Genomic DNA, 144,179 nt, shown 5'->3' with positions numbered 1-144,179 from the left:
ATTATTATATAGATTTATGGTATTCGGTTTATCATAAGTTCTTCATGCGAAGTCAAATTCAGAGGTTCCCTATATTTTTGGAATCGTATGGACGTATACTTTGAGTTGTATCATAAAGAAAGTTCATATTTATATTATAATTTATCATGAACTACATAGTAAGTTTATCACATTACTAGTTTAACGACATCACATTACATGATTGGAATAATCACATGTGATTGTTATTGACCTATTTTGACTAGTGTTACATTCTCCCCCGTTAGAACAATTTCGTCCCAAAATTTATCTCATGGATGGGGTTTTGTCAAATAGTTAGGGGTATTTTTCTTTCATCTGATCTTCACGTTCCCAAGTAAATTTGGGTCCTCATAAAGAGTTCCATCGAACTTTCACTATGGGAATACGACTTTACTTTAATCGTTTGACTTCTCGATCCATGATCTCGACAGGTTCTTCTACAAAGATGAGTTTGGTATTGACTTGTATCTCATAGACAGGTACCACAATAGTGTCATCAGATAGACATCTTTTGAGATTTGATCCGTGAAAAACATCGTGTACATTACTTAGCTCTTGAGCCAACTTAAGTTGGTATGCGATAGAACCAATTCTTGCTAGAATATCAAAAGGTCCTATATACCTTGGGTTTAGTTTGCATCGTTTCCCAAATCGAATTACGCCTTTCTAAGGAAAGACCATCAACATTACTTTAACTCCGAAAATCCGCCATAAAGTGAGTAACATCAGCAACTAGTTTTTTGACTTTTTCGATCATTTCACGAATTATCTTTTCAGAATTTTCAACAGCTGTTGTGGATGCAACAAGACTTTTGGCATGCTCCTTGGTGAGAGTCTCAATCAATGCTTTGTGAGCCTCAAAGGAATACTTACTATTGGACGAAGATTTAGACGACTCGAGCAGAGTATCCAATTTTTTATTAAGGGCCTTGAACTGCCCCTTCGTCATGGGTGCATCATCATCATCATCACTCTCCTGATGAACAACAAATTTGTTGTAGTGAAAATCTTGAAATTCATCCCGATCATCACCAAAGATCATATCAGGATCATCATCTCTTAAGGGCGAGACTGTGGAAGAACTTGGAAAACTGGTAACACCAAAAGCAACTGCCCCCGTATCAGATACTTTGAAATACACTTGAAGGGAACTCGTAGTAGTGGTGGTTGTTGCGGTGGATTTGGTGTATATGGGAGTGGTTTGAGCAATCGAGATCTATGGTTACAAAACCCCAACAAATAAATTTGGACAGTGACCTATGGTGATAGGTGTAGAAGTAGCTGTAGGAGAAGGTGGAGGAGAAGGAACATGAAACGTCTCATCTGGTAAAGCAACTAAAGTGGGAATCAGATAAATTACCTTCACAGTAGACTGAGTAGAAATAGGCTCCGAGACCATTCGTTGTGAAGTTGCAACAGTTTCCGTAGTTTCCTTCTGAACTTGTTCGGTCCTCCGAATCTCCGAAAGGGTGTGAGAGTCGGAATCCTCTTGAGCGACCGAAGATGGAGATCGTGGTTTGCGAGCAGCCTTTTTTCCCTTCTTTTTCGGAGTTTGAGCTGGCTCGGAAGGTTCAACTCTCCCTTTTCGCTTTCCTCCCTTTTTAGGCTCGTTTCCCTCTTTAAGTACCCTTCGTAAATCTTTGGGCATAGGACGAGGACCTGAGGCAGGCTTCTTTCTGTAATCGTTGATAATAACATTATCGGCTGGAACGTAGTTGAGCATAGACTCCGAAAGAGCCCAACAAAATCGAACACCGTAGGATTAGAGACGATGAACATCTGAGTATGAAAAATAGGAATAGAAGCCATTATAGAATCATCTATCACCGGAATGTTGAGGCAAGTGATAGCTCTCTTGACAATAACTGACCAGAATCGAACACAAGAAATCTTCGAGTGCCAAGTTGTGAAGAAGGTGATCTGAACTAGCTGTGCCCAAAGGATTTAACCATAATCCAAGTTTATCCCAGAGTATAATCCGTAGATGATAGTACAAAAAAGCTTGTTGGCACTGTCCGAACCCGTAACCCGCTCTGAGAAGCTTCTGAACAGAAGAGTGAAAAGCCCATTCCACATAGGAGGAAGGTTGGGCTTCTGGAACTATGATAGAAGAGACAAATTTCCCTAATAACCCATTTGGTAGAACATCTCTAGAATCACAGATGAAGAAACTGATCCCGGGACTACTAAACCCTTTGTGGAAGAAAACCCTAACATCCTGCTAAATCGGGCCTTGGAGATGGAGGTTTTATGAGAATCAACCTCTAACGTGATCACAACTTCACTTTGTTGGTAGCTTTCAGTGGAGAATGCCTTGGATAGATGGACCAAAGGGACATTCTCAACCATTGTTAGGGCTTGAAACAATGGAGAATAGCGGAGACAATCGGTCATTGGCTTGATAGATTTACAGTACTTAGATGAATCGAGATCCACGATGAGGTTTTGGTTGGGGTTGATGTTCAACATAACTGACGAAGCGGTTTTTTCAGCAACAAATGGAGTTTCAGAGGAGTTAGCCATGGAAACCGTTAGAGAAGATGATGAATAGTACAGAGAGAAAGAGGTATTTTCGCCGGAGATTTTGAATCCTTTGATAGCTGTAAGAGAAAAGCAAACGTTGATTTTCTTTTTATGCAGTATAAGTGGAGAGAGAAATTCATGATTGACGTTTCCATATCCTGATAAAAGTGCCTAGAAAAGTGTGTCAATTGTACGTGTATCAGGCGACATAACTGACAGGTGTGACGTTACGGTTTTTGAAAAGAGCGCACCTTTTTCGAAATCTTATCCATTGGTAATCCACCGTTTCACTTCTGCACATTCGTAATCAAACAGCAAATTGCCATAACCTGTTCTCGAAATTGAAAGTAACCGTTTGGAGTTATGAAACATATTATGAAAAATCACTACGAGTTTTGTGCAAGAGTGTGCCAAAGGGAAAGAAATAAAACAAAATATATGCGGGAATATGTGATGTCAATTACAAATCAACATAAAGCAGTTGGATCCCGGGCAACGATCTCTTCCTTCGGAGTCAAGAGAGACTCGGTAGTGTCTATGTGGTTTCCCGTTGAATTACGATCATCTGTTTGTTAAGAAACAGTGAAAGGCTTCTTCTCATTTGGGCTTTATAGGGTGGCTTATGATTTAACCAAATTCCGAATCTCAACATGAGTTCGAAAGTCTGGAAGAAGTACTTGTCTGACCGGTGTAGTTAAAACAAGTATGCTTTGCAATTATTTAAGTAGGTGGATAATGTAGAAATCTCAAAATAAAAATTGGATCTTTTGGGAAGAAAAGTATTGGGTTAAGAGCTTTTCGTAAAGATTAATAAAAAAAATTGAGATTTCAAACATACAGGGTACAAACCATAAAGGTTTTACTGGTCAACTCAGTGGTGAAAGTATCTAGAACTCATTAATTGTTCACCGTCAATTAAGAAATTGGTTTCGGATATTAGGTTTCACTCAATTCGAGGTGATAACGAATTTAAGATCATAAACACAAATTTTGTGTAACCATAAACCTCAGTGGTAATTGCTAAGAGTCTCGAGGGTTACGGTTATGGAAGTGAAAAGTATGGAGAAATAAAGGAGGTGGTTCCGTAGAGAAAATGTACATCTGCTATATAAGACTAACCAAACAGTGAACTCTTAACTCAAGTGAGAAGAGTAATGTAGCTCAATGACTTATGTGAATTTACAACCACTTTGGGAAGAAACGATTGGTGTTATCGATTTAGTAAGGCTGCAAACATAGAGTTTCAGAGGCTTTGGGCAACATGCAACAACATGCTTCTAGGGACACTCAACTAGTACAAAGTATTCAGAATTACAAACCTTTCCCATCGTTCTGATTTAAAAGCATAATATATATATATATATATATATATATATATATATATATATATATATACACACACACACACACATATATATACCCGCATCTAAATATATATTGAAAACATCACACAAAATAACAAATAATACTTTTTTTTTTTGGTAATTTTGACTTTTTTTTGAATAAGATAAAACGGAAATAAAGAAAATGTTTTGTGATTTTGGATTTTTCTAAAAAATAAATAAAAATAGAAAATTAAAGAAAATATTTTTGTGATTTTTAAATATTTTGAAAAAGAAATAAAAACAAAAAAATAAAGAAAATATTTTTGTGATATTTGAATTTTTTGAAAAAGAAATAAAAACAGAAAATAAACTCAAATACAAAAATGTAAAGTAAATTTAGAATCAGTCGGAATAGACTTAATATACAAAGGATACAAAAACTTCCAAACCTTTAGATGAATAGTGAATTCCGAATCGTTCTGAGGGTTCGCAACCATTTGGAACATAAAGTATAGATTCCGAATGATTCTGAGGGCTTAGAGCGGTTCAAAGAAAGAACACTGATTTACTTTACTATGCTGTGTTCGGAACGAAATCAGCTTCTATCATTCATAAGCCTTGTAGAATTCGATTGAAGGTTTGTTCAGGTAAGGCTTCATAAAGATATTAGCTAGTTGATCAGCAGATCTCACAAAGTGAATTTCGACATTTCCATCCTCTGTGTGATCCTTTATGAGATGATACCTCAGTGCTATATGTTTTGTCTTGGAATGTTGCACTGGTTTATGGCAAATGCGAATAGCACTTTCAGAATCACAGTATAAGGGGATCCTTTTCATATTTATTTTGTAATCTCTAAGTTGAATTTGAATCCATATCTCTTAAGAAGTACATAAGGCGGCTGCGATATACTAAGCTTCAGCGGTAGATAAGGAGACGCATGTTTGCTTCTTAGATTGCCAACTTACGAGTTTGCAATCTAGAAACTGACATCCTCCAGTTGTACTTTTACGATCCAGACCGCATCCACAAAGATCGGCATCAGAGAACCCTTGCACAAAGAAACCAGAAATTGAAGGGTATCAAATTCCGAATGAGGTGGTTCTCTTAAGATATCGAAGAATGTTCTTCACCGCAGTCATATGTGGTTCACGAGGATTCGCTTGAAACCTAACATAATAGCAAACATCAAACATAATATCTGGCCGACTCGATGTTAGATACATTAAAGATCCAATCACTTTTCGATACAAAATCATATCAGTTGCAGGTTTGTCAAAGGACGATGTAACCTTTGTTCTGAATGCCATTGGAACCTTGACCTTTGAATCTCCAACTATTCTGAATTTCGCAAGAAAGGTTTTTGTATAAGCCTCCTAGCTGATGAATATGCCCTCTTGACTCTGTCTAATATTTGAACCATAGAAAAAGTTAATAGGACCCATTGAACTCATCTCAAACTTAGTTTCCATCAATTTTTGGAATTTAGCAGTTAATTTAGGATTAGTAGATCCGAAAATGATATCATCAACATAGATTTGGACAATGATCAGATGGTCACCATCTTTCTTTCAAAACAAGGTTGGGTCGACCGAGCCTTGTTTAAACTTAGATAGTTTTAAGAAGCGAGTGAGAGTTTCATACCATGCTTGTGGAGCTTGTTTTAAACCATAAACCGGTTTATCCAAAATATACCAATGAGTTGGATATTTCTCATTCACGAAACCTGGTGGTTGTTCCACATAGACCATTTCTTCTAATTCACTATTCATATACACACATTTGACGTCGATTTAATAGACTTCGAAATTTTCGTGAGTTGTATAGGCAAGAAAAATGCGAACTGACTCTAGCCTTGCAACTGGTGCGAATGTTTCTTCATAGTCTATGCCTTCCTCTTGGCATTATCCCTTAACAACTAACCGTGCTTTGTTTCTGATCATGTTTCCTTCTTTGTCAAGCTTATTGTGAAATACCTATTTCAAACCTACAATTGATGCATCTGTCGGAGTTGGAATCAGCCTCCAAATTTTATTGCGCTCAAACTCATTGAGCTCTTCCTACATTTCTTGCACCCAATCAAAATGATCGAGAGCAATCTTAAAAGTTTTTGGTTCAATATTAGAAATGAACGAATTAAACATGCAAAATTCCACTTTGGAAAATAATGCAGTCTGATTCGCTTTTTGTTGAGCTCTAGTGAGAACACCAGAAGAAGCTGCTCCAATCACTTGGGATTTAGGATGATATTTGGTCCACTTTGTGAAAAGAGGATATTTCATATCATAGGATGGATCCAAATTTGCATTTAGATCTTCAAATTTCGACAGAGCATCTAAGTCATTATTTTCACTCTCATTCTCTTCCTGGAGTGTTGCATGTGGCTCTACGTTTGGAATCAGATGCTCCCCAGAATCGGAATATCATTATTGACTTTGGGATTTGAATGCTCCCCCTGAACATGTGTACTCGATGTGGAGGTTTAAGTAGAACACTCCTCCTGAATTGGAGCATGAGTAACTTGAGGTGGAACTATAGAAGCATTCAGAATTTGTGGCTCTTTTTCAAGGTCTTTAGCTGCATCATCAATGATCTTCTTGAGTTCATCTTCTTTAGTATCTACTACTTTAGATTCTGAAGAGATCGCCTTTTCTAGGTCATCAAACAGGTTCATGAATTCCTCATAAAGGTTTGAGAGAGGAATCGTCATCAGATTTGTCATGGGAAACTCTTCACAGATTGACAATGAACCTTCTAATACTTCTTTAGATAATTATCATCAAACTTGACATAATAGGTTTCTTCTATCTTTTTTAGACTTTTTATTTAGAATCCTATATGCATTCGAAGTAAGAGAGTACCCCTAAAAGATCTCTTCGCCTGCTTTCACATCGAACCATTTCCGTTTCTCTTTAGAGTTGAAGATAAAACACCTGGAACCAAAGACATGAAAGAAATTGACGTTAGGTTTACGTTTATTTAGAATCTCATACGAAGTGAAAGAAATTTTTTTATTGATGAGAGATCGATTCTGAGTGAAATAAGCAGTTCTGATAGCCTTTGCCCAGAAGTTAAGTGCAAGATTCGCAAATGATAGCATCGTCCTTGTAGCTTCACAAAGAGACCTGTTTTGTCTTTCAATGACACCATTCTGATGAGGAATGTATGGAGCAGAGAATTTATGAGCAACTCCTTTTTTAGACAGGAATTCTTCAAACACTTGGTCTTTGAATTCTAAACCATTATCACAGTGAATGTTTTGAACTAGCTTTCATAGTTAAAGCTCGATCTGCTTGATGAAGTCCTTAAGCTTGGAAGTTGCATCTGATTTATGTTTTAGAAAATAAACCCAAGCGAATTTGGAAAAGTCATCAACAATAACTAGAATGTATTTGTTACCACCAATACTCTCAATTGCAAATGGACCACAAAGATCTATATGTAGTAATTCAAGTGGATCGATCACTTTCTTGTTGATGATATTCAAATGACTCTTGTGGATTTTCTTTCCCAGTTTACGTGTTGCACATAGATGTTCCTTCTCCTACTTCAGAAGAGGCAATCCTCACACAAGATCGCCAAGTACGAGTTTGTTGATATCCTCGAAATTTAAATGCGAGAGCCTTCGGTGCCAAAGTCAACTATCATCCGAAGAAGCTTTCGTAAGGAGGAAAATAGTTGGCTTCCCTGTGATAGGATTCACTTTCAATGAATACATCTCACCTTTTATTTTGGACTTTAGAAGTACTGTTTTGGATTTCTTCTCAATTATCTCTGATCCATCGTCATCAAATGAAAATTTGAAATCAGTTCCAACAACCAATTAGGACACACTAATTAGGTTATGTTGCAGGCCTTCCACATATAGTACCTGCCGAATGGAAAATTCACCATTTGTGATCATGTCATATCCTTTGATTTCTCCCATAACATTATTTCTGTACTTTATTTTGCCTCCGTCCTTCAGTGATCAGAATTCCCTTAGTTATTCTCTCCTCCCAGTCATGTGATGCGAATAACCACTGTCAATATACCATTTCGAGTGATACTGTTCGTCATGACTCACCTACAAAATTCAGAGAGATTTAGGAACCCAAAGTTGTTTGGGTCCTTGTGAGGTTCTCTTAGGAACAGGAAAAGCTATAGCTTCGTCAACCAAATAAGATCTCTTTATCAAAGTGGAAGTTTCTCATTTCGTGATTTTGAAAACAATAATCCTCTTATCTTTGGGATTCATTTTAAAATGATTTTGTCTTTACTTAGCTTCTATGTGTTGCATGGCAATCTTTTTCATGATCTTCTTTTCCTCCTTTTTCAAATTTGTTTCGGATTCCTTGAATGAAATTTCAGGTTCCGAAACAACTTTTCATTTGCCCTTAACATCTTTCGATGTGTTGACAGATTTTGAAACAACTGTTTTTGGAGAAAATTGATTTTTTCATTAGGTTTTGGAACTAGTGGTTTGGAAAAACTTTTTGACTTTAAAACTTGTGGTTTTGAAAAAGAATTTGAAATCAGTTTCAGAATTGGAGAAGAATTCATATTTTGTTTTGAAGATCTTTCTGGATTAACAGAAATTTGAATGGAATTCTTATTCTTTCAGAAGCATTTTCTTTCTTGCAAGTTTTTCCAATATCTAGAATTAAATTGTCGTTTATTAGCTATCAATTTCTCAGCTGACTTATGAATGTTAGTCCTAGGTTTCTCTTTTCTAACAGGGGTGCCTGTCTGTTCGGAAGATGTTTCACTTAGGACATACTTGGCACCACTCGGACTAGCTTTATCAAAACAGGGGTTAACAGAATTTAATGGTTCAGCAACATATCTCCCCTTCGTTTTCCAAGAGGTCATTTTAGAAAGACCTTTGGTATCATCTGCATTGTCAATAGGAGCAGACCAAAAGAATTCTTTGCACCCATCTTCATTATCATCATCTACAAGTGACAAAAGTTCTGAGGTTTGATTTTTGTTCAGTCCAGAAGTTGCAAAAACCTAATTCGGAACAGTTTGGACATTCGGAAAAACTGTTGCCTTTTCTTTTAAAACCTTTGAACCTTTATTTTCACAAATACGAACAAACTCAACTGAATTTTCATAGATCAGGTTTTTCTTTGGTTCAGGTTCACTTTTTACAAATTTAGAGTAATCTACCTCATCCTCTACATAAATTTCACTTATGTCACTTTCATCGAATTCAGAGACATTTTCTGTGTCAAACGAATTTTCTAAACTTAATTTTGTGCATAACGATTCAAATTTTTTCACAGTAACAGATTTAATTTGCTCTTTATATTTCTCATTCAAAATTTGTTTTAGCATATCTTTGTGTTCTTTGGACTGAATGTACGCTTCAATTTTGTCAAGTACAACTTTGTATGAATCAGATACATCGTCAGAGGAAACAATGGATTCACGTTTGTAGCATTCTACATCGATTTCATCCTCTTTCAATTCAGGAAAGGGTAAAATCATTTTGTGTATATTCTTGCCTATTTCACAATTAATATGCAGTTGAGTAATGTTAAAATATAACCGCTTTGCAATCAAACAGAAAATATTTCTTTGTTTTAACAATGCTAAATTGTCTCGTTTTAAATAAATAACATCATCCCTACACCTAGTCAGCTCTAACTCCAACTTTTCTATCCACATCCATCTCTCTTCACTTTTGTTTGTTACCCTGCTGATTTGATCATTTAGGTTAGAATTACTTAAACGTGTTCTTTTTAAACTATCACTACAACTAGAGACAGTATAATTCAAATCATTTAGTTCGGATTCGTAACGACTGACAGGAATATTAAGAGACTGGAGTATGGATTGGACCTTACTGATGAACTTCTCGCACTCACTCACCTGTTTAGAAACAGGTCTCACAGCAAAGCAGTTGTCTCACTTGTCTGAGGCTTGTCCTTCGTTAGTTTCGTATCCCCTTTGTTCCGAGATATCGCTACGAACCATCAAACATCTTCTCTTGTACTCTGGCACTTCAGACTTCACTATGAAACATCCACCATGCGTGGGCTTGCGAACTTCTTCATCTTATGAATCTGTTGACCAGACTTCAACACATCCAAACTCATCAACATCCTCCTGTACAATCGAAGCAGGCTTAGCACTATCATCACTCTTTTTCTTTCTAAGCTCTTCTATCTTTTGGAGATAGTAAGCTTCATACTTCTCTTCTTCCTGCTTCTCACTCATTTTCCTCAGCATGCATTCTTTGGCAAAGTGATTCTTGCCATGAAGGTAGTTGCAATCGTAACTTGAATATCCCAGTAGTTTCTTCTCTTGCTTCTCCTCATCTTCTTGGGAGTTTTTGAAGCTATCATCCCTTGCATTATCTGAACTATGAATTCCTTGCCAGTTCATGTTCTTGAAACGTCCAAAGTTCTTTTTGGAAAACCTTTTGGGATTAGAAATCATCAAAGCAAATTCTTCCTTAAAGAGTTCACAGTCTGAAAGATCAGATTCAGAGTCCTCTTCTGCAACCTTCTTACCCTTCGCAACTAGGGCTAACGAGCCCATGCTACACACCATCTTCCCATCCTTCATTACTTCAAATTCATGGGACCTAAGAATTCCCACCAGCTTCGCCAAAGTATAATTCTTAAACTGTTCATGGGGTTTTACTGTTGAAACAATTGCCTTCCATTCAGACCTCAAACCATTCATAAACGTGACTTTTTGCTCTATCAGTTCACGGTTGATCTTGTGTTTTAACATCCTGCTCAAGAGATGATTAAAACAATTGAATGTTTGATCTAATGTCTCTTCTGGATTTTGAATAAAATCACCAAACTTCAATAGAAGCAATGTCTAGACAGAATGTTCCAGATTTGCATCGCTAGAGTAGAGCTCCTTTAGCCTATCCCAAATTTCCTTAGCCATGACACACGAACTCACCAGACAAAAAGTATCTAGGGGAAGAGCAATACTTATGATTCTAAAGGCCTTGATGTTGCTCATTAGTTTATATTTTTCATCGTTTGGAACATCTTTATGATCGACAATAAGCATATTCTACTAAGCCAAAGTAATGACCTCCTCCTTTGTACGTGAAAATGTAAACTTTTCCTGAGTCATAGCCTGCCATATCGTTGCACCATGGTCTTCAATACCCAGATGGTAGTCTTCGAAGTGTAAGGCCCAGACTTCATAGTCTTTTGGGAAGAGAATAGGGGTCCTGGTAGTAGAACCAATGTTGATGGATAGATTGAAAGGAAAAAGTATGAGGATCTTCTAGTTGCATGATATTGATTCACAAAAACCTATAAAGAATAAGATGTGTAAAACGATAATCGAGTTTAGGGCAAAATAAGGATCAAGATCCAACGTCTACAATCGATGAAAATGATGAAGACGACAACAAAAGATCCAACAAAAGCGGAAAACCCTAATTACACTCGACGGAAGAATTGCATATGGTTTACACAATCTCCTTCTTTGATACCAATTATAGAAACAATAAACTTAAGATCGATAGATCCTTTAACAAAGAAGTGAATCAAAACAAGAAGAACAATTGATCAAAAAGTTTCGAATGATTATATTATCAAAGCCTTAGAAGAGTTCAACAAGAACTTCTCTGTAAAGGCGATGTAGGGCAATACAATTGGTAACCCTAAAAATGTTGCATGCATGCACTATAAATAGTCTAACCCTAAAGACATTAATACTCGGGTGGATAGGCCCAACCCGTTACATTATGGACTATTTTAGTACAAAACAATATTGACACAATATATTAAACACCCTAAAAAGTACATGCTCCCATGTTTCCGAAAACATAAAGAATGTCCAAAACGAGTTCGTATGTAAAAGATTCGACAGTTTTAAGAAAACATATAGTAAAACACTAGATTTCTTTAATCGCGTAAAATGAATCTATCAGTTGAGGCACTTACACACCTCCAATGGAAATTCCGAGAGCTTTTTGGGATCAGGCTATAACCTAATATTTAATTTCATACTCTAAATATTTATAGCAAAAATATTTGCAAAAATCAAAAAATCAAGCGTTACAAGTTATTTAGACCCGAAACTTTAAACACGATTTCCCGGAGTTTTGCAACTCAAAAAATTAATCCGTTTGAGTTTTTTAAATCGTTGAATTAAACCCTGTCTATCGACACGTTCAAAAAAATATATCAACATTCAGATCCCGATACACTCGATTTTGTGTGTTTTCGAGCAATAATGAGTGTGGAACCTTATATATGACCCACTAGGCTTACACTCCAACTCAAAAAGACAAGCATGGCTTAAGGTTGTGTGTCTTACACTTGATTGGGTATGGTGCCTCTTTTGCATTAATGTACACTCTCCTACTATAAACAGAGAGCCATAGCAACCTCATAACTCACTCACAACTTCAGCCCCTCATCCCTCTCTCTCTCTCTCTCTCTCTCTCTCTCTCTCTCTCTCTCTCTCTATATATATATATATATATATATATATATATATATATATATATATATATATATATATCTCGGTAAACATACACCTACACACCACCATTGTACCACCCTAAACTCACCCTACACCACCTTATAACTCCTCCATTCAACACCAACATCATCCCAGCCCTCCCCCTCATCGGATTCTCCCAGAGTAAGTAAGAAAAACAATGCCAATCAAGGGCTACCACACATCGCCACCCCACTGCCACCACCCTTTTTCCACCTGTAAACCACCTCCACCACCCTCCATTTCCGCGGTGTTGCTGCTTTGTGAAGTCCTCCATCCCCCTCTATCTTCGTCTTTACCAGAAAGTAAAGAAAACCGGCAGCAGGAGGTTGCCGGACTTCGTTCATCTTCACAGCAGCACCACTGCTGCCTTGTGCCACCGCCCTCAGCGACCTCCTTCGGCCTCCATCACTACTGTAAATCTCCTCCAAACACCCCTTACTCCTTTGTGCTTGCCCTTCGTCGATCACAGGTAGCCATTACGTTTCTTTTGTTTGTTTTCGTTTTATGGTTGGTCGACGAGAACAGGAGGTAATATACCTCCTGTTATGTAAACCAAACTCACATGCCAAATTAATACTTCAAACCCCATTCACATTTTGTTTTCAAAACTAGTCCTAATCATTGAAACCTCAAATTTGTCAAAACCGACCCTATTATGGAAAAACTCTTTCAAACAAACCCAAAATTTTAATATCACAATTTAATAAATTTATTTTAGAAAATATTGATTAATTATTATATTAAATAAACTTCAGATTAAATAATTTTGTTGAAACTATTAAATAAAATTTAATTTAAATAAAATTTTGGAAGATATCAAATTTAATTTTTAATTAAAGTTCATTTAAATAAATTTTGGATTAACAAAACTTTGGAAATTATTAAATGGGTCCTTTACTTAGCTAAAATACCAAATACCTTCCACATATTAATTTTGTTAATATTTCCTTAGGAAATCAAATTTATCTATGAGGGTATCGTGTTCACGACAATAAGTCCCGGTTCTCGCATCCAATACTCAAAACAACTCGCTAACCGCACTTTAAGGTGAGTGCTTACAACCCATTTTAATATTTTAATTATTTCGGATGGGGGTAGGGGGGGGGGGGGGGGGGGGGTGAACACATGTGCCTATATATTTTGTTTATACAAAATATATCTAGTTTATAAAAATGTTATTTAACAATTTAACATATTGCTACAAATAAACTAGTATAAACTTTTCGTATACGTATTATGAATATTTTATTGTGAAATAACTAGTCCACACAACAAATGCTACATGATACAAAAATATATGATTTTTATGTCACATTGTGTGTAATAAAATGCATGTTATAAAACTTTGTAGTATTCCTAAGGACTTGAACAATACATGCATATGTACAAAATTTAGACAAGAAACATACTTCATTTATAAAAGCTAGTGCCTTAAACTATACATGAATAACAATTATGCTCGAATTTTATAAACACTAGACGATTCATTATGCCTAGAACTTGATCATTTTTAAGTTAGGGTTGAGAGCTATTCACATACTTTTTAGTTAAGGGTTTTTTAGTGAGACTATATTCATTAGTTGAGTCTAATCACTTAGCATACCCACACTACTATAACCATTAATCTTCGGAGCGAGATACATATGTATAGATCTATACGGGATTGACATCCCCACTTACGGTTGCTAGCTACAACCTCAACCGATCAATCCAAGTGGGTGATATGTCTCTACAATCGTTACTACGATGTCCAATGAAGCTTTGTAGTAGGGTACATTTAGTCACATACCTCGGTTATTGTGACATCCCCAAAATCACGGCCAGACTAGACCTCTTTCATTTATGCTTTTAAAATAATTTAAGAGTAAATCCATTGATTTAAAAGAGTTGCAGAATTTGACCTCAAAACAATACATGATAAAATAAGGTTTATCAAAAGCATTTCTTAGAGAAATGTATTTTCATTATATATATAAAACTCGGGATGTCATGTTCCGATACAGACACAAAAGCATAAACAATAAAACATAGACCTTACACAGTTATATACAACTACCGGTCTATAACCAAAAAACATCTTCACAATTTCTCCAACTTATGCTCTTGCGCCACTACCTGTAATACAAAAAAACTAAGTGGGTCAGGCTTGGGAGCCTGGTGAACATATAGGGTTTTCAACCCATAATAAATAGTTATATTTAATTTCACAAACCAAAAATAACCTGATTAACCATTCCCGTTATCCTCACTTTACGTCCCTATGACAACAACTATTACAAGGGACCTAATCTAGGATTTTCATCGGGACGGACAGTACTACAAAGGGGTTTCCTCAGCAATGAATGTCCTAAGGCAACAATGAGAGGGATAGTATACAACAAATGAACACCCACGTTCCTTACACCTATAGGTTATGAGTCTGCCAGCATTCCACTGAACTGTCTAGAAAAGTCTGTGGTCGTCATCCATATTCTGTTGGACGACTAGATCACAATCAAATCGAGGCCTCTCGTCATTTTTATTTCATCACACACCATTATTTACCCATGTTCTACCCAACATATTTGTAGATAAAATATACTTGTTTATATACAGCTTAAAACATGTATAACATATTCATTCAATACTCATACCACATAACAAATAGTGTATAATCACATAACACGTATTTCATAGAGTATAATTCATATATGTGTATTATCAGAAAGCAACTACACACTTACTCATATCATATACCTAATATATTAATCAATACTTGTATTAAAATCGTGTATATGAAAGGGACTATGCACTCACCTGATAAGACGTTTATCAGATAACACTACGGCTCTAAGTGTAGTATTCTTCGGTGAAACTGTGATCTCTTCACACACCGGGCTTCTCGCGGGCAGAACATCGGCTCGGGAACTCTGTTTCTTGGGATCTTCGGGGCTTCGGGACTCGCTTCGGGTGTCGGGATGATATCGGGGCTTCAGAGGTATAACTTGCACGTAAATCGAGGTAATATGGAGTGAGAGAGAAGAGATTTGGCAACCCTAAACGACTGGGTTCGCTTTCTATTTATAGGGTCTGAAAAACCATGCTTACGTCGTGAGCTCGAATATATCACTGCGTTCGTCATGGCCACTTGCCATGGAAGACGTCCATCACCTGCTCATGTCGTGAACACTATGCTCACGTCGTGAGCTCTAACAGAGGTGGAAGTTCGAGCCCAGAACTTCAGAAATTCATATCTTTCGCATACAAGCTCCGTTTTCGAAATTCTTTATATCCACGCGTATGTGAGATTATGCTATACAATTCTCGTTTAGACTCCGTCGGCTAATTTTGAATTTATTTTTTATAATATTATTTTTAGTAGGCGGGGACAGGAAAACTCCGTTAGAAATTCATAACTTCTTTATCTGACGTCCGTTTTCGTCTCTCTTTTCACCGTTGGACTACTATCGACGAGATCTTCGATTCTCGTTTAGATTGTTTTTTGCCAAATATCACTCGATCTCAATTTCGAGATTTGGGTTGCATACCGCTAAGACGAAACTTCGAAAAATCATAACTTCCTCATACGAAGTAAGATTTAGACATTCTTTTTATGGACGCTCTCGGTTTAACATATTCTATGAATTTCGTTTAAATCACTAAGACTAAATATCGCTCTATCGTAAATTCACTATTTATGTCGCGTAGTGTCGTGCCGGCTCTGTCGCGAAACTTTGACAGATCATAACTTTTTCGTTATAACTCGGATTTCGGCATTCTTTATATTTTCGGAAACATTTTATTTTTTATGCTTATTTTTATTCTTAATTCATTTAAGCTACACAATTAAGCATAAAACACATAATACTCAAATAATACATTCTTATTATTTCAAAATGAGTTATAAAGGTTAATTTAGACTATTACATCAACATTAATGTCTAGTTTAGAAACACGGGCGTTACAGTTATAAAACTCACTATAAACATTAACTCGAATCTCTCTCACTCATACCAGCACTCATAAACTTGATTCTTTCAAAACCGTTTTAAGCATGAATTTACTTATACCAACACACATTTTGGATTTTTCAAAGCCTATTTAAATATGTTTTACTTATAAAGAAAATACTTTTTGAATGCTTATAAAAATTTCATTATTGTTGTTAGCAGAAAACCTATAACTCTCACCATCCTTGTGTTGACTCTCAAAATTAAATGTATTATCAGGGAATTAGTAATCACGCAAATTCAGACAACGGATAGTCATGTAACTCAGGCAATTTGGTTTACTAATTTTGTTATGTCCCTGTCTGTTTAAGGCAATTGATATATTATATTATTATTTGTAAGAACCGTATATTCAAACTTAAAGATGAAATAAAAATGTTGTTTTTTGTTTATTGTTGTACTTGTGTTCTAAATTAAGTTTATCAGTAGTCTATGAACTTAGTCGCGTAACCTGGCATGTTCCACTACCTCGGCCGGCCGGGTGTGTGACAGTATACAATAAGATCATTAATCGTATAATTACTAGAAGTCGTTATGAGTTGTTGGAACGAGGAAAACCAAAGCTAGACAATCAAAGAATCTGGGGTATGTTGATTGCTATTGTATACCAGGCACTAAACGATCCAAATTGGGAGCTGGGAAAATTCATTGAATACGCTCAGAACAACAATGCATAACATCATATGTTTATATAAAATCAATCAATATAAATTTATTAAAGGACTCATTCTCAAAAGATGAGAAAACACAAAACCTAATACAAACCCAAATACTTCTCTTGATAATCTTTTACTTTCTCAAATTATAAAAGAACCAATGCAAATTATAAGGGCTAGAAAAAAAGAATGCAAGGCGATGTATTTCACTCGTATTTGGTGGTAAAGACTCAAAAGAAAGTGGAGAGAGATGTCATTTTTGTAGTTAAATTGGATGATGATTCTAAGACCGAAGTCATGTTGCCAAAAAATGCTCATTTATCTAAGGAATAATCTAAAGATAAAACGGATTCTGTTATTATCTTTTTTTTTTTTTTTTTTTTTTTTTTTTTTTTTTTTTTTTTTTGTAATATCGTGTAAGGAAACTAAATTTATTTGTTGTATTTGCATTGAAAATTTTTAAAAGAAAAAAAAAATTATAGAATTCTTATATATATATATATATATATATATATATATATATATATATATATATATATATATATATATATATATATATATATATATATATATATGAATGAGGATTCAATTGAGAAAAAAAATGTTGAAAATAGGAGAATCATTATCAGCTACACATTTATTTTGCCGAATAACTTGTTATTCCATATCCATTTCCGCAAAACCATGTTATTCCTTGTGTTCTTAAGGTAATTATTAGCATAGTTTAAGGAACATGTTTTGTTGGAAACACATGTGTATTCCTTATCCATTTCAGCTGGTACAACGGAGGTTTTTGCGGCAAAAAATAAATAAGTGGCTGAGAATGATTCCTCCATTCTCAACCTTTTTTATTTTTCTCAATTGAACTTACCTCTCTCTCTCTCTCTCTCTATATATATATATATATATATATATATATATATATATATATATATATATATATAAAAGAAGGTTACATTGAGATTATGAAAAAATAGAGATTTTAAGAGTCAACATCTGTCACATATATCACATTTGTCGTTCTAACGTTCTGGCATACAGGCATGACGGAAGATTTTTAATCATAAATGATTATCCAACGCCTTTCAATTATGTTTTACTTCGCAGCCTTCCCCAACAACAATCATTATCGATATTACCACCAACACCACCTCTGCCAACAAACAGACCTACAACTACCACCTTCGTCACCTATACCACCGATGCCTTTACCACCACCACCTTTTTTGCCACCAATCACCATAATCATTAATCACTTTATTAACTGACATTTATGTATAATCAATTATGATTACGCATGTATGTAAAAACATGTAGAATCATATATGATTATATATTTTCGAAATATAATCATTTAAGATTAGGTTTTATCCGGCCAAGCCGGTATGATAGAATGTAAGAGCGGAAAAAGAAAGATATGTAGATGAGACTGATTCTATATATATATATATATATATATATATATATATATATATATATATATATATATATATATATATATATATATATATATATATATATATATATATATATATATATATGTGTGTGTGTATATGTGTGTGAAGCTAGAATTGCTTATAATTTTCCACGCATAGTAGGTGAACCAGAACATGACAACATGTAATGTTTAGGTTGGACATATGTTTCATAATATAGAGGTTGAAACGTGTAAATTACTTTTAAAAAGGAATATATATATATATATATATATATATATATATATATATATATATATATATATATATATATATATATATATATATATATATATATATATATATATATAGAGAGAGAGAGAGAGAGAGAGAGAGAGAGAGAGAGAGTTTTTTGTTCAAGGCTACTTTGACATGCATAATTAGAGTAGTTTATTACATCATAGAGTGACTTAACGATATCATTGTGTATTTGAAATGTGTTTCTTTGAAATGGAGGGCGATTCAAGTAATGTGGAAGTAAAATTGTATGTTTGTATGTGTGTTGATTTTTGCCCTTAAAAAGGATTTATCATATCTTATATACTATCTTATAAGTTTGTTTTATCATAAGATATTTGAAATAATTTATCGATAAACTATCTTATAATTTAAATATAGTTTTTCAAATAACATGCCAAACACACGAAGTTGATTAGATTTCTTCTTTAATTTTCATTGAACAAGTTAGAAATCTGTATATTATCATGACATTTTTAACTGTTTAGCGATTATTTCCAATTTACTGTTAATTAACTTTTCTCTATCATTTTATTGGAACAACTTTGCAAATGTAAATTTTTATAATTTAATATGGATTATTGTGCCAATAATAGAGCTTAACAACTGTCTATCAACTTGTTTAACATTAAAACATACATGGCCAACATGATCTCACTCATTTGAATATATATATATATATATATATATATATATATATATATATATATATATATATATATATATATATATATATATATATATATATATATATATATATATATATATATTGCACCAAGATATTTAAATTACCGTATTTGAAATGTTGATCTAGTACTCCTAAGCTTGTTAAAGTAAGATCTGTTTTCACCCTCTTTATCTCTCCTTTTCTTGCCGAACAAACACAAGATCCACATCTCTGTCGTGGCGGCGAGATGTTGTTGCTCCGGTGATCGTTGTGTGGCAGCAGTGGCAACTGGTGGCGGTAGCGGCAGTAATGTTTAACCGGTGGTGGTGATGTTTTTCTTTATAATAGAGAGAGGGTGGGGATGCTGCACAGGGCAAAACCGTCAATTTTAAAAAATTCATAACAAGTTGGACATAACTCGTAACAAAATAAAAAGTTTGGACTTCTAGTGCTAGTTTAAAGTTTGGACCAAAGTGACAATTTTCAGCTAATCACGGGGACCATTTGTGCAGTTTTGTCTTTATATAAATATAAATGCAACTTTGTTAGCTAAAATGCTATAGTTATGTCAATGATGACCCGTAAATTGTAGTTTTATGGTAAACGTTTTATATAAAGACGTAAAAGTTCAATAATGCAGTAATATTTGGCTTAGAAATAAAGTTATTGCGACAAATCAATAAAATACTCTTAAGTTATATATGATATAAATGATATCTTTATGATTATCGTAATAATATTTATTAAAGAGAATCGCAAAAAAATTTAAAAATATTATATATAAATTGTCATTATTGTTTTTTTAATTAAAAAAATTATATTTGTTTTTGAGTTTTTTAATAAATAAATATAAGTTATCTTCAAATAAATTTAGTATATATAAAAAAAATCTTCAGAAAAGTTTTTTTAACTTTAACTTTATTAACGAAAAAGTCATACAAATTATTTTTTTTTAGTTTAACCCGTAGGCTATGGGGTGTAGTCATCACCAACTCACCGAAAAAACGTTGTCATCTATGTTTCAAGTCAGCTTCACCACCAACCCGTCACCAACTCACTAGACATTGGAGATGCTTGCCACTCCATAATTTTCTTTTGTTATTTTTTATTTTTTATTTCGTTTTTTATGATTAAATTAAATAAAAACATAATTTAAAACATAATAAAATATTTTACATTAAATGAAACCACATTACATTAAATTAAAAAACATAGAAAATTAAACCTAAAAAAAATCGAAAATGAAACCTATACTAAAAAATCATAAAAATCATTGAAAATTAAACATAAATTACTAAAAAACATAGAAAATTTAAACTAAAATAAAAAAAAACATAGAAAATTAAACTTAAATTACTAAAAAGCATAAAAAACATAGAATCTAGTTGTGATATTTGTCGAGAACTTCTTCTTGAATTTTTAAAAACGCCCTTAACTTTTCCGGATGGAGATTTGGTTGCGACACCGTGTTTAAAATTTGAAGATTGGTGAGTGCCATTTTTCGCCGACGAGCTTCCTCCTTTGATTCAAATTTTCTTTCTAAAAAAGTTAGAGTTTTTGTCTGTTTTCTATGCTAGTGCGTCCTCGTTGGTTAATTTTCCGCTTGAAGACGCCCCCTTTCTCGCTTTGTCCCTTCCTGGTGGTCGACGAAGTTGGACGCCCGGTAGATCCTCCCCCTCGTAGGCATCGAACTCATCATTGAGGTCGAGGCTAACACCAATTTCCGACTCGGACGTTCTCAACCTTTTGTTGGAGCCGGTGGTAGATCCCGAATGCGCTGTATCCAGATAAAGGACCCATTTTGGACCATTGCGACTGTAACACTTGGAATCTTGGTATGTTCAATTTTTTCCTTTGTGTGTTGATTAATGCATTTTCGTCCTTGTGTTGTATGTGGGGCGTAGCACGTAGTATGCCTAGCGTACAAGCTGTGAAGCGAGTACGTGGGGCATACCACATGGTACGCTTAGCGTACTCATGCGAGGGTTAGACAGGATTTCGGAAACGTACGCGGGGCGTACAACCATGTACGCAGGGTGTACGTGTGCTTAATGAAAACCCTAATTTCGGGGTTGGACACTATATATTCATCTTTATGGCTTATGAAGCCCTTATTTCTTAGTCTCCTCTAACCCTTTAGCCTCACATTCGAAACCCTAAGCCTCTCATTTGTGTTTTGAGCTCATTGTGTCCATTTTGGTGTGTTTTGATCCATATTCAAGAAGTAGAAGCTTGGTGTAAGGTGGTGGATCAAGGAAGAGTTTGCGAATCTTGATCATTTACTTTATTTCCATCTTGTTTGAGGTATAAAGCTATGAACTTGTTTACTTATGGCTCCGATCTATTATATGTGAGTTTTGGCCCCTTTTTGCCCCAAGAACGAGATCTAGTGTTTTGATACCACTCTAGGAGCTATAAGTTGCCACTCTTGGTGTTTTTGAGGTTTTAGAATCAAAAAGTTGTCACATATAAGGTTTAGAATCAACAATGCATGAGGTTATGTCCATTTGGTGAGAGTATAATGCTATATCTTAATGTTGCGTTTTTTTGGGGCATGCAAAGTCACCAAGTCTGTGAATTTATGGTTCTAGACACTTATTAGGACTCAGATCTGTGGTTTGGACTTGTGGACTTAAGCATTAAGAGCTTAATGAAGAGTTTGGCTTAATGGATGAGTACATTGGACGTGCAAGTGTGTACGCGCATCGTACAAGCCAAATAGTGCGTACACTTAACGTACAGTTAAGTACGTCCCACATATTCAGTCAGGTAGAATTTTTCATTTCGGGCTTCGAGTTTGGGCTTCCTTTTTGGTCTTTGGAGTTTGAGTTCTTATTGGGTCATCTGAGTGCAAGTGTTTTGGACTAGGAAAATGGTTGGGATTTAGGCTAAGGCTCATGTAAGGGGTTTAGGCCCAATTTGGAAAATTGGGCCATAATTAGGACTTGGTTAATTATTGGGCTTTTGGGCCTTTTAGATTGCGAGTTTGGTCCTTGGTTTGAGACCAAGCTAGGTTAGGGGTAAAATTGTCTTTTTACCCCAAGTATGGATTTATGGTTATGAATTGGAACCCAAATGTTAATTAGGTGTTGTTTTGGTATTGTTTAGCTCGGGGATTCATTGCACCAGCAACCCATGATTTTTTTAGTGAGATTCAGCTGTCGATGTGAGTTTCCTCACCATGTATAGCGGGGTCGATGACACCAATGCCGACCCATGATCTGTTTTGTTAGAATACTCATTTTCTGTGTGGCATTAGTATTTGTATGTGATTGTATGCTTACTGGGCGGGGACCGTTATACTCATTGAGCGGGGCCCGTTATACGAGTTAGGGTAGGGCCCATTATGCGAGTTAGGGCGGGGCTCGTTATACTATTTGGGCGTGGCCCGTTATGTGTTATATGTTTGGTATGCGGTATCTTAGGTAACTCACTAAGATTTGCGCTTACGGTTTTCAGTTTATGTTTCAGGTACTTCTGGTTCGAATGGGATGAGCTTGGGTTCACTGCATCGCACACACCACATGGATTCCGTTTTTGAGATATCACTCTGATTGTTACGATGTTGATATACTTATTTTCATTTGGGTTGTATGGATAATGTTTTGGAGTATCGTTTTAGTTAATATAAAAATGAAATTTTTGGGACCATATTTTTGGAATGTTACAATGACAATCTTCCCACGCTTTTTGGTTGACAAACGGTTTACCATTATTGGTAATTTTGAATTGGTATAACACGGTTGATAAAATGTTGAAATCGTTGCTGCCACTTCTATGCATATTTTTAAGATTGTCAAATACGTCGTTAAATTTGATGCAAGCCGCTCGAAAGTCACGCCATTTTGTATTGACCAAGTCGTATGTCCGGCTCGTTTGCCTTCCTAATAATGTGTGGAAGTGGTCTAAAACACGTTTCCAAAAACTCTGACTCGTTTGTGCGTTGCTGACATCCTGATATGAAAATTCAAGCTTTAGCTAATGTTTCCTCTTCCTTTTCGGTCCATTGCGTAATTTTCTTTTTCCTTGGATCTTTTGATTTTTTTTGCCTTCTACGACATGGTTGTGCTCTACAACCCGTTCGTCGTCGTCTTCATTGTCGAGGTTTATAGGTTGAAATTGAGATAATGAAACTTGAGATATTTGTGAAGGTTGTTGACGTTGAGAAGTTTGAGGTTGAAATTGCGAAGAAGCTTGTTGTTGAAAGGCTTGAAATCGGGATTGATTGAATTGTGGTGGTTGATGTTGTTGGTAGGAATGTGGGTGGTATGAAAAATTGTTAAACAGGGGTTTTTGTTGGATTGGATATGTTATCAATCGCATATAACTAAGATTTGCTAATGGATCATTTTGAGTGTTTGGGGTTGGTGAAGTATTTTGATTTGGATCCATAGAAATTTGTGAGGAAGGAATACTTTTTTGTTGAATATGTGTGTTTGTGTTGAAAGAGTGTGTGTGTTTGAAATGTAAAACGAATGTTATATATAGAGAAATTTATTAGTAATTGAATGATTAAATTTTTAATTTTTTATATATAAACGGTCGAAAATAGTCCCACGCTCCCCCCAACGGTCGAAAAAGTCAAACGGCCAATCAAATCATCTTTATACATCCGTCTTCGCATCCACGCCACAATCAATGCACCAAGGCCAGTGTTCACGCGTCTTGGGGGGCTCCATGTCAGCCTCCCACACGTCTTCCATTCACCACACCGGATAGCCTTAAAACCGACACTAGCCAGAGTTCTTTTACAAATGTTTACTCGTGTGAATGATTAAATTGCAAAAACAAAAATCGGATGAGATTTTTTTATCGATAAGTCCAAAATATAGGGACTATTACGAGATTTCCCTATAAAAATAAAACAAATCAAATAAATGCCAATAGGGCATTGCTTCATTTGATGGTAACACAACACTCACAAAGAGAGAGTTGGCATCTTTTCTTGGACAGCCTAGCTACCCACATGCCCCTCCTTTCCCCTTTTCCTTTCCTTTTCCTTTTCCTTTTCTTTTTCTTTATTCTACTTATTTTATATAAAAATAAATAACTTTGCTGCACAAACCTCTCGTTGATATCCCCCACAAACTCATTTCTTAAGTTTCCTCTCTCTCTCTCTCTCTCTCTCTCTCTCTCTCTCTCTCTCTCTCTCTCTCTCTCTCTCTCTCTCTCTCTCTCTCTCCCGGTACCTTCTAAGCATGTATGTGTAAGTTATAATTGCTGGTAATGATATTTTGATATCTTTCTTGTGATTAATCATGTTGGAAGATATCTCCACATATAATTATCTCCTCCCTTAGGTGTATATATATGTGTGATAAGATTACTGTATATGTATGTGTGATAAGCTTACTGGTTATTGTATTTGTTGTAAATGAATAATTTTGGAATAGATATACATGTAGTTCTCCCTCTCACTGTCTCCTTACGTGTATTTGAATAAAAGGATTGTTGTCCTATGCTTTTTTTTACCTCATATTTAATGTTGTGAATGAGGTGTGAAGTCAGTTTCCTTTGTGGGTCTCTCAATAGGTGTATTTGTTTCCGAAAAAAAAAAGATAGTCGTTTCGAAATTATTTGTTCTCTTTTATCTGATACAAATAATTGGGAAGTTATTTTCCTTTGTGGGTAAAAATATTGATATTTTTTATGGTATTTGATCTTCTTTTATCCGATAAAACCTTAAAAAGATAACATGTTTCTTGCTAATTATATGCATCTTATATGTTAAAAGTTGCTAATGATTTTTTTTTTCATCTAATAAAGACTAGGATCATATATAAGCCATGGCTAGTGACGCACCAAGCTGGGCAGATCAATGGGGTGCAGGTGGGATCGGCGCCATTGAAGAAGAAAAGGTTGATATAAAGAAGGACAACGATACCAACAAGAAAGGCTCAACAACATTTGGTAGAGCTAATTCAGTAGCGAAAGAAGGAGCCAAGAAACTGAAGAGTGGAACAACGAATGGGATCAAATGGATCAAGAACAAATGCCAAAAGAAAAATTTATCAAACTCAAAAGAATAATAAAGCTCTACCCTTTGATTTGTAACAAGATTTCATAATCAAGATTCAAAGTTGTATCAAGTTGTCAAAACTCAGTTAAGTCCTGTTTATTTGTTTTCCCATGATTGATTGCTAATGCCAATTATATTCCATTAATGTTTTGTGTAGTCCTCTGTAATTCACATATCCCTATAAAGGCAAAGATTATTTTATTAAGATGACACTAGAAAGTTGCTAGTGACATTTTTAGGTACATGATTGAGAAATTATATGAAAATCAGAAACATTGAGATTACATCAAGATGCCCAATCAAAAGATTGTATTTTCGACCTTTATGTGAGATGGATGACTCGTTATAAGTTGCGGGATATATAGTGTATTTATGTGCGCAATGAACAAGAGGGTGGTTGTAGATTGCACCAAGTGTAAATCTGATTGGTGATTGAAAGAGTTTTTTACTAAAACATGGTAAGCATAAAAAAATATTTTAGCGCACTTTGAAAAGTATTTACCAAAAGATGCTAAATAGATGTAGACACGTATTTTTTTTTTTATTAAGAAAATGTAAAAATGAAACAACATATCTCGTCTCCTTCTTCCTCATGGTCTACTCTGTTTCTTTTGCTTTTTATGTATTTATTATTTTTTTTTTTTTATCGCCGACTGCTGCTCAATATATAAAAACCAGTTCGACTCTCTATAAAATACGTTGTGCTTCGGTAGATGATTACATCGCTGTGATAGGCTAGCTGTTCAGAAGATGCAGTTGCCACATTGTTATGGCTTATGAATTGCACTTGTTTTGTCTTTAGAGAAAAATTTTGTGCATACTGTTTGTGGGAATGTTCTTCCTAAACCTAGAATGCACCGAATTATAAAATTGTAATATTACAAAATTGTAAACCAGAGGTTGAATGTTACTCATGGCAATGCTACTTGTAATATCTTGATAGCCTCATGGACCATTGATTAATGTTATTGGTACCTGTAGTTTTTTTGTTCGTTGTTTTAAATCTAGTTTTCAGAAATTTTCAAATACATTTTTATTTGGGTTTTTGTGGGAAAATATGGTGGTGGGTAGAAATAGTGATGATGGTTAAGATTGAAAGGTTCCATTATTCACGGTAAGGAACATGGAAGAGAGAATAGGAGCCACATTTAATTTTCTTTGGATGACCGCCAACAAGAGCTTTTACACCATCGGGTGAACTACCCATTCCCCCACGACGATGTTGGGAAAATTAGGGTTTGCGGTGGAGATCTGAATACCAGCTTGGATCGTGATATCACTTTCCGAACTGATGTTTCTATCCTATGTCTGGGTTACAAGAAATTCATCCTAGGATAATCCAAGTGGACACCTGCGTTTCTAGGCACAGAAAACGTAAGCTATTATGCTAAAGGGTTTTGTGAATGTGTGATGAAAAACGAGAGCTAAAAAGAACTTCTGCCTTCTGGAAAGGAAGAGTTCTTTATATACTAAACACGATTAGGGTTTCATTAGGGTTGGGCCGTCATTAGTTGCTTTGAAAGCAAGTAATATTAATCCGGATTAGGGTTACCAAAAACTAACGAGTTTCGTTAGTTTTACCATAATCACCCTCAAAAAATTGAATTTTCCATTATGTTCCCACATGCAAAATTCGGTGAGGTTTTGGGGCGCTGCCCCAAACCCCTCCAGCAATCAATCCTGACCGGACAACCGAAGAATCACAAGCATCCTTTGTTAAGAACCATGGTACTCAGCCCATGACATCGCTTCTCCATCTGCTACAATATATGGTACTCGAACCATAACATCACTCCTCAATCTGCTCCGATGTATGGTACTCTAACCATAACATCACGCCTCAATCTGCTCCGATGTATGGTACTCGAACCATAACATCGCTCCTCAATCTGCTCCGATGTATGGTACTCGAACCATAACATCCCTCCTCAATCTGCTCCGATGTATGGTACTCGAACCATAACATCACTCCTCAATCTGCTCCGATGTATGGTACTCGAACCATAACATCACTCCTCAATATGCTCCGATGTATGGTACTCAAACCATAACATCATTCCTCAATTTGCTACTTAGAACCTTCAGAATACTACCTATATCGAGTATGGGTCCTCTGCTTTCGGTAGTACGGGCCCATACTACCTGCCATATCTACCCATACTTTCCACACGGACCATCCCATAGCTCCTAAGTAGCTGCTCAACCTTCTCGTTCACTAATTCCTCCACGCGTGCTCGCTCCTCAGCGAAATGCTCTACTCCGCCAGCGTACTCATCTGGCTAAGGTTACTCCCTAGGTTCTTCCTTGGTCCTCCCACTTCTCTGCCATCAGTTGCTGAAGAGCTCCTAATGATGCCAGCCATCTACCTCCTGAATATCATCATATTCACTTGGTAGTTGACTCCCATCATCGAGAGTTCCAGAAAGCACGAAGCGAGCAGCATTCGGGCATTGAAGAATACATAGAACTCACTTTGGGTGATAACTCCGCTTGCTCTGCTCATCCTCGAAAGTACCACCGAACTCTGCAACTCTACCCCTCGCGGGATCTAACTATTCTTTCGATAAGCACCACGGTACTCATCTAGGCATCTCTCCAAGATTACTCCTCTACTCAAATCCCCTAAAAGGATTCCAACTGAATATTCTCACTCATCACATACTCAAAAGCACATCACATATAACAGCAACTCCTAGGCTGTGGCATCAAAAATCAGGCCACTCTAGTCCTAAGATATGAAGTACCTAGCCTGTATCTAGCATGCATAATATCTCATAAAGTGCATCATAAATATCTCATAACACAAAAGTAAGGGTATTTTGGGAAATCACTGTTCGGGCTCTGGCTGATTGTACCACTGCTCTTTCTCGCTTTCTCTTTGAACTCTTATTCACTTTTAGGAAATCATTTCTTTGAAAACCTTTCTTACTCCCTCAGTTTGAGTCCAGATTTACCCGAAGGTGCATCCGAATCCCTCAAACGAAGGATCTGATACCAACTTGTAACACCGAAATTTTCAAAACAAAATTTTCATTTAAAATCGCTTATCTCTTTAACACTTTTCACAAAAATCTCATTTTTCTGTTTAAATTACAATACATGACTCTTTTGTTCAATCAATTAATAAACCAGGATCCCCAAAAACAAACTCTTTCTCTGGTGTGTACAATCGAGCCGGTGTCGTCCCATGATCCGGAGAAAACCTGAAACACATAACACAAAACACTGTAAGCATGAAGCTTAGTGAGTTCCCCAAAATACCACTCTAACACATATTAGCCACTTGAGGCTATAATCTCTGTTGACCCTCTGGTCAGTGTCTCTCAGTGGGACCCTCCAGTCCCAACTCTCTGTGGGCTCTCTGGCCCTAACTCTATGGACCCAAAGGTCCTAACTCTGAGAACTCTAAATCATAAATATCACATATCACAATAAATCTCAACACATAAATTGCATACAAATACACTGGCACATAATTCTAAAAATACCACATATAACATATATTAGCCACTCGAGGCTATAACTCTGTGGGCCCTTAGGCCCTAACGCTGCGGACCCTCTGGTCCTAGCTCTGTGGACTTTCTGGTTCTAACTCTGATATACACACAACATAAATCACATAGAAATAATGCGGTGCCACACATCACATAGATAGCATACAATAACTCTGTCACATAACTCTGTTACCACTCTAGGTAAAGTATAGTGAGAAGACTCACCTGGCAAGAAGAAAGCAGATATCCTCACACTTGAATCTCAAACTCGCCACCGCCTAACACATAAGGCAAATACTCTCATGAATATAACTCTCGAGACTAGACTCAACCCTCTCTTGGCACCCACAGAAGAGTAAAAGACCATTTTACCCCTCTCTTGACTCAAATGTCCAATCATTGATTAAACCCCCAAAGTCAACGAAGTCAACTGTCAACCTTGACCAAACTCGTCGAGTGCACCAATGTGACTCGGCGAGTCCATGCGTGTACTTCACACTCCTGGTCCTCCCTTGACTCACTGAGTCAACCCTCCACTCATCAAATCAACACTGATCGCGAATCGCGGGACAACTCGTCCCAACTCGGCGAGTCCAGTCTTGGACCAAGTCCTCTAGTTCCCTTCCGACCCACTGAATCGTTCCCCAACTCAGCGAGTCACCAACTGTGTGATTATCGAGAAAACGCTAGCCCTACTCGTCGAGTCAGCCCTTGGGCTCGATGAGTTCATGCCCTGCTCAAACTGAATTGACCTCCTGAGGTCAGATCCGTTCCTCCAATCTATAGATCTGGCCTTCCCAAGCATGTTAATCATGTAAAGTTCCGATCTTGGTGCTCATGCAAGGGCTCAAGAGCTGTATTCGAAGAAATAACCCCTAATATGACATCCTAGTCTCATTCCTTCCATTGATACACATAAAGCTCACAGGGTTAAGGTCTTTGGACCTCTTTGGATCCAGATCCAAAGCCTTAACACAGGAAGGGGCCAAATGTTCACCAAATCTAGTCTCTAAAGGGTCTAGAAAACCCTAACTCTAAAGATAATCACCAAGACTGAAGAAGGGTCGAATCAATACCTCAAGAATGATGTCTCTGGCTCTAAACTTCACAGAATAGCATCCTCTTCAGCCCCTCTTGCCCAGGTCACCTTCTTCTTGCAATAACACCAACACAAGGATCAAAATGGCCTCTTTTCCCTCACAAATGCTCTAGCTCTGTTAGGGTTTCTCTCTGGGGTTTGGTAGCCGCAACTGACAACCATAAGGGCCTTTAAATAGGTCCCAAACCCAAGAAATTAGGGTTTCAATAAAGAGCGCAGACTCGCTGAGTCCACCCCTGAACTCGTCAAGTCTGGTCATTAATCCGGATAAAATTTGCGACCCTACTCGGCGAGTCTAAGCACCAACTCGCCGAGTCCCTCCACAAACCCCAAAATGAATGAATAAAAAAATATATCTGGGAACCCGGATGTTACAATTTCCCCCCACTAGAATCAGACTTCGTCCTCAAAGTCTTACTCTACAAACAACTTTGGATGTTGCTCGCGCATCTCTCGCTGCGGCTCCCAAGTCAACTCTGACCCTTTCCGATGCTGCCACCGGACCTGCACCAAGGGCACTTCCTTGTTCCTCAAAACCATGATCTTCTGATCCCTAATCGCCACCAGTCTCTCAACATATATCATGCTCGCATCCACCGGAAGATCCTCTAATGGTACCACTGCCAACTCGTCGGCTATACACTTCCTCAGCTGCGATACGTGGAAAGTGTCATGAATCTGGCCCAACTCTGCCGGTAACTCCAACTAGTAGACTACCCTGCCTACCCACGCAATCACTCGGAGCGGGCCAATATATCGGGGTCCCAGCTTTCCCCTCTTCCTGAACCAGATCACTCCGTTCCAATGAGATACCTTCAGGAGTACGAAGTCACCGACCTAGAACTCGAGCTCTGACCGTCGACTATCCGTATAACTCTTCTGTCGGCTCTGGGCCGTCAGTAACCTCTGTCTGACCTGCTGAATCTACTCGGTTTTCTGAAGCACAATCTCTGGACTACCCATCACACGTTGCCCTACCTTTCCCCAGCAAATGGGAGTCCGACACCTCCTCCCATACAACAGCTCAAAGGGGGCATACCAATGCTCGAAAGATGGCTATTGTATAGGACAACTCAGCCAAGGGTAAGTAAATGTACCAACTCCCTCCAAAATCTAATACACATGTCCGGATCATGTCCTCGAGCGTCTGAATCGTTTGCTCGCTCTGAAGTGTCCTCAGACATCACCATGATAAGCTCTAGCTCATTTCTCATATCCCTCTTCGATACTGAGCACCATGTCAGCTTTTGACTCCACAGTTGAACCTCCAAAGGTCACCCATAACATGATCCAAAATATCTCACTAACTTCCTCCCCGTGACCACTATCCCAATTCTCTCCAGTTGCGACAATCACAACTCAAAACAGAATATATTGATTCCCGACAGAGATGGAGACCCCAGTCTCGCCCTTGGTTCAACCACCAGGCTCCAAAACTCAATACTAGGGCTACTCAAGCCTAAAACTCTTCTGCATCATACACTGATCGAAGAACACTCCATCATCACACTCTCTTTCCGTCTAGTGAGTACTATGGCTCCCTGCAACATCACAACAGCCTCTGACTAGTGAGTACTATGGCTCCCCGTAGCACCACAACACCAACTGACTAGTGAGTACTACGGCTCCCCGTAGTACCACTATTCCCTCTCTCTGACTTGTGAGTACTACGGCTCCCCGTAGTATGACAACACCCTCTTACTGGTGAATACTACAGCTCCCCGTAGCATCACAACACCCTTTGACTAGTGAATACTACGTCTCCCCGTAGCTTCACCCCATACTCTCATTCTCATTACAATGCCACTCTACGTCCACTAACTCATGCTCCGTAGACTCTCATAGATAGCTACACACCCTTGTCCCAAATATGCATCACAGACTCTGGCGGAAACTGCTATAACAAGGTACCTACCTCTGTGGAGATCCACTTCCTTAAATAATCCCTCTTGACGTCAATACTCGAAGGTCTCCCATTGGAACCGTAGATACATGATACACCATTAGTCGTCTCAAACTCAAGATTCTAAATAACTCCGAGATCGGGACATTATACCCAGGTACCACATAACACCATTACAGAACATCACAATGTCCTGCCTCAACCACTGATCTCTTACTCCCAGCACCATATAGATACAACAATACATTTCCTCTGAACCATATAATTAAATCTTCATTTTACCCAATGCACAACTTCAGTGTATCCAAACACTCAATTGGAATACAAAGAAAGCGCTATCGCTTCAGAACACACTGATGATCCTCCAAAATCCTTTCCTCTACTGATCAAAATCCAAGCAAGAATACACATACCGGCCCGTGAGTTGGCTGCTCGAAATCTTCTATCCACCCCAAAAAAGGGCATAAACAATCCATACTTCGACCCAGAAGTTCTCAACTGCCCATACTATCATTACGAGCCTTCCACTTGAAACGGCCCTGACCATCACCAGATTCCTGACCATTGGCCACCTACCCTGGAGACACCCATCCCTTTCTCAGACATATACCACATTCATTATCTCGCTCTGCACCTTTGCTTGATCACCAATGACCCCAGTCTCATGAATTCGAGCCGCGGGTTTCTGCATCCAACCCCTAACCGCTCTTGCACAAATCTCTGGTTCCCTCAAAAAAATACCCGGTTCTCCCCCACCTAGGGTTCGGACCATCACCAATTGACGCTTCAACAATCTACCCCACATACAGTTTGCACCAGAAACATCGCATCGACGCTTGGAAGGTGCCACACAACGCCCAATGATCTCCCCACGTAGAGATCAAGAAACCTCAGTTACCCTAAATCTCCGATGAAATCCTTAGGAACTCCTCATTTCGACTGCCTTTGGCCATTCAAAGTCTCGTACCATCCCAATACCGAACATCTCAACTGTCTAGTACTATCACTGACTCTTAGACTGAAACAATAAATCATCATACTCCCCATCCTCGACTTCTCAACCCCCGTTCCAACACATGAATCATCACAAGAATAGGGACTCCACTACCATACTCAATACTCATCATAGACAGAAGAGCCACCGCTCTGATATACTCGACTGGATTACCCGTTGACACCGTTACCACACGCCCTACTATACTCAATTAGGGTGTAATGGGGTCCTTGACCATCTCAGTCCCCACTGACTACCTGCTCATGGTAGATCATTTCCTTGCGGCAGACATGTTGCCTGATACTCTGGTGGAAGAACTGTCATCAATGCCAACTCGTAGGGTTTACTCCTAAACCTAAAACTGAAATCTCTTGCCTCTCCTACTTCCCACAGGAAACAGAAATAGCACCCATCAGGTCACAAAAGGTGACATCTCCTCCATCGGCTCATTGCTCACTCGGACCGTAATCCCCCATAAATACCTTCTCTGCTAATGCCTAAGTCTTGCGACTACATCTGACATCTTACCAAAATACTCTGAAATACTCTCGACCTCCCTCTCAAGGGATGCCTCTTCGAACTCAATCATGGCCCTCAGGCCTAAAACCCCATCGGGTCCAAATTCCAGCAATCAATCCTGACCGGACAACCGAAGAATCACAAGCATCCTTTACTAAGAACCATGGTACGCAGCCCATGACATCTCTTCTCCATCTGCTACAATATATGGTACTCGAACCATAACATCACTCCTCAATCTGCTCCGATGTATGGTACTCTAACCATAACATCACGCCTCAATCTGTTCCGATATATGGTACTCGAACCATAACATCGCTCCTCAATCTACTCTGATGTATGGTACTCGAACCATAACATCCCTCCTCAATCTGCTCCGATGTATGGTACTCGAACCATAACATCACTCCTCAATCTGCTCCGATGTATGGTACTCGAACCATAACATCACTCCTCAATCTGCTACTTCAAACCTTCAGAATACTCCCTGTATCGAGCATGAGTCCTTTGATTTCGGTAGTACGGGCCCATACTACCTGCCACATCTACCCATACTTTCCACACGGACAATCCCGGAGCTCCTAAGTAGCTGCTCAACCTTCTCGTTCACTAATTCCTCCACGCGTCCTCGCTCCTCAGCGAAATGCTCTACTCCGCCAGCGTACTCATCTGGCTAAGGTTACTCCCTAGGTTCTTCCTTTGTCCTCCCACTTCTCTGCCATCAGTTGCTGAAGAGCTCCTAATGATGTCGGCCATCTACCTCCTGAATATCGTCATATTCACTTGGTAGTTGACTCCCATCATCAAGAGTTCCACAATGCTCGAAGCAAGCAACATTCGTTCATCGAAGAATACATAGAACTCACTTTGGGTGATAACTCCGCTTGCTCTGCTCATCCTCGAAAGTACCACCGAACTCTGCAACTCTACCCCTTGCGGGTTCTAACTATTCTTTCGATAAGCACCACGGTACTCATCTAGGCATCTCTCCTAGATTACTCCTCTACTCAAATCTCCTAAAAGGATTCCAACTAAATATTCTCACTCATCACATACTCAAAAGCACATCACATATAACAGCAACTCCTAGGCTAAGGCATCACAAATCAAGCCACTCTATCTTATGATATGAAGTACCTAGCCTGTCTCTAGCATGCATAATATCTCATAAAGTGCATCATAAATATCTCATAACACAAAAGTAAGGGTATTTTGGGAAATCATCGTTCGGGCTCTAGCTGATTGTACCACTCCTCTTTCTCTCTTTCTCTTTGAACTCTTATTCACTTTTAGGAAATCATTTCTTTGAAAACTTTTCTTACTCCCTCAGTTTGAGTCCAGATTTACCCGAAGGAGCATCCGAATCCCTCAAACCAAGGATCTGATACCAACTTGTAACACCGAAATTTTCGAAACAAAATTTTCATTTAAAATCGCTTATCTCTTTAACACTTTTCACAAAAATCTCATTTTTCTGTTTAAATTACAATACATGACTCTTTTGTTCAATCAATTAATAAACCAGGATCCCCAAAAACAAACGCTTTCTTTGGTGTGTACAATCGAGCCGGTGCCGTCCCGTGATCCTGAGAAAACCTGAAACACATAACACAAAACATTGTAAGCACGAAGCTTAGTGAGTTCCCCAAAATACCACTCTAACACATATTAGCCACTCGAGGCTATAATCTCTGTTGACCCTCTGGTCAATGTGTCTCAACAGGACCCTCCAGTCCCAACTCTCTACGGGCTCTCTGGCCCTAACTCTATGGACCCAAAGGTCCTAACTCTGAGAACTCTGAATCATACATATCACATATCACAATAAATCTCAACACATCAATAGCATACAAATACACTGGCACATAATTCTAAAAATACCACATATAACATATATTAGCCACTCAAGGCTATAACTCTGTGGGCCCTTTGGCCCTGACTCTACGGACCCTCTGGTCCTAGCTCTGTGGACTTTCTGGTTCTAACTCTGATATACACACAACATAAATCACATAGAAATAATGCGGTGCCACACATCACATAAATAACATACAATAACTCTGTCATATAACTCTGTTACCACTCTAGGTAAAGTATAGTGAGAAGACTCACCTAGCAAGAAGAAAGCAGATATCCTCACACTTGAATCTCAAACTCGCCACCGCCTAACACATAAGGCAAATACTCTCATGACTATAACTCTCGAGACTAGACTCAACCCTCTCTTGGCACCCACAGAAGGGTAAAAGACCATTTTACCCCTCTCTTGACTCAAATGTCCAATCATTGATTAAACCCCCAAAGTCAACGAAGTCAACTGTCAACCTTGACCAGTCTCGTCGAGTGCACCAATGTGACTCGGCGATTCCATGTGTGTACTTCACACTCCTGGTCCTCCCTTTACTCACTGAGTCAACCCTCCACTCATCAAATCAACACTGATCGGGAATCGCGGGACAACTCGTCCCAACTCAGCGAGTCCAGTCTTGGACCAAGTCCTCTAGTTCCCTTCCGACCCACTGAATCGTTCCTCAACTCCGCGAGTCACAAACTTTGTGATTATCGAGAAAACCCTAGCCCTACTCGTCGAGTCTGCCCTTGGACTTGACGAGTTCATGACCTGCTCAAACTGAATTGACCTCCTGAGGTCAGATCCATTCCTCCAATCTATAGATCTGGCCTTCCCAAGCATGTAAATGACGTAAAGTTCTGATCTTGGTGCTCATGCAAGGGCTCAAGAATTCTATTCGAAGAAATGACCCCTAACATGACATCCTAGTCTCATTCCTTCCATGAATACACATAAAGCTCAGAGGGTTAAAGTCTCTGGACCTCTTTGGATCCAGATCCAAAGCCTTATCACAGGAAGGGGCCAAATGTTCACCAAATCTAGTCTCTAAAGGGTCTAGAAATCCTAACTCCAAAGATAATCACCAAAACTGAATAAGGGTCGAATCAATACCTTAAGAATGATATCTCTGGCTCTGAACTTCAAAGAATAGCACCCTCTTCAGCCCCCTCTTGCCCTGGTCACCTTCTTCTTGCAATAACACCAACACAAGGATCAAAATGGCCTCTTCTCCCTTACAAATTCTCTAGCTCTCTTAGGGTTTCTCTCTGGGGTTTGGTAGCCGCAATTGACAGCCATAAGGGACTTTAAATAGGTCCCAAACCCAAGAAATTAGGGTTTCAATAAACAGCGCGGACTAGCCGAGTCCACCCCTGAGCTCGCCGAGTCCGGTCATTAATCCGGATAAAATTCACGACCCTACTCGGCGAGTCTAAGCACCAACTCCCCGAGTCCCTCCACAAACCCCAAAATGAATGAATAAAAAAATATACATGGGAACCCGGATGTTACAAACACATTTGTCACATTGGTTTATTTTAAAACCAAAAGACAAAATCACCTCATCAAATTTTTGATGCCACTGTTTAGGCGCTTGTTTTAGCCCATACAAGGATTTGACAAGTTTACAAACCATATGCTCTTTACCGGGCATAATGAAACCTTCTGGTTGTTTCATGTAAACTTCCTCGTCAAGATCACCATTTAAAAAGGCTGTTTTCACATCCATTTGGTGAATAACTAGATTGTGGATACTTGCCAAGGCAACCAACAATCTAATAGTAGAAATACGTGCAACTGGAGCATACATATCAAAATAGTCAATACCGGCTTTTTGTCTAAAACCTTGGATGACTAACCGGGCTTTGAATTTGTCAATAGTCTCATTAACATTCATTTTCTTTTTGAAAATCCATTTGCATCCAAGAGGTTTAGAACCCGGAGGCAAATCAGACAACACCCATGTATTGTTCTCAAGAATTGATGACATTTCATCATCAATTGCTTCCTTCCAAAAGGCACTATCATGAGACTCCATGGCCTCTTGATAAGTCTTAGGATCATCTTCAATACTATAGCAATAAGAGTATTTAAGATTAATTTTTGTCTAAAACCTTGAATGACTAAGCGGGACCCCAGCCAGGGGCTCTACCCCTTGGACCCCGCTAGGGGCATTACCCCTTTGGAAACCCCGGACCCCCGACTAGTCGTCGAACCGGCTTCTGACTCAATCTTATACATGCATGCACTCCACACAACCCCCGTACATGTATTAGAGTACAAATCATGAAGCCCCTTAGCTCACATGTTAGTTCCAGTTACTTAAAATGACAAGGTGACACTAAAATCACCAACAGATGAATCCTTGAATCATCCTACACAACATCGCTGACAAGCCCCACACCATGATGGACACCCTTTGTTTCTAAAAGGGTTGGGTCTATTTGGTTTCTGTTTTATTTAAGAATAGTTGAACCTATAAGAAAACATTTTTACCATGTTTGAACTCTCTAATCTAAAAAACGCAACCTTGGCAACTAGGTTTTATGTGGGAATTTAACGCAATGAAACGTGTAGACAAAATATTAAACTCACAATTTTGCAGTACAACAACTCTCGATTTTAATAGATTTATCTCTAATATTGGTCTTCATGATCTGAGAATGGGAGGTAGAAAATTTTCATGCATGTGTGATGATGGCCTCAAACTAAGTAAGCTCAACATCTTCCTTGTACGCTCGAACTTTATCTTCATTCAGCCACTCTCTTTGGTTACTACACTCTTAAGGGAATTCTCCAATCGTTCCGTTATCCTTCTATGCTCTGATTCTCGACATTTCGGCCCAACATCGTTTCGATTCTTTAACTCCCGGTTACTTAGAGAAGTTGTTACCTCTATATTTATAAACACTTGCTCCTCGTTTAATGGATTCGATACATGATACGTACTTTTCTGTTAAACTATAATTTCTTAAAAATAATCTAAAAATGGAGAATCGACACTAGTAATAGTGAATGGAAAGAAATGCTTGAGCTACAAAAAAGGGTAGAGGAAATTGACTCTTTGGCGGAATCAAGATAATTGACACTAGTAACAGCGAATGGAAAGAAATGCTTGAGCTATAAAAAAGGGTAGAGGAAATTGATTCTTTGGCAGAATCAAGATAATCGACACTAGTAACAGCGAATGGAAAGAAATGCTTGAGCTACAAAAAAGGGTGGAGGAAATGGACTCTTTTGCGGAATCAAGATCTTTAACTAGGGCTGAAATTGATGAACTTAGAAACAGGAAACAAAAGATCATTTAGCTTAATCACATCAAAAAACTCAATCTCCAACAAAAATCCTCGCTCAAGTGGTTGATAAACGGAGATGAAAACATAAGTTTTTTTCACATTACCTTAAAAAGTAGGTTTCGTAGAAACCGAATTCATGGCCTCTCAATAAACAGATCCTGCACCTCATATAATTTGATCTTAAAAATGAAGTCAAGGAATTTTTCAAACTTAAATTTCATGAAAATTTCCCCATCCGTCCAAGCTAATCAACCCCCTTTTCTAAAGTGTTACTGTCGACTCAAAGCTCCTTACTTGAACCCCCCATTGATTTGTTGGAAGTTCAAAATGACATTCAGGATTATGGTGGAGAAAAAGCTCCCATACCTAACAGTTCCATATTCAAGTTCCTTAAGTCAAATTGGGAAATCTTGCAATACGATGTTATGGATTTTGTAAAACACTTCTAGACTTATGAGATTTTCGCTCTGGGTGCAGCTCCTCCTTCATTACCCTTGTACCAAAACTCAAATACCCTATTACCGTTAATGATTACTGCCCAACCTTTGTGGATGCATGGATAAGATTGAATCTAAGATCCTTGCTTTTAGAAACATAGGGGATATCGAGAATGTTGTTGATTCGATACAATCAACCCACATTGATGCTAGAAACATCCTAGAGGGTCCTCTCATTATAACTAAAATTTGTTTATGGGCTAGGAAGGTAAAGAAAAGATATTTTTATTTAATTCCAATTTCAAAAAAAGCCTTCGACTTGATAAATTGGTGTGGTTACCTTAACTCGGTTATGAACAAATGAGATTTATTGTAAAATGGAAATATTGGATTAACGGATGTCTTATCTCCTCCTGAGACTTTGTTTAGTCAATGTCTCCCCTACAGATGAATTCCCCATGACTAAAGGGCACCTCAAGGTGACCCGATTGCCTTCCTCTTTATTATTGCAATGGAATGTATGAATGTCTCTATGAAAAAGTGAGTGTTACAAATCCCTCTTTTATGACATAAATCTTCCTAATAGGTCCCCCACATCTCCCACTTATTCTATGCAGACGACACTACTTTTATCAGTGAATGGGGTAGACTCTATATCTCAAATTTAGCTCGCATTCTTAGAGGTTTTCACGTAGCATCTGATCTGAAATTCAACTTTAACAAATCTTGTGTATTTCGCAATTACACATCTGATCTCTTAATCAAAAGGTAGCTAGACTCATATTCTTTGTTATTTTAAAGGATATTTGTCATATACTTACCTTGGGGTACCAGTTGAAGCTAACATGGGTCTTAAAAACATCGGAAACCGATCATTGACAAATTTCACTCCAAGATAAAATCTTGGAAGGCTAAAACTTTATCCTTTTTTGCTCATTTAACACTTCCAAAATTCGTTCTCAAAGTATCCCCACCTACTACTTCATTATTTTCAAAGCTCCAAATGGCATAATTGACCATCTTGAAAGAATTTTACTAAAAGTATCCCCACCTACTACTTCATTATTTTCAAAGCTCCAAATGTCATCATTGATCATCTTGAAAGAATTTTACTAAAGTTTCTTTAGGGTGGTATCGAGGATAAAAAAAAATCTATTTACTAGTTCGCTTGGTAAGAAATCACTACTCCTTAGAGAAAAGGAGGTCTAAGGGTTGGATGTCTAAAACCCATAACTTGGCATTACTCTCCAACTGGTAGTATAGACTTAAAATAGGTGGAAAAAGGTTATGGAGAGACACTATTTTTAACATTAACAACTTGAAAAACCGTCCTCTGGATGTCATTACAAAGAAATTGGTTGTTGTAGTTTCGAATAACATCTCTAAAAATGTCATAAGCTTGGTCCTATTAAACTTTTACCCGCACGATCTATTTTTTTCTTTTTGCACTAGGTTGTAGGGACTTTATTCTCTTTTAGAAGGAACGATGGATAAGCCAATTCACTCTTTTATCCAGATTCTCTACCTTATGGGGTTTGGAGTCTAGTAAATCTTGCAAAATCTCTAATAGATGTTCCTCAGACGGTTACTCCTAGTCCTGGAAGTTGCCCATCATTGACCCTGCCATCCTATCAGAACTTCATGGCGTCATCAACTTGGTTGGGTCCATCCATCTCAAAAATTGGCTAGACTTGGTGCGGTTCACTCCCGCTCTCAATGGAAGCATCTCAGTTGACAGGATGAGGCGGTTACTTGATTCTCATTTCAATCCATGCTCTGGAGACTCAATGATATGGTTGAAATAGATACATATCAAAGTTCTATGCTTCATATGGCAAGCCACACTAGGTCGTATCCCAATGACAAATTCTCTTATCTTTCCCTAGGCGTGCAAACCCAAACTCTTTTATGCACTTTATATGGTGTTCATCCTGAATCAGTAAATCTTGTGTTACTTGGTTGTATTTCTTCCTTCGAAACTAGAGAGTGTATATTTGTGACATCCCTAAATTCACGGTCATTTTAAAAATTTTATTTATGTTTATTTTAAAATAAGAGTAATCTATTTGAAGAATAATATTGTGGAATTCGTTCCCAGAAAAACATGATAATAATATTATCAAAGCATTTCCGAAGAAATGTATTTTATTTATATTAAAACATTGTGATGTCATCGTTAACACAGAAACATAAACATAAACATACCTTATATTCCTTTACACTAATGATTTACATTTCCTATAATCACTCAGTGTAATATACCTTCGTATCGACACCTATGATACAAATAAATTGACTATGTTGGGTTGGGAAATCTGGTGAGTATATAAAGTTATCAACCCATAATAATATAATTATTATGTTTAACAATCAAAAAGTTATCTGTTAGGTTCATTTTTACGTATCATTTTAGTATATTTTGTTAATTATTTTCACGATTTATTGTGTATATTTAGTATGTATTTCATATGTTTCATTGCGTCGTTATATTTGGACAATTTTACTCGTTTAAACTTAATTTGTGCAGATTTATGTAAGCGGGTAATGATATTTTTTGAGTACCGATACAAGTCACATGGAAGACATTGCAACCACATTTGAAGTCTGGTAACAATATCCACGATAAAGCAATAAAACAAAGTGATTTAAAGAATTTTTTTGGCAATTTGGCAGCAATGCGCAGCTTTCGTAAAGTGACTGGATCAAGGGGTAAACGTAGTCCGATCGAGCTGAAATTTTACTGGTGTCTTCCTAACCGATAGATCATTAATCTGAACGGTGGAGATCGGATTTGGATATCGTTTGATGCTCCTTACAGGCCTCGTGAACAGTAACAGGAAATCTGTCCAAAAAAGAAATAAAATGACAGCCCACTTTTTAGCTCATACATTACAACCTATTTTTGGTCAATTTAAATTAGCCCAATAGTACTTCTTAGTCTAGTTTGGCAGACCATATTAAATGATGTACTAGCCCATGTTTGATGAGAAAAGGCTAATCACGAATCAGGTTTTTGTTTTTGGGGGTGGTTATTATTATGAGGACACATATTTTAGGGGAGAGAACTGACGACAAGGAAAAGGAGAACTGAACGAGAAGGAGACTGGAGGATTTTCATTAGGTTTCAAGCATCAAAACAATATTTTGAATTCGTTTTGTAATTTTTTAATTTTCGTTAATTGAATTGTAGTTTCCGGGGTTTAGCCGTCTTAAACGGCTAAACCACCGGGTTTGATGTTTGAATTAGCTTGATTATTTAGACTCGTTTTAGATCGTTGTGTGAGATTTTTATTTACATTTAGTACACTCCTATCCATATGATTTCTCATTTTTATTAATTTCCTTGTTACAATTTTAGTTGGGCTTGAGCAACCCGGTTAGGGTTTTAATGACGAATTGCTAACCAATTAATTGAATCCGTAATTGTTCTTTTTAATTGGTCGAAGTAGCAAATAATACACTTGTATTATGAAATCATGTAGGTACAATTTAAATTCCCCGAGCTTCCGTGAGGGTTCATTGTGTTTGGTGTTTTGTTTGTACTTTAATGCGGCTCTCACTTAATTATAAATCGCTCAGTTGATACTTTTGTAGTGAGTCAGTTCTAATTGATGCACTCGTTTAGTTAGGTAAGTTCGCAGCTTGATTAAAGAGCTTGTTTTAATCAAGTGTCTGGCGAAACGGGTTGTTAGAGCTTGTTGACAACCGCAGCCAAAGAAGGAATTGTATAAAAATCATTGCACGTAAAAATCAATGATCACACGTCTAAATAAGTCTTTTGATGTTAATTCAATCATCAACTAGTTAGTACTTCGTGGTATTTACTTATCTTATTTTAGTTAACACATCCGGTTTTGTAGTTTGAATTTCCTTTTTATGTAGTTGATTATATGATTTGATGTTGAATTTGTATTCTATCTAGTGAATTTGATTTCGTTTCAACCAAATGTTTGATTTTAATTTTAGTTCTTATTGGCCATTTGAATTAGGGTTAGATCTTTCAAGTTATCTATTTTCCAAAATCCTTAATTGTTTTGTGAAATAGAGCAAGTAACAAACACTAAATTGAATTATTTTGAATAAATCTAGTGTAAATCATATTCACACATTCTTACGCTCTCGAGCTTGTGAGGAGTTTTGAATGTTTTTGGGAACATTCATATAAATTTTAATACAACCTTTCAATCTAATTCTATGAGCTTATTTAGACTGGGTTAGTAAGGTAAGGTTTAATTCAAAGAGCTTGTTTTGGTTAAACAACTTCGTGAATGGGGAGTATTAGAGCTTTTTAATGCTTTCAAGTTCCAACTTAGATTAAAATTTAATTTGACATCAGTTTATCATCAATTTGCATCATTAGGTGAATATAACTCGAAACCGGATTGTTTTTATTTTTGTTTATAGTATTTCTTTTATTATATTTCATTTTAGTTTACTCGTTTGCAAAAATCATCTCGTATTTACTTTTTATGAATAGGAATAAAAACATGACTCTTTTGGTGTATTTATGGATTAAAACCGAGTCCCTGAGGATCGACCCTGTTTGCCACTATTACTAATCTTTTTAAATCATATAAGTGCAAATAGGATTTATTTGTTTGATAGATTCGACACTCATCATTATCCCAATTATCTTCTTTATTCTTAAGGATCTACCCTAAGAATCATCTATTCTTCATTCAGTCATTCATAAGGATTGTACTAAGGAATAGGAACGAAGTCCATCGCTGTTGATATTACCTATTAGGCTAGCTGACGATAGGCACAACTGCTAGGATTATGATGTATCTATTAGGCACAACTTCCAATATTATCTTTTAGGCCCAGCTGCCAGGATATTTAGAGTACATCTGGTGAACACGTAGTAAAAGGTATTATAATAGCACTTTGTATAATTTATGATACTTGGCATATATATTGTTTATATGTTCATATTAACGATAATGAACTTAAATATAAGTTATACTTAAAGAAGGGTATACTTTACTAACTTACAAGTGGTTTAGCGAGAAACCGGACTTAGCGCGGGAAGAACTTTGTCGTAGAATCTTTCTAAAAAAATTCTTGTAGCGCTTCATCACTCACCTTGCTATACTAAAACTACAAAAAGAGAAGTCGAATCATGAGGGACCGAAATGCTCAGGGGATAAGAAGAGAAAGACACTTGAATCAAGAGAATGGTGCCCGAAATATAAGAGCCTAGAGGCTCTTATTTATAGTAATTGAATTTTCAAAAACTACCATCTATAGTTACTTAATGACCTTATAGTTATTTCAATGACTAAATACCCCTTTATAATAATATTTTAAATAGATTTAACGATATTTGTGCTAAACTAATGTCGAACGTACTCAACCCTAGTTTTATAATAACCGCATCGTCGATACCTTTCTAATGATATATACATATGTATATGTATATATGATTTTTACTTTATTTTATTACGTAAGTATGCTATTATAAATTATAAGTCGTTCATACGAACTCCATTTTTGACGTTTTATATATCAATGTGTAGCTATCGACGAGAACTCCAACTTTTGATTAGATTCCGTCGGCTCATTTTGATTTTATTTTTTGTCCATATTTTATAAAATTAAATGATTTTGCTAAAATCATAACTCTCTCGTACGGACTCCGTTTTTGACATTCTTTTTCTCAAAATTCTTATTTTAAAAAGTACTACGATTTTCTTTATGGTGATTTTAGCTAAAAGTCAACCATTCTCTTCGTAGCGTTATACGTCATACATTCGTTGTGCGCAACTGACTTTTGTATCTTATAAAAATCATATCTAATTCATACAGAGTCGGAATTATACGAAATTTATATTTTTAGGATCGGGGAGACGTCTATATATATATATATATATATATATATATATATATATATATATATATATATATATATATATATATATATATATATATATATATATATATATATATATATATATATATATTGGCGCACTTATTTTTACGATTTACGGACGATTTAGCTGATTTTTCCTATTTTATTATATTATAATAATCATGAAACACATAATATTCATATAATTTTTCTTTGTTATGTCAAATAGGTTAGAATTATTGACCCTAACTATTACTTTTGTTAAGATTATTTATCCTAGATAATCTTAAAAAAAAATCATTTTTAACACTTTTTATAGCTTAATTGACTTGCCCGAATCTGCAGGTGTTACAATATTAAAATTGTGCAACATCCCAATCACTATCTTTTGTGACATGAGTTCAATTGGAATTGTGTCCAATGTATAGCTAAACTAGTAAGATTGTACATTAATAGTTGGGTCATTTTGCGTTGCCCTCAATGAAACCAAATAGAATTTGAATGTTATAAGAGATATACAAATATTTTATCAATTATTCAAGTGGGATTAATTGGAATTAATTTGAAGTTACTTTGTGATTAATAAAAATGTACGGACAAAATGTTAATTATTCGAATGGTAGGAACCGGAACCCTTATGATAGCGTGAGCAAAACTTGATTTAACCTAATGGATTATCTACGATTTAATAAATAACCAATACCCTTGATAATTATTGGATACAAGATTTTCAAAATTCCATATGGATTTTGAAAAATCCTATGGGCTCTAAGATTATCTTTGATGATGGTGGTTAATTTATTTGATTATAATTTTAAGTAGTGATTTAAAATTATCACGTGTTCTTATATGTTTAATGAAAATTAATATGATTTAATAATTTTGAAAATTTTAAAATATTTAAAATGCACCATATATATATATATATATATATATATATATATATATATATATATATATATATATATATATATATATATATATATATATATATATATATATATCTCTTTACTGTCTTATAAAACAAATCCTATTATTTCTAAAAATAAATTGAATAAAATAATAATATTTTTTTAAGACGTCCAAATCATTAAGTTAATTGTACAACTAAACTAATCACTAATAAAATAATATTAAAATTTAAACAAACTCTTATAAATCTTCTCTTCCAAAGTTTTGACCAGATCTTTTTTCATCCAAATAAATATTCAACACCCTATAATTTGGTCATTTCATGAATTTTCTTTATTTTGAATATGACATGTTTCATAAAATAAACTAATGATTGAATTGAAAATAATCATTCTCCATCGAAAAGAAATTAATTGTCGAAACAAACTATTTGTCGCCCGCCGCTTTGCGCGGGTAAACGGCTAGTATATATATATATATATATATATATATATAGAGAGAGAGAGAGAGACATAGAGACACACACATATGGATCAATTCTATGCATCATTCATTCTAAGCATCTAAAGAGGTATAACGAAAATGCTTATAAAATGACCATTGAATGAGTGTCCTTTTCACCGACCGCTATTTGTGTGGACTAATGGAGTTTGCCAAAATGGTCAATAGGTTGACATCAAGTTAAACTATTAACTTACAAGTATCGAAACAAAATTCTTGTTTAGATATTAGCAAAATGTGAAATTTATGTTAATCAATTAAAACATAGATCAAAGTCTTTATATGTCTGTTAATGGAGCGTGTGTACTTGACCGACACATTAATTAGAGACTACAAGAAGAAGGGCGATGAGGCAATTCGAGTTTATGGTTGTTGATGAAGCATGTGTGGTTCACGACTACATCAATTTGAGATCATAAATGAGAACGAGTGTGTCACACATGTTTGCTTGGCTATTCAAAATCTTATTTGTGATTGTTGGTATCTGTTAATGTATCCCTCTAGGAATACAGTAAACATATCATAGCTACTATCTTTAGGACGACCTAGCTAACGGTCTCTAATCTTCCTACTGCTAGGCCCAGGACCCTAATGGCACACAAACATCTGCACTACAAGGACAAGCCTCCACCCAAATTTTAGTTGCACAAGCACCACTAGGCTTCGCGGAGGACACCACAGTGGCGTCAATAGCCAACTTAGGGTAACCGCCGCCCATCACCACAGAGCATCTACTCATAACCACGACCACTGTGCCACACATAATGATGACTCAACAGTTACAACAACCGGGCTTTCAGTCACAATCAATGTTGTAGCAAGCTGGGACATGCACTTGGAACCCACGTACCATACTGTCCTCCGTGAAATACCTAATATCGAACTATCAATTTTCTCTCATAGTGGGCATGTCACACATTCTGCTCTTCGCACAACAACCTTCGATGTTCAATCTCTACATCCAACAACTACAGGGGTCTATTTACCAAGCACCACCATCGTAAGCGTCTAATTCTCACACAATATTAACGCAAGAGTCTAATCTTAAAGTTATCATCGAAACATCATCTCAATCCCCAAGCACAACAGTCGCATGCGTCGAATCTTTACACACCCCAGCAACCAAGATCAAGCTAGCCGTTGCAACAAAACAAGAAAATGAGTTCACAACAACAATCGTACATATCACATGCCGCAATGTACAATCAGACATATGACAACCCGTATTACGCTCAGCAATTCATGATGTACGATGGATTTCCATACCGACACATAGAAAGCCTGGTGAGGAGTACTATCTCTGCCTTCTTCCAGGAACTCTTATAATATGAGATCCCATACTCGACTATGATACCTAACATCCCAAAGTACGATGTCACCATCGATCCAGACGAATACATTGACACTTACGAGTAGATGATGACAACATTGAGAATAGATAGATAGTTCAGTTGCACGTACTTCCCTGCCACACTATTGGGAAATGTGGGGAAATCGTTCTAGGCACTATGACCCGATAGCATCTCATGCTTTGCACAACTACGAAACCTCTTCCTTAATAATTTCATGTAATTAAGAAAGGGTAAGGGAGACATGAACTCTATCATGGCATGAAAAAAAGAAGGAGATTCAATAAGAAAGTATTACAATAGATTCACTCTAGCAACTCGAAATGTCCCAGGCCATGAGGAATTCCTTGTTCCCAGCACCTTTGCCCAAGTTTTACATCCCGTCTCTATTGAAGAAGATTCAAGGAACAATACCCTAACCAAGCGATGAACTCAAATACATAATTGAGAAATACATTAGTTTAGTCGAAGGTGAAGAAAGAAAAGAAGCCAACCTAAAGGCTGTTGCCAACATGTACATAAAACAAGAAGAAGCAGCCTCTCTCCCCATTACTGGCCATCGAGAGTGCCAAGACAAGGGCCATGGGAAGCGCAACCGACATTCGTGACATTTTTCCTAGAGGTATTGTCTATTCATTAAGGACGAACACCGAAACTATCGAACCGACGTACATGCCATCGAGAAAACGGCACCAAAGGTGAAAAAAGAAAAGAGAAAGTATTGTAAGTTTCACAAAATTAAAACTCACAACACTGGTGAATGCACGATGTTGAGGAAAGAAATTGATGAAAAGAAACTAAAGGGAAACCTCTATGATATTGTAAAGGACTTGAGATCCAAGTTCGACGTCGAGCAGAAGAAAGCCTGAGCTCAAAAAGACGTTGGCAAGCGCCAAGAAAAAAAGGGCGACATCTTCACCATCACTAGGCCACGCAAGGGATGTGGACTTCATGAAACAAGGGGCGACATTGAGGTATTATCCAGAAGTATACTTAACATCACATTCTCATTAGAAGACCCAAGAACACCCAATTGTAACCCTAAAGACCTGCTCCCGATCATTTCCTACACACATCAAATGAAAGTCCATCGTGTATACATAGATAGCGTTAGTAGCACCGATATACTCTACAAATAGTGTTTCAGGAAGCTGTCTACCTCTTTGAAGGAAGGTCTAAAACCTCCGATAGGTGGCCCACTCGTAGGGTTCACCGGGCATAGTTTATGGTCATTGGGTACCATACATCTCCCACTCCTATTAGTCAGCCACAATGGGAAAGGAAAAGATCACACAAATGATTGAATTCTCATTGGTACGTTTCCCAACAGAGCATAATATTTTTCTCGGGCAATTTGCGCTCTTTCAACTATAGGCTATATCATCAACAATCCACGGTATTGTCAACTTTAGCACACACGTGGGGTCAGCTACCATCTTCACCACTAACCCACGCGCACACCACTGCCATCAAATCATTGTTGTACCAGAATTGGTGCAAGACTCAAAAATTCAATGTAAGATTGCCACACATAAAAACAAATCATCCACATTGATTATCAAGAGTAAACAATACAAATAAGCGCCAACCTATCGAATGAAACCAAAGCAAGATTATTTGCGCTCCTGAGAGAATACTCCAAGGTCTTTGTCTGGAAACCTACAAACATCAAAGGATTCGATCGTGAGGTCATCGAACACAACTTGAATGTTAACCCCGGAAGCGTCCTCGTCAACCAAAAAAAGAGGTGGCAAGTGGGTGATAGAAACAAAACAATAAATACTTAAGTGGTGAAGATGGTAGATGCAGTCATTCTCCGAAAGGGATTTTTCCCCACCTAGATAGAAAATCTAGTAATGATGAAAAAACTAGATGGTCCATGGCGAATTTGTATCGATTACTATGACCTAAACAATGCCTTCCGAAAAGATCACTACCCTCCCCCAAAGATAGACCAAAAATTCGAGTCCCTAAAAGGATCAGTTCAAGTGTTTCCTTGATGCCTACAAGGGCTATCATCATGTTCAGATGAGAAGAGACGATGCAGAAAAAATGCTTTTCATACCGATCGTGACACCTTTTTCTACTGGAAGATGTCATTCGGCCTTAAGAACATTGGGGCAACATACCAGCATCTGATGGATAAAGTGATCATAAATCAAATCGATGGAAATGCCAAAGTCTATGTCGATGACATGGTTATCAAAAGCCATAACAAGGAAGCATTGTTTGCTACATTGAAGAACGTTTCAAAGTTTGAAGAAGGTGTAGATCAAAGTCAATCCAGGTAAATGCACTTTCAGGATGGAAGAAGCTAATTCTTGGGCTATCAGATAATGAATTTCACTAAACCAGACCAAGATACAAGATTTCCTCGACTCTAAATCCCCTCACAACCTTAAAGGAGTACAAGTAATCAATGGAAGGTTGACGGTGCTTGGTAAATTAATCACCAAGTAGGTTGAGAACGCTCTCTAGCTCTTTTGAACCTTGAAAGGTTGTATTGATAAGAATCAATTTCAATGGACGAAAAAGGATAACAAGGCCCTGAAACACCTGAAATATGCTTTACATTAGCTCTCGGCTATGGAGAGCACCTACTAGGAGAAAATTTACAAATGTACTTGAAAGCATTTGGTGAGTCCATATCAACGATACTAGTCATCGAGAGGGATAAGAAACAATTGCCAATACATTTCGTGAGCATGAATTACAAGGTCCTGAGCTTAACTATTCGATCTTCGAGAAACTGATGCTTGTGTTAATCGATGCATTCGGGCTTCTCAAGCGCTATTTCCAAGCCCAGAAGATCGAGGTCCTGACCAGTTATGCAGCAAAACAGATCCTGTTGAGGCCATAGAAATTAGGAGCTTAGCAAAATGGGTGATTGAACTGGGCAAACGCAATATAGAATATCGGCCACACACTAACATCAAAGCTTATGCTTTGGCAGACTTCCTACTCGAAATCTGCTACAAACTTAAAAGCATACAAACAATCATGGCAGCAGACCCCTCAGAACCGGAGGCAGGTCAGGACATTTGGGAGCTACATATTGATGGATCTGCGAGAAAGAAAGGGTCCAGAGTCCTCAAATACCATAGTGATGATTAAATCACATATGCCTTGCGATTCAACTTTCAGGTGTCCAAAAATGAGGTTGAGTATGAAGCACTTCTAGCAGGCCTCCGACTAGCTCGAGAAGTTGGAGTCAAGCATCTTGTAGCCCTCAATGATTCTCTCCTCATCACCAATCAGGTCAATAGCGCATACGAGGCTAAAGACTAAAGAATGCAAAAGTACCTGGATGCAGTGTAAACTTTATCATGCTCATTCAAGAGTTTTTCAATCAACCAAATCCCTTGAGGAAAAAAAGAGTTGATGCTCTTAGAAAGGATCAAAATCTTTTTATCACCTAACCAAGAAAATCTTAGTGCAGATACTTCCACAGAGAATCATCGATAGCAAGCAAGTTAATGTCATCACAACAACTCTTGATTGGACCAAGCCCTTCATACACTACCTCTTATATGGGTCCCCTAGATGATCCTATAGAGGATAGGAAGGTCAAGGTCAAGGCCCCGTAATTTGTGGTATATGACACACAATTGTACAAGATGGGATATCTAGCACCATGGCTAAAATGCATCACCCATTTAAAAGGGAAATTTCTTTTAGAAGAAAGCCATGTACGGTAAGTTGGAGTGCATTAAGGCACATGGCCGCTCATCGGAAAAATACTACCCCTAGGAGTATAGTGGCCAGATATCTACAAGGAAGTAGCCAAAATCACCACAAAGTGCCCAGAGTGCCAAGCTTTTGCTCCTTTCAAAAACCAACATGCCATGCCATTAACTAGTGTCTGTGATCCCTGGCCTTTTCACCAATGGGGCATAGATATTGTCAGACCATTTTTAACTGCCTCGGGTGGAGATAAATTATTGATGGTCCCCGTCAACTTCTTCAACAAATGGATTGAGGCCGAGCCCCTTACCACTATCACGGGAGGAAAAATGATGAAATTCATGTGGAAGAACATCCTCACAAATTTTGGCACCCTGAGAATTCTGATTAGAGATAATAGAACCCGGTTTAAAGGCAGTACCTTTAAGGAATGGTGTGAAGAAAAGAAATTCCATCACCGATTCACCTCAGTGGCACATTCCCAGGCCAACGGCCAAATGGAGGTGTCAATCAAGACAATATTCAGTGGCTTTAAGAAGTGCCTGATGAAGTCTAAAGGAGCTTAGGATGAAGAATTACCTATATTACTATGGTCGTACTGCACTTTCTCGAAATCCAACACCGAGGAAACATGCTTTAGCCTAACATACGACAAAGTGGCGGTGCACCCACCTGAAATATTGGATGGATCACTACAAGTGACAGACTTGGACGTAAATTCCAAGACGTTGGACAACGTCAAGATTTAGACATGGTTGACGAGAAACGGAAAGTCGGCCAGCTCTGCCAACCTGCTTGAAAAGATCTCATCGAAAAGTACTACAATCGGTGTGTACGAGTGAAAAGCTTCAAGGTAAGAGAATGGGTGTTGAGGAAAAATGAATCCAACCATGACCAACCCTAGGGAAGACCCATATAAGATAGTGGAGACACACCAGAATGGATCTTACTTCTTGGAAACACAAGATAGCATGCCAATCCTCCAGACATGGATCACACATAATTTGCACACTTTTACTCCTAGAGCAAGGATAAAAGACAAAATAAGGCATATCAAAGGAAAGTAAAATGTAATGTAACTCGAAGTGGATAATCACACCCTAATATTTAGCTCTAATTCTAGGCCCATTTTCATGTCAAAGTTTTTTCATTTTTATCCTCATTAAATTGTGTTGATATTTCCAGAACATTATCAATAAAATTATGGAGGTTGATAATTTTCAAAAACAATTCAGATATTTATTATTATTCAAACTTGATATCATTTCAATAAGAGGTTACACATTTACTAAGTGATAACTAGGACTGATCATTCGCGTCACTTGAGCGAAATCGATGCAAGGATGTGACCATAGGCTTTAAAGGCTCATAACCTTTCCCTAAAAATGTCAATCTAGCCCAAAAGACCTTAACATTTGCCCATGACTTGTCTGAAGGTGTTAAAGTTTCATCACCTTTCCCTTACAATAAAAATACCTAAGTCCTGAATGCTTCGTGGTGACGATCTCGGTCTGACTTAGATGACTAGGGTCAGAATGCAACTCTCATCGTCCTAAGACATAAAACAAAGTATTAAAGGGTAACTATAACACTCTTCCAAAAAGTGAATACCCTAATAAAAATCAACTAGCCAAGGTCCATATATATAGACAAAAAATAGGGGAGAGAGGGGGGGGGGGGGGCTAGCCACAACTTTTACCTAAAAACATAGGCCAATGACTCGAATAAGGGATCAACCTCGAGCTCACGAGCACGAAATCACAGGCCAAAACAAAAACCTTGGTTAATTATAAGTCCTAAAATCACAATTCAAACAACCTAGTAAAACTAGTAAGTTGTCAAACCAAATGACTTTCACCTATCAAAGGGAACAATCATTTGAGTCTTGACACCCTACAAAGCAAGTAGGAGTCATTCCCAGTTAATTCCTAAGGCCAACACAAACCTTTGGAATGAAATCTGCCAAAGGAAAAAACATGAACAAATGCACCTCATAGACCAGCATCAACCTTTGAGAAGAAACCAAACCAGCAGCCAACATAAACATTTGGGATCTAAGCAAGCAGGCTTTAAGCATACAACAACCATACCCTTTCACATAGAATTGAAACAAGTTGTCTGTTGGACCCACCATGGACTTAAATGAAGATTGCACAAAACCACAAACCAAGTTAAATATTATTCAAGCTTTGTCTCTAAGAACATGATCACAAAAATAACAAACCAAGGGGATATAGGAAAATGAAAGATCAATTACCAGGAGGATTGGAGGAGGGTCCAACATATGACAAGCTACCTTCCGATGGATTCTCATTGACGTTAGCATCACTACATAGGTGGCGAAGGCCCACTAAATCTAGCTCACCAAGTAGAGATATGAAGCAAATTATATGCCCATAAAGGCCTTCACGGAGTAGTGCATTGTTTAGGTCTGCTCCGCAACTGAAATTAGATCCTCATGATTAAATTTTCTATAAGGGCACACCTTATGATTTGATGAGTCAAACACTACACACTGACCACCAATGCCAGAATCAGCACCAATGCCAGTACCAGCTTATCAATGTTAGTGTGAACTTCACAATCTAAGGGAGATTACTATATTAGGAAGTTATACATTGTATGTGTAGAATATATATATATATATATATATATATATATATATATATATATATATATATATATATATATATATATATATGTTCTGTAATATTAGTGATTAGGATCAAACCTTAACTTAGATAGGTATACATCTCCTAAATAGTGGGATATTCGTTATTGTAATTATATATAATCAACATTAGGGTGAAACCCTAGTGTAGTTTTGGTGATCATCTTTATGACCTCGTTCTCTTTGTGAGAACCGTCTTATTTAGTTAAATCATCTTTGTGATTATACGTGTACTTCAATTTTTTATGTTTAATATTTCCTTTGTTTGTTTGTTCTTTGTTATTCATACTTGAGTTTATTCGATCGATACAAACCTTCAATTGGTATCAGAGTAGGTTTATGATACAATATAGTTATCATGTGTTCTTCTTCTTATCCTAATTCATCTACCTTAAACAAGGTCCCTACTTTCGATTAACACAAATTTTCCATGTGGAAATCAAAGGCTATGGTTGTTCTTCAAACCATGGACTTTGATATGATTAACACCGTAGAAAATGGCCAACATGTACCCAAGTTCCAGCCTATGGTTAACAATACTCCTTTTGGTCCCCTGAAACAAAAGCCAACGACTAGCCATGCCGATAAGGGCCAAAGTCTTATTAATCTTGATGTTAAATCAAGGGAAGCAATATGAAACTCTCTTCCGTATGTCTATCATCTGTTTTAGAACCGTGATTTTGCTCAAGAGATGATGGAAACGCTGACTATAGCTTATGAAGCCATTGTAGAAGTTTTAGCTACAACCATCACTAATCTCAACCGGATATATGAGTATTTACTTACTCAGAAAGGTGAGACTCTAACTCAAACCTTTAATAGGTTTAACTATTTGGTGAAGGATATGCATAGGTTAGGGATTGTCAAGAATTTCTCTCAGTTGGTGTTAAATTTTTTGGATTCTCTTGGGAAAAGTTAGGAACATCACGCTAATGTTCTAAGAAATAGTGAGAAAATAAACCTCATGGATCACAACTCATTTTTTGGAAGTCTATGAAATTATGAAGAAACTAAAGCTCTTCATAAGGATATCATGAAGGACTCCAACAAAGAAAAGTACGTGGCCCTGGTGTCTAGAAAAGAAGAAAACAATCTTGTCAGCGACTCTGATGATTCTGATCCAGGTGAAGGGAGTAATGATGAAATCACTGATGAATTGGTTGCTAGTGTTGCACTTATTTTTAATCGCTATGAATAAAGCGAGTCCAATGGAGTCAGAAAAGTTCAGCCCTAAGGAGGTAGTTCAGCGAGAAAGCACAACTCAGAGAAAAGAAGTTGAGGTAACTGTTTTAACTGTTGTATCCCTGACCACTTTTCCAGGGATTGTAAAGAAAAGAAAGAATCTTAAAGCTCAGAGAATTACGAAGTTATGTACCTGAAGTTGCTAGCCCACATGAAGAAAAAGAACATCTCTCTACCAAAATCCTTTACTGCAAAACCGAAGGCATCTAAAGAATGGGTTGAAGAAAAGGAGAAATATGGAGACAAAGGGATAAATTTTAAAGGACTTATGGATCTTGTCAATGATGTTCTTGATAGTCGTTCCAATAGGTATGACGCTAATACTCTTCAAGCTATCAAAGAATTAAATATGAAAAGTTGGAATATCTTTTTTGCTCATTAGGATGTAGAGCATACTTGGTACCTTGATAGTGGATTCTCTAGATACATGACTGGTCTCAAGTTCCACCTAATAGATTTTGTGGAGAAAGATGGTCCCATTCTTACTTTTGGAGATAACAGTGAAAGTACAGTCAAGGGTATAGGAACAATTAAATACAGATCTATCATGTTGCACGTTGTGTTCTATGTCAAGGGCCTTAAAAACAATCTTGTCTCTATCAGTCAGCTATGTGACGCTAGTTACAAATATCTTTTTGACTACAGTGAAAGAAAGGTCACGGACTCGAAGAACACAATTGTGTTTACTGTACTCAGAAACACTAAATTACATGCTTTAATTATATTTGTGCTGGACAATGTTGCTTTGTGACTTTACATTACTTTTTGCAATCTTAAATTTTTGAACATACTCCACTAACTTTTGTTTTATTATAAAACTTTTTTGTGCTTCAAAATTTCTTTCTAATGCTCTTTCAACAAAAGGAGTATACGTTGTATATTGTAACATTAACATTGCCTAAATGTGTTCCTCACTTTCATTCTCTATGTCTCAGTATCTTTTGCCTTCATCTCAATAATGATCTTAACTGATATGTTCCTTTGGAAAGGATCTATGTGTTATTCCTTCAATGCAGGATCTTTAGAGTAGGAATAGTTGGTGTTGGAAATGCATCATTTCTTCAACACCAACTGCTCTCTCCCTAATGTTGATAATCATGATGAATGACAAGAAGCATCATGCTAATGACTCCAGATAGGAAAGAAGTGTTTTGAACTTGTTTTTATGGAATATATATCTTCCTTCTATGTCATCCTACCTCGGTTGTAATGGGATGAGGTAAAGCTAGGTAACATGGCAAACCTAATTTCCATAGAGGCTCTCACTACTACACCAATTCCCATCTGAGATCAAAAGACCTATTTAATAAAACAATTCTCCTCATCTATTCTACCACATATCAAAAAGTATGGAACCTTCTAGTCTTGTCTTGATGACTCTCATAACTTGAAGGTTACAAAGATTGAATCCCATTAACTCATTGATTACAAAGACTGGTTATTATTCTTCTCTTGTTCGTGGTGACCATGAAGATTGGAATCTATTTGCAATACTTCAATGATTAAAGGCATATTCTCTCCTTATTTGTGTGAATTGTGTTTTATGTTGATGTCCTTGCCTATGTATCCTTTTATAGAAAGTATTGGAGGGCATATATCTCGGAAAAAGGAGACTCGTTTATGGACTTTGAATTCGAAAGATCTAGTAAATCGGGTCTTTACTTCATTTATGAAAAAGCTGCAAAAAATTCTCTTTTAGAAAACTACCTTGGTTGACTAACTCTTTTGTTTTATTCTCTTATTACTATTGTATTTTTCATTATTTTATTATCTTGTGCCATATTAAATGAAGTGATAGTGAATTTATATTCCAGATTGAAACTTAACTTCATGATAGAGAAGATAAACCACTTCTTTTTGATAAGTTTACTTTGTTTATAATTCACGGTGATTCCACCTCATCATGATTGAAACATTCCATGCATCATCCTACTCTCACCATTTATTCTTCTAATAAAAGAAGTTGACGATTCAACATATGAAATTATATGTCAATGAGACTTCGCAATACTATATAAATGAATGATAATTCAAACTCATGCTATCAGGAGACATCAAAATCTCACTACAATTTTAGTTGCTACTCTGATACGTTTATTGTATAATTCAAATGCGCTGACCGCTTCCATTGTTAGTTCATGCCAATGACACTTTATCTCACTGATACACTTATCTCAACGGTAATTTTTGGATGGCGAATAAAGATTTGCAACAATATCTTGAAATATGAGATATTTACAGCTCCGATATCTCCAATCATTATTATGTAAAAGGGAAGAAAATTCAAGGACAAATTAAGTGAACTCTCTCTCTCTCTCTCTCTCTCTCTCTCTCTCTCGTAAGTCACTTTTACAATGTATTCAAGAAGTCAAATTTCTCTCTCAAAAAACTTCCCTTGATCATCATCTTCCTCAATTTTTCATCATGTCGAAAGTTCTTCATGTGTGTGCTCCTAATGCTAATGCGGTCAAAGGCGCCCATGCTCCTAACACTCTAATTGTCATTCAAGCAAACAACGTTGCATATCATAATTTAGTACAAGAACTCATGGATTGAAGACTTCGTCAACTACGTCAAAAGCTGCCCTCTTTGTTATGTGCTACGACACAGTCAAACAACTAAGCAAGTATATGATTTCTAATATTCTTGCTCTGTTGACTCTAATGCTCAAACCATTATCGAAACCATTGAAAATGTTCATTCTAGGGTTGTTATCAATGCTGCATCTTTTCGAACTCCTCTTCGTCTTCCCTAAATAGAAAACTATTATGAAACCCCATCTAAGGAAAGATGTAAGTCTATTCGTTCAAGATTGGGGTATAACTTCTCTCCTCAGGGTACTACTTGTGACCCAACCAAATACACCCTCCTTTAATGCTATTGTGTAGGGTGGAAGTACTTATTAGGAGTAACTAGAAAATGTCTTGGACATAAGACGGGAAACTTAGATCAATTAAAATTATTTGGGCAACAAATCTTTTACGCCATGGCTAAAAGACTAGATTTTGCTCAACTCTTCTTCGATCAGTTGTTTGACTGTGTCGTAGCGAACAATAAGCCAACATATGTGCCTTGTCCTCGTTGGATTGCACTAATTCTGGCTTGTACCAGAGAAGGTAACAATGTTAATCATGGAGTCTCCATACCAGTTCCAATTCTTTCATCAAAGATTTTCAATGTTGTTCCCACTGATGGAGATATGCATCTTAGCCAGAGTATGGAGAATTGGGTTGCAAAACCCGATGTTGTCAAAACCTCATTCTCTGGAGAAGAGGATGATGAGAGAATCAATGAAGATGATGTTGATAATGCTAATGATTAAGAAGAAGAATTAGACGCTGATGTGGGATAAGCCTTTGTTTAAGAAATGACTAATTCTCCTCCAAGATTTAAGTAGCATACTCGCTTCTCCTCGACTTCTACTTCATTAATATCTCCTTCTGTAGAAGATATAGTCCAGCACGGATCATATCCACCTCAAGTGGAAACTGTTGATCCACTTATCGAAGATGTGAATTCTCTAAGATCAGCGTCTCTGTTTCCTCAACCCGCAACTGTTCGTCCAATACCAATTCCTATATAGACTTCTGCAACTTTTCAAGGGGAGTTTAGTTCAAACTTTCAAACGACTGTGCTCCTTTAGCTCTCCATACTAGTCAAGATAACTCAATCTCTTGGAGAAATACTAACTATGGTTGAAAGTGATGTAGCTGAAAATAGGTAACCTCCTTCACCTCTAAAAAATCCTCCTCCATGCACTCCCTCTCCACCTCATGAGATTCCTCCCCAAACCGATGATGCCAAACGGGGGGAGAATAATCAAGATATGGTAATGATGACTACAGCTTCATCACAAGGTGACCAGTCTAAATCAAGAAGGGAGGATAATCAAGGAAAAATGGTTGTCTTTTATCCTGAAGGAATGAATGATAAACAACCCATTCCAGACACTGATGATCATTCTAAGACTGATGAGTATGGAGGATTTCTTGACTTGGATTTTATTTCACAAACTGTTGTCCCTCTAAGTGTTATTTACCCTGATGCATATTTCAAGGGGAGATTCCTCAAGGAACTAACATCGATATTGATTCTGATAACGATCACCTCAATCATAGAAAAAGAAAGTCTTCCTTATAAGGGGGAGCAAAAAAATACTAAAGCTGAAAGTTCCTCATCTGTTGGTGGTTCTTCAGCCCCCCCCCCCCTCCCCCTTCCTAAGAAATGAAAGTTAACAGTTGATTTGGAAGGTTTATTTGAAGACAAGAAAATGACCATTGAGGACGTCAAAGAAATTATGTTAGAAAACATTGCTTCGGTTAGAATAAGAAAAGATAAACGTTGAAGTATCAAACTTGCTTAGACGATTGCATTCGTTGATGCTCAAGAAAAATATTTGGCGTTTCAATATTAATATGACCAAACGGAATACAGTCTCTGAGATAAATGGTCATTTCAACCACAAGAAATTTGTAAATGTTCAAGGTCGAAGATATCAAGTTGATCCCATCATCAAAGTCAGATGCACCAAACCTCAGAATGAATCACACAAGATTCTTCTGGTCAGGAAGAAAGTTGATTATGACTACAATGAATTTATATTTACTCGTGAGCTGGTTAAATATGGCTACAATGAATGGATATAGATTCAAAAGATAATTTCTAAAAACAAAGGTGTTCATGATCAAGAGGTAAAATTGGCAATTCAACACCTCATCAATAAAGTCAAGAAGATGAACACAGTGCTTTCAACTGATCAATCTCAGCCATCTACTTCAGAAAGAACTTGAATGTAACATCATGTTTGATAAATAAATAATATTTAGCGGGTTGAGGGTGTTGGGGAGCCAATTGATGTAATTTTGGATTTTTGGGGGTTAAAAGTGTAACTTCATGATTTAATTTGTAAAGATTTACGAGGGGATGGACTATTTGGTAAGTTTTGGACCTCAATTGTAATGAATTTATGGAATCAGGGACTGCATGGTAACTATTGGGATTTAATTTGAAGAGAATTATGGAAGTATGGGCTAAAAAGGTAAATATTGGGTTAAAGTTGAAGAAGATTTGGTGGGGAGGGGTTGGTATTGTAAACACACTAAATGTTTGAAGAAAGACACGGGTTTACCCGTTGCTCCCTCCCATCGTCTAAACCTAAACCTAGGACTCCATTTCACAGCTGCCACCTTCAACAGCTCCCTAGCCGTCGGCCACTATGCTACCGAGTTCACTGCTGCAGCTAACACGCCATCGGAATGCCACCACAATGCTGGACGTCAGGACCAATGTCGAAACATTAGGGGATCACTGAAGGACCGTCGGGACTAGTGCTTATGTTCGTCGAGTGTGGGTCGTGCGCCACCAGAACTCCGGTAAGCTACCTCAACCCTACCTTTCCCCTCCCTCTCGTTCTTTTCAGTGAGTCTGACGACGGAATCACCATTATAATCACCGGTGGCCCTTGAGCTGTCATTTCAGCCTATTCTGATGACCACTGGCTCGTAGTCGGTGGTTGGGAGTCTAGTTCTTGTTTCCTTTGTGTGTTTATGTTGTTATTACGAGCTGAATGTATGGCCATGCTTGAGTTTTTGGCAAACAACCCACCGCCACCACCTCATAGTGATGGTTTTCGCCGTTTCTGCCACCTTTTACCGCCACCAGCCACTGCGGGAGGTGGCTATGGGTGTGTGTTTATTGTGTGTGAAGTGGTATGTGTGATTTTTTGGTGGGAACCACCACCCCCACCATCAGAAATGGTGGCTGCCGCTGCCCGCCGCCATGAGTAGTCGTTGATCACCACCTCCCGAGGTAGCGGTGGGTGGTGCCCGACCTAGTGGAACCCTAATGAGCCTAAACACTTAATCTTGGATTGGGCTGCTTTGTGATTGTGCTAGAAACCCTGATTAGGGTTTAGAAAACCCTAATTTTGGTTTTGTTAGTTTGGATTTTTCCGGGACCGGCGGTTGGACTGTTAGATTGATACTGTGAATTATGTCCGACTTCATTGTGTGAATGGCCTAGTGGAGTGATGGACTTAATGTGTTAAGTCCTTAATGGGTTAAGTGAGAAAAATTTAACCCTAATCGTCACTTTAAGTGAAAAACCCTAATTTTTGTTTGGGCCTTGAGTTGGGCCTTTCTATTAGGTTTTGGCGATTGGGTTATGGATGGGCCATCAAAGTGAAATCATGTGGACTAGAATATTTAAATGGGCTTTAGGGTAAGGCCCATATGAGGGATGGGCCCAATTTGGAAAATTGGGCCAAAGTTGGGCCATTAGTGGACTTTTGTGGACCCATTTGGTATTGGGCCTTGGTGAGCCTAACGGGCTTGAGTTAGTTATGGACGGAATTGGTGGACAATATTTAGACCTAATATGTGAAGGTTTGATCTTAGGTCCTAATGGGGTTCAATGTGGCATTGGCACAGTGATAGAGGCCGGAGTACAACATCATTTATAGGATCTGCTCGCCAACCGAGGTGAGTCTTCTCATTATACTTAGCTGTGAGGTAATTTATGTGTGACCAGAGGGTCTTATTCTTGTTACTGACTGAAGGGTCTTATTTACATTATTGATCGGAGGGTCTTAGTACATTCTTGGCCGGAGGGTCTTAGTACATTGTAGACCGGAGGGTTTTAGTACATTATTGACTGGAGGGTCTTATTTGTTTATAATGTGATATGTCTTATTGTGCATATTGTCTTTGTGACTTATGTTGTTATAGTACTTTGTGTATATGTTAATCTTATGTACTTATACTGAGCCGTGTGATATCATGTATTCTGTCTTGTCCTGTGTATTGTTGAGATAGGACCAAAGGGTCCATCCGTGTTATGGGACTAGAGGGTCCCACTGAGGCACATTGACCAAAGGGTCTTATATGAGTATAGCCATGAGAGGCTTATGACATGTGTGTGGTATTTTGGGTAAATCCCTAAGCTTTGTGCTTACCGTGTTATGTGTTATGTGTTTAAGGTACTTCTCAGGATCACAGGAAGGCGTCGGCTTGATTGTACACATGAGATGGATTTGTGTTCGAGGATCCTGGATTTTATTCAAATAATTATGAACACATGTTTTTGATATTTGATATATTGTGATTTTGTGAGATGTGTTGATGATATTTATGTGATTTTATAAATGAAAAAAATTTATTTGAAAATTTACAGTGTAACAAGTTGGTATCAGAGCCTTGGTTTGAGCGATTTAGATGTACTCTCGGGTATCTTTCAACTCAAACTGAGGATTTTAGAAAATTTTCTAAGAAATAATGATTTTTTTTAAAACAAGTAAGAGTTTTAAAGAGAAAACAAGATGGAGCAGTGTGTACAATCACCCAGAGCCCGAACGGTAATTTCCCAAAATACCATTATTTGTTTGTATTATGAGATGTTTATGAGATATTAGTGTTGCATGCTAGATGATACGCTAGGTATTTCAGAAATTAGGGCTAGAGTTGCCTGATTCATGATGCCTTAGCCTAGGGGATGCTATTAATTGATATTATCTACTATTTGGTTGTATGTACGGAGTAGAAGCCTACCAGGAATCTTTTAGAGAGAGTCTTGAGTCGAGGAGTAATCTAGGAGAGATACCTAGACAAGAATTTGAGGAATCTGGGAGAGTAGTTAGAGATCCATGAGAGGTAGGACCGCCTCAGTTTGGTGATGCTTTTTGAGTCATGAAAAGAACAAGTGGAGTGGCATGCTTGATTGGTTTCATGTGTTGGTTTTTCTATGCCCGAATGTTGCTTACTTGTGCTTTGTGGAACTCTTGAATGATGGGAGTCAGCTACTAAGTGAATATGACGATATTCAGGAGGTAGATGGTTGGTATCACAAGGAGTTCTTCAATAGCTGATGGCAGAGAAGTGTGAGAACATGAGGAGTAATTCTAGTTCGAGGAGTATGTTGTTTAGAGGTGAGTATTCCCTTGAGAGCGAAAATGTGTAATGGGAAGGGTGATCGAGAAGGTTGAGTAGCTACTTAGAAAATCTGATAGGATCCGTGTGGAAAGTATGGGTAGATGTGGCAGGTAGTATGGGTACGTACTGCTGAAAGCAGAGGACCCGTACTCGAACTAGGGAGAATCCCGGAGGTTCGTAGTAGCAAGAAAAGGAGAAATAACATGGTTCGGGTACCATGATCCACACCAGAGTGTTTTTTTAACCTTTATCAGTTATCCGATTATGATTGTCCAGACTGGGGGTGGATATAAGAGATTGTGGGGCCAGAGGGCCATGTCGATTGAGTTTAGATGGAGTATGCCCTGGGTGGGAAAATCTGAGTTTAGATCTCGAGGGTTTTGACTGGTGAGATACCAGTTAGAGTCGCAAGACTCAAATAAGGGATGGAGACGATGCATAGTGGAGAATTTCAGTCTGAGTTGAGTGGTCGGGCGATGGCCTGTGATGTCAAAGTTCTATGTTGAGGATTATATTGTTCCTGTTTCCCATTTTGAGAGGATAGGTGAGTAAGTTTTTGATGTCAAAGATTGGAAGAAGACCCTGTAAGGCACCAGGTAGTTGCGATATTGGCACCAAGAGTATTTTTTTGTATGAGAGAATTGGATTGCATTCCTATATTAGGAAGGATTCATCAGTGGGGACTATGACCAACGAGGGCTCGGGTATGCCTTGTTTAAGTTTGTTAAGTCGTATATCAGCAACTATTGCAGGAAAACAAGGGGAGTATATTGAGATGACGACTTTCGTGGTTATGCAGCGGATCGACTGTGAGAGTGAGGTCTCCCGTGTTATGTCGATTCTTGCAGTGGGGTGGTGATTGAGGATTCGGAGAATGAAGTGTGTGATAGTCCATTATTCTAGAAAAGGAGAATGTGCTATTCTAGGACCGTCGAAATAATTGCATGTGTAGTCGGACGAGATTCTGGGTGACTGGAGATAGTCACAATGGGGAGTTCTGAGGATTTCATCTGAGATTCGAGATGTATGGAGTTGCTTGGTCCTTCTTTGGAAGATCATTAAGTGTTACTTAGTACGTTCCAAGATTCAAGTGGGGAGTAACCGGTGGAAACAGTCTGGGGAGTAGACTGTTGATATGTCAAGTAGTGAAGGTTGAACCCTGAGTATGGAAGAACTGGGTATTCCGTCGAGAAGATCAACAATCTGTTCAAGTTGTGGTTAGAAGATTTGCTTATGGGGATCTATGGTACGGACATATGAGCCTTGGGTTTATTATTGAATGAGGCAAGGTGCAGAGCGAAATAAGGCATATTGTACATGATCAAGAAAGAACGAGTGTGTCCACGGCGGGTAGCCGTTGGTCGGGGATCTTATTGTGGTCATGGACTCTTCGGGTTTGCAATGGTTGGGTTCGAGGTAGTTTGTTCGTTAAGGTCCAGTTTCAATTGTTGGGATTTGCCAGTTCAATGTATATATTGTTATCTATACTCACGGAGGAGCAGCAATTGATTTTTTAGTTAGTTTTAGAGTTGGTATGAGTAGCTTCGCATGGGTTTTGATTAGTAAGAGGATGGGGTTTCGAATGGTCGTCACCTTGTTCTCAATCATTGACGATTCCTCCGTGTTTCAATTTTGAGTAGATTATTTCAAGGTTATGAGTTGTGTGAGAGGGAGATCAGTGGTTGAGGCAAGCGAGTGTGAGATTCTATGATGGTGTATCTGGGTATCCGAGTATGATGCCCTAAGTTATTGGATTATTTTAAGACTAGAGCTTATGATATGATAATTGGAGTACCACGTAGCTATTTTTCCAGTAAGAACCCATCAACTAATTGTCTTTGGACGAGGAATTGTTCAAGAATGTGAATTGTATCAAGGGAAAGTGTTTTGTAGCGGCAATTGCAGTTAGGGGTAGTGATGTTTAATCTGGGTGGGTGTGTGCACATGTCCATGATGGATTGCGGAGCATGAGTTTAGCGAATGCAATATGGTGATGACTTAATGATTAGATTGTGAGAAGGTGAGAGAGTGGGAGGACCCAGGTGGGAGTAATCTCCTTGTATTATCAGGGAAAAACCATGGGGAGAGCCCATGGTGAGTGAGCGAGTGATGTAAGATTGCGGGGATCCGTAGCATTTACGAGTCTGTGTGAGAGTGTCACTAGTCTGCGGGGAGCCGTAGCACTCATTAGCGAGTAAGAGAGTTGTTGGATTAGTTTCTAAGTCCATAACTATAATTGGTATGTACTTGACCCGATTGGCATGGTCTATTTGGGTTGCATGGCATCAGAACAATTTGGATAGACTTTTGTGAGAATAGGATAATTATGATTTGTTAATATTGATGGGTTTTGAGCAAAACATCATTCTTATGTTGTACATGCAAACCCTAATAGCTTTTGGATCTAGTTTTTCTAATGAACATGCAATTGAATATCCAAAGCCATAAACCCTAGATCTAACATATAAAAACTGAAATAAGGGTTTAGTAATTACCTTTGATTGTTATATTGCAATAACAATCAATTCCTTGCTTTGATTGGCTTCAAAAGCTTAGTGCCTCAAGTACTGCACCTCTAATGGAGTCACAAACACCACTAAGCAACTAGATGCACAAGGAGAAGAGAGGAGGCTGCCCAAAACCTCTAGAAACCCTAACCTAAGAGTTCACCACGTTTTTGGGGCCATAAGGGTCCCTTATATACTTAGGCAATTAGGTTTATCAAGCTAGTAAACCCTAAATTTGACTTCTTAGGCCCTAAGCAGCCCATGGATCCCTTTCTTTAGAGTCATGGACGAAATCTTATGGGCTTCCCCATAAATTTCGTCCACTCCACTCTATGGAGTCCATTAGCCCACTCTTGCAATTATCTTATAATTAGAATTTTAGTTCCTTAAGTTTAATTAATCTCTTTTGGCCACAAAATTAATTATCAATTAATTCTTGACTAATATTAAATAAACAATATGATTTCTCCCTTAATATATTATTCTCATAATACATTAATAAATCACAATTAAACCTTTCTCTCCTTAATTCATCCTACATATTGCTATGGTGAAGGCAACCCAAAAGGACCATGCTCATAATCGGGTCAAGTACATACCAAAATAGTTATGGACTTAGACACTAATCCAACAGTCTCCCACTTAGATAAGTCTAATAACTATTTTCCAAATGACTTCAGAACCTGATTAGCAATCGTAGCTTTCAAAATCCGTTGTCAACTCTGATCTTATCAGATAGCGTGTCCTTTAGATAAAGGATTATATATTCCTCCATTCTCAAGATATCGTATATACATAAGACTTGAATTTTAATCATTCTCTCTATACTATTTCCCGACTTCCAATTTATGACGACTAACAACAGACTACAATTGAACACATCAACTTAGTCCCGGCTTGGCCAAGCGCTTAGGTGTCATCACTAAATCTACGAGGGGCCCACAAATATCACTTTTATCCCACTTTGGGTAAAAGGAATGGATAAAATTTGACTCAAATGCTCGCTTGCATTCACTGATCGAATCACACACAACAATAAGTTTTATGACACTAAGTTAATGGTGCGTTTACTTATTATCAATGTGCAACAGACCAACAAATAACAACTCACACGTCTCGGTTTCAAGAATATACAATATTATCGTCTCACTAATCACCCGTGATAAATCCATGAAGTGATCCAAGTAAGCGTGGTTTTAATCCAATACTCTAATCTTATCAAAGCACTCATGAAACCTGTAGCAAACTTGTGCTATCTTTAAACACTTTAGACAATCTACAAACAGATTCATGACAGTCTTCTTTCATACCTACTTCCAACGTATGATCAACTGTGGAGGTTCGAATAAACCAGTTATTCTGGAAGTCAAAACATGCAAACTGAAACACAACAATAATACTTAATCCTATATGGCCCCAAACTTGTGAGAGTAAATTAAACACTTCTATTTAACCACCATATTGATTACTCATTAATTATCGTTTACTGTTTCATAAAATCAACTTATTACTCAAATTACAACAATCAATGTCCCATGCACAAAGCATGCACACTATGTTTCCTATGGTCCTTACTTTGTGAAATAGATCAATTGAAAAAGTTTTTCAATGATGCTCATTTCACAATTCCCAATCCTTATCATTAGTGTTAGAACACAAGGTTCTTGCCACTACTAGAATATGCTAGATTCTAACATTTTATGTAACGATCCTTTCGCAAAGTCATAGCACAAAAGTCACCAAGACTTGGCCAATGAAATTACAAAGTACTCTATCGGAAATTATTACAAGACAATTCCATAGACGTGAAGTCTCACATTCAAAGTACATTCCTTTGAACATCCTTCTTGCATAAAAGTTTCTAATCTAGACATAGATTCTCAATATCCAACTCCCAATATGGAACATTTCCACATTTTCCATATGACAACTCATTCTTAATAGAATCTTATCTATTCATAATAATGTAAATATGGTCCATCCAATACCATACTTCCAACTACTCACAAGCGACCAATCCTTAGCGAACTTTGGATCGTCATTTGATAGTTGTTTAATTATTTTACTCAAAACCGATTCTAGTCCTTTTCCCCTCTTAATGCGCTAGACATTTAGAAAATTTTAGAATGGTCAAATATTATAGCATTTGCAATCAATCCTATACCTCAAGCATATGGGACACGATGCATAATGTCTTACATAAAGATATGATACTTTATCAATCTTCTGCCATAATATATTATATTTCACGTTCTCACAATTCAAACTATGAAAAGGGATGCCATAATCATAATCGAAATTTAAGAACACACTATGTATCCTTTGACTACATTTGTTAAAATTTATCAATCTAAGCTTTAGATTTTGAAATGAAATATAATATTCTCTCCCTTAATTATAGCAAAACAACTTTTCAACCCATGCAACTTTGCAAATTGAATCTTTGTTTTTCTATAATTAATATTGCTAACTTGCAATACTTGCCATAATAATTATACAAGCATAACACTTATGCTCCCACTATCATGATGATTATTACCATATACGCATAACACTTATGCTCCCACTAGTTTTGACATGTATTCCAAAAACAGCTGAACTTCTAGAAAACAATGCCTATTGAATTTCTGAAGTTCATATTTCTAATACCAGATGCTTCGATAAGCCTTTATCTAAGCTTCTTAGACTTATACACCTTTTCCTTAGATAGCTCATATGTGTGTCTAAACAATTCAGAACTTATATCAATAAGTCCCAAATGTTAGACTAATTGCCAGATCTCACAATTCGAACTATGGAAAGGGATGCCGTAACCATAATCGAATTTGAGAATACAATTTTCACAATTTCTATCTTCTTAAAATCTCTCTTAGTGAAAGCATTTCCTCACAGTCATTTTCATGAAGGAGGGAATCTTATTACACTTAGAGTTTATGGTGTATGAGTTCCTATCCATGTGAATTTGCCAAAACCAAGTTTGCGACAAATCCAAACTCATATGGATAGAACTTTCTTGACTTCTAGCCTTATGGTAACACGAGTGCCCACCATGTCTTCCAAGTAGTTTAGCAACTTGTCCTTACATATCAATGTACTTTCCATCGATCAAGGCACTTTGTCTTTATGCATTCAAATGAGAACTCATAGAACTCACATACATAATTAACTCAATTGGAATGGCATAGAAACAAAATAATGTCAACACGATAGGTTGTAAACCTCAAGTCGTGTGCCAGTGATGATTGATAAGTTTTATTCTTGATTTGTTCGTGAAACTTTTCCAAGATCATTAAAACTCCCACTGACCTCTTGACATATATGATTCTTTTGTCAGAAAACTTTTCTAGACAAAACAAATATTCAAGATTTAGTGTAGTTCTTATCAAGAGAAAACACTTCACATAATTGGTCCTAGTTGGTATTTGTCTTATGCAAGACAGCACAACTTACCAATTTCAAATGTGCAAGAATAAGAAATTTTTTCCTAATTCCACATTTATTGAGTGTTATAAACCTACTAAGACTTGTCACTCAATTCGCAATCTTGGAGTATGACTCTAAGATTCGATATTGGAACGAACTATGATTGACTTCTTGATTTAACCAATTCCCGATTCCTCTTCTTAGACATACAAATGTACTAAGACTCACTTAGAGAATCAATTGAGATATGGTTCTTAATCATTAAGACTTATCATAAAACACAATAAAAGGTACTCTCCCTTATTCTTAGAATAGAGAAACTTTTATCTTTCTGCCCACTTGATTCTTCTTATTCGTTCTACTATTCACTGAAACATTTTTGAATCAACTCAGAATTACACTTAATCTTATAAGTACATTCAGATTTACTAAACTTTAGTAAATCATGACAAATATCTTTATCACTCTTGTGGTGGACTTGATCAACGTACAATCTTGTGTACTCGATCTCCTAGTCCTTTAATTGACATTTTGTCAAAGAATTAGTCTAATTTCCAAATATGAAGTTTCTCATTCATCACACAACCAAGTTGTATGATTCCAAGTTTCTGTCCAATTGAAACTTGGGCGATGAGAAACTCTCCCTATTTGGTAAATTCTTGACATCTTCACAAATAACATAATTAAGAATCAAATCCATTATTTCTAATAATAGAAACCTTCAAACATCAATTTTTCATACACGCCATTGTAAGGATAAATAAATAAGACAAAAGCAAAATTTATTTTATTGTGGATAAACTTGTCCTTACAATGCAATTCAACTGAAAAACTATGTTATTACATATTTCTTAACAATCTATTCTAACTCTAAGTAGTATCTTAAGAATCCAATCTTCAAGCAATGCGATCGAAATCCATTTCTTCATGATTAGATTCAGATCACTTGTTCCCATAAGCTTTCTTTTATTTTTCTTCGATCCTACAAAACATCAAAATGTAATCTTATCACATCATGTATTAAGAATCTAGAACAGGAAGTTAAAAGAGTTAGATAATGGATTTTACATGAAGTAGAGCCATACGTCTTCACTCTTCCATCTCTTAGATCTCTCAGGTAGTTTGCGCAGCTTCATCTCCAATGCCCATTCTCTTGGCAATAAAAGCAAATGGACTCCTTTGGTACATCACAATGGAAAATCACGGACTTAGTTCTTTCTAGACTTCCAATGTTGCCTGTGTCCATTGAAGTTTGGGAGTTTAATTCACCAGACAAATTTGCTTGACCAGCACGCCAAATCATTGTTGATTCAGCAGCTATAAGCAAATAGGTGAGATCAACGAGGGTCGCGTCGTGATCCATCATATAGTACTCTCTAACAAAATCACTGTATGATTCAGGAAGTGACTGAAGAACCCAGTCAACAGTCAATATTTATGAGATATCGACACCCAACATCCTTAACCTACCAATGAGCGACTTCATCTCTAAGAAGTGTGCACACACAGACTTTCCATCTTCATGCTTAATTGCCAATAGGGCTTGAGTGAGCTTGAAATTTTCAAGCCTTTGAACTTGTGGGGAAGGGAGAACAATTGGAGGAGGTGGAGGAAGTGAAGCATGACTCTCATTTCCTTGATCGTATCTCAGAACGTCATCTTCATTTGGAAAGCTTGTTCCAGGGATATGGGAAGACCATAATTGTCACAACTAGACGTCTAAAAAACGGGAGAAAATTCAAGTTAAGTTGATTGAGTCCTTAATAAAACACCCAAATGAATTATTAAGGCTAGGATCCAACACAATACTCTACAACCTAGAAGTGGGATGCTGTAATCTAGTCGCAGAATATTTGAAGGTAGGTAAATGACGATTTACCAATTTCCACCATGAAAAACGAAAAGGAAGTTTAAGTTTTAGATGAATTGAAACTCCTAGATCTTTTGAGATTCATTGAACTTTTCAATGGCATATTTAAATCTCGATTAGCCCTACTATTTGTGACTGGGATGCCAAGGATCACAAATAAGGTGTGAATAACCATATGAATCTACGTGGTGCACTCAATGCTACTATCACCTAATCAATGTTCCGGTTAGCCACACACGCTCCATTGATTTATAACAAACATTGAGCCACCCTTCGCCACCAATGTCATCCCCAAATTAGTGTGTCGGTTAACCACACATGCTCCACTAATGTTTGACAAGGGTACGAGGTGTAATTCCATGGATTAGCATACAATTTCACATTTTGCCTAAGTAACTATGATTTGGGAATTTGTATAAGCATTTAGTTACTTTGTACTTCATTATACTTATAATGGAAGGTTTATGTCCTATCCTACCTGTTCGGCTAACGACCCTCCACTAGTTAAAAGTGCGGTGGGTAAGAGTGGATACCCATTCAATTTCCATTTTATAGGCAATTTCCTTAAACACCCCTTATAGACCAGCTTCGTGAATGAGGCCTACTAACGGTAAGACTGACTGTTTACTCATACATATATATAATATTAGACTTTTAATGTTATATATAGTATAGGGTGTATTATACACTTTTAAAATACTAGGTGGTCTAATTTAATAAATTATACTTTTAATTTAGTTAAATGTAAACCAAAACATTATGTTTTATTAAATCTCCTTTAATTATACACTTTAATTAATTAATAAAAACATAAGGGTGTGATTTGAACCATTCAAATTACTAGGGTTTTAGAATTTAACATTTCAAAATTAAACTTTTAATAAACTTTTAAATTCCAAAACTTGAGGGCAAGTTTTGAAACATTTCAAAACATTAGGGTTTAGAATTTAAATATTTTAAAATTAAACTTTTAATCAAAAATTTAAATTCCAAAACTTGAGGGCAAGTTTTGAAACTTTTGAAAACATTAGGGTTTAACTTATTTAAATTTCAAAAAACAAAACTTTTAAGTTCAAATTTAAACTATAAAACCTAAAAGGGTGCAATTTGAAACTATTCAAACAAGGCAATTATCTAATTTTGACCTAGTCAAAAAGTCTTGCAGGATAATTCAACAAATAACTCAAATAATTAAACATTATCTTATAAGGTAACAAATATTTGATTAAATGGTAATTATCTAATATTTTGGTAAGGATATTCACCCAAAATCAATAAAAATCGGATTTTATTAATTAAAAACATTTATGGTAAGTATCCCAAGCCAAAACAGCAAGAAAATCACCAAAAAAACGCTGCCAGATCCCCGGACTAGCCGAGTCACCCAGAGTCGCCGAGCTCATCTACTAACTCGCCGAGTCGAACAATCAGAAGCCAAAAAAGTTCGTTTTCCAAGCAAAAAACAATCAATTAAGCATCAAATTCACTAACAAATAGCCCTAGGCTCTGATACCACTGATGGGTTTTGAGCAAAACATCAATCCTATGGTGTACCTGCAAATCCTAATAGCTTTTGGATCTAGGTGATCTAATGAACATGCAATTGAATATCCAAAGCCATAAACCCTAGATCAAGAACTTAAATAAGGGTTTAGTAATTACCTTTGATTGTTATATTGCAATAACAATCAATTCATTGCTTTGATTGGCTTCAAAAGCTTAGTGCCTCAAGTGCTACACCTCTAATGGAGTCGCAAACACCACTAAGCAACTAGATGAATAAGGAGAAGAGAGGAGGCTGCCCAAAATGTCTAGAAACCCTAATCTAAGAGTTCACCACGTTTTTGGGGCCATAAGGGTCCTTTATATACTTAGGCAATTAGGTTTATCAAGCTAGTAAACCCTAAATTTGACTTCTTAGGCCCTAAGCAGCCCATAGATCCCTTTCTTTAGAGTCATGGACGAAATCTTATGGGCTTCCCCATAAATTTCGTCCACTCCACTCTATGGAGTCCATTAGCCCACTCTTGCAATTATCTTATAATTACAATTCCAGTCCCTTATGTTTAATTAATCTCTTTTAGCCACAAAATTAATTATCAATTAATTCTTGACTAATATTAAATAAACAATATGATTTATCCTTTAATATATTATTCTCATAATATATTAATAAATTATAATTAAACCTTTCTCTCCTTAATTCATCCTACATATTGCTATGGTGAAGGCAACCCAAAAGGACCATGCTCATAATCGGGTCAAATACATACCAAAATAGTTATGGACTTGGACACTAATCCAACAAATATATTATAAGTTCTAATATATTAATATGAAATCATATTATTTAATTAGTATTGATCAAGAATTAATTCGGAATTAATTTTGTGATCAAAAGGAGACTAATTAAATATATGAGGGTTGATTGTGTAAATCATTCATTCTTATATATGTGAGCTTATGATTAATAGTTCATCATATTGGACAAAACCCATGGAGTAACCCATCGATACTCCATGGAGGTTTTATCCATGGAGCATGAAGAATATGGAAATACATGAGCTACATAGTGTAACCCTAATATCCACAATATATAAGGACCCCATGGTGCAAGAAATTGGCACTAGTGTGTGTACACATGAAGGCTAGCCGATTTGAGCATAAGAACTTCTTACTCAAGATATTCCAAGTTGTTGGTTTTGTTGTGTGAACCATTTGAGGTGTCACACTTGAGGCACTAGGCTTTAAGCTCCATGGAATCAAGCTACAATTCAAAAGGTATGTTACTCTAACTAGTATCTTATTTGGTATATGAGAATGCATGTTAGTTATAGGTTTAATGCCTTGGAAACCATTTGCATGTATAACTAGTGAAAACATACATCCAAGGTATTTACGGTTGTATGTGCACCATAGGATGTTGTAGTATACTAAAACCCTTCAGTGGTATCAGATCCTAGGCTTGTTTTTCAATTATACTTGATGCAACTTATTTTTCAAAGCTGAGAATCTACCTAGACTGAAAACTCGATGATTTTTGGCTATAAACTCGACAAGTTCATGTGTTAAGGCATGAACTCGACGAGTTCTTGTAAGGAACTTGACGATTTTGTCTTCCAGTTGGCAGATTTTCATGTTTTAAGGCTGGAATTGGTCTAAATTCAAGTTTTCTATTAGTTTAAAAGATAATTGTTCATTCTAATCCAAATCAAAAGATAATTGTCAATAGATAATGTTTTTGATGTGGTAATGTTCATTGTAACCCAATTCAAAATATAATTGTCAACAGATTCATGTTTTGTATTATTTTAATGATTAGGATAATTACATGAAAATTGTTTGATATGAATTATCTTGTTCTTATGAGTTTTCTTAGATTAATATAAAAATTATGTGATAATGTGTTTTGAATCCAAATTGATCTAAAAGTTATTCATAAAATGTGTTTTTGTAACTTGTCCTCAGGTTATATGAAAAGTCACATTTATGATTCTTAAAACTCATAAGATTTCCATAAGTTATGAAAATGGAGAGTCTCATTTTTAAATGTTTTAAAGTCTTCCATAACTTGTCATCATGTTATGGAACTTGAAGAGTTTTTCATTAAAATTACTTTAAACACATAAGTTATGGAATTGAAAAGTTTTTGAATAGTTCAAAACTTTCCCTCAAGTTTTGGAATTTGTAAAGTTTCCCTCATGAATACTTTAATTCCAAATTAAACCCTTAGAATTTTAAAAGTTAAAATTCAACCCTTATACTTTATAGTATTATAAGTAAATAATATATATATATATATATATATATATATACACACACACACACACACGCACATATATATATATATATATATATATATATATATATATATATATATATATATATATGTATGTATGTATGTATGTATAAGAACAAGTCAGTCTTTCCGTTAGTAAGCCTCATTCACGAAGTCGGTCTATAAGTGGGGTATAAGGTTAGTGCTTATAAAATGGTAGTTTAATGGGTGTCCACTCTCACCCACCGCTTCCTTGACTGGCGGTGGGTCGTTAGACGAACGGATAGGACAAGGAATATAATTCTCTCTTCATTATAAGTATAATGATAAATATAAAGTAACTAAACCTTTTATAAATTCTCAATCTTATTTACTTTAGGAAAATGTGAATTTGGTGCTAACCCATGAAATTACACTTTAGACTTTGCTTAAATCGTTAGTGGAGCATGTGTGGTTAACCAGCACACTAACTTGGATTTAACATGGTAGGAAAAGGGTAAGTTAATGTTTATCATAGGATCGGTGGAGCGCGTGTGGTTAACCATCACATCGATTAAGTGATAAATATTAAGGGTACCAAGTATATTTGCGTGGTTATTCACACCTTGTTTTGTGATCCTCGGCATCCCAATCACAAAACTTGAGAGGGCACAATTGAGATTGAAACATGTCATTGAAAATTTCAATGAATCTCAAAATATCTAGGAGTGTCAAATCCAATTAAAACCTAATAAATTATGTCATTTTTTATGGTGGAAATTGGTGAATCGTCATTCTCCTACCTTCAAATATTTTATAGCTTGGACTACGACATCCCTCTTCCAAGTTATAAAATATTGTGTTGGGTCCTAGCCTTAATATTTCATATTCAGTGTTATATTAAGGATCTTAAATCAACTAACTTGAATTTCTCCCAGTATAAATGTCTAGTTTAGACATCTACGATCTTCACAAATCTCATGGAAATAATAATTATCTTCCTCCACCTCCTCCAATTTTTCTCCCTAACCCACAAGTGCTTGAATGGTTCAAGGTCGCTCGATCGCTATTGACAAGCAATGTCTATGTGTGCTCACATCTTGGAGATGAAGTCACATATTGACAAGCCGGGAGAGTTGGGTGTCAAAGTCTTGAGGAAGTTGGATATTGGCAAATCACTTCCTAAGTCACATAGTGAGTTCTTTAAGGACTACTATGTAACCGACTATGGCATGACCCTTAATGATCTTATATATTTGCTTGGTACTACTGAATCAGCAATGATTTGGAGCACTGGTAAAGAAAAATTGATTAGAAGATCAACTTTCCAAACTACAATGTACATTGACAATGGTAACATTGGAAATCCATAAAAGCTTTCTCTTCTTAATGGAAAGGGATCAACCATAGTTAACTCAGTTGACCAAATGGTAAAGAGAAAGGCTAAGTCCGAGATAGTCCCGTGTACCATTCCCAAAGGATCCATATGTTTCTATTGCCAAAGGAAGGGGCATTGGTTGCGAAGCTGCCCTAACTACCTGAAAGATCTGAGAGAAGGTCATGTCAAAAAGTTTGACTTTGCTTCATGTAAGTCCACTATCTAACTCTCTTAAGTTCCTATTTGAAGATTCTTAATACATTTTGATGTATGGCAGGATCAAGCATGGGAAGGAAACTTAAAGAAAGGGTATGTTGAATCTGATCACGAAGATGGATTTCAATTGCATGGTTCGAAGATCGGATTCCTGAGCTACTACTTAGGAGTTATGATAGATTGCTAGAAAATATGTGGTATCATAGTTTTCATTTAAAGTTGCAATGTAAGGAAAAGTTTTTCCGCATTTTATAAATAAATAAAATTTTGTTTAACAGTATTTTATATCTCTTTGCAATGACGTTTATGGAAAATTAATGTTTGTATGTTTCTAGGAATATTGGAAATATGAATTTGATTCTTTCGTTTGTGGTAATGTCTAAATTTACCAAATAAGGAAAGATTCTCATCACCCAAGTTTCAATTGGACCGAAACTTGGAATCGTGTAAGTCGTATGATGAATGAGAATTTTCATCTTTGGAAAATTAAGACTAATTCCTTGTTCACATGTATATGTAAGTCAAGTGAAGGACAAAGGGAACGGGTACACTTGGTTGTGCGCTGGTCAGGTCCACCACAAAAGATCGATAAGACTATCCGTCATTATTTACTAAAGTTTAGTAGATATGGTTATACTTATAAGTTTAAGTATAATTATGAAACATTGGAAAAGTTTCGATGTATGGCAGAACGAATAAGAAGAATCAAATTAGGCAGGAAGATAAAAGTTTTCTCAAATCTGAAAAGATGGGAGAGTACTTTAGTATCATGTTTTGTGATTATCTTAATGATTTAGAAATCATATCACAATTAGTCCCATAAGGACATCTTTGTGCATTCTTATAACTAAGAAGATGAATCTTGAATTGTTGAAATGGTTAAATCAAGAAGATGAGTTATACTTCGTTCCAAAAAAGTCTTAGAGTTATACTCCAAGATTATAATTTGAGTGACACATCTTAAAGAAGGTTTATTAACACTTGTCAAATGTAAGAGTAAAATGTGTCCTACTCTTGTTCATTTGAAATTGGTAAGTTATGATGTTTTGGATAAAACAGAGACCAACTTAGGCCAATTGTGTGAAGTGTTTGTCTTGATAAGAATCCGCACTAAAAGATCCTGAAAGAATTTCAAGATCTAATCAAGAATAAAACCCGTAGTTTCTCACTAGCCCACGACTTGAGGTTTATAACCCATTGTGTTGACATATTCCTATTTCTATGTCCATTCCAGTTAAAGTTGGCTTTGCATATGAGTTCTGAGAGTTCTCAATTGGTTGCATAACAACTTGGAAGCAATGGTAGGCCCTTGTGCTGCCAGGTGGCAAGAAGTTAAGACTACACAATTTTAATCCATATGAGTTTGGATTTTTCACCAACCTTGTCTTGTGATTATGGTTTTGAAAAATTCACATGGATAGGAGCACATACACCAAAAAATCTAAGTGTCATAAGGTTTCTCTCAGATTCATGATAATGATGGTGAGGAAACGCTTTCACTAAGAGGTTTTAAGTAGATAGCAATTGTGATATTTGCATTCTCAATGTCGTTAGTGGAGCGTGTGTGGTTAACCGGCACACTAACATGGACTTGTGAGGAATGGCAAAGGTCGAAAGAATTGAGACTATGATTACGACATCCCTTTTCATAGTTCTAAAATTGTTTAGACATACATGTGAGCTATCTAAGGAAAGGTGTATGATCTTGATAAAGTTTTATTAAAGCATCTCGTATCAGAAATTTGAACTTTGGTAAGAAAGTCAATAAAGTATTGATTTCTAGAAGTCCAGCTGATTTCTGGGTAGATCTCAAAGCTAATTGGAGCATAAATGTTATGCTAATAATCATCATGTTAGTGTGAGCATGATAATTACAATAAGTGTTGCAAGTTAGCAAGGTTAATTATAGAAAACAAAAGTTTCAATTGGGAAAAGTTGTTTTGCTATAATTAACGGAGAGGAAATTATACTTCATTTCAATTCTAATAGGTTAGATTGAGATTTTAATCATCTTCAGTCAAGGATATATATATATATATATATATATATATATACACACACACACACACACACACACACACACACATATATATATATATATATATATATATATATATATATATATATATATGAATTTTATGATGGAATGACTCAACATAAGGAAAATTCTATATATATTGCGTTCTCAAAATTCGATTATGATTACGGCATCCCTCTTCATAGTCGAATTTTGAAAACATGGAAAATAAAAATATTGTAGCAAAAGACTGGTCTAGAATCGTGTCTCATATATTTCGGGTGTAGGATCGATTGCATGTGCTATAATATTTATCCTTTCGATATTTTTTCCAAATGTCTGGTGGCATTCAGATGGGAAAAAGGTCTAGAATTGGATATGACTAAAATACTAAAGCAATTGTCGAGGACAATCTAAGGTTTACCAATGATTGGTTGCTCTGGGATAGTTGGGAGTATAGTGTTAATTTTGTAAGGACCATATTAACATATTCTGAAAGGAGGCAACTATTGTTCAGAAGTGATAGTCATAATGGGAATATGGAAATGACTCCATAGGTGGAAGTTAGTTAATCTGTGTGACAACCCAAAAAATTTTATCTTGAAAGTCCAGCCAATCAATCGAGAGTCAGACTTGTTATTGTTATCCTTTAGCATTGTTAAGGATCATTTAATGGGTTCTCAGCCTAGTGCACATAAGGATTGAGTGTCATGAAGTGTTAGCTTAGTATTGGAGAAATGAAAACGAGCCAGAAAACCCAACACATGGGGTTTACGGCCATAAACTCTATGTACGGCCATAAACACCCTATAGCCGTGAACTATCCCCCTTATGTATAGAATTCCCTCATTTCTTCATCATTCATCACATATCCAACTCAAGAACTTCCATTCTCTCTCAATTATCATCAAGAATTGCTCCATTTCTCGTCCAAATCGTAAGTGATTCTTCCTTGTATTCCTTGATATCCTTCTTGATCTAGTACAACCCTATGATTTCATCCATGAATTCACCACTTTTGTCTAGATCTTCGAGCTCATCATCTTTCACCAAGAACACACACTTGTTCTTGGTGGCCGTGAACTCCCAAGGATCCCAAAATCGTAAGTGTTTCATCATGTACCTTGTTATACTTGAAAGACCACTAGATCCAAGCCTTGATTCTTCATGTTTCAGCATCACCTTCATGATCTTGAAAGGAGTACGGACGTGAAACCTTCATAGGTTCATTGTCCGTACACACCCTAAAAGGGTTCCAAATCATAAGAAATCCACCCTGACTTGTTGTTTAACTCATTGCACGACTAGGTCTTGATTTCTCATGGATCAATTACCTCTTTTGCATGTTTCTTTCATGATTGTACGACCGTACACTCATTGGCCATGAACCCATGGCCGTAAACTCAAGTGTGGTCGTGAACAAACCTCCCTTTGGCCGTAAACTCCCTTTCATACAATCACATGTGATTGTAACATTTCCTTACAAGTGTTTCCTAGTCCCTAAGGTTGTTTCCTTGGATGTTAGTTGTTTTAAACACTAATTACATGCCTATATATATATATATATATATATATATATATATATATATATATATATATATATATATATATATATGCCATTATATGTCGTTTAGGACTCGTTTGTGTCTCGGGAATTCATTCGTCGAACTTCTCATCCTTACGTGAATATTCATTTGAATCACCCACATAAGGTGAGTTCATACCCCTATAATCAATCTTTTAAAGGTTTTAAATGCTTTTTTTTGGGGGGGGGGGGGGGGGAGGGATACAAGTTGAACACAATGATAATTGTGTAAATGTTATTTGTGATAACCATCACGTTAAAAGATTTCTTATGCTTTTATAAGTGATAAAAAACCATTTCAAAAACTATTTTTAAGTTATGTTACGTTATTGTTTATAAAACACCATTTTTAAAGTACGAGCATAACTCAGTAGATAATCCAGTCTTTTCAACAAATCAGAAACAGTTCAAAACACACATACTAGTAAACTATAATAGGTATAGTTTAGGGGTTCAGAACATACTATAACGAGAAACAGAAAGAACATACGATAACAAAGAACAAGATAACATTTATGTGAGACTACTTGACGGCTAAGAAATATACTTGTTATGTCGCATTTTGTAACCAGTCTTCTGGAGGGAGAGCGGACATTGTGTGTATATATCTATATGGGACTGACAAGCCCACATCCCGACTGTTCGCTACAGTTTGGCTAGAACGCCATGGGGTGACAAATGTCACATCAGTTTCGACGCCAACAGGTCGTCGTGGTTGAACCCTTGTCGATTAGTATGGTTTTAACCACATCACATTTTAACCTTAATTAACAAATTGGTTTTAAGGTATTAAGTGCTTCAGTAATTACTTATAAAATATTTATGAATACTTTCATTTTCCCATTACATTCATATAATGATCTTCTCACATAAAAGGTAATGCAAACTATTTTCTAGGAAAGATAGTCTTAAACTTGGGAAAACTTACAAAAGACAAACAATATAGTCGAGTCTTAGTACATTCATTTAGAAAGGGGCCTATAATGCTAACTTTATAATTCTTCGGTAAATACATCATGGATATATATTAATCGGGTCCGGCAGACAGTAGGATGTGTGCTTTCCGCTTCATTTCCTATTCCTTGTTTGGTTGTGGGCTTAGAGCAGATTCACCCAGTCTACTATGTATTCGATCTTAGCTATATATATATATATATATATATATATATATATATATATATATATATATTTCGTATACACACTAAGTAATCATAAGGAGCACCAGGTATAGGTCAGGTCATAACATACAAATTCAATACATCGTTTTCTAGTACAAAAACATACTTTTCAGATAGAACATTTAGTATTTTAACTAGAAACTTATCAGTGAAAAGGTTTAATCCATTTTATTAAACCAATATAACTTAAAGGACCTTTTATGGTTAATTATATAATACCTTAGTTTATACATCAGGGTTATATATAATTAATATTCGATAGGCAGTTGGATGTGTGCTTTCCGCCTTATTTCATGTTCCTTGTTTGGTTGTGGGCTTAGGAAAGATTCACCCATTTAACTATCCGTTCGACATTAGATTTTATATAGCTCGTATAAACTAAGTGATTATAGAAGGAGCTATTGTGGTTACTATTTTTACTAAAGGAAATAGTAGGTTTTTCTTAAAGAATCTTTTAATCAAATAAAGGAACTATTACAATTAACTCCGTAAGCACCAAATGAATACACCAGAGTTATATACAGTTAAGATCTAACAAACAACGAGATGTGTGACTTCCGCCTCATTTCCTGTTCCTTTTTTGGTTGTGGGTTTAGGGCAGATTCACACAATCAATTGTCTATTTACTCTAAATTGTATATAACTTGCATCCATTTAGTGCTCATAGAAGGAATTGTAGAGTCATTTTTATTTTCATTCATTACATAAGAAGATATACGATTTTTTGAAGGAACAGACGAACTTTTCAAAAAAGAACTTTCAGTTTACTTTACATCACTAAAATACTTAAGAACTCACCAGCTTAAATGCTTATATACTCTTTCAAAATAACTTGTATTCTCAAGAAACTAGTAGACATGTACGCTCATTGGGATTCAGAAGATGAAGTATAGTAGTTTCATGTCTTGTTTTGTTATTTAGTTTTGGATTCAATATTTTGTGAATCACTACTTTGTAAACACTTTAATATTAATACAATGGTTGTTTGTTAGTATGATTACTATGATACATGTGTTATGATACTAAACGTGATGTCCTCCGCCCCCGAGCGTTTCCGTCGTTCCGGTTTGGGGGTGTGACAATCTATGTAAGATTAGAAAACTTAATGCAAGAAGGATGTTCAAAGAAATGTAATTTGAATATGAGACTTCGTTTCCATGGAGTTGGTCTCCATTGGAATACTCTGTAATGTCTATTGACAAGTCTTTGTGACTTTTTACATAATCATTATAGAGGATCAGTGCATAAAAGGTTAAAATCTAACAGATTTCGGTAAATGACAGGAATTTGGAATTTGTGCATTTGCGGTAAGGATTTGGGACTGTGAAATGAGAAGCATTGAAATTATATTTAATCGATATGTTTAAGAAATTAAATATCATAGACAAACTTAGTGTGCATACTTGGTGTATGGCATAACTAATGTTTGGAAAAACATAGTGTGCATTCTTGGTGTATGGCATGACTAATGTTTAGAAAACATAGTGTACATGCTTGGAGCATGGGACAACTATAGTTTTAATTCAAGTATAAATTTGATAATTTGAAACAATATGCAATGAATAATGTGTAATTAATATGGTGATAAATAAAAGGTTTTCTATTTATATTCATAAGTTTTGAGACCATATTGGAATCGATTATTCTTATGTTTCACTTTGCATGTTTTGACTTCCAGAATAACTAGGTTGTTCTTCCTGGATGACTAAGTTGTTCAAACCATCCACATTTGATAATACGTTGGAAGTAGGTATTAAGGCAAGACTATCATGAAGCTGGTTTGTAGATATCCAAGGTATTGGACATAGCAAGAGTTGCTACAACATTCATCAGTGCTCATAAGTTCTGAGTATTGGATTAAACCCACGCTCATTTGACTCACTTCATGGATTTTATCATGAGTGATCATGAGACGGGAATATCTTATATTTTTCAAACCAAGAGATATGAGTTGTTGCCTATAAGTTGGTTATACATTGACTGTACGAAAACGCATTGGTAACTCGATGTTATAAAACGTGCCTTTGTGTGTGATTCAACAAGTAGTAGAACAAGCATATGAGTTAAAGTTTATCCATTCCTTTTACCCTTAAAGGGATAAAAGCAATATCTGTGGGGCCCTCGATGATTTAGTAATGACACCTCGAAGTGTTTGGCCAAGCCTGGACTGATTTGATTTGTTCAATTAGTCGGTCGTCATAAATCGGAAATCGGGAAACAACAAATGGACAGAGAGTATGATTATAATCCATGTCTCAGTCCATATGATATCTAAAATGGAGGAATATATGAACCGTTATCTAATAGACGCATCATTAATATGTTTAGAGTTCGACAATAGCTTTTAAGAGCTACGATTGCTAGTCGGGTTTTGGAGTCATACGCAATAATAGTTTTAGACTTATCCAAGTGGGAGACTGTTGGATTAGTGTCTAAGTCCATAACTATAATTGGTATGTACTTGACCCAATTGGCATGGTCCATTTGGGTTGCATGACTTCGGAACAATTTGGATAGACTTTTGTGAGAAAAGGATAATTATGATTTGTTAATATATTATAAGTTCTAATATATTAATATGAAATCATATTATTTAATTAGTATTCATCAAGAATTAATATGGAATTAATTTTGTGATCAAAAGGAGACTAATTAAATATATGGGGATTGATTGTGTAAATCATTCATTCTTATATATGTGGGCTTATGATCCATAGTTCATCATATTGGGCTAAACCCATAGAGTAACCCATCGATACTCCATGGAGGTTTTAACCCATGGAGCATGAAGAATATGGAAATACATGAGTTACATGGTGTAACCCTAATAGCCGCAATATATAAGGACCCCATGGCTCAAGAAATTGGCACTAGTGTGTGGACACATGAGGGCTAGCCAATTTGAGGATAAGAACTTCTCACTAAAGTTATTCCAAGTTGTTGGTGGTGTTGTGTGAACCATTTGAGGTGTCACACTTGAGGCACTAGTCTCTTAAGCTCCATGGAATCAAGCTACTACATAAATGGTATGTTACTTTAACTAGTATCTTATTTGGTATATGAGAATGCATGCTAGTTATAGGTTTAATGCCTTGGAAACCATTTGCATGTATAATTAGTAAAAACATAGATCCAAGGTATTTAGGGTTGTATGTGCACCATAGGATGTTGTAGTATACTAAAAGCCTTCTAGAGTGTTATAACACTGCGGGAAGCCGTAGTGTTCACTAGTCAGGGCATGACACAAAAGATTTCTTAGGCTTAGGTAGCCTTGATGACTGAATCTTTGGGAACCTGGTGGCCGGGCCAGGGGCGAGACTGAGGTCTCCATGACAGTCGGGATCCATTATATCTTGAATTGAGGAGAGTTTTTCGCAAATCGTAAGGTACCCGTAGATTCGCGGATCACGAGTCATGAGTTGGTATCAGATTGGATTTGAGTGGTTCCAATTTTACTGTCAAACCAGAATCTTGAGTTTGAGTTTGGCCCTATTTGTGTAAAGGATAGATGAGTTGAGATTTAAGATTCCTAATGGGCTTCTTTTGAGGGGTTAAGGTCTACATCTGATGTTCTAGACCTAGGAAGGTCAGTTCATTTGGCTTGAGAAAGACCGCAGTACGCATGAAGTTAGTGAATGTTAGACGACAGAGGTCGGAAATGATGTGTGACTACAGATCGGATGTAATGTAGCTTGGAGTAAAGCGAACTTAGAGGTTGATGTACATGTGGTTGGTTTAGATAGCTCTGTAAGATTAAACGGCTGGGGTTATGCTTCGGATTGTGGCCATCTCGTTCAAGTTGTCGGCGTATAAGGGATGGCGAGGAAAGATTTCGAGGACGAAATCTAATTTAATTGGGGGAGAATTGTAACATCCCATTTAATAAATAAATAATATTTAGTAGGGTGAGGGTGTTGGGGAGACAATTGATGTAATTTTGGATTTTTGGGGGTTAAACGTGTAAGTTCATGATTTAATTTGTAAAGATTTCTGAGGGCAGGGACTATTTAGTAAGTTTTGGACCTCAATTGTAATGAATTTATGGAATCAGGGGCTGCATGGTAACTATTGGGATTTAATTTGAAGAGAATTATGGAAGTATGGGCTAAAAAGGTAAATATTGGGTTAAAGTTGAAGAAGATTTGGTGTGGAGGGGCTGGTATTGTAAAAACGCTAAATGTTTGAAGAAAGAACCGGGTTATACCCGGTGCTCCCTACCATCGTCTAACCCTAAACATAGGACTCCATTTCATAGCCGCCACCTTTAAGAGCTCCCTAGCCACCGCTACGCTACCGAGTTCGTTGTGACCGCTAACCCGCCATCGGAACGTCGCCACTATGCTGGACGTCGGGAGCAATGACGGAACATCAGGGGATCACCAAAGGACCGCTGAGACTAGTGCTTCTGTTCGTCGTGTGTGGGTCGTGCGCCACCAGAACGCCGGTAAGCCACCTCAAACCTACCTTTCCCCTCCCTCTCGTTCTTTTCTGTGAGTCCGACGACAAAATCGCCGTCATAATCACCGGTGGCCCTTGAGCTGTCGTTTCAGCCTATTTCGATCACCACTGCATCGCAGTCGGTGGTTGGGAGTCTAGTTCTCGTTTCCTTTGTGTGTTTGTGATGTTGTTACGAGCTGAATGTATGACCATGCATGATTTTTTAGCAAACAACCCACTGCCACCACCTCATAGTGGTGGTTGCCGCTGTTTCTGCCACCCTTTACGGCCACCAGTCACCGTGGGAAGTGGCTATGGGTGTGTGTTTATTGTATGTGAAGTGGTATGTGTGATTTTTAGGCGGGAACCACCACCACCACTATTGGAAATGGTGGCTTCCGCCACCCGCCGCCATGAGCCGCCGCAGATCACCACCGCTCGAGGTAGCGGTGGGTGGTGCCCGACCTAGTGGAACCCTAATGGGCCTAAACACTTAATCTTGAACTGGGCTGCTTTGTGATTGGGCTAGAAACCTTAATTAGGGTTTAGAAAACCCTAATTTTGGGTTTGTTAGTTTGAATTTTTTCGGGACCCGCGGTTGGACTGTTAGATTGATATTTTGAATTATATCTGACTTCATTATGTGAATGGCCTAGTGTAGTGATGGCCTTAATGTGTTAAGTCCTTAATGGGTTAAGTGAGAAACACTTAACCCTAATCGTTATTTTATGTGAAAAACCCTAATTTTTGCTTGGGCCTTGAGTTGGGCCTTTCTATTGGGCTTTGGCGATTGCGCTATTGATAGGCCATGCAAGTACAATCTTGTGGACTAGAATATTTAAATGGGCTTTAGTGTAAGGCCCATATGAGGGTTGGGCCCAATTTGGAAAATTGGGCCAAAGTTGGTCCATTAGTGGACTTTTGTGGACCCATTTGGTATTAGGCCTTGGTGGGCCTAATGGGCTTGACTTATTTATGGACCGATTTGGTGGAAAATATTTAGACCTAATATGTGAAGGTTTGGTCTTAGATCCTAATAGGGTTAAATGTGGGATTGGCACAGTGATAGAGGTCGGAGTACAACATCATTTATAGGATCTGCTCGCCAACCGAGGTGAGTATTCTTACTATACTTACATGTGAGGTAATTTATGTGTAACCAGAGGGTCTTATTCTTTTTACTGACTGGAGGGTCTTATTTACAATATTAATCGGAGGGTCTTAGTACATTCTTGACCGGAGGGTCTTAGTACATTGTAGATCAGAGGGTCTTAGTACATTATTGACCGGAGGGTCTTATTTGTTTATAATGTGATATGTCTTATTGTGCATACTGACTTTGTGACTTATGTTGTTATATTACTCTGTGTATATGTTAATCTTATATTCTTATACTGAGAAGTGTGATATCATGTATTCTGTCTTGAGATTTATGTTGTATATTATCCTGTGTGTTGAGTATTTGAGATATTGAAACTGATATGGCATATTTGGTTATTTAGGGTAGCCTTTTTAGGGTTAATCATTTTATGATTCCCTGCGGTGCCTTTACAGTAGAAGTTCTTAATCGAGCTCTGCTAAGGCATTGGTTTTATATTAGGCATTTATTTTCTATTTATGGTAGATATTTATTGTTCCCTATAAATAATCATTAGGTTTACTTTTGGTGTAAGCTTTTTACAAGATTAGGGTTTTTCTCTGTACGTTCATGAGATAATCAATATACAAAAACCCTTTATCAGATTACTTGCATATTATGGTGATTGATTCTTGATTGTTCATGATATTCCACATTCGTCATCTCGGATTTATTCCTAACAAGTGGTATCAGAGCGGGTTCTTGTAGATCTCAGTGATTATTGCAAGAATCGATCTTGTTTTTGGCGAAATTTTATCTTGAATCTCACCTTGTTCTTCAAGTTTTGTAAGTTTTCTGAAAAGAAAAAGTCTAATATCTCGTTTTATTGCAAAATCTTGTTCAGATCTGTTATCTTCTACCCATTCTATCATATGATTTGTTCTTGAATCGTGTTCTGGAAGAGAGTTAGAAGAAAATTTTGTGTTTGTTTGAATTTTCGTGTTCAGATCTACTTTATCTCTCTAAAATCCATCTTAGATCTGTTTTTCTCTCTCTAGAATTCTCATCAGATCTACTTTCTATCTCTTCAAGTTTTCTTTCTTGCTGAAGATTAAATGGCGTATTATAAGGTGTTAAAAGAAATTAAGAGACTAGGATTAAAAGTTACAGATCCAAAGTTTCGTGTTAATGAAGGATATTTGTTTTGGGATGTTCCTGAACAATCCACGTTGAAGAATGCCATTGAGATGTATAATCTCTATGTTGATGAGAAGATTGGTGATTTTACACAGACCTCTAGTGGTGGATTTAAAAGTAATTGTGTAGAGCAAGATAAAGATTTGTTAAAACAATTTATCATTATCAAAGAATACTTACTTTTGAAGCATATAGAACAGAAGTCAGAGAAAGAAAGAAAAGAAAAAGAAGATGTTCTTTATGTTCTTGAAGAAGTTCTTGATGTTCTTCAAGTTTCTGAAGAAAAAGCGACTCCAGATGTTCTTGTTGAGGAGGAGTCAAGTGTTTCAAGTTTTCCAATAGCTTCACATTCCGAATCTAGTTGTTCTGAAGAAGAATCTCAAAGTAAATCTTCTAAAATCGTGAAAGTGAAGGAGTTTTGTTCTATTGGAACAACTACAGATGATCAGATTCAAAAAGATGAAAAGGTTGTTCAGATCAGAAATTTGTTTCTGAAGCCTAGAAATCAGAAAAGAAGAAAGAAGAAGAGAAAGAACAAGAGTAAAATGAAGATAGTTTAGATGCCCAAGGTACAAGTGCCCAATGCTTGTGAAAAAGTTGAAGTCAATAATGTTCAATGAAAATTTCATTCAGGTGAATATGTTAAGAGTTGGAGAAAAGAGAAGCGGATATGCAAGAAACCAATAATGTTCGGTTGGTTTAATGAATTTTTTTGGAAGTTTTTGTTTTCCAACTAAGAAGCGGGTATTATTTTCAGAGGATGATAGATTTTCTTCAAATAAGTGGGTATGCAAGAAACCAACTTCAAAGTTGAACCTTAAATGGGTACCAAAAGTCCCATAAAAGTTCTGTCCTTTATCAAAAAAAAAATAATAATAAAATAAAAAAAACGATACATGGACAAATATTGGTGAAATTTGATGGATTTGGTTCAAAGATATGAAATTTTGTTGAAGGAATTAATTTTTATTGATTTTTTTAAGTGTTGGAATTGACAAAAGTTGAAAAAGTTGACAAAGATGGGCTTAAAAGGACATTTTCTGCAGAAAGGGGGTTAAATTCTGACATGTTGCAGTGAACAGTAGATACAAGCTATCATATGTAGTTTTAGTAGGCGCTGATTCAGAACTTTGAAGAAATAAAAGCTTAATTCAAAAGACGAAGTTTTGGGCTGCATCTAATTCTTCACTTATTCTTTAGGGGTCAATTCGGTAACTATGATGAAATATGATTCACATTCTTTGCAAACTGGTATCGATGAACCAACCAAAAAAAAATTGATGTTCATCTCCTAATCACTGAAGCAGTTCTTAATTCGTTCAATGGAGTACAGAGGCGAAACTCAAAGACGCGAACCTTACAACTCATAGAAGCGAACTTCACGAATAAGAACCGAACTCAAGTTAAGAAGCGAAACTCAGATTAAGAACCGAACCTCACAATTAAAGAACCGAACTCTCGATGAACAACCAAACCCACAAGAACCAAACCCGAAACTACTGTTCACAGCCGAACGTTCGGTTGATTTCGCTTTCGGTCCTTAATTAGCTTTCGGTCCTTAATCTGGTCTCGGTCCTTGATTCACTTTCAGTTCATGAACGATTGGTTGTGGAATTGAAATCTGGTTCGCTGTGCTATGGATCTTGGAAACGTTGCTTATGTCAAAACCGGTTGTGTCATTGATAAAGCGAACCTGCAACCGTATTTGAAGAAGCGAACCTGAGTTTTGCTTTCGGTTCAATGAAGGAGTCTCTTCACAGTCGACATTGAAGGATTCGCTCTTGTAACTCAAATCTAGATCGGAAATCGGTTGTATGAATTGAAATCGAAGTACTAGCGTTCATGTTCTAGGCTCGATCGGGAGTTCAATTCAGAATCGGAGGTTTAAAAATCATATTTTTGGGTCCTGTGACGTACAATTGTCGATCAGATGATCAAAATTGGAATTATTGATCCGTGAACGATGCTATCCTCTATGAGTGCAATCGAATGCGTAGACTGAATCGATTTGCTGTGATTATCTGAGTCTCAGTTATTTATTGTGATTTTGAGTTTGATAGGGATTGATGTGAAAACAGATTCGTTGTCGCTAATGTGAGGTTGGGAACGAACAAGTCTGTTGTTTGAATTAGCTTGGATTTGCAACTCACATCCTGGATTCGTGTTATATCGATGTTGACGGAATGAACGCGTTCATTGTGGATTCCGAAATTTTGATAAAAGCGAGAAATCGTTGTATCTCGTCTAAACGGGGAAGACGACTCATGTTACAATCTTAGTCCCTGAAACTTCAGCCTTTTTATAGTTTCGGTCCCCTGAGTTTGAACAAATGGGCAGTTTCCATATACTTTCTAGACTCAAAAGGAGTCAAACGCGTGTTTCTTAAGAAGAAGTTGACTCCATTTACAGTTTCAGCCCTCGGAAGTTACAAAGATTGGCTGCATTAACCTCATTTCTAAATTCTTTAAAAATCCATGGTTTTAACCATTGGAATTTTTGGATCTTGACAGTTTCTACCCCAGATTATTTGTTCTTTCAATTTCTTGGGATTTTACCATTTTAACCCCTTCTTTCCAAAATATTTTCATTTCTTATTCTTTTCTTTGGTCTTATTCTTTTCAAACCCTTCTAAAATAATTGCTTCTTATTCTATTCCTTTGTCTAAATTTAAATATCGGAAAATACAAAATTATTTTTTGTTATTTTTCGGTTTTAATTTTTTTGAAGATTGGGTTTATTCTAAAAGAATTTGTTTCATCATATCTGACGGGTTTTGAAGATTGTTGGTGATTCTTCATAACTTTCCAGATTCTCTCCATGGTATTTGTTGAAGATTCAAGGGGGGGGTGATGATTATTCAAGGGGGAGTTCATATTTGGAAGATTATTTCTAATTCTCTCGCTTTGAAGACCCCATGTACTGATGCTTCTCACAAATTAGGGGGAGAAATGCCAAGAAGATCGGAAATCGTGATCTTCATCAGTTTCAACATCTAGGGGGAGATTGTTGAGTATTTGAGATATTGAAACTGATATGGCATATTTGGTTATTTAGGGAAGCCTTTTTAGGGTTAATCATTTTATGATTCGGTGCGGTGCCTTAACAGTAGAAGTTCTTAATCGAGCTCTGCTAAGGCATTGGTTTTATATTAGGCATTTATTTTCTATTTATGGTAGATATTTATTGTTCCCTATAAATAATCATTAGGTTTACTTTTGGTGTAAGCTTTTTATAAGATTAGGGTTTTTCTCTGTACGTTCATGAGATAATCAATATACAAAAACCCTTTATCAGATTACTTGCATATTATGGTGATTGATTCTTGATTGTTCATGATATTCCGCATTCGTCATTTCGGATTTATTCCTAACACTGTGTATTGTTGAGATAGGACCAAAGGGTCCATTCGTGTTGTGGGACTAAAGGGTCCCACTGAGGCACATTGAACAGAGGGTCTTATTTGAGTATAGCCATGAGAAGCTTATGATACGTGTGTGATATTTCGGGGAACTCACTAAGCTTCGTGCTTACCGTGTTATGTGTTATGTGTTTCAAGTACTTCTCAAGATCACGGGAAGGCGTTGGCTTGATTGTACACATGTGATGGAGTTGTCTTCGAGGATCCTGGATTATATTCAAATAATTATGAGCACGTGTTTTTGATTTTTGATATATTGAGATTTTATAAGATGTGTTGATGATATTTATGTGATTTTAAATATGATAAAAAAAAAATTTATATGATAGTTTACGGTGTAACAAGCCTAGAATTTCCAAATACACTAAGTTCCTTCATCTGTATGGAACTCCCAAAGTCAAAAACAAGCTGCAAGTACGTGTTGAGCTAGTTCAACACATGTCCATTTAGGAACTAAAACATGGTATCTTGTATATTGGCAGTCAAAACCAAATGTGCTTTCAAAATACTGAAGATCTTCCTAAGGTTCCCACTGAGCATCTGTTCAATCTTCGTTTGGAGGGTATGCGGCATAAAGAACTAGGACAACGATATCATGTGTTGATCTCTTTTAAACTCAGTAAACGTTTGGTTAATCTTCATCTTGACAAATTTAAGTGGTTGAAGCTTGAGATCTAAACAGAAGCTAAAAAAATTTTAAAATGATGACTATGATGATTCCCTTAAAGATTAGTTTTAACATCATCATATAAGGGGAATGAGGTGAATGTGAAATACAATTTGGATACAAAAGGTGTTGGATGCGAAAAGGTTGATGGATGGGAACAGAGTGTGGGATGCAAAAGGGGTGTTGGATGCGAAAAGGGTTGCAAGAAGGAATCAGGATGCGATTGGATGAGATTGGTCGTGAACAATCTCAAGCCATCGTAGTCTCTAGTTTTTGGTTGAATATGAGGTCGTAAACCATTTCAAAACTAATCACAATGCATCACAGCTAATCTAAGTTTTCATTTTGAGGGGAGAAACGCTAAAAAACGTGTTTTGACGTCATCACATAGGGGAGACTGTAAGGTCACACCTTATGATGTGATGAGTCAAACACTACACTCTGACAATCGGCGGTAGAATCAACGCCGGTGCCAATGTTAGCGCCAGTGCCAATCCTATCTTATCAGCGTCAGCATCAACTTCATAATCTTATTGATCTTTTTATATTAAGAAGTTATACGTTGTATATATATAGATTAGATATCGGATATGTAATCTTAGTGATTAAGAGTAGACCTTTACTTACATAGGTATGCATCCCCAAAATAGTGGGATCTTCGTTATTGTAATTGTATACAATCAACATTTGGGTGAAACCCTAATGTAGTCCTGATAACCGTCTTTGTTACCTCGTTTTCTTTGTGAGAACCCTCTTTCTTAGTGATAGTATCTTTGTGATTATACGTGTTCTTCAGTTTTTCTATTTAATCTTTGCTTTGTTTGCTTATTCTTTGATACTCATACTTGAATGTATCCGATCAATATAAACCTTCACTTTCCAATGGCTACTTGCTCCTACACCACCTATTTATCAGCCTCTATGCCGACTGCTATGCACGTTGCCTTCATTTTCCAAACCCCCAACATGAGCTTTGTGCTCTCGATAACCCGATCCAACACACGAACAGTACACTTTTGGAGTAGCCAAGCCATATCCACCTCTAATATCCTTCTCTCTGACTCCTCAGCTTCCAACTACTCACCTTGTTGATTCACCTACTTATCTAAGACTTTCTTATTTGCCATCAAGGTCTCATCTTGCTGAGATAGGCGCTCCACCTCAGCATCCAATCTTGTTACTTGGTCCTCTACTGAAACCTTCTCTACGGGAAACAGATCATAGCACTCTTTAAACATGCACTTCTCCTCCTCAAGACCTAAAACTTTCTCCTTAAACTCGTCAAGCTCAGGTTTGAAGGCGGTCAATTCTGCCAAGTTTGAGCCCACATGACGTAGGTGCCCAGCTGCAGCCACCAAGTAGGGGGAAATATGGGTTTTCACATACTGAAGGTTGTTCTATATATGAAAATTAGAAAGGGATGTTAGTGCTTCCATTGTATCCGGAGGGAACGCATGGCGACACAACTCATACGCAACAACATGCTGTGAGACTAGGGACTCATGAGTAAACACAAGAAACAATGTTGTCCTCAATCAGAGACAAATTAGGGATATGAGCAGTTAGGAGGTGAACCTATGGCTCTTTCTCAAACTTGTCCTCACAAATGTCAAGGGTGGTAGCATCCTCCTCTTCTTTCTTTGATTCCTGATTGGTTTTGTTTCCTCCTTGTCCATCCCCTCCAACTGGTGAGAAGTGTCATCATCGGGGATAGTGATAATCATGTTAGACTCCCCTAGAAAAAAAATCGATGTTATGCCTCTTGCGAAGGCGTTTGCCAATAGTGTTGACACAACATCTTCTACAAGAGGGGGATCCATTCAATTTATCTATATCTTAGAGGTTGCATTATCGCCGCCGATCGGCGCCTCCTTCGTCAGTTCATCTCCATAGGTTTGAGGCGGAGGATCGTCATGGGAAACACCATAAAAATGTACATCAACCAATCCAGGGTTAGGATGGGTAGCAGATCCCTCACCCCTGATGGTTGGAGGAGCGGCAAGCGCCAGCGCTCTACCGAGACTAATAGGTGGAGGAAGAGTCTCCACCAGGTCCACCTCATGGTACTAGAGATCGCCCTAGTACTTGCCCCATAGTAACATCAGAAGGGATATAACCCTTTTGATACCTGCAAATACAAACAATAAATGGGTTAGCAACCCCTTTAGTCTTCCAAAAGAGTAAAAATGGTGGGAGGGAGGAGGAGAAGAGTACACACTATCTTGCTTCACGACAACTGAGGCATCTTCCCTTGAGCCTGCCTAACGGCACTCATTCCCGCCGCCTTCAAGATATAATCCTCCCAATCTTCTCTGATAATACAGATCTTCCTCATCCCTTATTCCACATTCATACTAGTACCCCACAGTTGTGCGCTCGGTCATAGAAACTGGTCAAAAGGGGATAACCATAACCGACCAAGTTACTATTAACCCAAAACCACTTGTCATGCCATTTCTTCCTGGCCGCCTTCTGGTTGATGATGAATGCATGGTTGTTTTGCCTCTGAGAGAATGTGTGAACACCAAAATGTGTGGAAGAGTTGCAATAGGACTTAAATGCTCATAATTGGGGAAAAACACCAAGTCCTCTACAAGCCAGTTTGAACCCTATGATCTTGTTTATAGCGTTAGGTGTCAAATCATCCACAGAAAAACCATAGAAACACATGATTTCATCAAAGAAGTCAGTCGTCGATAACCGCAATACTGCTTCAAAGATTGGGACCGAGACTCCGACCTTACCCAACGGTGGCTGATGAATGGTAGCCACCTTTTCTCGGAAAATACACTCCATGATCTGGAATGAAACCAAATCAAAGTTTCAAAGACTCAAAATCCTCTAGAGTCGGCTCGATTCCAGATCGATCAATGTCCATTGTTGTTTTTGTGCAAACACTAGATAGCAGAAGGAGGAAGCAAATTTAATTTACAAGCAGTCAAGAAAGAAAAAAGAGATAATAAAAGTGCTCTTGATGAGAAAGGTTTAAATAATGATTGGGAATATCGAATCTTCATCATGATGAAACCGCCTGCGATGACGGCCCGTCACATCAGACGAACATCCAAACTATCTCCGTCGAAAATATGTCCTGATCAAGGCTAGAACGACTAGGTTGCGATGCGCCAACAAAGGGGACTTTTTAATGTATCCCTCTAGGAATGCGGTAAAGAGATCAGAGCTGCTATCTTTAGGATGACCTAACTACGGTCACTAATTTGCCTAGTGTCAGGCCCGAGTTCTCACCATCACAGCCTCGCACTAGGACTTTGATGCTAGGCTCTCTTGCCCCCAAGCCTAACTCCAGATAACAATCTCTGATCTTTAATAAACCAAAACACTGTTGATCTCTCTCTATGAAGACAAGTGTAATGCTCATAGAATTATCCTTTATTCCGTCTAAACCAATAACAAAGAGTACCACAAGTGATGCACGATCCACTAATGGGACTTCTCCGTGTCCTCTTGTCTCATATGAGAAAAAGGAAATTATTGGGATCAGGCTTAATAGATGAAAGTTATAAAAGGAATACATATCCTTCGAAGGATGAGATCCCTTCCTTACTGCTAAAACCCTAACCTAGTTGTTATGAGAAATTCATTTTTACTTGTCATTTGAACTTCACAAAAACCAAAATGATGTAATTCCATAGTTTGTTGGAAACTGCCGAGGCATTCATGAAAAAGTCTCTCGAGCCTATTACCTCAATTGCTCCTGTCATAGACATTTAACAAGGAAAAGGAAAGAAAAGAAAGACTTTTTCCCAGCCTAAGTGGAAAAGGTAAGCCCATACTAGAAAATCTAGTGGTGGGTCAAAGGGAAATGCCAAGTATGGCATTCCACCTCTCAATGATTTGAAAGTGGCCAATTGATATTATTACATTTAAAAGGGACATTGGAAGAGAAGATGCCCAAAGTATTTGCAAGATTTAAAGGATGGGAAGGTCAAGGCTTTTGGTTCCTAATATGGTATGTACTTGATTGAGCTTTATAACACTAAAACTTCAAATTCGTGGGTCCTTGATACAAGATGTGGTTTTCACATTTTTTATAATATGCATGGACTAAAGAAAAGAGAGAAGCTCAAGCATGGGGAGTTCAATCTAATTTCGGGAAATATTTTTACTGTTCCTGTCACAAGGATTGAGATTTATGATCTCTTGCTTGATAGTGGTGTTAGCATAGTATTTGATTAATTGCTATTATTGGTCTGATATGACAAGAAACATACTTTCATTTCATGAATTGTTTAGACAAGGTAATCGTTATTCGTTTAATGATGATAATGAAATATTTTGCTTTATAAAGACGGTACTTTTATATTTAATGCTTATCCTTGTAATGGTATGTATGAAACACGAAGTAGATATTCTTATCCTTTTATTACAGTAGATATGGGTACGTTTATTTGATTAAAAATAAGTCAAAATCTTTTGAAAACTTCAAAGAATTCAAACACGGAGTAGAGAATAAATTGGAAAAGAAGATAAAGATGCTCTAATCTGATAGGGGAGGAGAAACGACTATATCAAGGAATGTGGAATAGTTTCACAGTTGATTCCTCCTAGGACACCACAACTCAGTGGTGTGGCTAAGAGGATAAACTGAACCTTGTTAGATTAGGTTCGTTCCATGATGAGTCGAGCTTCACTCCCAATATCATTATGGGGATATGCCTTAGAGGCATTCGCTCAGATAAAAAATCTTGTTCCAACTAAGAAAGTTTCCAAAAGACCTAATGAAATATGGAGTGGAAACCCTCCTTCATTTGCACAAATAAAGGTCAGGGGTTGTGAGGTTCTCGTTAAGTGTAAGACCCAAGATAAACTTAAATCCAAGCCAAGAAGTGTATTTTCATTGGTTAGCCACATTATTCATTTGGTTACGTGTTCTATAGATCTAGTGAAAATGAGGTCTTTGTAGCTCGATGAGGAGTATTTTAAGAAAGAGAATTGATCTCCAAAGAGGACAGTGGGAGTGTAATTGATCTTGAAGAAGTTCAAGAGTCAACCAATAAGGAGAATTTAATTGACACTAGCTTTCAACCTGAGGTTGAGACATCTACTAAACTAGTTGACAATTCATTACCTCCTCCAAATCAAGTAGAAATAGCATGCCTCCCGAGTAGGGGTGTAAACGAGCCGAGCCGAGCCCGAGCTTGACCAAGCTCGAGCTCGGCTCGTTTAATTTTGAGGAAGCTCGAGCTCGATTCGAGCCTTAAAATGAAGCTCGAGCTCGGCTCGTGAACAATTCAGTGGGCTCGCGAGCCTAATCGAGCCTAAACGAGCCTCCATGTATATGTGTATATATATATATGTGTGTGTGTGTGTATGTGTGTATGAATGTATGTATGTGTGTGTGTGTGTGTTTGTGTGTATATATATATATATATATATATATATATATATATATATATATAGGCTCGTTTAAGCTCGTTTAGGCTCGCGAGCTCACTAACTGAAGCTCGGCTCGAGCTCGTTTAATAAACGAGCCTCATATTTAGGCTCGAGCTTAGCTCAGGCTCGTTTAATTAGATCTCGAGCCGAGCTTTTAACGAGTCGATCCCGAGTAGCTCATGAGTAGCTCGGCTCACTTACACCCCTACTCCCGAGTTCTATGTCTTTCATATTACTATGGATGTTGACATGTTTTTTACTGATAGAACACTTGTAAATTTAGATGAACTAGCTAACTACAAGGAATCAATGTCAGGCCCTGAGGTTGCCCAATGGAAAGAGGCAATCAATAGTGAGATTCAATCCATGTATGATAACCAAGTTTGCAATTTGGTTGATCATACAACCAGTCTAAAGACATTGTCTTGTAAATGTATCTTTATGAAGAAGACCAACATGGAAGAGAATGTACACACATTAAAAGCTAGGTTAGTAATGAGTGAATATACTCAAACCCAAGGGATTGATTATGATGAAACCTTTTCACCGACTGCTAAGAACAAGTTAATTAAGATTATGCTTGCCAGAGCATCCTTTTATGGTTATGAGGTATGGAAAACAAATGTTAGAATCATTTTCCTTCATAGTAAGCTCATTGAGGACATCTATATGACTCAACCAAAGGATTTTGAACATGCCAAGTATCCTAATAAGGTGTGCAAGCTTGAAAAGTCAATATGTGGAGTTAAACAAGCATCTTGTAGTTGAAATATTTGCATCCATGAAAAGGTCAAGGAGTTGGGATTTTTTAGAAATTGAGACGAGTCTTGCATGTATGTCAACTCTTCTGGGGGTGTTGTAACCTTTCTAATGTTGTGTGTGGATGATATACTCCATATAGGAAAAAATATCCCAACTTTGAAAGAAGTGAAATCTTTGATTGGAAAGTGTTTCTCTATGAAGAATCTAGGAGTGGCAACATACATTCTTTGAATAAGCATTTACAGAGATAGAGCAAGACGTCTAATAGGATTTAGCTAGATTACTTGCCTGGATAAAATATTGAAGAGATTTAATATGGAAAACTCAAGAAAGGGGATTTACATGTGCATCATATTGTAATATAGAGTAAGACTCACTATCCAAATAGCAATGATGAAATGGACAGAGTGAGTTAAGTCTTATATACTTCAGCTATATGATCGATCATGTATGCTATGACGCATACTTGTCCTGATGACTTGTATGATTTGAGCATTGTGAGTAGATATCAAGAAAACCCTAGCGAAAGTCAGTGGACAACGATGAAGAAAATTATTAAGTATTTCAGAAATACAAAGGATATGTTCCTCGTTTACGATGGCAAAAATGAAATTAGGGTGACTAGGTATAGTGATGTTAGTTTCCAAATAGATAGACAGGACAGTTGTTCATAATCTGGTTAGGTAATCTTATTGAATTGTGGAGCATGTGACATGTAAAGATTCCAAGCAAAAGCCAATGACAAACTCAACCTGTGAGTCCATTTATATTGCAGGTAGTGAAGTCAAAAAGGAAGCGACCTGGTTAAAGAATTTTATTTGTGACCTCATAGTTGTTCCATCAATCCAGGATCTCATAGAAATATTTTGTGATAATAAAGGTGTAGTCGCATTGACTAAAGAACATATGGATCATGGGAGGTCAAGGCATATACTCAAGAAATACCACTACGTCATATATAGAGTGGAGGATGGTGACATCATAGCGAATATAGTACCATCAGAGGAGAATATGGTTCAACCATTCACAAATGCATTGGATAAAGTCAAGCACTTCGAGCATGCTAGGAGTATAAGCATGAGCGATGATATTATATTTAGAAGTTAGTTGATATTTTGATAAAATGTAACAACAATAAGTTATAATTGACTTTGGGGATTAAATAATAGAGATTTGTTTATGAGTTAGTGAACTACCATCTTTAATTGTTCATTACCGTATTTCATTTTTGCATGTTTAGAATCCTCATCCAAAGTGTTAAGTTACTTAAAACCTCCACAGCCAGTCATGTTCTTGGGAGTAAGTACTGGTTTAAGATTGTCATGTAGTATTTGTAGATTGTCTATGGTGAGTAGACATTGCATAACGATTATGAATAACACTCATGAGTACTTAAATAGAGATTTTAAGAATTAGAAAACCTGCACTTAGAGATTACATCATGGATTCAATCACGATTAATTATAAGATGATAGTATCTTATATTCTTCAAGCAAACATGCATAAGTTGAAATTTACGATTCTGTTATGCATTGGTATTATTAAAATGCAGTCACAAATGGATATTATAAAGTGTATGTGCATGTATGAAATGGTGATTTGATTATGATTATGTACTCAGAGTTAATTTATTCCTTTTAACTTAATAGGTAAAGCGATATCTTTAGGCCCTCGGATGATTTGATGTTCACATTATAGTGTTGGGCCTAGCCTGGACTAGATTGATGTGTTTAATTTTGTAAAACTAATGAGTTCATCATAAATCGGAACTCGGGAAACATAATCTTCGACCATGAGATTCATTCATATCCATACGATATCTTGTAGAACAAAGGAATAATTGATAAATTGTCTAAGGGCTGTCTCTAAGAATAAGATTTAGAGTTCGGTAGTTGCTAAAGATGCATGCTTTTCTGATTACCTATGAACCTTGTGATCAATTGTAGTTGATAACTTGTCCACGTATGAGACCATTGGAATAGTGTCCGACATGATAACTAAATTGGTAAGACGGTCCATTAATAGTAGGGTCCTTTTTTCGTTCCCTCAATGAATCAAATAGTATTTGAATGTTATAGGAGAGATACAAATAGTTATTAATTATTCATGTGATGATTAATTAACTCGAAATTAGTTTGGAATTAACTAGATTAATTAAATTAATTTTTGCTAATTAAAAGGGAATGGAATGAATGTAGTTAATCAATAGTTAAATGGTTAGAACATTTTGGAACCCTTGAGATAGGGTGAACAAAATTTGCTAAGGGTTATCCTTAGAAATTTCATCCATAGATAAATGAAAGGATTTGAATTTAGATTAAATTGGATTGTTTAATTATTCAAATTTGTTTTATCTGTAAGCAATTTGAAGCTATAAGTACCCCTCTTATGCACCTCATTATTTTCATCCAACTCTAAAGGATTCTTAGAGTTTCTCTTCTCTCTTTAACACCTTGGTCAATCTTTAATGTTTCAAGGGTTATGTTCTTACATCAAATAATTTGGTGTTGTCAGGTGTGAACCATTAGAGATAACCTATTTTGGTTACTCTTCCTTGGCTTCTTGATGAATTTGAAATCTAGATCAATGGACTTCAAGAAAATTGGTTTTGCTAAAGGTTAGTAAGCTTTTATCCTTGTTGTAGTTGTTCATATCAATTAAGTTAACATCCTTGTAGGTTTTAGTGTTTTCTTGCTTTAGATTAAATTTGTATATTTCCGTTGTCATGATAATTAATCTAAGAATTAAATGGAAAACATAACAAGTTTCTCGCTTGCTAACTGTGGTGCTTTTTTAATATATATATTTCTCGATTCCAAAAAAGAAACCACAACAATTTGGTAATTTTTTTTTGTAAGTGTTATGTCGGTTCATCCATTATACTGCAATAAACAAATAACATGGGGGTGAGATTCACCCCCACTGGCGAGGCTACACCATCTTAAGGTGAGTCCTTTGACCAACTAATTTTTCAAGATTTACAATAAATTATATATACAAAAATTTAGGACCTACATAAAAAAGAATTAAATGACCTACCTTGTGTTGGAAAAAAATTGTTAGTTAAAAGAACTATAAATATATATTAGAAAAATAAATAAATATATACGTTTAATTACCATCTATAGTTAGTCAAAAAATGAAATATGTTAGAGCTAATGTCTTATAAATAACAAGATGCCAAGAAATTTGTAAGTACCTTTGTGTTTGACATCTATGTTAGCTAATAAGTTAAAAAAACGGTTAGTCGCGACGCCTTTTTATTATAAAATGGCTTTTGCAGTTGTTTTTAAAAAATTAATACATATATTTATAAAAACTGGTTTTTTGAAAGGTCTAATTGATCCGGTTGAACTAGTCTTGTTTGGAAGTCAACCAGTTCCACCTTGTTTGCTATCAAGCGGTTTTTTGAGATTAAAAAACGGTGACATGAACGGTTGTTAGTTCAACAAGTTGATCGTCAGTGCGCTCTGATTTTTATATTCACTCTTCTATTGATTTGATTGAACTTGCTTAGTTAACCACATGAATTTAGATTAGACTCGCCAAAGCGTTACCTTCTTTGGAACTCAACTTTGAACAACTTTCCAAGTAAAGGAATTTATTTATAAGTATTACTAGTTTATAACCCGTAGGAACCACGGTTAAAAAATTAATTAAACTTTCTAAGTAAACTCAAAACTATTAATTAATAATTTTAAATAACTTATTAATTAAAAGATATTTTTTAGTTATATATAAAATTATAATCGTTGATTTAAATAAATACGTAAAATATATTATCTTATAATTTGTATAAATTATATTTTATTATAATTGGTATAAATTTTATTTTATTTTTATTCTAATATTATTAATTTAATGTAATTAAGATGTGATTTAAATTTTGAAATTTGAAATTTGAAATGGAGAATTATTGGATTGACAAGTGTCATGATATTAATTACAAGTGTCAATAGATTGACAAGTGTCATGATATTAATTACAATGCCTAACATGGTGACACACGACAAAAAAAACTATTTTTTTTATTAGTATAGGGAGGTGATAAAGATTGGTCGGTTAATGTTTGAAGGTGTTATAATTTCCTCATGGAACTCTTTTAAAAGGTAATTTAACTTGTTGATTTTGACTGAAATAATCCTTATTACCGACACCAACGGGTCCCACACATTTTCTTTTGGTTTTTAAGATTATTGAACTTCTTTTTATTGCAATTCAAGGTAATTGTTTCTTTTTTCTTTTTTCTAATTTTTCTCACAATTCGTGTTTATAACTCTTTTTATATTGTTCCAAAAAATTCCCTACGTGTTTACAAAATCTATATTTAAAACTACATTTTTATTATTTCATTTTCACATCTATTTTTAACAATTTGTTTTTATTTCATTTTTATATCTTTTTCTTTTTCACAATTTCATTTTTATTTTGTCTATACATGATTTTTTCCCAATATACTTTTACAAATTAGTTTTTGTTATTTCATTTTTGCATGTTCTTTTCATAATTTATTTTTACAACCACGTTTACATTTTTAATAGTCTATTTTAAAAACTTCATTATTTTTACTTCTAAAAATGAAGTTGGTAAAAATAAATTGTGAAAACATAGATAGTGAAAAACATGTAAAAAAATAAGTAAGAAAATGTAATTCAAAAAAAGGAATAGTGAAAACACATGTAAAAATAAAGTAAAAACGGACTGAAAAAACATGTAAAAATAAAGAAAACAAATGAATTCTGAAAAAAGATGTAAATTGAAGTAATAAGTTAACATATTATGGTTAATAAAGTAATTAGATAATTTTTTTTTCCTTATTAACATGACCAAAATTATTATCATAAAAAAATAGGTTGCTTGTTAACTTTCTTCTAATGTCTCATATGTTTTCAAAAGACTATTAATATTTTATATTATTATAATCTAAATATATATATTGCATTGGAGTATATAAAGAAGGCCCTGACATGCGTTTTTGACTAGTTGTTAATCTTTTTTTCCTCTTTTTTAGATGGTGGCCGAAATGATCTTTCTTCCTCTCATCTCTTTCTCTTTTGAAACTAGTTTGGTATGCATTCTTAAATTGTCTCTTTAGTACTTATTTGATTTAAATACATAAACGCTTAAGACGCTCAAGACTACAAGAAGGAATTATCATTTAAATTGTCTTATCTTGATGGTGGATACAGGTAGAGAAAATCATACATTTTGATTTTTCTATCTTTATCAACACCTTAAAACCAAATGGATTCAAAGGCTCCAAAGGTTGTCATTCTAAAACACTCTATTGTTGTTTTTAATATCATTCTAACATCTATAAATGAATCCTAGATGATTTGGTTTTGTTATAAACTCAAAAATAAAGTTGTTATTTTTAACACTTCCGTTGACCGGTTTTTATAAAAAACACACTTATATTTTGTATCAAAATCCATCAATGGTAATAGAACTATCTTTTATATGTTAAAATGATTTTTTTATGTTTGATAATCTTTGGTTTTGGAAAAGAAGCATGAATTTCTTTTGGTTAAGAAATATTCAAATTGTCTTCTTTGACAACTTCTTGGCTAAAATTGATTATTTTTATATATAACTATTTTTCATGCGTTTTTGGTTATTTAAAAATTATCTTAGAAAAAAATAAAGAGATATTTGTTATAATATTTGATATCTTGTTATGTATAAAAAAGTCAATTGGACTTTTATGTTGTATTTGGTTGACATTTATTTATTCATAAAATGTAATAGATAAATAAGTATTTTTTTCATTTGTTTATTTTTATTGTAATAAATTAGTTAGATAGTTGTATTTATTTTTAAATGTAACAAGAAAAAGAAATGACATTTTTTAAGATGACTTAACCACTTTGAGACTATAATCTCAACCATGAGCTTCTACTTTTAGTATTTCGCTTAATTATAGTCTTAAGGGTTTAAGTGTTTCAACCTTCACAACATGAAGACTTGAACTCCTTTTGCAAGCAAGAGTTGACTTGACAAGTGGTACTTGAAGTCCTTTTGAAGATTCTGTTAAGTCCTTTAGGAAAGACTTAATAATTCTTGTGATGGGTCACAAAAATTATTACTAGACTTCGATTGGTTTATATATATATATATATATATATATATATATATATATATATATATATATATATTAATGTATGCATGTGATATTTATTTTATGTTATTTTATGTTATGTTTTATGTGGTTTTACATGTCAAATAACATTTTAACATAAGATAATACCACTTAGAGTTTGAGTAAAAATATTTAGCATAACATGTTCATAAATATATATTTATAAAAATGTTTTTACCAGTTATCGGTTATAAATCCATTTTTTGTTAAAAAAATAGTTTTATTGTAAAACTTATAAATAATCAACTTTAAAATATTGGAAATGGTAAAAATTTCATTTTTATTATAGTCAAACACAGATGTCGTTTAATCCAAACATTCCAAAACATTACTAATTAAACACATTTATCAGAACTCATCCCAAAATCACATGTTGCGGAAAACATGGGTGTGTGCGTTGCGATCAAATCGGGCCCTTCCTTTCCAAACCAATGATACCTGACACCATAAACAAAATTGTAAGCACGAAGCTTAGTGAATTCCCCAAAACATACCATACACAAAACCACATAAGTTATGCATACAAACATATATGGATGCCATGGAAACCCTCCACGGTCTTACTCCGGTGCCATGGGAACCCTTACATGGTCTTAACGAACTGCGATGGGAACCCCCACATGGTCTTAGCCTGGAATGACATGGGCTCCCCCTTGCTCTGACATCCAATTGCGTCAGGCACCCCCCCCCCCTCGCGGGGGTCTTCCATGCAAGTATCAATGAGACAACTAGCATACCACATATCACAAAGACAACTAACATATCACATAACACATAATGGGCCGACATTAGTGCCTTCAACCCATGGATATAGTGAGGAGACTCACCTCGATCTACTGCAAATCAAATAACACTCGGCTGCCGAACCAGAAATCTCACACTAACAACAAATAAATTCCAATTAATAATTATACCATAATCCATTAACCGCAGTCTCAACTTATAAGTCCCACTCCTAGGGTAAAAGATCCTTTTACCCTTTCCTTAATGGGCCCAACCCAAACTTGGACCAAGGACCACTGATGTCCCATCAACACAACTCAAGGCCCAATCTATACTTAAGGACCACTCAAATCCCTAAGGTCCAACCAGAGCCCAACCAGCTAATTTATAGCCTAACGAGACAATACAGCCCAACCAAAGCCATTTCAAGAGTCCAAGTCCAAAACCCCACAAAATCCCACTGATGAGACGAACGCGTCGCGTTCCCTGGTGGAGCGTTGGGCGTTCATCGCCTGACCGAGCATCGGGACCGCCTTCCGGAACACGTCGCGTTCCAAATATGAATGCAGGGCATTCCCGCCCTTTGACCAAAAATTGACCCTAAGGTCTTAATACCTTAAGTGACGACGTCCAAGATTCAGAATAGCATAAACTTAGAGACTTAATCCATAAAGTAAAAGGCTTTAAGCCTTTGCATGGATTAATGAAGCCCAATCACCAAAAAGGAGCTCCAAAAGGCCAAAATTACTTCAAAAATGCCTCAAAACTTCTTAATACCTTAAGACTTCCATCTAAACTTCCAGATCTGATTTCTACGGACTTCTTAAGTCATAAATTATGACTTATCATAAATCAATGGGACCCAAATCAAAACCCTAAGTCCCAAACTTCATCAAATGACTACCAAATCATGCATGGAAGGTTTATACCCATCAAGATCCTAACTTTATGACTCCATAACCTCAACAACGACCAAATATGAAGCTCAAAGGTTCTGGAGTACCTTCTACTCACAAGAACCACCTCAAAAGGGACCAAAACTGTATCAAAATACCACTTAGCTAGATCTACATGAAAAAATTTGTCATGGTTGAGACTTTATACCTCCAGAAGATAGATCTAGGTGCACAAAGTCTGGATCCAAAAGCTCCAAGTTAAGCAATGATTCTTCAAGAAGTTCCTTCTTCTTCATCAAGCACAAATACACTCATAAATCACCATAAAGCTCAAAAGGTACACAAATAGAGGCTAGGTTTTCGTTCTTAGGGTTAGAGAGGATGGAGGCTGATAAATGGAAGAGGTTTTGGTCCAAAATGATGCTTATAAAGGGACCAAACCCTACAAACGAGCTTTTGAGTCTGACTAGCGAACGCCGTACGTTCCCTTAGGGAAAGCTCTACATTCCTACTCAGACCTGCGACCATTTTCCTTGAACACCATGTGTTCCCACCTGTTACGCCATGCATACCCAATTTGGCTCAAAACCCTTCTAACTTCAAATGGTCATAACTTTTGCGTCTCTTATCCGTTTTGGACGTTCTTTATATCCATGAAAAGGTAACAAGTAGCCATACACTTCTATAAACTTTATTTAGTCTGAAACCCAACCAAAATTAAATCCAGAATTCATAAATGGCCTGAACCAATGCCTCTACTGATACCCTTGGGCTCCAAAACACAAACCGAACACCCGGATCAACCAAACTTACACACTTCTAAATGAGCCCAAACTCAATTCTTCAAGGTTTCTAAGTGTGCTAATAACCACTCATTGATCACCACCCCACAATGGGAAATGATTCGAAATAGAGCGTCACAACGATACTGGCAAGCCTCAAGCTTTTCCATGCTTTGGCGAGCTCCGTCGTTTGTAAGGCGTGACTTAAGACGACAATTTTATATATAATTAATATTTTCATATGTAGTTTCAACTATTATTCATTTTTATACATATATATGAGTTAAGGCGATATTTTGGTAAAACTTGGCGGCAGGTACATGTCTTGGAGCCATGACGAGCTTTTTAGAACACTGGTTTTTATTAAAAAGACTAAAATCGGTTTATAGCATTATAACGACAAATAATAAAACAAGTGATTATTTTTGCATCGAAACTTAATATATGATATTGGTTTTTTAAAAAAATTGCAACATGTTGATATTATATTTTATGCATGTCAAATGAGATTTAAAACATAAGTATCATCACCTAAATTTTGGATTATCAAAATATGGTTTTTATTATAAGATGCATAAAATTGAGTTTATAAAATGAAATGAGTTTATTCTACAAATTTAGGAAGTCATAAGTTTTTGATTGTTAAAAGTATATTTAAAAATGTTATTTTAGAACTCATCCAAAACTCCAAGTCTTAAATATAAAATGAAGTTTATTAAGACTATTATCGATTCTTAACCGCTCTACAACTAAACCTTAAAACATCATATTTTAGTTTATAATTGATTGCGGCTAATGGTAAATAAAATAAAGTTTTATTTGTACCTTAAGAACCTTATAACAAATGATATGATTTTTACAAAATGGTACATTAATTGTTGGATGCACACAATATTCATGAGACCGTTTTTTTTATAACTATAATTGTAAAGCATATATAAAACATTTTCTTAAAAATGCAAGTCATAGCTTTTCTTTTGAAAAACACTCGATATCATTTATATGGTCCTAGTGGGCGATAAGTCACCTAACCTCTAGGATTTTCTGATGATATCCAGGGTAGTTTTGTAGCTTTTGGTGACTAAAGGGTCACATTGTCACTGATTAGTTGCAATACTACAAGTTGTTTTAAGTAGGATGATTTGACCTAAATCTTGTGTGATAATGGTCACCTATACACAAGAGGTCTGAGCATAGATGAGATCAAACATGCCAAAATAAAAAATAGTTATTTACGATCGCATTATCTAGGAGTTACATATCTTATGCAATTGGTAATTGTTACTTACCGCGTTTGATTAAGCGGATGTGATAAAGGTAACCTAACCATTTACTTGTTTCGTTACTTGGATCCTATAATTTAGTAAATTAGTGTTTTAGAAACAATAAACAGTATTAATTTTTAAAGACTTAATATTGAAAAAAATAGATGAAAATTTGTTAAATTTTGTTAATAACTATTAGTACTCTTACGCCTTGCGAAATCTCTCTGTTGTGGACTTTCAAGAGACATTAACATTTGATTGTTATGATTTCTATAACTGGTATAATACCTTGAGGTTCTGCCTTCAACATAAATGGAAATTATGTATATAGTAAAAGATTTCATACATGAAGAACCTCTACAAACCAGTCTGTCTAATCATATTGCTCTGATAGAAACGTTATTGTGATGATATTGAAGTGTCTCACATCATACTGGAGTAATTAACCGTGACTTACAAAAAGTTTTGCATAATTTTGAAACATATGAGATGTTTCATCAAGTAAAGCAGATATTCAATAAGAATAGTAGAAAATGCTTTAAGTGTGTTCACAGATTGGAAAAGTAAGTCTAAGAGATTGTGTAGTCAAATAGACTTATAGTTCAGTTGAGAGAAATACAACATACACCCATAAATCAAAGATCAAGATGATTAGTGTTGTTTCTATTATGAAGAAACCAGACACTAAAAGAGGAACAACTTTTTTTTATCTCATCAATTTGAGGAAGTCTGGCTTGGTCAGGACTTCAAATATATACATAACAAAACTAATTATTTTTCCATCATTCACATAAATATGTTATACTTCAGGTGACACTAATAATTAATATTATGTGATAATGATTGGAAAAAATAATCAACTGATTAAAAACGAATGATATTTGGTGCTGAAGATATAACAAGTGTTGTTATAGTTTTTATTTGAACAATAGATGTTTTGTACCTATTCTTATAGGAACATGTAATATATATATATATATATATATATATATATATATATATATATATATATATATATATATATATATATATATATATATGAAATTTGTCTTTTTGAAAATTGATCGAATATAATAATAATATAATTTTAAGATGTACAAACTTTTAAACTATAAATAGATTAACCTACCGACAAAATAATATTATATTTAAATAGTTCAAACTTTTAAATCTAAGGATCAAATATCTAATGCATAAACAACAATTAATCATGTCTTTGAATAAGAATTCCCCTCTCCTTTGACCTTGTTCGTTTACTAATTGGAACTCCCTTCTTCCCATCAAGATCAATATTTTTCATTGGGCATTAGCTCATAATGACATCATTGTGAGAGATAACTTGGATGTTAAGGAGGTCAATGTTCTATCCCTTCTTTGTCTGATTTGTAATATAGAGCAAGAATTCATTCAAAATTTGTTCCAAGCATGCCATATCTTCCATCAGTTAAGGTGCGTAATTGCATGATGGTGATATAAGCATTTGATCCCTTAACTATTTTTTTGGATTTATAGGGCATAATGTGAGTTCTTTTTTTGGTTTAAAGGGTCACTGTTACGTGGTGAACTGACTATTACAAGTTGAAAAAAACTACAAAAAAGCAGATTGAATCCTAGTTTATACCTCCATAAAGCCCGAAAAAAAATTTAGGCACTGAATCGACCAACTCTAGAAACTTTGTAGGGCATTTATGTCATTTTTCTCTCTTATCACCGAAAAAATCTACTCGTCCCTGCCACTTTGCATGGATACACTACTAATATATAATGAACTAGTATTTTAGTTGACATGATGGCACAACGTGTTATAGTTTAACCAACCCAATGTTATAATTCAACCTAGTTTTTAGAAATTATTAGACTTTATAGACTCACATACAAAACTGTTTGATAAAAAAAATTGTAAATAATTTTAAAGTAATATATGTTTCTAACACTTTATACATAGATGCATCCATTAAATGAATCACATAAATATAACACATAAATATGCAATATATTAGGCATTCATATCTAACTTGCATTTTCATTAGAGTAATAACGCATAATTTTTTTTTATTTGTTTACTTGTATGTAACTGAATACAATTTTGGAATACGGAAGAATTGGAGATTGATATTTGATGGGTATCATTATAATATAAAACTCCTAACGAAATTTAACAAGAAAAATTACTATCAAGTAAGCAGGACATACATAACAATTTGACAATGGAAAATCAACCATCTTGACATCAAAGACCTAAGTGCGTTTGGTAGTCCTGAATTCACGTCAATCGACCAAAAGACTTTTATCTCAGCAGTATCAAGTGTCCCTTTTTTTTAGAATGAGAGCTCAAATCTTGTATGAATCAAAGTATAAATTTAAGAATATAATTTAAGAGTAGATTAGATGTATCATATAAAAAAAATAAGAAAAACTGACCATTTTTGAACTACTTTAATATTTTATAAATAAAATTGATTGGTAATATAGAAGTGATCCACTCAGACATTACCAAAAAAAAAAAAAAAAAAAAAAAAAAAACATAATTATCATGTGAACGGTACAACCATAATTTTGGTAAACCCGTTCGGTTCAAAGTGAGTCATATATAGGAAAAAAAAAAAAAAAAAAAAAAAACTCATTCCCTCACAGTCGAACCGGCATAGAAATATTCCAATAAAGCTTTGAACAACATTTCGACCACGACCATTTTAACATATTATAGGAAAACAAAATTGCCGGCATAGAAAAAAATTTCAACATTAAATGGTATTAGTTAATATAATATTTTGATTCATAATCGCTAAACCGCAAAAAATAAACAAAACCTGTAGTATTGATTTTAGTATTCATATGGTACATCTTATATTTCATTATTAGCTGCTATATTTGGTAAATATAAATTCTAAAGACAAGCAAAATATTATGATGACAACAGAATTGAGAGGCCTTTTATGTTACATAATAAAGATACTTAAAATACTTCTTCACCCAAAGCAATCTCCCATAAAATCATCAAAATATTAAAACATTCAAACATAGTGTTTATTTCTCATCATGTACTTTTATCATTTTAAGTAACAAACTTCACCCAACTTCAGTCGTCAAGAGAAATATGAAAATAAGTGAAATCAAGAAAAAAGAAACTATTCAACTTACAGAAAATCCTACAAAGAAACAAAGCCTCCATATCGGCATTTCATTAGACTAACTCAATCAAGAAAAAAAAAAAGACCATAGGAATTGAATATTACTATAAGTTATATACTGAAATGAAACATATAGTAAAAATATAAATATAAGATATACCTAGAGATTGATTGATGAAGATTGATGTGAGATGTGTGGCATACAGTAGTTGAAGTAGTCATACGTGATATTGGCACGGCTCAATCAAAAAACGAGGCTCTTGAACCCTAAAAACGAGCATTGCTTTCGGATTGAACCGCACCAACATCTCGTATTATTGTTATACCGATAGACACAATCCTTCCAAGATCACTACTTTGTTGAAAAAGATTAGGTTATATAGATACAAAGAAACGTCTAAGATCACCACTATTATTCTAATAAAGATTAGGGTTTTGAGAGATTGGTTGTTAAACCAGAAACACAAAAGATAAAGATGACATGTATAGCAGCGTGGCCGGCTGGCTTTTTATTTGATATATGATTTCCTACCTTTTCAAAAGAAAAATGTATGGCATCAAGGTATGGGAATCTAATCTATTTATGAACAAAATATGTATCACCTGCATATGCATATATACATGAGTGAGGGAGTGAGGGGGTGGGGTGGGATTGGGTATGGAGGTAGGGGGGAGGGGGGAGGGGTAAGGGTTCATTGAATAAGCCAACAACCCAACAACAGAAAGGGAGGTTGAGAGGATAATTCACCCAAAAGCAAAGCCAAGAAAACTGATACAAAAGCATACCGGAAGCTTTGAATTTGCATTTATGAGGTTTTGAGAAAAGACATTGGGAAATTTATTGGGAAATTGAAAATAAAGATACCCTTTTGCCTCTTCATTTCCAATTAAGTTTTTTGATTCTCAAAACATCTAAATTTAATACTTCTTCACTTCTTCCATTTAAAAAAAAATTGTAAAAATAGATTACATAAGTTGTCCCTATGTTATAATGGACATAATGGATATTATCTATAAAAATTTTCACCGAGTTTCTAAATTATTTATACATAAAATGAACTTTTAGGAACTCTAGGGATATCAATTGAATGTAATGGTATAATAGTTTTGACTTCAAAAGATTACAATTTTACCGAAACCACTACTAGAAAAACGGATATCAGTTGAATGTAATGGTAAAAATTGATAGTTTTGACTCGAAGATTACAATTTTATTGAAATCACTACCAGAAAAAAAAAATCATCATTTGGACTACTATTTCTGCCCGTATAGGTTTTCCGAGGGAATATAAGCTGTCGCGAAATACCTCGTGGGTAAATATCACCAACGGATTTTTGACGTGTCGGATTTCCTACCGATACCCTTTGACCTTCTTTGACCATATCACCGAAGGATTTCCGACAGATTTCTTTACCGATGTATTTCCTACGTTCATTTTTAGTGATGACTTACGACATACACTTTAGCGATTGACCTTCTTTTACATTGTTTGACTGTTTTTGTCCACTTCAATGACAGATACAAAATCGATAGATTTCCAACGACTTATATTAACCTTTTGCGAATTACATTTCCGACACTAATCCGTCGGTACTATGATTTAAAAAAAAAAAATAGTAAAAATTAAAATAATAAAGTTTGTTACTCAAAATTAAAGAAAAAACCAATACATTAAAACTATAATCATACGGTATACTTAAAGTCAAACACAAATAATTAGACATTATTACAAAAAGTATCAAATACATTACAATACATTACAAGCTAGTGTAAATATGATAACCAAGTTTTAAAAACATAAAACTAAAAACTATTTGGCGGAGTACCGTGTGGATTGGTTTGATTGAAAAAGGCCAACATTTATTCTTCAATATGGGTTGCCTTCATTGCATTGTGGCTTCTAATTTGCATTTGCATTTTCATTTCCATTTGCGTTTGCCTTTGTTGCATTTTCAAATCCCTTTGCGCGTGTCTTTCTTGCATGCTAGAAATTTCATAAGTCATAACGCTAACATTTCTATCTAAAAAATTGTACGACAAATGTATATGGCTAGGAAATAAATATACTCAACTTATAAACCGTCGTTTTCACGGTCTAATATATTCCTTCATACAATCATACACATCATACATAGTTTAATACATTCATTCTTATACTATTTCACAGTTTAATTTACTAACTCATTTTAATAGAACTCAATCTCAAACTCTACCACCACCACATCCAACTACCACACCATGCTACTATCCTGCCTTCCTCCGACCACCACTACCACCGTTGCATATTATCGTCGTCATCCTTCCTTTCTCCTACCGCTATTAGATCTCGATCTCTTACACACTAGTAAACTCCAAAACTATGATCCAAATAAAAAAATCAAAATTCAAAGTACAATATTCTAATTCGTTTATAATTCATTGTTTAATATACTAGTTCATGATTAGCATTCACAATTTAACACAACAATTCAGAAACTTATCTACAACTTAAAGATCTATAGATCTCATTAAGGCGTTACATCAAACACCTTATGTATATCAGATACACAACATTCACACAAGTAAACTTATACATTTATATAACATTTACATATTAATACAAAAATATGTACATTCACAAATTCACAACTAGATTCAAATTTTAATAACTTAAATAACTTCATTGATGCATTTTAGCAAATACCAGGTGTGCACCACATAGTACAACAATTCTTGTGGTGTTTTACGATGTAGAAGATGTAGTGTTTTATGATGGTCTTAGGTAACAGAGGAGTGTTGCATGATGATGGTTGGTAAGTGGCAGTTATGGTGGTACATGTTGGAAATAGTGTTAAAGGTCATAATTATTCGTAATATTTCTAATTATAAAAGGGTCTTTTTAGTTTACCCTTAAGACAAAATTCAGAAAGTAAATGACAAAGAAAAATTCAGAGAAATTAGTTTATAAATTTCTCATGTGATGATAAACTAATTAGAAGCTAATTTAGCATTAATTAGAAGCTAATTAATACATGGGTTGGATGTTAGTTAATTAACAGTTTTAATAAACTGGAATAATGTAGCTTGCGATTTCAACAAAAAATAAGGAGCTAGGGACCAGATACTAGTTGTCTATTCCTTGCTCTCAAATATATGCCCCACTACCCCTTGTCTCCCTCATTGGCAATGCAACACACTCCCATTAGGGTTTGTATTTGGCAATTTCCCCCCTCTCCAAGGTGATGTGTTATTGTTTGGTTGGTAACATTAGGTTTGATTTTATTAGAGAGATTTTGGTTTGGATCTTTAGCATTAAATCAAAATGGCAAGAACAAGATTGCAAGCACAAAAATATTTTAATGCCCAGATTTTTTTTACCAAGGTACACCCAAATTTATCAAAAATCATTTAAAAGTTTTTATAAATAAAACTTGGTGTACAGTGGCACTCTGGCATACAAGAAGTTATTACATGGATTTGGCAGCAAACATAGGATCGAGCCGGGGTGTCACAATAATGTTGGAATAGTGTCTAAGGCTGTAACTATATTAGGCAAGTATTTGACCTGGTTGTGCATGGTCCTTTTGGGTTGCCTTCACCATAGCAACTTGATAGGATGATTTATTAAGAGAGAGTAAATATTATTTGTATATTATGAGAATAATATAAAGAATAATATTTTGTTATTTGATTAATATAAGTCATAGAATTAATTGGAATTAATTTGGTGACTTAAAGAGATTAATTAAATAAGAGGGTATAAACTGTCAATTGTTTGATAGTTAAACTTTAGACTGTAAATCCATATAGATATATGATGGATGGATTCTAGAAGCTAGGATAGCTTCAAATCGTCCAAGGGGATATCTATGGAAAGGATTTGGATAGCCTTAAGAGAAGATTATCCAATTAGGGTTTAGGTTGTAACCCTTAAGGAGTCTACAAGTATAAATAGACCCTATGGCTAAGGGAAATCAGCACCTAACCTAAAGTAAAGAAGCCCTGGCCGAATTCCTTCCCTCTCCTCTCTCCCAAATCATCCTCCTTGCTAGTTGGTGTTTCTAATCCATTAGAGGAGTGACAATTGTGACTCTAGAAGCTCCAAGACAACAAGATCAACAAGGAATTCAAAGGTATGATTCTAGATCTGTTTTATCATTGTTCTTATTCCTAAATAGTCATTAGAAGTCTTGGATTCAAAGCATGTTTGATTAGAAAGCCTAGATCCAAGCATTAGGGTTTTGCATGCGCACATAGGAAAGTTCTTATGGCTAAAAGCCATCAGTGGTATCAGAGCCTAGCTTGGTTTTCATTAAATTGTTGCTTAATTGTCTGAAACTAAACTGCAAAATTCGATTTTTGTGTTTCTGAGTCATGGACTCGGCGAGTTCCATAGTGGACTCGGCGAGTTGGCCTGACTCGGCGAGTCCCTTGGTGCACTCGGCGAGTCCAAGCGTCAGGAATGGCCAGATTCAGGATTTCTTCATGATTATCTTATGGAAACTTACCTTAATCATATTAGATCAACCCTAATCCGATTTTTTGATATATATGACTATAATCTTGATCTAATTAAAGATATTTATCAACTAATAAAATATTTAATTTCCTTATATGATAATTAATTAATTATTTTGATTATTTTGGTAATTATCTTGCAAGAAATCTTGAATAAATCAAATATAGATAATTAGGAAATTAATTGTTAATTGAAATTATTTGTTATTTGATCCTCCATGTTTTAAATGTTTAAAACTTGTCCTCAAGTTTTAAAATTTATATTTTGTAATTAAAAGTTTTAATTTAGACAATTTAAATTTCAAAACCCTAGATTTTAAAATGTTTAAAATACAACCCTATACTAATATAATATTACAAGATTAATATATATATATATATATATATATATATATATATATATATATATATATATATATATATATATATATGACTAAAATGCTAGTCTTACCGTTAGTAGGCCTCATTCACGAAGCCGATCTATAAGGTGGGTATAAGGTTGCGGCCTATAAAATGGCGCTTAATGGGTGTACACTCACACCCACCGCTTGCTTGATCGGTGGAGGGTTGTTAGCCGAACGGGTAGTATAGGGCAACCTCATCCTCTCGTTAAAAGTATAATAGGAAATACAAAGTAACTACACATATTTTAAAATTTCCCAATCTTAATTACTTTAGGAAAAGTGAATTGATGCAATCCCATGAAATTACACTTTGCAACCTTGCTAAGAAGTTAGTGGAGCGTGTGTGGTTTACCGGCACACTAATTGGTTCTAAGCAAAGGTGGCAAAGGGTGATTCATTGTTTATCATAGTTCGATGGAGCATGTATGGTTTACCGGCACATCGAATAGGTGATCGTTACAATGAAAGCACCATGTGAATTTACATGGTAATTCACACCCGCTTTGTGATCCTCGGTATCCCAGTCACAAACTAGAGGGGCATATCGAGATTTAAACATGCCATTGAATAGTTTCAATGAATCTCATCCGAACCTAGGAATTCTCAATACATTTAGAACTAATAGTTAGGTTTTATGGTGGAGAATTAGTGAATCGTCATTCACTTACCTTCAATTTATTTGCATGTTAGATTACGACATCCCTTTTCTCATATGTAAATGTTATTGTTGGATCCTAGCCCTAATTTTCTTATTGGGTGATAATTAGGGATTCATATTCTAATCTATCTTTGTCCTTTCTATTTGTAGATGTCAAACGCAAACAACGCTGCTGCTAGTTCTTTCACGTTGATGAGCCTTTGCCAAAAGGTCACCTTCGATGGAACGAACTTTAGCGAATGGATAAGATACATTCGCACCATTGCTCGCTATGAGGATAAGGAGTATGTCCTCGATGAGAAGCTCGAGAAAATCAACCCTGAAATCGCTACTCCGGCTGAAATTACCGCTTTTGAAACTCATGAGCGAGATGCAGCGAAGGTACATTGCATCATGATAGCCACCATGAGCTCCGAATTCCAAAAGTCCTACGAGGACATGTACCCGTACGAGATGCATCAAGAATTATTGGAGAGATACCACCAAAACGCGAGACAAGAGCGGTATGAGATTTTCACTAACATGATTTCCGCTAAGATGGGTCATGGAGAATCTCTTACCGTGCACCTGCAAAAGATGCAAAGGTATGTCGACCCGCCTTCGCAAGTTAAATGTTGACTTTGGGGAAGACTTGGCGATCGACATGGTGCTTCACTCTTTGCCTCCGATGTACAATCAATTTAGGATGACCTACCACATGAACAAAGAGGAGGTCACCCTAAGCAAAATCCAAGGTCTCTTGAGGGTCGCTGAGAGCAACTTCAAAGACAAGTCTGTTGCACCAACTCCCAATCCACCCACTGCTCCTGTCTTGGCTATTGGTCAAGGAAAGGGAAAGAAGAGGAAGGCTTCGTCTAAGAACTATCGCAAGGTTAAAGCCCGAAATGGTTCCTCTTCTAGTGGGACCAAAGTTGATCCCGCTAAGCCCTGTCCTAACCCGAAGGAGGCAGAGTACCACCACTGCCACAAGAAAGGACATTGGAAGAGAAGCTGCCCGGAATACCTGCAAGCCATCAAAGAAGGAAAGATCAAGCCATCTTTCACAGGTATATATACAATCAAATCTAACAATTCTAATCATGTTATTTCTTGGGTTCTTGATACCGGTTGTGGTTATCACATTTGTTCTAATGTGCAGGGACTAAGAAGAAGTAGGGATGTGGAGCAAGGAAGAATCAATCTAATGGGGAACAAAGATCGTCGCCTGTGACCAAGATTGGAGTGTATTCTTTAGTGCTTAGGAATAATTTATGTTTAGATTTGAACAATTGTTGCTATTCTCCAGAAATGGCTAGAAACATCATTTCATTTCATGGTTTATATAGACAAGGTTTTAGATTTTCTTTTAATAATGAGAATGGTTCTATTTTGGCTTATCTAAATGGTGTCTTTTACTTTGAATCTATACCATGTAATGGAATTTATGAAACTGTTATGATTGTTGATAACTTAGGAAATGATGTTTTGAATATAGATTCTTCCACTAGTATGGATAAAGCATCCTTGTGGCATTGTCGTCTTGGACATGTCAACAAGAAACGCATAGCCCAACTCCAAAAGGATGGAGTGTTGGAGTCATTCGACCTTAGGGAAGATGACACATGCGAGTCTTGTTTACTTAGAAATATGACTAAATCACCCTTCACGAGTACGTGTGAAAGAGGTGAGGGTCTATTGGACTTAATACATATCGATGTATGTAGACCGTTTAGATCAACCACGAAGGATGGGAACCGCTTCTACGTGACTTTTACCGATGATTATAGTAGATATGGGTATATCTATTTAATCAAGCAAAAGTCAGAAACTTTTGAAAAGTTCAAACAGTTCAAGAATGAAGTGGGAATCAATTGGGCAGGAAAATCAAGATGCTTCGATCCGATCGAGGAGGAGAGTACCTAAGTCTTGAATTCCATGATTATCTCAAGGAGTGTGGAATAGTTTCGCAATTGACGCCTCCTAGGACACCGTAGTTGAATGGTGTGGCAGAAAGGCGTAATCGAACCTTATTGGATATGGTTCGCTCTATGATGAGTCGTGCTTCACTACCTATCTCTTTTTGGGGGTATGCCTTAGAGACTGCTGCCCATATCCTTAACTAAGTCCCTACTAAGAAGGTTGCCAAAACACCTCACGAGATGTGGATAGGGAAAGCTCCCTCGTTGGCACATATCAAGGTTTGGGGTTGCGAGGCTTTCGTAAGACGAGATACTCACGAAAAGCTCGAACCTCGAAGTGAGCAATGTATTTTCATCGGTTACCCGCAGACATCCTTTGGATATCTCTTCTATAGACCGAAGGACAATGTTGTCTTTGTTGCGAGGAGAGGAGTTTTCCGAGAGCGAGAACTCATAAGAAAAGGAGACATTGGGAGGCAAATCGAGCTTGAAGAGATTCAAGAGTCGATAGATGAAGGAACCTCTACCGCTGGCACTCAACACGAGGAGGAAACTGCGGTTGAACCAATTGACGAATCCTTACCTCTTAGACGTTCCGATAGAGTTAGAGTTCTACCCCAGTTTTATGGTTTTCATATTACTACCGAAGGGGACACGTATATTAGTGATGGTACACTAATAAATCTTGATGAACCTAATAGCTATAAGGAAGCCATGGCAGGCCCAGAGTTTGCGAAATGGAAAGAGGCAATGGATAGTGAGATCCAATCCATGTATGATAACCAAGTTTGGAATTTGGTTGATTATGTGCCCGGACGTAAGACCGTTGGGTGCAAATGGATCTTCAAGAAGAAGACCGACGTGGATGGAAACGTACACATATATAAAGCGCGATTGGTTGCGAAGGGCTTTACTCAAACTCCCAGAGTTGACTATGAAGAGACCTTCTCACCAGTTGCGAAGATAAAATCTATTAGAGTGATGCTAGCGATTGCCGCATTTCATGACTATGAGATTTGGCAAATGGATGTCAAGACCGCTTTCCTTAACGGAAAGTTGGCCGAGGATGTTTACATGGCTCAGCCAGAGGGGTTTGTGGATCCGAAGCATCCAAATAGAGTCTGTAAGCTTGAGAAGTCCATTTATGGAGTTAAGCAAGCGTCTCGCAGATGGAATCTTTGCTTCGATGAGAAAGTCAAAGAGTTTGGATTTGTACGAAGCGAAGATGAGTCTTGTGTATATGTCAAAGCCAGTGGGAGTATAGTAAGCTTCCTCGTTCTATATGTCGATGACATATTACTCATAGGAAACGACATCCCGACTCTGCAAGAGGTTAAGTCCTGGCTCGGGAAGTGCGTCGCTATGAAGGATAGTAAGAGAAAGAAGTAAGAGACTAATTGGACTTAGTCAGAGCACTTACTTGGAGAAGGTACTAAAACGTTTTAGTATGGAAAACTCAAAGAAGGGAGAATTACCGATACAAAGTAATGCCAAGTTGAGTAAGACTTAAAGTCCGAGTACCAAATCTGAGATAGCAGAAATGAGCCGAGTTCCATACGCTTCCGCAGTTGGCTCAATCATGTACGCTATGACTTGTACTCGCCCTGATGTAGCCTTCGCTTTGAGCATGGTTAGCAGATATCAAGGGAATCCTGGCAGAGCACGTTGGATTGCGGTGAAGAATATCCTTAAGTACCTTTGTAGGACGAAGGAATGGTTCTTAGTCCTCGGAGGGAGTGATGACTTGAAGGTGCGAGGGTATAGTGATGCCAGTTTTCAGACCGACAGAGACAACTACCGTTCGCAGTCGGGCTGGGTCTTTACCCTAAATGGAGGAGCAGTGACATGGAAAAGTTCCAAGCAGGAAACCATAGCTAATTCAACGTGCGAATCAGAGTACATTGCAGCGAGCGAAGCGTCGAAGGAGGCAATATGGCTAAAGAACTTCATCGGTGATCTTGGAGTTGTACCTGCCATAAAGGAGCCCATGGAGATTTTCTGTGATAACGAAGGAGCGATTGCCTTGACCAAGGAACCGAGGGATCATGGTAGATCACGACATATCGACAGAAAATATCACTTCATTAGACATCGTGTAGAAGAAGGACAGCTCGTAGTGAAGAGGATATCATCAAAAGATAACCTAGCAGATCCGCTTACGAAGGGACTGAGTAGTGTTAAGCACTTGCAGCATGCTAGGAGTATTGGGCTAAAGGCTGATATTAGCATAGATTAGATAGTATTAGAAACGTGTAATAGATAAATGTAATTAACATTTGATGATTAAATAAAGGAGTTTTATTTATGAGTAATGTTACTATCTTATGTTAATTGTTTAGCTATTGTTTCACTTTGCATGTTTTGACTTCCAGAATAATTGAGTTTATTAGGAATAATCGAATTGTTCAAATTGTCCACAATCGTTCATATGTTGGAAGTAGATATGAATGAAGATTGTCATGAATTGGTGTGTAGATTGTCTAAATGGTGTTAGACATAGAAAAAGGTTGCTGCAACGTTCATGAGTGCTTATGAACTAGTTTTGAGCATTGGAACAAACCCGCACTTGCTGGAATCACCTTATGGAATATGATATAAAAGGGTGATCGCAAGACGATAATATCATATAGTCTTAAAACCTAGATATATGATTTATTATTTGCTAATTGATTGTACATTGATAATGCGAAAACGCATTGGTAACTCAATGTTATAAAACGCATTGTTGTGTATAGTTGATTATTAAATAAGTAAATGCATATAAGTCAAAGTTTATTTGTAACTTTTATCTAAGAAGGTAAAAGCGATATCTCGGCCGCTCGATGATTTGATTTGACTTATGTGCCGGGCCCGGTCAGAACTGAATTGATGTGTTCAATTAAGTTCTATGTCGAATAAATCAGAGATCGAGAAACCTAAATGCTTGACTAACCATTCCATAGGATTGTCAGCATGATATCTAACAGAGGACTGTACGATCCCTTATCTAAAGGACATGATTGATTAGATCAGAGTTTGACAACGTCTTTGAGAGCTACGATTGCAAACCGAATTGTAGTTGTGCATATAGTTACTAGACTTATCCAAGTGGGAGACTGTTGGAATAGTGTCTAAGGCTGTAACTATATTAGGCAAGTATTTGACCTGGTTGTGCATGGTCCTTTTGGGTTACCTTCACCATAGCAACCTGATAGGATGATTTATTAAGAGAGAGTAAATATTATTAGTATATTATGAGAATAATATAAAGAATAATATTTTCTTATTTGATTAATATAAGTCATAGAATTAATTGGAATTAATTTGGTGACTTAAAGAGATTAATTAAATAAGAGGGTATAAACTGTCAATTGTTTGATAGTTAAACTTTAGACTGTAAATCCATATAGATATGTGATGGACAGATTCTAGAAGCTAGGATAGCTTCAAACCGTCCAAGGGGATATCTATGGAAAGGATTTGGATAGCCTTAAGAGAAGATTATCCAATTAGGGTTTAGGTTGTAACCCTTAAGGAGTCTACAAGTATAAATAGACCCTATGGCTAAGGGAAATCGGCACCTAAGCTAAAGTAGAGAAGCCCTGGCCGAATTCCTTCCCTCTCCTCTCTCCCAAATCATCCTCCTTGCTAGTTGGTGTTTGTAAGCCATTAGAGGAGTGACAATTGTGACTCCAGAAGCTCCAAGACAACAAGATCAACAAGGAATTCAAAGGTATGATTCTAGATATGTTTTATCATTGTTCTTATTCCTAAATAGTCATTAGAAGTCTTGGATTCAAAGCATGTTTGATTAGAAAGCCTAGATCCAAGCATTAGGGTTTTGCATGCGCACATAGGAAAGTTCTTATGGCTAAAACCCATCAAATAAATCTACTTGTAAAACAGATTATCACAAAAACGTAAGCCTCACAACTTAGTGAATAACAACTACTAAAACATAATCAAATAAATCATAAATCATATAAATAATGTAAATCATGTATGTTCCACATAAGTGTCACATATGTAATCCTTTCATCAAAGGATTCATTTATTCAGTAGTAATCTTTTCAAATACCTGTCCAATCAATAATCAGTATCTCACTCATTTTAAATCTTACACTCAATGACCAATATGTGTTATATCTTCCAATCATAATATATCTATCGATCATATATTGATTTATTAATATAATCCAATCTCTCATCTATAATCTATTTCTCAACATTTTCTCAATCTCTCAATCAACAATCCACATTCTAATTAATAATTAATAATCACTTAAATAACAATCATCACAATTATCACAACACTGGATGTTAGAGTAGTGTTACTCACCTAGTTAGTTGATAGACTTATTCCAGTCTCAATTTTGCTTTTCCACTGTCTATCAGCTCGTCACATGGTAACACCTATTTATCAAATAACAAGTTACTCAGAACCTATCTAGACTCACTAATAATTATACCCTATGACCTATTATAACAATAATAACCAAATATCATAGTATTATGATAATAGGCTAAACCCGTAAGCCCGTGGCTAAATCTCTCATATCGGGTATTTCTCGGGTAATAGGGTTTATAACCCTTATCAACCAAACTCAATATCTAATCATATGATTTTTTTCACTAATCTCACTAACGGGTTCATAATAGCTCCATATTACGAATACATGTATCCCTTACACGGGTTTAATATATCTAATAATAATAAGATATCATAAATATAATTTATTGGGTAAAAGATACCTCACTGTATCCCGCAACTCCACTCTGTATCACCCCTATGCCAGCATAACATCTCCGGTATAGACTCCCAATAATGGCTCCCGAGTAGCATCTTTCCTCATGTACACCCAAATACTCGAAAATGACTCAAAACACTCATATTTATACTCTGGGGATGCTCACGTCGTGAGCATATATCTCTGATGTCGTGAGAAGTGTTTAGACCGGTTTTTGTCATGTGTCCTGCTCTTTTGACACGTGTTTTTGTCGATTCATGTTTTTCACGTCGTGATACAACATTCCTCACGTCGTGAGAGTCAAAGGTTTGACCATTGAGTTTCTTAATATAGCAACGTACTTTGATCAAATCTTCAAACGATCATAACTTCCTCATACATACTCCATTTTTGATGATCTTTTTATCCACACAATCTTCTCAACAAACTGTACAACATTGTTTGATTATCTTTTTATAAATATTATTTCTAAAAATAAAGAAACTCAAGGCTTTATCTCATTTACTCAACTCATAATATCTATATTTCGTAAAATAACACCTGTTATAAAAGCCGGGTGTTACAATACTTCTCCCCTTCAAAATATTTTGTCCTCGGTATCTCTTGAAATCTCGTTCTACTAATCTAGGGTAAGCTGTCTCTTCTCACATCATATATCTCATTTTATTCTCTTGCATTACTCTTATCTCATCTAATCTCACTCTTGTTCTCATATGATCTCAGGTTTTCTCATCGTATCTCATACTCATATGTTATTCATCTCATCTCTTTACTCCTTTACAAATTCTCATGAAAATTATTATATAACTCTTGTGTCTCATATCCTTTGTAAGTTTAAACAACTTACATAATTTCTCTTATATCTAGGCACTTCATGTGTCTTTAGTTTATATTTCTTACATCTAACTCTTCACTGGTGATCGACTATAATTGGTGGGCAAAAAGGTCCCTACAATTACAAATCAATACTTATTATTATTATTATTATTATTATTATTATTATTATTATTATTATTATTATTCCCAAATATTAAAATAAAACTCCTCGATTACTCGGTTGTTAATAACTCATAGCGATAATAATTGTTCAATACTAATATTCAAAATGTTTCTTTATTACTCTTCTCGTATTTTATATTTATCTAAACTCATTATCATAACTCAAATCAACATTTCTCTTAGTCTTACTCAATAATCATTCGACACTTGACTTATGACTCATCCAGAAGTCACGAGTGTAAATACTCATTGCATTTATCATTATTAAATATAAACTAGACACTTCACAAGTCAATCTTATTATAAGTTATATTTCGAATATGATCACTCGTTCACAAATCACTCAAATTAATTTCAATCTCGTTAGTCTCTACGATAACCACAATGTGATTAATTTACTCAAATATTCACAACTACTCAGATTACTCAGATCAACCACTCAATTTACTCAATTCAAATTATAAATAAATCTCTCGAATTACTCAAATTATTGATTAATTAATCACTTTACTCTAATCAATCGAGCCAGTCACTTATATTAATATTACTCATTTAAATCAATTACTAAATTTGCTCAGATTAACATTATTTACTCATGTCAATTATTCTACTCAATATCAATCTCTTTGATCAAAATCAATTACAAAAGTTAATCTCAATAGCTCAGATTAGTTACTTTGATCAATTGGTGTAATTGCTAATTGTATTCATTAGAATTGTACCTAATGTTGGATCTGATAGACAATAGAATAAATAATTCCACCCTAAGCCCACAACCAAACAAGGAACAGTAAATAAGGCTAAATCAAATATTTTCAGGGTATAAATCCTATCATTGTTAGTATACTCAAATACTCATAAATTACTTAGATCAAAATCAATCGCTTATATTAAAATCAATTTCTCATATCAATCATTTAAATTGCTCGAATCAATTACTCTGATCGATCACTCTAATTAAATCAATTACTTGAATGAATCTCAATTCTATAAGTCAATATCTCAGATCAATATCAATTGCTCAATTTAATCTCTCAGATTGTTCAAATGATTTGGAACGACTGCCCACATCAATCACCCTTACTACACTCGACTCGTGATAATCTCCCAACAATATTTATGGTTTTTCTCAATCCTTCTAGCCTTGTAACTAATTCATACGAACTCTGATTTGGACAAAATTTATATCATTAGAAAGCCTATTAGGAGTACTAAAAACTTCACATAATCTGCTCCACCTGAATATGTCTAAAACTGGAGTTATTCATCTATGAACATGGAGGTCTTGAACATTTTAGCAATTTCGAGTATTTGAACAACCAAATTTAAATAATCATATCTTATTCACTATACATTCACTCTGTCTGATCCTTCTTCCTACGTATTAATTGTTTTTAAACACTCAAATTACACAATCAACCAAATCACTCACTCTAATCAATCGATCAGGTTAATTACCCAGATTGGTTACTTTAATTAATTTATGTAGTTGCTAATTTATGCATCATAATTATACATAATGCTATAATCATAATATCTTATTTTTCCTTGTAATCAAACATTGCCATTTATCAACTCGTAACATTTAACCCAACATCACATCGCAATGCTAGCACGTCACTTTCCAATAAATATCGAATAACAATGTCAACCCATGAAAAATCAACGAATAAAAACTGTGTCAGCCCGTGACACATCAACAAATAGCAATAGTGTTAGTTCGTGACACATCAACTCATAATACAATCTCGTTCCCAAGGAATCGCAATCTCTTTTCCTAAGGAATATCAATCTCATATATGATCTAATCATCTTTCATCTCAATCAAAAGTTCTTACTATAGTTTCTCACTTCATATCAACTTTAGGATTTATATCTTTACTCTAAATCATACTCTCACACTTCACTTTATTTTTATCTCGTTATTCTTTAATTTACCATAATTAATATTAAGAAATCTACTTTTATTCCATTATTATCATCCTTTTCATTATCAATAAGCCTTCCATGTAATGGATATCAACTAGATACTCAGCAAATTGATATATTATAAATCATATCTTCGAATATTATTATGGGTTCATAACTCATCCACATTAATCACTCAGGTTGTTCAAACCATTTTCTCAATTTAATCTCTCATATTACTTAAATCAATTATTATATAATCATTCAAATTAATCATTCAAATCACTTAAATCGATTATTCATATTAATTAATCTAATTGATATTAATCACTCTAATAAACAATTAATTACTCAGATTAGTTACTCAAACCTATTGATTAACTAATCTAACCATCATTGAGTTCTCTTATCAATCACTTGGATCGCTCACTTAGTTTAATCAAATCAATCACTCATATTAATATTTTTCACTCAAATCAATTTCTTGAATCACTCAATTTAATATTGTCTGCTCATATTAATTACTCGGATCAATATCATTTACTCAAATCAATAAATCAAGTTGATCATAATATATCTCATATTAGGATTAGGTCTCGTCACCTCTCAGAGACTCAATCACAAAATATCGTCTACATGTAAGTCAAATCGTCTACAGGTATGTCAAATCATCTACATGTATGTCAAATCGGCTACATGATATAATCATGTAAATCTTTTGATTTCAATCAAAATTCTCATTTAGTAAGATCCAATCACCTCTCATGGATCTTTGTGTAAATCATATGATCTTGAGTAAAAGTCTTCATTTCTCAAATCTTATTTCATCTATATTTTTTGTCTCTTTTTCTCTTTTTCTTTTGATTTCTCTCTCCTTCTCTTTTAGTCTCTTTTTATCTCTATCCTGACTCATTCATCATCCATCTCTCTCATGAATCTCAAAATCTCTATCAAAAGTTTTCTATATCTTTATCTCTTATTTAATATAAATCTTGATCACATTATCTCGTTTTAAGAGTTATAGTATCACTCCATCTCACACTCTCATACTCTATCTAATCTCATGATCTAACATCTCTTTTAATCTGAGCTCCTTGATTCATAACGCTTATTATAGTTCTCATATTATCTCAACTTTAAAAGCTATTAAATCACTCTAGTTTTATACTTTTGTTTTATATACACTCTTGACTTTATGAATGTATTTAATTATATTTTAACTCATCATTATCATATATCCCGTCATGATAAATTCCTCATCACCTTGCAATTCATCATCACAAATCATCATATAGTAATCTAATTTTAAATTTGTGTCGTGGGAAACTCTCACCTCGTTGCAACTATTCAAAGTACATCATCTACAAAATCTTCATGGCTACGTCGTGTCGTGATCTCCGCCTCGCTACGTCGTGATCTCTGCCTCGCCACTTCGTGATCTCCGCCTCACCATGTCATGAGCTTTACACGTGTCACGTCGTGATATTACATGTCTAACGTCGTGAGCTTCACAAATCAACTATAGCATCTTACTTTAATGCTCACGTCATGATCACACATGCTCACGTCATGAGGGTCAAATTATATTGCTATTTCTTGATCTAGCTGCATCACGTATTTTCCAATCACTATGTCGAGTATCTCGAATTGCCACACCTCGTATTTTGCTGTGAATCTCGCAGTCATACATCGCAACTCCCTCCAAAGTGCTCCAAGACATTTTATAAGAATAATTATATATAATTATTTAGTTATCCCAGAATTCCTTAGATATCAATTTATTTATCTAACTCATACACACCAGATCAATTAAATTATCATATCTAAATATCACAAAATTAAATCAGATCGGTTATCATAATTATTGCAACTCTCTCTGCAATGCCCTGTCACATTATTTTTATAGGAAAATAATAAAATACATATAAACATAATTATTTGCCTCAAGGTGTCACACCTCGAAAACCGAAGGCGGAAACATTTCCGGAGTTAACTCCACGTTGAGTATTAAATCCAATGCACATAGTAAGTAAAGTCAACAACCATTACATTACATATATAAAAGTTTACATTTGTTTCAAAAGTAAAGTTGTACAAGTGTGATACATAGTATATATGAACAAAAGTGAGATGAGTCTTTTACGCACTCCGTCTTCGTCAAAAGGAATCATCGGGTACCTGTCTAATGCGGACCTGAGAATACAAGCAGTTTGAAAATCAACATAAAGTTGGTGAGTTCATAAGCGGTTTGTTTTCTGAAAATGTACGAGTTCCTTTCTGTTTCTGAAAAAGTTACACCCAAGAAAATCCCATATTTTCTTAAAAGTTGGTTATTGAATCCAAAATGTAATGAAAAAGATGTACACTGAAAAACATTTTTACCCTTGTGAATTGTAAAGTTTAGTTATCTGAATTGTTACACATTTCTGGTTAAGTACAAATGTTATCCCCAGAAAAATCCCATATTTTCCTGAATGTTTGCGAAGTGTTACCAAATCTGAAAGTAATGTGCAAATGTCTACCATGCTTAAAGTGTGTGTGTGGAGTCTCTTGAAAGTCTGATTACCCTTAAATGTATATTAGTTTTAACACATATATAAAACTAACAATTAAGTGTAAAGTATTCATAATCTTGATTGCGAGTTCCATAATCATACTACAGACTAGATATGACTAGGATCGGGGCCATTATCTTTTTATGACTTTCGTCACCGTTGAACCTTTCGGTTCGGCTGTAGCTAGTAGCCAGGTGCGGGATACTCAGTCCCGTATAGATCTATACACTCAAGTCACACTCTCCCCTTTTCCGGAGATTCTAGTTACAGGGGTAGTCGTCCACTCTCGTATCTAAGGGAAGTGTTACAAAGGACGTGTCTCCAATCTTAAGATTAATGAAATTAAAACTGAAAGTTATTAATACGGAGAAATCTATTTTTATTAGTCCTTTACTCTCGTATCTAGGAAGAGTACTATCAAGGACAGAACTAAAGTTCTAATGATACCTGTCCTTCACACTCGCATTTAGGGGGTGTTTTATTAAGGACAATACAAAAGATCTATGATTCAACTGTAAAAGTGTAAACAATAAATTGTGAAGTATAAAGTATAATAATGTATAATAAGAATTGAAATTGGTTTGAACAACAACTCTGCAAGTCAAAACAGTTTGTTAATATGTTTTCAATTCTTAAAAGTGTACGAATTATGAAATCATTCAAATGAAATAATGAATTTAAGTACAACATATTCTAGTACTTTTGCTTGTATTCCCCCCTGAAAACATTGAAAAACCATTGAAAAAGGGTAGGGGTATGAACTCACCAGACGAGAAAACGTGTCAGTTTGGATGCTAAGTGTCGGTTCGGGGCTTGATAACGTGTGAGGTTCCTATGTAATATGAAATGATATACAAATATATCTAATTAGATTTTAAATCACTAATTAGATATGATTATATACTCCAAGATGCGAAAACACTTCAAAACAAGTGTTTGGAGTGACCCGGGTGACATTTAAGGACGTGTATGGCTTAGGAAAGGAGTTTACTCTTCAAGAGTAAACTCTTATAAGTGTTTTCGCCCCTAAACACCACATCCACATGAGTTCACGGCCGTGAACTTATGGACGGGAGGTTTATGGTTCTAAATGGCCTTGAAACACTTGGGGATTAAATCTAGGTTTGAGTCTAATGCATTGGAAAGGGATTTAACTCACATATAGACCATTTATTGGAGTTTACGGCAGTAAACTAGGAGTTTACAGCCGTAAACTCCCCCACACATATTCCTTGTATATTTTGGTGATGCTAGGACAATCACATGTGATTCAAATTTTTTTTACAAGCCTTAGGATGAACTTTGGGCACCATTTGACTTATGTTTAGGAGTTTACGGCCCTGGAACCCATTCTTGGGGGGTTATGGCCGTAAACACTCAAATGGAGGGTTTTTATCATGTTTAAGGTCCCTAAAATTATAGTGGTTAGTTCTTGGATTTATTCCAAGGCTAATGGTGTGTTTAAATGGCTTTTAAACACTTGGTTTTGAGTTTACTCTCCATGAATGATGAGCTGCCCAAGCATGTTCTTGGGCAGCAAACTCATGTTTACTCCTCAAAAATCATGTTTAAGCTGTTCTAAGTCCGAAATGGTAAGCTATAAAGTCATATCTAAGTCCCAATATTGGTTTGGAGGGGTTTTAAGGCTCAAAAACCCATTTTATATGTGTTTACAGACCAATCATGATCCTAAGCCGTAAACTCATGAATGAAGTCCTTTTTTATAGCTTAAACTCGGATTTGAAGGCTAATAATGCTATACTATGAGTTAGGGAAATTAGCTTAATGATTTGAAGCCTTAAATTGATGTTTTTGGACTTAGATCTTTGGATTGAGGAGAGAGGTGAGAGAGAGAGTAGTGAGAGAGAGTAAAAGCTTCAAATGGAAGCTTAATCTCCTTTAAATAGTCTCTAAGATTTGGACACGGAGGATTTCTACCCGATACCGACGTTAAACGGGGCTTTTGGTCGCATCCGATTAAGTTGTCGTAATCCGGCGAGAACGATTCTAAAAATTTTCAAATCAATAATTTGGGCCAATTTCATGAGTTCCTAAGGGGTTTGGACACTCATGAGATTAAAATAAACATATAAATTTAGATAATTTAGCCCAAAAACAAAATCGGAACGAATCGCTAAAGACGTGTTTTACGGACGAAGTGGGTTTCGGCGATAGACAACTTTGGGTTGTTACATTATCCCCCCGTTAGAGGGAATTTTGTCCCGAAATTCCAAGATTAAGATACAGATCATGAAATGAAAAGAGAGATGAGGATGAATCTACTGCTTCGGGTCTTCACGCTCCTAAGTGGAATCGGGTCTCCGCTTGACATTCCAGCGAACCCTCACTACCGGGATGCGGCTTTGTTTCGTACATTTAACCTCTTAATCCATGATCTCAATTGGTTCCTCCATGGAGGTTCGGTCTTTCGTTGATTTCGGTCTCATCAAAAGAATTGCTAAGGTTTCGTTGGGCAGGCGCTTATAACGTTTCGAGGCAGAAAAGACAAGATGGATACTACTACCATGTCCTTGAGATAGTCGAAGTCTGTAGTTCACGGTTCCGGTTCTGGTGGGGATTTTCGAAAGGTTCGATGCATCACGGGGGAAGTATTTTGCGTTTCTCAAAGTATATCTTGCTTTTGTGGGATAAGGCCTTCAAAAAGACACAAGTTCCAACAAGAAGGTACATCTTCATGTGGCAGAGTAGCTAAGGGTCTGATGGTTCTAAAGGAAATTTCTAGGTGAGTCTGCGATAATAGCCGGCGGGACCCAAGAATTGATGGGTTTCTATGGGTATCTCTGGTGACGACTAATTCTTTATCGCCTTAGTTTTTGGAAAGGTCCACAGGTATGACTGCTTTGCTTATCTACATGACCAAGGAAAATAGTTTGACCGAAGGGCACCACTACTATCTCGTAGTGATCATATCAAGCCCTGGTCGCTGTCTTGGACACATCATCCTCACTGAGGTTTGGCTACGAGGTAATTCCAGGGTTTAGGTCGATACGAGACTTGACTAGACGTTCGGAAAGAATTCTCAGGAAATCTTCAGGAAAGGCATCGGGGAAAGAGTTGCAGACTTCCCGTTTCCCGATGATCACACGGACGAGGAATACATGGGGAAAATTTTTTAAGCTTTGATGCACGAAGAACATGAGAGTCGGGTCGGAGGAAGATTAAGACGGATGGCTTTCTCGAAACCAAGAATAACAGCATGAATGAGGCTCGGTCATTACATGCCAAAGATGGCATCAAAGCATTTCGTGAAAAGTTTGCCATTAGATTGAATGGAAAAGAATAATTATCCGGATTGAGGATACAATCTATGGATATGACGTTAGCGTTCTCCTTCTCACTTGTTAACCATCTCGATGGTATACATTTTCGATTACTAACAAAGGACTGAGTTTGGAAAGATGCTTGAATGGATGGTTAGCAAATTTCTTTCAGTACTAGAATCGAAAAGAATCACAGGCATAAGATTCATCGAGGGGAAATATACCTGTGGCAACGGTGGGATCGGTGGATGTCTCCTTTCGTCCTATCGCTAGAACTCTTCCGGTGTTGCCAGATGTTACTGCCTTGGGGCAGTTTTGCTTGTAATGTCCGACTTCTCCACAACCATATCAGGCCTGACCAATGCCCGCTCCGGAAGCTTGACTGGTTGATTGAGTTGGTGTTTTACAGTTTTTTGCAGTGCGACCCTTTTTGCCACAACTGTTGCAAAACACCTCTATACATGGGCTGGAAGTGAGGTGATGATAGTTGCACTTGTCACAACTAGGGAGGGTTCCAGCATATCTACTAGTAGGTTTTCGAGCTGAGGATCCAACAACAGAAACAGCTGCAGGGGAAGTAGCAGCGTGAACTGCCACCGTTTGCTGCCTCTTCGAAGATTCCTACGATGTCCGACTTTTCTTCTTCTTCTCAATTTTTCTTTTCTCGCCACTCCTCTCTGTCGGCTCAGGATTGGTAGCTGTTTCCTCAAGGTCATCACTATGGTCAATTAAGGTTCGTGCTAAGAATTTGGCACTATCGTATGTATCCAGCCTCGCAGCTAAAACGTTTCCTTTTGTTGGCTGGGTCAGTCCCCAGATGAATCTCTCTATCTTCTTACTCTCCGGGGTAACCATTCCCGGGCAGAGTAGTGCCAAGTCATTGAACCTGGAAGTGTAAGCGGCAATATCGGAACGTTTCATCTTCAGGTTCCAGAGTTCGTGTTCTAATTTCTGCATTTTGCCCCGAGGGCAGTACTCAGCTAGTAGAAGTTCCTTCATGGCTTCCCAACCCATGTCGTTGGCTACAGGTAAAGTTAGGGATTTGACTCGGCCGTTCCACCAAGTCAGGGCTTTGTCGATGAAGGTGCAGGCGGCGAACTTCACCTTATCAGATTCTGAACAGGCACAAATTTCAAAGATGGATTCGATCTTCTCGAACCATCGGGTGAGGGAAATGACACCTCCAGTGCCATCAAAGGACGTGGGTTTCGCGTTCATGAAATCTTTATAGGAACCCTCTTTTCAGTGTCCCTGACTGCTTTCTTGGTTTTGGGTTTGGGTACCAACTCCCGAACCACCGGAACCACCAGAGTTCCGTTAAGACATGGAAGTTGCTACCGCGGTAGTAACAGCTGCCTGGAATACTACATGATCAATTTGGGGAGGAGGTGGTGGCGGAGGGTTGTTGGTCTTGGAGTTGGGTCTCTTTCTTGGAGGCATCTTGATCTAATAAGATCAAGAAAGAGAGGATGATAAGTCCTCTGAATTGAATCAAGAGATATGACAGATATGTATTCTGAATAAGCGATAAAGCAGGAAAGAGTTATCAAAGCAGGTAAATTATTGCTAAAGGAATGATCAAGGAACAATGCATGAACGAGGATTTCTACAAAGGATTGGCTCGAGAAATACTCCCATAGTATTTCATGATTCGCTACGACACTGGCTCGATGTTTGTGGTATTAGGGTAAGTTTTAGGCATGTCGCATACCACAGTCACTCCCAAGCACATGTTGGTCGTGTCTCAAATGAATATAGTTGGCCAGGTTATATTGATCCTAGACACGACTACATAACTGCCCAGGTTTCACCGCAGCATACAACACCCATTTACTTATGTTTTGTTCTACTTGTAGTTACGGATCTCGACGGTTCGGTATACTTGTATACTTTTGAAAATACTTATATTTTGAAGGATACTTTTAGTTCAGAGCACTTGGGCCCTTTAATGTTTATAGTATTATACCATGTAAGGTTTGGTATATGTTATTCACTATAAACAAGGGCTCTGATACCAATCTGTCACACCCCGAAAACCGAAGGCGGAAACATTTCCAGGGTTGACTCCACGTTGAGTATCAAATCCAATGCACATAGTAAGTAAAGTAAACAACCATTACATTACATATAAAAAAGTTTACATTTGTTTCAAAAGTAAAGTTGTACAAGTGTGATACATAGTATATATGAACAAAAGTGAGACGAGTCTTTTACGCACTCCGTTTTCGCCAAAATGAATCATCGGGTACCTGTCTAATGCGGACCTGAGAATACAATCAGTTTGAAAATTAGCATAAAGCTGGTGAGTTCATAAGCGGTTTGTTTTCTAAAAATGTACGAGTTCCTTTCTGTTTCTGAAAAAGTTACACCCAAGAAAATCCCATATTTTCTTAAAAGTTGGTTATTGAATCAAAAATGTAATGAAAAAGATGTACACTGAAAAACATGTTTACCCTTGTGAATTGTAAAGTTTAGTTATCTGAATTGTTACACGTTTCTGGTTAAGTACAAATGTTATCCCCAGAAAAATCCCATATTTTCCTGAATGTTTGCGAAGTGTTACCAAATCTGAAAGTAATGTGCAAATGTCTACCATGCTTAAAGTGTGTGTGTGGAGTCTCCTGAAAGTCTGATTACCCTTAAATGTATATTAGTTTTAACACATATATAAAACTACTAATTAAGTGTAAAGTATTCATAATCTTGATTGCGAGTTCCATAACCATACTACAGACTAGATATGACTAGGATCGGGGCCATTATCTTTTTATGACTTTCGTCACCGTTGAACCTTTCGGTTCGGCTGTAGCTAGTAGCCAGGTGCGGGATACTCAGTCCCGTATAGATCTATACACTCAAGTCACACTCTCCCCTTTTCCAGAGATTCTGGTTACAGGGGTAGTCCTCCACTCTCGTATCTAAGGGAAGTGTTACAAAGGACGTGTCTCCAATCTTAAGATTAATGAAATTAAAACTGAAAGTTATTAATACGGAGAAATCTATTTTTATTAGTCCTTTACTCTCGTATCTAGGAGGAGTACTATCAAGGACAGAACTAAAGTTCTAATGATACCTGTCCTTCACACTCGCATTTAGGGGGTGTTTTATTAAGGACAATACAAAAGATCTATGAATCAACTGTAAAAGTGTAAACAATCAATTGTGAAGTATAAAGTATAATACTGTATAATAAGAATTGAAATTGGTTTGAACAACAACTCTACAAGTTAAAACAGTTTGTTAATATGTTTTCCATTCTTAAAATTGTACGAATTATGAAATCATTCAAATGAAATAATGAATTTAAGTACAAGATATTCTTGTACTTTTGCTTCTATTCCCCCCCTGAAAACATTGAAAAACCATTGAAAAGGGTAGGGGTATGAACTCACCAAACGAGAAAACGTGTCAGTTTGGATGCTAAGTGTCGGTTCGGGGCTTGATAACGCGCGAGGTTCCTATGTAATATGAAATGTTATACAAATATATCTAATTAGATTTTAAATCACTAATTAGATATGATATATACTCCAAGACGCGAAAACACTTCAAAATAAGTGTTTGGAGTGACCCGGGTGACATTTAAGGACATGTATGACTTAGGAATGGAGTTTACTCTTCAAGAGTAAACTCTTATAAGAGTTTTCGGCCCTAAACACCACATCCACATGATTTCACGGCCGTGAACTTATGGATGGGAGGTTTATGGTTCTAAATGGCCTTGAAACACTTGGGGATTAAATCTAGGTTTGAGTCTAATGCATTGGAAAGGGATTTAACTCACATATAGACCATTTATTGGAGTTTACGGCAGTAAACTAGGAGTTTACAGCCGTAAACTCCCCCACACATATTCCTTGTATATTTTGGTGATGCTAGGACAACACATGTGATTCAAACAATTTTTACAAGCATTAGGATGAACTTTGGGCACCATTTGACTTATGTTTAGGAGTTTACGGCCCTAGAACCCATTCTTGCTGGGTTATGGCCGTAAACACTCAAATGGAGGGTTTTTATCATGTTTAAGGTCCCCAAAATGATAGTGGTTGGTTCTAGGATTTATTCCAAGGCTAATGGTGTGTTTAAATGGCTTTTAAACACTTGGTTTTGAGTTTACTCTCCATGAATGATGCGTTTGGGGCCCAAGCATGTTCTTGGGCAGTAAACTCATTTTTACTACTCAAAATCATGTTTAAGGTGTTCTAAATCCGAAATGGTAAGCCATAAAGTCATATCTAAGTCCCAAGATTGGTTTGGAGGGGTTTTAAGGCTCAAAAACCCATTTTATATGTGTTTACGGCCCAAGCATGCTCCTGGGCCGTAAACTCATGAATGAAGTCCTTTTTCATAGCTTAAACTCGGATTTGAAGGCTAATAATGCTATACTATGAGTTAGGGAAATTACCTTAATGATTTGAAGCCTTAAATTGATGTTTTTGGACTTAGATCTTTGGATTGAGGAGAGAGGTTAGAGAGAGAGTAAAAGCTTCAAATGGAAGCTTGATCTCCTTTAAATAGTGTCTAAGATTTGGACACGGAGGATTTCTTCCCGATACCGAAGTTAAACGGAGCTTTTGGTCGCACCCGATTAAGTTGTCGTAATCCGGCGGGAACGATTCTAAAAATTTTCAAATCAGTAATTTGGGCAAATTTCATGAGTTCCTAATGGGTTTGGACACTCATGAGATTAAAATAAACATATAAATTTAGACAATTTAGCCCAAAAACGAAATCGGAATGAATCGCTAAAGACGTGTTTTACGGACGAAATGGGTTTCGGCGATGGACAACTTTGGGTTGTTACACAAGGTTCTCTAAATGTCTAATAGTCAATTAACTCATAATCATCAAATCAAATCAATTTATCTAACACATTTGTCAAATCAATCAAGTATCATCTCTACTCTTAAGGTTTATGTTTAGGAATCTACTATAAGAACCTATTTCACTTAAACCTCGGCTCTGATACCAACTTGTAACGCCCATATTTTTTTTACCAAGGTAAACCCAAATTTATCAAAAATCATTTAAAAGTTTTTATAAATAAAACTTGGTGTACAGTGGCACTCTAGCATACAAGAAGTTATCACAAGGATCGTGCTGGCAGCAAGCACAGTATCGAGCCGGGCGTCACAATAAATCTACCTACAAAACAAGTTATCACAAAAACGTAAGCCTCACGGCTTAGTGAATAACAACGACTAAAACATAATCAAATAAATCATATAAATCATGTAAATCATGTATACTCCACATAACTGTCACATATGTAATCCTTTCATCAAGGGATTCATTTATTCAGTAGTAATCTTTTCAAATACCTATCCAATCAATAATCAGTATCTCACTCATTTTAAATCTTATACTCAATGACCAATATGTGTTATATCTTCCAATCATAATATATATGTCAATAATATATTGATCTATTAATATAATCCAATATCTCATGTATAATCTATTTCTCAACTTTTTCTCAATCTCTCAACCAACAATTAACATTCTAATTAATAATTAATATTCAATTATATAATAATCATTATAATTATCACAACACTCGATTTTAGAGTAGTGTTACTCAACTGGTTAGTCGATAGACTTATTATAGTCTCAGTTTTGCTTTTCCATTATCTATTAGCTCGTCACATGGTAACACCTATTTATCATATAACAAGTTCCTCAGAACTTATCTAGACTCACTAATAATTTTACCCTATGAAATCTTATAACAATAATAAACAAATATCATAATAGGCTAAACCCCTAAGCCCGTGGCTAAATCTCTCATATTGGGTATTTCTCGAGTAATAGGGTTTATAACCCTTATCAACCAAACTCAATATCTAATCATGATATTTCCTCACAAATCTCACTAACGGGTTGATAATAGCTCCATATCACGAATACCCATAGCCCTTACATAGATTTAATATATCTACTAATAATAAGATATCATAAATACAATTTATCGGGTAAAAGATACCTCACTGTATCCCGCAACTCCACTCTGTATCACCCGTACGCCTGCATAACATCTCCGGTATAGACTCCCGATAATGGCTCCCGAGCAGCATCTCTCCTCATGTACGCCAAAATACTCGAAAATGACTCAAAACACTCATATTTATACTCTAGGAATGCTCACGTCATGAGCATATATCTCTCATGTCGTGAGAAGTGTTTAGACCGGTTTCTACCATGTGTCCTACTCTTTCAACACGTGTTTTTGTCGTTTCGATTTGCTCACGTCGTGAGAGTCAAAGGTTTGACCTTTGACTTGATTTTTGTTTACTTTCTCAATATAGCAGCGTACTTTCATCAAATCTTCAAACAATCATAACTTCCTCATACGGACTCCGTTTTTGATGATCTTTTTATCCACAAAATATTCTCAACAAGCTCTACAACATTATTAGATTAAATTTTTATAAATATTATTTCTAAAAATCAAGCAACTCAAGGCTTTATCTCATTTACTCAACTCATAATATCTATATTTCGTAAAATAACACATGTTATAAAATTTGGGTGTTACAAATAGCTTTCGAATAAAGGGGCATGTAAGTCTCATCTTTCTTATAGTTGCAATAATTTTATGAAAATAAGATCCTTGTGGGTATAAGTTTAAACATATGATTAGAATTATAACATGCTGCCATTATCATAGATTATTCGTTAATGTGTTCAAAACCTTTCATTGGTATCAAATCCTTAGTTCATAGTTATTTGCACTATATTATCCAATTTGATTTGTGTAAAATTTTGTTAGCATGTTATGATTTTCAAAAATTAGGGTTTAGAAGGTGCAAAATTTTAATTTATGTTTTTTTGTGTATGTTTGATTACTTGTGCCCTAAGCTAGGGTTTAATGGCCATAACCTTGAATCTGAAATTGCAAACTAGGGTTTACTAGAAAAAGTGTTGCATTAGGAAAAGTGTTGCAGTAGGTGTTCCATTCTGATCAGATCCCTAATGCAACGTTTTCTAGAAAAACGTTGCATCAAATGATGTCTTCTATCGGACTGTAATGTAACGTTGTTGAGAAAAGTGTTTCATTAGGTGGTGTATTCTGATCATACCCAAATCCAATGATTCTGGAAAAGAGTTTTATCAGATTCTATTTAGGCAATGGTTTTATGACCCTAACTTATTTTGCAAAAAACACACAAATATGAAGACTTTTTAAAAAATATTGGTTTTACCTCTTTTATTTGAAATATTATTTCTGACAATGATTTTAAATTTAAATATATGTTTATATTAAGAATTAAAATTTCAACATCGTATGTTTAATTTTTATTAATAAATAAATATAGTTTAAATGGTTTAAATTTTACCTATATATATATATATATATATATATATATATATATATATATATATATATATATATATATATATATGTGTGTGTGTGTGTGTGTGTGTGTGTGTGTATTCGAATTGTATCTATATGTATAACATAAAATTAAACACACTTTATTCTTGCCCAAATAGGCTCATCCTCTCTAATGCAAACAAAGAGGTTTAAGGAGGTCTCTTTGATTCCAAATGAGTTATTTTTTTCTCAATGCTTACCACCTTCACCGCCTTTTTTCGTTTTGGGTGGAGTTACTAAAAGAGTTTGATAGGATGATGTTTCAAGTTAAAAGTATCAGCTTAAAACTGTTAACTTAAAAGTATTAAAACAAAATCACATTTTTAAATAATAAAAACATGAATCATATGCTACCCATAAAAACATACATTTTTGTTGTAATCTATGAACAAAGCATGTGCAGTTTTCACATACATCAAATTAAGGGTATGTTTTAAAGTGATGTGACAGACGTAATATGCAAGCATAGCTTGAGCCATGGATCACATGTTTTTGTTTGGTTTATCTATCATCTGATCCATGATCCATGATATCCCTCTTATAGACTAAGATGAGCATAAATAAGATTAACATGTCATTGGCCTTAGTAATTGAATCTCAAAGATTCGGAAATTTCATAATGACTGAAATTAGTGAATAATGTTTGATACCTAAATAACTTCATGGTGTAACTAGTAGCATCCCTCTTCACATAATAAAGTGAATTAAGGATCCTAACCTTGTAAATAGTTTTATTTTGGGTAATTATTTTTAAGGATTAATCAAACTAATTGTAATTTTCTTTTATAGATGTCTGCTCTAAATGTTAATACGAACCTTGATGTTCTTCCTCCACCACCATCTCACTTAAACTTCTCAGGACTCTCCATGTTATCATGGGAGAGACTCATAGGACTTAATTATCTTAATTAGATGTGGATGTTTGAGGATCGCCCTAAGGTATGATAATAAAGAGCATTTTCTTGATGAGGATATCCCTGAACTTGCTGGTGATGCTACCAAAAATAGATTGTTGCTTATGATAACTATTATGATCAGTCGAATAAGGTCAATTGCCGTATGCTAGAGACAATCTCCCTTGAGCTCCAAAAGGGTTTTCAGAATGTTAGGGCATATGGCATAAATTACAAGCCCAAGGAAATGTTATAGGAGTAGGTAAGGTAGGAATAATTCAAGATCAAAAAGTCCCTCATGGCATTAAAACTTCAAGAATGAGCATATATGTGTATGCACGTTTAGAAAATGAAGTCACACATAGATAGATTGGAGAATCTAGGTGTCAAATTTCCCAAGGAATTGGCCATTGATATGGTACTTAACTCGCTTACTGGTTCATACCAACAATTCATTATGAAATACAACAAGAACAACTTAGATAAGACCTTGATCGAGCTACATAACATGATAAAAGCTGTCGGAACGAGTATGATGTTGATTCTAAGATAACTCCCATCAGTGACCCAAATAAGGCCATTTGTTTCTACTACCAACAAAAGGGGCATCAGAAACCTAGCTGCCAAATATACCTTGAGGATATGAAGAAGAATAATGACAAGGAGTCTGGTACCTTACGTATGTTTATGATTGAACTCCATAGTACAACAACTTCCAATTCTTGGGTCCTTGATACAAGGTATGGTACTCATATTAGCACTGATATACAAGGTCTAGGGGAAAGTAGAAAGCTAAAGAATGAGGAGGTAAATCTAATAATGGGAAACAAATGTATTGATAGTGTTACAAGGTTTGGGCACTATGAAATTATGTTGACTAAGTGTGTTTCAGTTAGATTATTATATTATTGCTACTCACATGGAATGGCATGAAGCATTATTTCATTTTTCGTATTATTTATGGATGGATTCTATTTTTCATTTTATAATGATAATGGAAGTATTTTGCGTGAGTAAGAATGATAATATAATCTTAAATGTTGATTTCTACGAAAGTGTATTAGATAAATCTTGTTTATGGCATCGTAGGTCTTTTCCATATAAACAAGAAATGTATCACGAAGCTCTAATGGGATGGGATATTGGAATATTTGACTTAAAGTCAGATGATGTGTGCAAATCTTGCTTACTGGGAAAGATAATAAAATTATTATTCATAGGAAGCTTTGAAAGAGGCATGGATTTGTTGGATCTTATCCACATGGATGTGCGTTCACCATTCAGATCCACCACAAGGTACAGTGTACAATACTTCGTTTCATTTACTGATGATCTCAATAGATATGGATATATTAATTTGATTAAACATAAGTCAAATTTTTTGAAGTTTTCAAAGATTTTCAAAACGAAATGGAGACTCAGCCAGTAAAGAAGATCACGATGCTTTTATCCTATAGGGGATGTAGAATATCTATCTCTTGACTTCTACGATCATCTTAGGAATTATGGAATAGTATCACTATTGTCTCCTACTAGAACACCACAGCTAATGGCACTGCTGAGAGAAGAAATTGAATATTGTTAGATATGGTTCTATCGATGATGAGTCAAGCTATAATTCCAATAATTTTATGGGTAATGCCTTGGAGACAGCCGCCCATATCTTAAGCCTCATACCAACTAAGAAAGTTTCAAATACACACACTAAGATGTAGATTGAGGATCGTCCAACATAAACACATGTTAAAGTATGGGTTTTTGAAGCCTTTTTTCATTGCGAGGTCGATGACAAACTAGAAGCTACATCAAAGAAGTGTTATTTTTTCTGTTATCCCTAAAAGTCTTTTTGATACTTGTTTTACAAGCCTTCTAAGAAAAAGTTATTAATGGCTCGAAGTAGTGTCTTCCTTAAAAGGTATCTCGTCTCCAAAGAACATAGTAGGAGCCAAACTTATATTAAAGAGATTCAAGAATAAACCAATGAAGAACATATAGTTGACACTACCACTCAACCAGAGGTTGAAAAACCTATTGAGCCATCTAACATATAGCTTTAATAGAGTGTGTCTCCCTCTTGATTTTTATGGTCTTTGTATTAGAACGGACGAGCCATCTAACATAAGTAAGCGATGGTGGGCCCAAAGGAAGCCAAGTGGAAAGAGAGCATGGGGATCTAGATTCAGTCCATGTATGATATTCAACTTTGGAATTTGGTTGATCCTACAACTAGTATTAAAACTGTTGGGTGTAAGTGGATCTTCAAGAAGAATATCGACATAGAAAATAATGTGTATATGTTTAAGGCTATACTAGCCGTGAAGGGTTATACTCAAACTCAAGTGATTAATTATGAGAAAACTTTCTCATCGGTGGCTAAGATTAAATCTATTAGGATATTTTTTGCCGTAGTTGCATTTTATGATTATGAAGTATGTAAAATCGATGTTAAAAACCATTTTCCTTATCAAAAAAACTTACATAGGATATATATATATATATATATATATATATATATATATATATATATATATATATATATATATATATATATATATATGTATATGGCACAACCAGCTAGTTTTATACACTTCAAATATCCAAATAGAGTGTGCAAGCTTGAAAGATCCATCTATGGACTCAAACAAACATCTTGAAGATGGAATCTTTGTTTTCAAGAAAAGGTCAAAGAGTTTGGATTTTGAAAAATCAAAGATGAGTCTTGTATTTATGTCAAATCTAGTGGGCATGTTGTAATCTTCATATTGTTGTATGTGGATGGAATACTACTTACAAGAAATGATATCTGTCAGACCCCAAAACCGGAACGGCGGAAACGTTCTGGGGTGGATGACGTCATGTCAAGTATCACAACATATGCAGTATAGTAGTCAAAGTACAACAACCATTGCATTAATAGTAATAATTTACATGGGTTACATTTCATAGCAAAATCAAAGTAAATACAGAACATAACATAGATGCAGCTCGGTACTAGGTTGTCTTCGCAAAAGCTCCGGGGATGTACCTGTCTATCGCTGACCTGAGAATACAAGTTATTTGAAAGTGAGTATCAGCATTTTATAATGTTGGTGAGTCCATAAGTATTTAGTGTCATTTGTATAAATACACATTTTTATTCAAAATAACTTTATGAAAGATAGTAGTTTAGAATCTATGGTGTATTAGCGTCCTTTCCAGAAAATCCTATATTTTCTAAATAAAAGAAGTCTTCTACCAAGACCCGACTGATTTATGTTTTAAGGAGTAGTTTTCCCCAAATTACTATCATTACCAAATACAGAATTGAATTTAAAAGAGTAACGAGAAAATCACAAGTGAAAATACTAGGGGAAAATAATATATATACTTCAGCAGTAACACTGCTGACTAAAACAAAGAAAACATAGACTCCAGGAGAGTATCGAATGAATGATACGCCTGACTCAGTCTAACAAAAGGAAACACAGACTCCAGACAGTATCGAATGAATGATACAGCTAGCAAAGTCTAAAACAAGGAAAAACACAGACTCCAGACAGTATCGAGTGAACGATACAGCTAGCAATGTCTAAAACAAAGGGTGAATGTGAACTAGTATGTAACCATGCTGATCGACAATAGAGTATCTGATGACCCTCCAGGTCATGCGTAGAGGTAGTGGAATTATGTCACCCATGGGCCTTACCAGCACAGACTATAGCTAGTAGTCTGGGTGTGGGAGCGTCAGTCCCGTATAGATCTATACACATGATGCTCGCTCTCCTTTCCGGAGACTCTGGTTACACGGCGTTGGCACAATGAAGCGTCGTAGAGGGAAATAGTGTGTCACATTCTAATGTAAAAGAGATATAGAGATAGAGAGAGAGATAGAGGGAGAGATAGAGAGAGAGAGAGATAGAGTCTCCTAACTATTCCTATAATAGTTACTAGGTTTCCAGAAACATGAATAATAGAGGGATGCTTGTACTACTCAAGGCGATGAATTAACTGAGAGAGACAAAGAGAGAGCTTTTATGTCCATACATGTATATATGATATATAATTAAT

The sequence above is a fragment of the Lactuca sativa genome, chromosome 4 (assembly GCF_002870075.4).
Source record: "Lactuca sativa cultivar Salinas chromosome 4, Lsat_Salinas_v11, whole genome shotgun sequence".
NCBI lineage: Eukaryota > Viridiplantae > Streptophyta > Magnoliopsida > Asterales > Asteraceae > Lactuca > Lactuca sativa.
This window is presented reverse-complemented; position numbering follows the sequence as displayed.